The sequence below is a fragment of the Setaria italica genome, chromosome V (assembly GCF_000263155.2).
Source record: "Setaria italica strain Yugu1 chromosome V, Setaria_italica_v2.0, whole genome shotgun sequence".
NCBI lineage: Eukaryota > Viridiplantae > Streptophyta > Magnoliopsida > Poales > Poaceae > Setaria > Setaria italica.
This window is the reverse complement of record NC_028454.1, coordinates 44378289-44515035: the sequence shown is the minus strand read 5'-3', so window position 1 is coordinate 44515035 and position 136747 is coordinate 44378289. Positions and strand designations below refer to the sequence as shown.

The 136747-nt window shown below is 46.6% G+C and overlaps 15 protein-coding genes and 1 pseudogene across 24 annotated transcripts in view; 12 read left to right on the top strand and 4 right to left on the bottom strand.

Moving 5' to 3' along the window:
• Nucleotides 1–3874: 3874 nt before the first annotated feature.
• On the top strand, nt 3875–8898 carry LOC101775973. Its single transcript, XM_004970960.3, has 13 exons — nt 3875–4083; nt 4171–4282; nt 4609–4691; nt 4775–4840; nt 4986–5086; nt 5281–5399; nt 5479–5519; nt 5942–6030; nt 7019–7199; nt 7291–7407; nt 7654–7698; nt 8216–8347; nt 8442–8898. Exons 1-13 carry the CDS (start codon nt 3967–3969, stop codon nt 8574–8576), a joined length of 1338 nt encoding a protein of 445 aa, XP_004971017.1. The 5' UTR covers nt 3875–3966; the 3' UTR covers nt 8577–8898.
• Nucleotides 8899–9051: 153 nt separating this feature from the next.
• LOC101775560 (protein BLISTER) lies at nt 9052–16144 on the bottom strand. The gene is made up of 13 exons (XM_004970959.3): nt 15761–16144; nt 14732–15383; nt 14088–14635; nt 13384–13503; nt 12745–12810; nt 11825–11935; nt 11204–11280; nt 10872–10939; nt 10571–10687; nt 10306–10487; nt 10098–10166; nt 9750–9905; nt 9052–9489 (listed from the first exon to the last, which is right to left on the bottom strand). The coding sequence occupies exons 1-13, from the start codon at nt 15833–15835 to the stop codon at nt 9412–9414; spliced, it is 2319 nt and encodes a 772-aa protein (XP_004971016.1). The 5' UTR covers nt 15836–16144; the 3' UTR covers nt 9052–9411.
• A 3129-nt stretch (nt 16145–19273) lies between these two features.
• On the top strand, nt 19274–22830 carry LOC101775161 (regulatory protein viviparous-1). Its single transcript, XM_004970958.1, has 6 exons — nt 19274–20833; nt 21040–21132; nt 21366–21466; nt 22087–22133; nt 22249–22325; nt 22594–22830. Exons 1-6 carry the CDS (start codon nt 19274–19276, stop codon nt 22828–22830), a joined length of 2115 nt encoding a protein of 704 aa, XP_004971015.1.
• Nucleotides 22831–25794: 2964 nt separating this feature from the next.
• Nucleotides 25795–30789, top strand: LOC101774499 (ABC transporter B family member 26, chloroplastic). Its single transcript, XM_004970957.4, has 18 exons — nt 25795–26509; nt 26616–26740; nt 27215–27257; nt 27360–27404; nt 27491–27613; nt 27694–27797; nt 27980–28034; nt 28126–28196; nt 28291–28393; nt 28535–28745; nt 28828–28901; nt 29041–29097; nt 29198–29272; nt 29368–29442; nt 29530–29811; nt 29895–29959; nt 30040–30100; nt 30255–30789. The coding sequence occupies exons 1-18, from the start codon at nt 26111–26113 to the stop codon at nt 30333–30335; spliced, it is 2049 nt and encodes a 682-aa protein (XP_004971014.1). The 5' UTR covers nt 25795–26110; the 3' UTR covers nt 30336–30789.
• Nucleotides 30790–31123: 334 nt separating this feature from the next.
• LOC101774093 (dolichyl-diphosphooligosaccharide--protein glycosyltransferase subunit 2) lies at nt 31124–36829 on the bottom strand. The gene is made up of 19 exons (XM_004970955.3): nt 36532–36829; nt 36170–36365; nt 35999–36088; nt 35815–35871; nt 35635–35704; nt 35244–35308; nt 34792–34846; nt 34461–34588; nt 34263–34378; nt 33969–34038; nt 33546–33647; nt 33355–33444; nt 33116–33264; nt 32757–32868; nt 32600–32683; nt 32123–32203; nt 31824–32048; nt 31601–31723; nt 31124–31524 (listed from the first exon to the last, which is right to left on the bottom strand). The coding sequence occupies exons 1-19, from the start codon at nt 36684–36686 to the stop codon at nt 31408–31410; spliced, it is 2085 nt and encodes a 694-aa protein (XP_004971012.1). The 5' UTR covers nt 36687–36829; the 3' UTR covers nt 31124–31407.
• Nucleotides 36830–38055: 1226 nt separating this feature from the next.
• Nucleotides 38056–42267, top strand: LOC101773131 (DEAD-box ATP-dependent RNA helicase 30). Of its 3 annotated transcripts, none has more exons than XR_002677995.1 (10): nt 38056–38288; nt 38371–38792; nt 38886–39065; nt 39154–39315; nt 39407–39561; nt 39650–39742; nt 39836–39921; nt 40010–40378; nt 41157–41756; nt 41838–42267. XR_002677995.1 is itself a non-coding variant. In XM_004970954.3 (10 exons), the coding sequence occupies exons 1-10, from the start codon at nt 38233–38235 to the stop codon at nt 41930–41932; spliced, it is 1710 nt and encodes a 569-aa protein (XP_004971011.1). In that variant the 5' UTR covers nt 38056–38232; the 3' UTR covers nt 41933–42259. The 3 variants fall into 3 exon arrangements, 1 of the variants encoding a protein (XP_004971011.1); XM_004970954.3 differs by having other exon boundaries at nt 40010–40236; nt 41523–41756; nt 41838–42259; XR_002677996.1 differs by lacking the exon at nt 41838–42267 and having other exon boundaries at nt 41523–41659.
• Nucleotides 42268–42657: 390 nt separating this feature from the next.
• LOC101772722 (neuroguidin-A) lies at nt 42658–45610 on the top strand. The gene is made up of 7 exons (XM_004970952.4): nt 42658–43252; nt 43329–43419; nt 43577–43756; nt 43851–44042; nt 44604–44771; nt 44857–45011; nt 45153–45610. The coding sequence occupies exons 1-7, from the start codon at nt 43191–43193 to the stop codon at nt 45304–45306; spliced, it is 1002 nt and encodes a 333-aa protein (XP_004971009.1). The 5' UTR covers nt 42658–43190; the 3' UTR covers nt 45307–45610.
• Nucleotides 45611–59447: 13837 nt separating this feature from the next.
• Nucleotides 59448–60065, top strand: LOC101772049. The gene has a single exon (XM_004970951.3). The coding sequence runs from the start codon at nt 59530–59532 to the stop codon at nt 59827–59829; it is 300 nt and encodes a 99-aa protein (XP_004971008.1). The 5' UTR covers nt 59448–59529; the 3' UTR covers nt 59830–60065.
• A 6203-nt stretch (nt 60066–66268) lies between these two features.
• On the top strand, nt 66269–66900 carry LOC101771648. The gene has a single exon (XM_004970950.4). It carries the CDS (start codon nt 66363–66365, stop codon nt 66618–66620), a length of 258 nt encoding a protein of 85 aa, XP_004971007.2. The 5' UTR covers nt 66269–66362; the 3' UTR covers nt 66621–66900.
• Nucleotides 66901–76694: 9794 nt separating this feature from the next.
• LOC105914471 lies at nt 76695–77262 on the top strand. The gene has a single exon (XM_012846225.3). The coding sequence runs from the start codon at nt 76750–76752 to the stop codon at nt 77014–77016; it is 267 nt and encodes an 88-aa protein (XP_012701679.1). The 5' UTR covers nt 76695–76749; the 3' UTR covers nt 77017–77262.
• Nucleotides 77263–78895: 1633 nt separating this feature from the next.
• On the top strand, nt 78896–79713 carry LOC101770865 (annotated as a pseudogene).
• A 9761-nt stretch (nt 79714–89474) lies between these two features.
• On the top strand, nt 89475–91283 carry LOC101770450 (glycine-rich cell wall structural protein 1.8). Its single transcript, XM_004970948.4, has one exon. It carries the CDS (start codon nt 89625–89627, stop codon nt 91032–91034), a length of 1410 nt encoding a protein of 469 aa, XP_004971005.1. The 5' UTR covers nt 89475–89624; the 3' UTR covers nt 91035–91283.
• Nucleotides 91284–91420: 137 nt separating this feature from the next.
• On the bottom strand, nt 91421–99756 carry LOC101768420. 8 transcript variants are annotated; one of them, XM_022826407.1, is made up of 16 exons: nt 99486–99756; nt 95622–97378; nt 94698–94798; nt 94476–94587; nt 94252–94392; nt 93841–93945; nt 93647–93730; nt 93379–93494; nt 93194–93295; nt 93004–93117; nt 92850–92906; nt 92707–92773; nt 92586–92639; nt 92063–92137; nt 91942–91977; nt 91421–91828 (listed from the first exon to the last, which is right to left on the bottom strand). In XM_022826407.1, exons 3-16 carry the CDS (start codon nt 94724–94726, stop codon nt 91715–91717), a joined length of 1206 nt encoding a protein of 401 aa, XP_022682142.1. In that variant the 5' UTR covers nt 94727–94798; nt 95622–97378; nt 99486–99756; the 3' UTR covers nt 91421–91714. The 8 variants fall into 8 exon arrangements, with proteins under 8 accessions (XP_022682142.1, XP_022682145.1, XP_012701818.1 ...); XM_022826410.1 differs by having other exon boundaries at nt 94476–94584; XM_012846364.2 differs by having other exon boundaries at nt 95622–95730.
• Nucleotides 99757–115174: 15418 nt separating this feature from the next.
• On the top strand, nt 115175–116778 carry LOC101768022. Its single transcript, XM_004970940.3, has one exon. It carries the CDS (start codon nt 115476–115478, stop codon nt 116412–116414), a length of 939 nt encoding a protein of 312 aa, XP_004970997.1. The 5' UTR covers nt 115175–115475; the 3' UTR covers nt 116415–116778.
• A 976-nt stretch (nt 116779–117754) lies between these two features.
• Nucleotides 117755–121791, bottom strand: LOC101767623. Its single transcript, XM_022826747.1, has 9 exons — nt 121418–121791; nt 120342–120754; nt 120047–120225; nt 119351–119431; nt 119167–119253; nt 118937–119060; nt 118759–118830; nt 118367–118447; nt 117755–118056 (listed from the first exon to the last, which is right to left on the bottom strand). The coding sequence occupies exons 1-9, from the start codon at nt 121789–121791 to the stop codon at nt 117950–117952; spliced, it is 1518 nt and encodes a 505-aa protein (XP_022682482.1). The 3' UTR covers nt 117755–117949.
• Nucleotides 121792–126351: 4560 nt separating this feature from the next.
• Nucleotides 126352–136747, top strand: part of LOC101767224 (endoribonuclease Dicer homolog 3a-like) — a 10442-nt gene continuing 46 nt past the window's right edge. Inside the window, 27 exon segments of the mRNA XM_004970938.3 lie at nt 126352–126505; nt 127868–127970; nt 128065–128245; nt 128320–128433; nt 128890–129024; nt 129124–129193; nt 129657–129721; nt 130008–130139; nt 130222–130374; nt 130506–130686; nt 130774–130879; nt 130963–130986; nt 130988–131153; nt 131245–131405; nt 131518–131742; nt 131898–132166; nt 132313–132584; nt 132671–133167; nt 133251–133348; nt 133589–133791; nt 133889–134098; nt 134209–134682; nt 134782–135063; nt 135394–135720; nt 135808–135976; nt 136092–136203; nt 136280–136747. The exon segment at nt 136280–136747 is cut by the window's right edge and continues 46 nt beyond it. Of these exon segments, the coding sequence (XP_004970995.1) occupies nt 126460–126505; nt 127868–127970; nt 128065–128245; nt 128320–128433; nt 128890–129024; nt 129124–129193; nt 129657–129721; nt 130008–130139; nt 130222–130374; nt 130506–130686; nt 130774–130879; nt 130963–130986; nt 130988–131153; nt 131245–131405; nt 131518–131742; nt 131898–132166; nt 132313–132584; nt 132671–133167; nt 133251–133348; nt 133589–133791; nt 133889–134098; nt 134209–134682; nt 134782–135063; nt 135394–135720; nt 135808–135976; nt 136092–136203; nt 136280–136490 (4986 nt within the window). The 5' untranslated portion in view covers nt 126352–126459 and the 3' untranslated portion in view covers nt 136491–136747.

The following is a 136747-nucleotide window of genomic DNA, read 5'->3' as shown; positions in this document are numbered from 1 at the left end:
TCGTGCAATTGATTTGGGTTAATACATTTCCTAGTCGTTACCTATCATAACACTTTCTCTATCGTTCTCTCCATTCTCAATGAATGTCATGGTAGGACCTTTTTATGTAATGTTTCCTAAGACAATTGCTTGAAGCTAGTTCTCTTCGGTCACAAATAGTCAAATACGTTACTATTCCGATAGATAACTTTAAAACTGAAATTAAAACTGAAAAACTGAAATTAAAGCTACACGCCATCTATATCCTTTGAAGAATACTCGTTCCGTACTGAAATACAACACATCCTTAACATTTTATGATAGGTTAAGAGACTTGGCAAATAAACATATGTACACCTGAGTTATTATGTGGAAGGAGGGAGGGGGAGATTGTTGTATGTTTGTTTTAACGCATGTTGCGGATGACAAGGAACCTATTCAATTAACCCAGCAATCAGTCAAACTGATGCTACCAACTTTGAGAGAATTAAATGAAAGAATGCTTATTGCTTAGAAACTTTATATTTGAGGGCAAATTTCGAATGCTTGAATGCCTCGTATTTGAAGATAGAGAGAGTATGCTTCATAGTATTTGTCTATTCGAGAATATTAATAGTATATTGAAATGTTTCAACTTCCTACCCTTAATTAATTAAATGCTTTTAACTTAGGGACGTCGTGCTTCCTGCAGGTGTTTCTTCTGCGACAATAGACGTACGTGTACCTGTTACCGAGCGCGGGGGGGCGTGAAGCAACAGCCACAGTGCATTTGGTTTTGCCTAGTCACTGCTCGAGACCTGCAGCAGCCTCAGTATTTCAGAACGAGAGATAATGTAACGCGTCACGCGTACGTAATTTCCATGCACGTTAGCACACCACACACGCAGACTTCGGTCGCCATCAACCGTTCAACCTCACTACATCAGCACGAACTGACAAATCTTCCAACGGCAGGCTGAAGCACCGCAAGCTGTTCGCCTTGTCCTGGATATGCTACACGCATCTCGGGTATAGAGGTTAGGATAACCTTTGTTTCGAGCCATCATACAGAAAACGTACACGCCATAATCATGCCTGATGTATTTCCTCATCCTGGTGGTATTTGGTCTCAGGTTGGATTTACACGTCATGAACAACACCATTTTCTGGTAGACATAAAAACAGCAAAACTTGATGTGCTAAAGAAGCTTTAGAGGAGAAAGGAGCCATGGTATCGCACACAGAAAAAAACTGCAAGTTTATAGTGGACCCCACAAGAACAGTTTCTAAAAAAAAAAGTTGGCGAGTTTTAAAGAGGGGCCTCTACTTCTATGAAAAGATGTGTACATGGCAGTGATGAGTTGTAAAAGAATTTTCTGTGATAGATTTTTATATCATGTTGTGGCGCAGGGATCTTTTTGTAGTTATATTGATTGTACTCAGCTTATGATACTACTAATATTACTTATGGCACGTGACATTAATATACATTGCCACCCGTGTGCAACCGTTTTTTCCTAGCTTGAAAACCGTCAAACGCATGTTTTGGCTTAGTGCCTGTTTGGTTCCTTTACTTCCTGAACTTGACTAAACTTTAGTCCCTACCCTGTTTGGATCCGGGGACTAAAGACCATTAAAGCAGATGAACAAAGACCAAAATACCCGTAATCAATGCACAAAATTTGCATCCCACGGGTGGGGAACGGGGCAATAATGAGAGGCAAGGGATGTCCTCCTAAGCTTTTAATCCACTTTAGTCACCTCCAAGGGACCAGAGGACTAATCCCTTTAGTCCCTCTATTTGAAAGTTTAGGGACTAAAGAGAGACTACGTTGCCTCCAGTGTGCAACCGTTTTACGGTTAACCTGCTGACGTGTAAGTTTTCCCTCGTTTGAAAATCGTTGAACGCGCGCTTTGGCTTAGTCATTTGGATGGAAAAAGCGCGCGCTTTGACCGTCATTTGAATTTAAAAAAGTTAAGTTCTAATTGTCCAGTGGCTCGCCCCATGTGATTTAAAATTTGCAAAATCAATATCAAAGAAGCTACGCTGATTTCATTCCTTGAGATTCGCCTTCCGTACAGTCCATTTTAGAGTGCGAAAGATTCAAAAGTTTTTTTCCCTCTGTGATGCTAAACCTCATTGTCAATGTTATTAAATCACCTCGGATTGAGCAATTCCGCAGAAATTTCAGTCATTTCAGTTTGCAATCTCTTTTTTCGAACAGTACACTTCTCATTGTTCAACCTCTACAAATACTGCAACATAGCTTTAGCAAGAGGCGTTAGAGTATTGTGGCCTTCACCTTGAGACCAAGTTAGTGATGAAGACCGAACAAAATGAGACATAATATGAACTCGACATGATCATCTAGTAAACTGATTTCTTTGTGCACCTGCTGCTCTGAGGTTACAGATTCTCCGGATAATCTCCGGAATGTAAATTCACATGACTGCTACTCTTCACTACTCACTAGCGCATCACTACCAAGTTGATGCTACCAAGTGAGCTAAATTCTCAGCGACGACCTGGGACTGGATCGTCTCTGATGCTAATCTACATGTCATTGATCTACCTTCAAATACACAGCAATGGTGAAGTGCTTATTCACAAAAGGAGCTTCCCTTGGGTACAAAATACGGTGACGGCGGCGATTGGGAGTCCAGCAGATGCAGAGCAATCACCCGAAATTTCCGAGCTCAACATAGCGCCGGGGCGGCCGGAGTCCGGCGAAGCCGTCGGACGAAGTCGCCGAACTCGTCGATTTGCCCCGCTCGGCATCTAGGTAGCAAACACTTGCTTCAGGGGGGTGGCATGGTGTTTTCCCATGACCAGAGCTTCAGCGGCTCGCCGTCGTCGTCCATAGGCGCGATGCACGGCGGAGGCATCCCGAGGTCGAACCGGATGGAATCGTAGGCGTCGCGCTCCATCACGAACCAGCCCACGTTGGCGGCGTACGCGGCGGGGTCGTACGGTTGGGGCCTTTTCTTCAGATCATCCACCAGGCCCCGCATCCACTCGGCATCGGCGTCGCCTGGAGGCTGCAGTATCTGCACCTCGCCGCCGTCATACTTGGCCGTCACGATGTTTTCCGCCACGATCTCCTTGCCCACGGGCATGGCAGCATTGGGCGAGTTGGGGTTTTTACCGGGAGGCGGGCCAAGCTCGCCGCCACCTGCGGCGGCTTCGCCCCGCGGCGGCACCCCGTTGTCCGTCGCGGACACGGAGTCCTCCTGGGTGGCCTCGTCCTCGTGCACGAGACCCCGCGAGAGCGTGGCGTGATCGACCGCGCCGCCGAGCGGCGCCTGCAGCATCAGGATCCTGTTCTTGGCGTCCACCTGCGAGCCCTCGATGGCGGCGAGCAGCTCCCGGAGCTTGTCCTCTGACAGGCCCTCGAGCGAGCCGTCCCGCGACCCGAGCGCCAAGGCCACGCCGCCCTCCCGCGCCCTGACGAGCTTATCGCGCTCCTCCGCTAGCTGGCGCGCGACGAGGGCGGCGAGGTCCTCCGTGTGCCTGGCGCGGTGCGCTGGGGCGAGCGCGCTGTACCGCCTCAACACCTCGCTGGCGGCCTCCTTCGACGGCCAGCAATCCAGGTCGCCCACGCCGCCGGGGCCCGTGCAGATCACCGCGACGTCGATGGCGCAGCGCCTCGCCAGCTCGTCCGCCTTCTTCCTCACCACATCCTTGCGTCTCGCGAACTTCGCGAGGAGGTCGTGGGGGCTGGCGGTGGCCCTCGTCGGACCGACCTTGCCGCGATTCATTGCTCCCTCTCCCCGCCTCGACATCCGGCGTGCTGAGTGGGGATGGCGGCCGACTCGACGCCGGCACCGGGCGCTCCGCTCCTTATATAGATCCGATTTGGCGTGCGACAGTCCCAATCGGGTCTGGTACGGACCCGCATAAGGATCTTCGTCTTACCCATTTACCCGAGTCGGGTCGGGCTTGAACGTGCCGCACCTGTTGCGGAAAGGAACGGATACTCGCGCCGCCCCGCCGCCGCCGCCTCAACTATGGCGCCGGCGTTCTCGGGGCACGTCCCCGCGCTTCGACGCGGAGCGCTGTGCGCGCGGTGGGTAACTGCGGCGCTGTTCTCGTCGGGGATCCTCGCCGGTAACAACCCCATTCTGGTAAAGGCTGAGACTTTTTTGTTTCCGGTAACAGTGAGATCTCCCTGCGGCGGTTTCCATTGTAGGTGTTAACATGGGGTTCCGCAGGTGCGCGACTTCGTGAGGTCTGCGCTCTACGACCCCAACCATGGCTACTTTTCCAAGCGGGCGGGGCCGGTGGGCGTGCTTGACGCCAGCATCCGTTTCAACCAGCTCGAGGGTGGTCTCCTTTCTCCTGTTCATTTCATCAGCTCTTTCTTGCATTGCGTCCTCTATGAGGAAGTTTGGTGTGTGTTCCGGCATTACAGGGATGAAATAGGGATCGTTCTTTGTTTGTTCGGCGGGTTGGCATTTCAACGAACAGCTTATGTGCGTTTGGCATTTGGGACTTGGTTGTTGTTTTCTTGATGCCAAACTCCATTGCTGATTTGTCCAATGCTGGTTCCGTGTCATGCTGTCTTAATATGGTGGACATTTGGTTTAGGATGTGAATAATTTACTTTTATATTATTGGCCTTAAAAATCATTTGCTTTAATACCATGTAGGAAGGAGTGCTTATATGCAGCATCTTGATAAGCTGTATAAGAAACATGATATTGCTTGGTTTACTCCTGTGGAACTCTTTAAGGTATTTTCTCTGCTATTGCGGTCGAAGAGAATGAGGTTCTTTCAGTTTGGTCACTGATGCGCCCTTTTCCCTCTATGGTGCAGCCATGGTATGCCTACGCAATAGCAGCATCAATACTGCGCACAGCAAATCTTTCAGTCCCATTGAAGGTGTGATCTCAAGATTTCTTTGTCATATCATTCCGCTCCTCAATCTAGATTTGAAGCTTTGTTGAAGCTACAGATTTGCTTTTGTCCATTTTCATGAAGCATTTTCATCCATTTTGCTTATGAATCGGATGCTTTTACTGATCAGATATACGAGATTGGTGGTGGTTCTGGGACATGTGCAAAGTGCATACTTGATTACATGATGCTTAATGCACCGCCCAAAGTTTACAATGATATGAAATACATGTAAGCATCTGTATCTTCATTTCTTGCTTGAATTATCAGAAATTCAGAATAATAGGGTTCATGAATGTCATATAAAGATACATATATAGTACTGGCCACAGTTGTCTGGTTGCTCTTTGTGCTGCTATGCTTTTGCCATTCTAGTGTCATGTTCTCAAATATGCTTTGACCTTGCCCTTATCTTCACTTGCTAGCTCAGTAGAGATTAGCTCCTCTCTTGCTGCAAAGCAATTGGAAACTGTCGGTGAAGTGCAAAGCCATTTGTCAAAGTTTACGGTGGAGCACCGCGATGCAACTAACAGACTTGGATGGGGTAAGATATTCCCCGCTATTGTGTAGGGCAATCTACCTTGACATGATTGGATATAAATCTTCCTTTTTCTGCTATGCAGGCCGCAAGGATCCTCGTCCATGTTGGGTCCTAATGCTTGAGGTGAATTCTGCTGGGACTTTCTTTGCACTTCTCATTTTATTCTTGTGTTTATGTATGAACCAAAGAAGCACAATGACATCATCATGTCATCCTCCCCCATTATGAACTGAAGTATCTGTCCAGCTGATTTACTGTAGCTAGAGGCACAAAAAGTCTAGCATCCTGTGGCATACAAAGCATTATGATGCAGAGAAACAAATAAATGCTTCAGAATATATGTGCTCTGTAAATGTGGCATTTTACACCGCAGATGAACTTTATTAATCGATTGTCAAATTTAGTTTTTCTAGTAATACTATGATCATAAACATGCAGTTCTTGTTAAACCTTTTCCGTCATATAATGTTACAAAGCAAAGATTGCATTTCAAGGAATATTATAGTACCACCTCTAACAGTATCTTTCTTTCTATGGAATATCAGGTACTTGACAATCTGCCACATGACCTTGTCTATTCACCAGATCAGGTCTCTCCATGGATGGAAGTGTGGATTGAAAAAATAAATGGCAGGTTTGTGATTTTTGTCTTTTCAGAATCTTGGCAAAATATAGCTGTGAGACAATACCCTTTGCTCTGTACTACTACAATTAAAGAGCATCAATGTTTGCTTTTATGTTCATTGTTTATACGGGGTTTCAAGTGAGATCATTGAGATACTTTAGAGTTAGGGAAATATGATGAAACAAAAAGGGACATGCTGCTCAACACCCATATTTGGCTGGATCCTTTTATCAACCATTTAACCGACTCTGTTGCTACTAGCTCATGACTGTTGATTGTGCATGTTGATGGCAAAATATGTTTCATTCTTAGGGGGTGTTTGGGAACACCCTATTAAAGTTTAACACCTGTCACATCGGATGTTTGGATGCTAATTAGGAGTACTAAACATAAGCTAATTACAAAACTAATTGCACAGATGGAGTATAATTCGCGAGACGAATCTATTAAGCCTAATTAGTCCATGATTTGACAATGTGGTGCTACAGTAATCATTTGCTAATGATGGATTAATTAGGCTTAATAGATTCGTCTCGCGAATTAGCACAAGGTTCTGCAATTAGTTTTATAATTAGCTCATGTTTAGTCCTCCTAATTAGCATCCGAACATCCGATGTGACACTGTTAAAGTTTAGCACCTCGTATCCAAACAACCCCTTAGAAGAAACAAGGGGAAGCTCTTCGAGAGATGGATGTATGGAATGTTGTGTGTTCTACAGTGTCCTTGCAGCGTGCTTTCTTTTATGCTTGACTTGCATTAGAATGTTCGCTATTTTAGTTATAGTAGTATTGAAGGGTCGCCTCCTTTTCCCTTGTAGAACATACATGCCATCCCCGTGCTTATGGGTAACTTCTGTGGTAACTAAAATATTGCATGCATATTTGTTACTTAGTATTGCTTAGGTCTTTGAGGATGAACCTCTTTTCTACTACTTTAGAAAATTGCATAGCTACTTCTCTGTGATTAATCTGTCATGTGTACCTTTCCTGAAGAAAGTTCACAAGCCTCTGAAGTCTATAAGCCACTACAAGACCCATTAATTTCCCGCTGTGTTGAAATTATTGGCATGAATGAAGAGAAAGCTTCTGTCAGTGAAAAACTAGCATTTGCTGCGAAAGGAGTTTTATCAAAAGTATTTCCAAAGCCTCGAAGAGCTTGGTTGCCAACTGGATGTTTGGTACGCCTTTCGGAAAACTATAACCTTGTGAGGTTAGATCTTTGTGAATGTTCTGGAACTTAGAAAACTATTTTGATCTTCAATCCTGCAGAAACTAATGGATACTTTGCATCAAGCTTTACCAAGCATGTCCCTTGTTGCTTCAGACTTCAGCTATCTTCCAGATGTTAGCATACCTGGTGACAGAGCTCCACTGGTTTCATCAAAGGTGACGTATCCTGATAGATTATGAGTGTATACATTATCAAGTGTGTAAAGCTTTAGTTTTTCCAACTACTTGCTGCATTTCTCCAACTAGGCATAAAAAATTACTTTTGATTCTCTCACTGAGCTTGTTTCTGAGAATGATTGTTGTTCTCTTTGTGTGCTGATGATTCATTTAACATTTTATTTATAATTGAGGGTAATGGGCTTTGCTTCTGATTATCTCACTGAGCTTGTTTTGTCCTTGTAGAAGGATGGGAAAACATCAGATCATCGCAACTACCTGGATGCTCAGGTACATTCTATTCGCATAATAGGTTCTGTGTATAAGGTCGTATAATTGGGATAATTTGTTTATTCCATCATCTAAAAAGTTCTGTTTCTACATGGCAGTCAGACAATCTATCAACCTTAGCTGTCTTTGGCTGACATTGGGGTGACTTTTTGAAATCACTTATTTTCTCTTGATATTTTTGGATGTATCAGTTTGTTGGGAGGATAACTTTTTGGATCATGACAGCCAAATCTTACTAGGACTAGAATGATTTGTCACTGCCTGACTATTTGGCACAATATAACAAACTTGGTTGTATATGAGCCCTCAGAGGGGTTGTGGGCACGTTAAAATTTGCAAGAAAAATTAGTGTTACTAGTACCTTACTTCGGACTGTTTATGAGCCAACAAACTTGGTTGCATGCCCTGGTGATGTAGGCATTTGCTTTCCAACTGTTTTCTGGCGTTACTGCTCTGTGCTTTTCAACTTTTATCAAACAAGCCTTGCATCACTTGGTTGTATTTATTTACTGCTCAGGGTGACGCAGACATCTTCTTCCCAACCGATTTCCGGCTCCTGGAGCAGATCGACCATCACTGCTCTGGCTTCTCAAAGGAGCAGAAGAACCCTGGCGCATTTAAACCCGTGAAGAAGAGGAGGACAATCATAGTAAGTTCTCACCCTGTGCTTGCCAGCTTTGCTCTGCAGTCAGTATATCTCTGAGACTCTGACGAACTTGGGCTCGGTCGTTGTGCACATTCAGCTTGATACTGCAGCCTTCATGGAGGAGTTTGGCCTGCCGTTGAAGACGAGGACCAAAGATGGGTATAATCCGCTTCTTGACGATTTCAAGAACACCAAGTTCTATCTCAGCGTTCCTACCCACAACAGCAAGTAGTCATCCTCTGCTGCTGCGACAAGTTCGCCGGTCAGGACAAGACATCTCCCACACTGAAACTGAACAGGCACGCCTCCCCATTACTCTGTGAAACAAGTAGACTGAGATGGAGCCCAGTGAAGCTTCATGGAATTGTACTTTCCGCAGGCTTCTTTCAGTGCCTTGGGTTGGTTGCACAATATATTGTCTGGCTAGAAAAGGCTCGAGTTTTTTTTATGTTGTTTTTTGACATAAGCAAAAGCAAAAGATAGAAGAGTGAATAATGTCGTGATATGAACCATGAATTACGTGCATCAAGGCGTCATTTTTTTTTCCACACTAACTGTTCTTCGTGCACCGTCAGTACGGTACATCGATATGCAACTACTGTCTAGCTAGCAGCGTGAAATGTGATTTCAGACAGTTCCACGGGATGACATAACGCAAGGCAAACGAATAGCAATACAGCTACACGTAACGTGTTCACCTCATATGGTGGGGACAAAATGTATAATTCGTACAAATGGATTTATTCTTTGCGGCTGTTCTTTTCATTGCCAGTACAAGGTTGCAGCTCCGTACTGCAAGTCAGCGTACATTTCATTTTCTGTAGAAAAAAGAATGGTTACATCGAATGGCTCTAATATACAGCTTCTCACATCTCACCATGCTATCAGCAAAACCGGGCAAACAAAAAAAATTATATAAGGGCATGTTTGGATAGAGGGGATTTGGATTCAAATCCAAAGGATTTAGTTCAAATTTGAACTAAATACTAAAGCTCCTAGAGCAATCCCTTTCTTCTAAACAGGCCCTAATCAAAGAAACATCTGGCATACTAGGACCTCTATTTCCATTATAGAAGTTTGCTGGTACGCCGCTTGGGCCCTCCTGGGAAGAGCTTCATTATCCAGCCAAGCACCCGTTCGACAACCTGAGAAAAATTCCGTGTCAGACATCGACAAAGAATGTCTTCAGGGTGATATGGGCATAACACACATGTAAAGAAAGTTTGGTTTTCTTAGCTCTAACTCTTATTCAAATAGGATAGAAAGAAACATGGAACAATAACCTGTACACACGTAGGATTTTTCTTGCAAAGTACAAATCAAGGTGACAGCAGATATGAAAATTTTCCAACAAGGATTGTTCAACTATCATACTTCCGCTAAGTACTTGGTGACCAACACTTACCTCATCTCCTTCATCAGCATACATTGTCGCATCATTGATGGAGCGAGTATCGATTGGTTTTGCCAGGACATTCTCATTAGCCATCCTTTGAGAAGTCAATAGCTCAAGCTTCTGTGTCTGCATCTCCAGCTTTTGTGTTAGGTCCTTATTCAACTCCTTCAGGATATAAGAGTAAATTGCATTAGAAGATGCACCATTACAGAAGTAACACAAGGCAGAACTTGCTGCACAGTTGACGAGTAAACATATTTTCCAATATATAGAAGCTTGATACACCAGAACCCAGGGCTTGACTATGCCATATGGAACAGGCATCTTATGAACACTAGCACATGCGGTAGACAGTACCTTCAGCTTGGAGCAGTTGGATGACTCGATTCTCAGTGCCCGCAGCAGCTCTTCTCTCTCCACCGCTAACTGCAAATACAAAAATAAAACACATTATCATTACTAACATAACTTTTACCAAAAAAATCAAGTAAGGTAGATAAGGTTATTTGGGAAACTCTGATTGGTGCAAGAAAAACTCTGGATTTCTGCACATCAACAAGGTTACCTCTGACATCAAGGAATTGATGTTGTCAATCATTCTAAGCTGATCATCCGGAATGCTGGATGAGACCTCTTCTAAAGAGGGAAAATCAGACATATTGTTGGACCTCAAAATTGATGTTCCAGCATCTTCCAATGTGTCGACAGTGCTGGTCAGCGTTTCTGAAGAACTGATTTCCCCAGTATCTAAATAAACAAATTTGGTGCCAAAAAAATAGTTGATATGCATCACGATGAACAAACAAAAGAGAAGATTTTAATATTCACACCTAAATCCACTGTCGCAGTTGATGCATCTCTTTTATCAGCTGAAGGTTTCTCTGTAGCAGCTGTTGCCTTTTCATTCACAGGAATGTTCCTCAATTTAGAGTACAAGAGCTTCTTTTCTGTCCAAATAGAGAGAAAAGAAATACAGATAGGTGTATCAGTGCATGAGGCTAAAAAGGGGCCATTAAAGTGCATGCAAGATGTAAACACACCGAATAACAGAAAAGGAAAATTCCAGACGTTAACTAGGGAAAGAAGAGAACAAGAACAATATATGTGTTAGATTGCAATGAAAATACGTACCTTCTTGAAGAGCTTCAACAGTAGATTGAAGATGCTGGCGCTCCTTTTCTAGACTAGAAACTTTGCGCCTGTGGATGATTAATGGGAAAAGTTAGCAAAAAAGATGTTGATGTTATCACCATCTGGATGTCATGTCAAATATTCTTAATTTAAACATGACATATTTATTTGCATAGCACTTTTAAAAATGCTAACATGGACAGAAATGTGAATTTCAACCATTGCTTAATTCTTTAGGATCTTGGCACTCTATCCTTCAAATAAGGTCAAGAAAAGAACAGGGACTCATATAATTGCAGCATGGGGTTTAGTAAAATCAGTACAAAGTTCACCTGTAAGAAGAGATCTCAGAATGTAAACCTTCAACTTCCTTTTCAAGTTTTAACTCACTTGACCTCAGTTTCAGAGCCTACAAAACAAACAAATTTATCAAACTGCCACGACCCAATGCTAGAGTTTGGACTGGTTGAAAATGTTGAAGTTGCATAATTGTTTAAGCTCGATACATCTTATACATAAAGTGCACACATTCAATTCAAAATCAAAGACAGTTTCATCAAGTATGTAGGCTAAATACTAAAGTAAAACTACCCAATGAACTTAAGACCGAATAAGCATGATCATGCCTTATAGCCTACAGAGTGGATGTGGGACAAGATATTGCACAGAAAGGATAGTTCGCTATCCATAAAATTTCAACAACAAAACATGGAATATAGAGTATTTCACAATAAGATATGATGATCCTGCCTGTATGATCAGACCTCTAGAGCTCACTTCCCAATGATTGCAAATTATAAGATTTATTCCTTATTATTTGGATTTGCTCTAACATGACTAAGGTTTACACACTTGATGTACGTAACATATTCTAAACAACCTGCCATGATGTCAGGGTTTCATTTTTAAAGAAGTTTGATAATGGGTACAAAATAAACAAAATAGCAAACCACCTTATCTTCTAGTAGAATTACTTCAGCTGCAAGTACTTTTGCCCTCTCATCTGCAGCACTGCATTCTAGTTGGGCATTAGCATATTCAGTCCTGACAGACTCCAGAGCCAGCTGTTGTACAAATAGGGTTATTACAGGGATTAACAGTATAAGAAGATGGCAAAAATGACAAAAACTAAATAGTAAATAGAAATACTAATATATAACAGCACTAATCACAGACAGTACGCTTAAACTAACAGAGACACCACTGAAAATTTAAACATAAAACAACTGACCTAGTGAACTGTTTCAAAGCAACCAGTTGTGGTGAGTTTAAAATCAGTACAGTTTATCAGCATGCTTCAGTTCATGACCATGTCAAGCACCAAAAAACAAACATTTTGCATGGCATTTACAAAACATTGAAAGTAAATCATTCAATAGGTCCTAACTTGACAGTAGGGCAGTTTTTTGTTTTTGGTGGTGGAGTAGGGGAGGGTCAGTGGGAGTGTGGGACTATCGAATAAATGAAAAATACACAGCAGATGGTACAGGCCTTGGGGGTCTGTGAGCAGCTGCAGTGCACAGCACGCCCAAGGAATATGAGCAGCAGCAGAAACATAGGTGAGGCAAAAGGGGATGATGCAATTTAGCTGGTTTGTTTGAGTGGTTTACTTTGAGATATTAGTCCATCAACTACTTTAAGCCTCATCTCTCCTTATAAAGGTAGTCAGTTGTGCTAGGGGGATTAAGCATAGCGATAAACAAAGTTAGTGCTGTATAGCGACATCGCCTTTATCCTGGTCCTCAGACCCTTAACCTGAAGTTCCCAACCAATCCATATCGATACTGACATGACAGGTACTGCAATTACAGTCCTAATATTGAGGATACGTTTTGTCCAAATTTAGGTGCTAGAAAGGTAGAGCAGGCCTAACCAGTTGAGCTTGAATTTCTTCCTGCAATCTCTCCATGTCAGATGTCAACTGGCTGATTACATGTGCCTGGTATTTGAAAATGGTGAAAAAAGAATCATACAGTATACTAATTAGTAGTTACGGATACAAACACGTGTAATAAACATTTATTTCGTCCAAATTAAACCAAGCTGCAATACATATAATAAATGGATGACTATTGATCAAGCAATAGGAAAAACTATTGTTTCTCTAGTCTTGGGGTTGCTTGATATTACATTCTAACTTAGCACCTTTGGCTTCAGTTCTAGTTTTCCTTACAGCACTGTTATTACTATGTTTAACTGATATGATTCTGTGGATATATTTTACCCGAGAATTCGAATCATGTAACCGATGCAGCAATCACTTTTCTGACAGGTTATGCTAGAGAGTTTAATAGAGTTAAGCATCAAATAAATTACAGCAAAAGAAAAATTTTGATTTTGTAATCAAATCAAGGAAGAAACTAGTTTAAAAGTTAAGCAAACATTTGCCTTATAATCAATCATCGAAAGATTCCCTCCGTTGTGAATTTCTTACGGTCATCAGTGACAAATTTCATCATAAAAAATCCAACTTGAAACTATTCTGATAATCATCAGAGAAATTTGCACACACCTGTTGATTGAACTTATCAGTTAGTGCAGAGTTATCTGTGGCCAAATTCTCCGCTAATTCTTGAGATTTCTGAAGAGTACGTTGCAAGGAAAACTTCTCTTTTGTCAAATCTTCGATGAGCTGGCAACCAAACAAGAAAACCATTAATAATATGTTGATGGGCCTAAATAAAATAAACAAATAAATAAATACATGAGCACTAGTTACTAACTTCTTAATGATAGAGAACCTATAGAAGAAAAAGGCTTAGATGAGTCAAAATACACATATCCAAGACAAAAGTAGTTAATTTTACAGAATCTCTCTATCATTTAATCTTGACAACAAAGAATTTGCATGTAATGTGCAGTCACAACACATGATAGTGCCATGTATAAGTATGGAAACGATTATGAAGCACAGAACACAGAAAAAAGCAACTACTTATAAAGCTGTACAATATCACTCATCAAGTGAACCCACAGAGTAGATAGAGAAAAGTGGTTCTTTTCTTTCCATAGGTTTCAGTTTCCATACGAAAAACAACTAGGCAACTAGGTTTCGTGTTAGTGGCATAAAATCGGATGATACAACATTTAGATTCATCGTATTATGTCTATTATGCAGTTTTACAACTATACAACAGCTCTAATCAATATAAGAATATCATATTCTCAAGAAAATTCATATAACAAATTGATTAAAAATGTTTAAACATTCATCACCTGCTCTAGTGCTGCAAAATCATCATCTTTCCAGTGAGTTGTGAAGTTTTGGGATGTTTGATTGCAATGCTGTATACTTCTTTCTTCTTTGAAAAGCGAGAAATCAGGAGGGGTGGGGCTGCCATATGACCCTTTTTCGTGTCTATATTCCTGATTTCCTGATGTAAGAGAGTTATCTGCAACATTACTTCCAGTGGATTGTTGATTTGATTGCTGCAAAAATGAACTCTGATAATTTGAATTGCCGGATAGTTGATTAGCTTTTGCAGGCTCCCCATACGAGGCTTGAGTTGTTGGAGGGGTCCTTTGTACTCCGATCGAATCAAGAAATGATGGCCTTGATCGAGTGTATGCAGTTGGATAACCAGATGACAGAAAAGGATCCTGTTTTTCAAAATTAACAGGTGTGGAATCCGCTGCATTCCAAGTTCCAACATTTGTATCATGATCTACACTATCAGTAATCCTAGAACTACTGAAGGTATTGCCATAATCCATACTGCTGGCATACACAGATTGTTCCACTTTGGAAGAGTCTTTGGAGGTAGCTACATAGAGAAAAAAGAAAAGCAAAAGAGCCCCAGGCTCGAGTTATTAATTATTAGATGTTGTTTACGCATAGAAAAATAAGATATCAAATTTACCTCTCAACCGACCAAAGAGGTCATTGCTTGTGGAGTAATCCTGAGTGTAAGCACTTTCAGACTTTCCAAAAATGGTGCTGGATGAGTATGAACTAGATTGCTCGGTATCACGTACTTGATCTGATAAAGAATTTCTTCCCCAACTCGGCAAGGTGTTGGTAGAAGAAGGTAAACTCAAACTGTTTGTGTTCCCAAAGACACTTAATTTAGATGTTGATTGCACATCCTTGTCGGGACTGTGCTCGTCCCTTTTAAGGGCAGCGTCACCTCTCCAATTCTCATGATGACCATTAACAAGGTCGGAGAAGCTCAAGTTCCCATAGAACTTACTTCCTACATCACTAACACCATCTTGCTGGGGTGTAACATTACTAACCCCAACTGAAGCATTTACACTGACAGGACCATTTGACAGGGATTCTGCACCTCTGGAAGAACTTGCTGAGCCACTCTCATATACAGCAGATGGCACAGAAGATGTGCTTTCTTGGTTTGGCTCTACATCAGACACCAGCCCGTCTCCCGAGCTAGCTGTACTGGCAATTGGAGGGGGGTTCTCCACTACATCAGGAGCAGGCGGTTTTGCCGGCTCTGCACTAGCTGCTATGGCAGTGGCCTTCTTTGCTGCTTTCTTCTTGCGGAACTGCTCGAGCTGGATCAGAGAAAATACAGCATTGTTATTCTAAAGCCAATTTCTAGTCAAACATTTGCTGAATCGGCATTCGATGATGGCTGACTGCATTGCGAGATCTAAGCAGCTAAATTTCAAAAGTTGCAAACTGAGCCTCAAATAATGTGGCAAATTTCATTCATTTGAATTCTCTACTGCAAGCAAAAGGGCCGAGACGAATTTGATAGCATTTGGCTTCTCTACCGCAAGAGAAACAATTGAATGACACGATAGTCACCGCGCTAAGCAACAAGGTGCCCCTAATTTCTCTACGTCCTCTTCTAACATATTGCTCAATTAGCGGTTGCGGGTGGCCAAGGACTACATTTCTCGCAAGCAACAGGCAACAACGGACCTACCCGCTTCTTCCCGGCCTCGAGATGCTCCTTGCGCGACGGGGCGGCGGAGGAGGAGGGCGCCTGCGCCGACGCCATGGCTCCCCGGCTCCCACCAACGCAGCCCGGCCCAAATCTCGGCGAGATCTCCCCGTCCCCGAATCGCCGGTCGCCCCCGGCCGCCGCTGATTCGATCGAGCCCCGGGGAGGGGGGCGCGAGATCTGGCGACGGGATCGGGGTCGGGGTCGGGGTCGGGATTGGGGGATTTGGGATGCGCGCTGCGCAGCTTCCAAATCCCGCTCGGCCCCCGAACGTTTGGGCCTTCGCCTCCTCCTCTGTTGGCTGTTGCTATCTTTTTTGGTGCGTCGCCGTGGAGTCCGACCGGTTTGAGTTCCCTGCCTGCTGTTGCGTCGTCGCGGTCTGGTAGTCAGCACGGTGGTGTGTTGCCCCGGTGACGCATCTGGCTCGGATGGTTTCGCCGGTTTGTTCCCGTTTGCTGCTCGTGATGGGGTCATTCATCGGCGCAACTGTGTACCACGTGGCTCTAATCTTCGTATTGGCAGAAACGTGCTTCTTCTGAGAGGCAGTTTATGACATTGTAAACAACAGAAGTTTTTTCAACAGAAAAATAAATCTTTTTATGAAAAGTGTAAATAACAAATTTAGTGGTTAATTTATGTTGAAACAACAGAACTAGTCTGTTGCAATGAATATGAAACTATTTGAATATTACTTTCAATTGTACTGGTTGTTTTAAGTTGTTGGGTTGCAAAAGTTAGGTTTGTTTAGCACTGTTGTTTATGCACATCCTACTCTAACAAGTTGTTATGGGCTACTTATGAGCATTTATTTAAGAAGAAACACAATCATGTCCATATTTCAAATACAATCATATATTGAGAGACATAGGATAAGTGAAAATAAATATATTGCGCAGCATATATATATAGAGATATAGATATATAGATATAGATATAGATATATAAACTATAACACCCACAATTCAGACCAACTAAGATGAACAATACCTCAATTGCTACCTTTGTTAGTGAGTAGGTGAAGACATATGTGAACAAAATGAACACCACTAGTGCTTTTATTTAAATATAAGAGAATAATCGTATCATTTTATGATTTTCTTGAAAAACATGAGGAAAACACAGGTGAGTCTATTATGATAAATTTATGATATTTCTCATATAAGAGAAATACACCACAAATCTGAAGTAGGTCTTTTAGTGTACAAAGGATGTTGATATGAGATTGGTATTGGTTATGTAGTAAATGTTTTTCTAATTCACATGTAAAACATATTAGTGAGCAATAAATAGATTATCTATCCTAGTGTGTAACCAAACCTTACTTTAAGGACCTAGGTATACATGGATTGTACATGTAGTAGAGTCATAGAATGAAATGATATAATAATCAAAAGTACACCTAAAAAGTTTTTAAAAACTTAATACATACATGGATAAACTAATAAAATAAATACATGAATATTATTTTTTATTGGCAAACACTAAAGCCATCTTTTGATATGTAATTTAGGAAAATTGAAGTACTTCCTATCGACAGTTAAATAAAAGCCTTGTACAAATCAGCGTCAAGTCAAGCATATGTCATTTTTTCTAAATCTTTAAGTGTAATAGAAATACTAAAGGAAGTACGAAACAAAGAGAAAAAATAAAGAAAAGAGATATAGTGCCTATGGATTATATCCTAGCTAAGGGAGAGTTTTCAAACGAAAGTTTGAAAAAAAATCATCTAAACTAGTACGACTCCATCTCAAATCTAAACCTATCAATCCATGGGTAACAGATATTTTCTAGTCGTTGATGAGCTAGCCAATGCATGTCTCGCTCTCAATCTCATGCACACCAACCTTTTGTAAAAAGTTTGCAACCTATAGTTTGTAAGATTCCACATCATCCTAATTGCCGCAAGTGACCAAAGTAGACAGTTGTGTAGGTTTTACACTTGTGCCACATGAACGGCTTCTCCTTTGTAGATAAACCTGTGATGCCTAACAATTTTTTTGGGAAAACACCTATCCAAATTTCAATCTTAACAATTCGATTTGTGTAACCTAAGCGCTAGTACTTTTCTTCGAACCTAATGATATAAAATTGTATATTAAATTAGCCATTGGATGTATTCTTATACCCCCAATCTGATCATATTACTAATGTAAACATATTTTATATGGTGAACGGACACCTCAAAACAGAAAATTTTAATGTCTAGTGATAAAATAATAGAACAAGTAGTTGCATTGTACATCACATCCAGTTGGAAAATATTAAACCTATTTTCGATTAAATGATCTCGAGTCGGTAAAAGTTTAGAATTTTCCATACCGGTTGTAAATGTATAACCATCAAAAATATCTTTTGATATGCACAATGTGAAACGGAAAACCCGACCATCTGTACACGCTATCTTTAAGATATTTATCATCTTCTACGAAAGCAGTTATGGTTATCCATCTTTAGGTGGGAAAATGCTAGAGAAAATATAATACAAAGAGCCAAAAGATGAAGTAGGATCATGATGTAATGACTTACAGATTATGTCACTCGGGCTAGGGGAGGAAGTTTTCAAACAAAGATCGAAGATAACTCTCCCAACAACCGATGCGTCCACAAGCAAGTGCAGACGTTTTCCGGCCGCCGATGAGCTGGCCGCTGCAAGTCTCTCATGCACGCAAACCCAGCAAGGGCTGCAACCAATAGAAGCATTCCACGTCGTCGTGGCCACCGCAAGTCACCGAAGTACCCCCAGTCGTGTAGACTTCACGCAGTGCGCGTAGAGAAACTCTTCCTGCTTCGCAGACAAGCCTCTAGCACCCACCGAGTCCTCTATCCGTTGGTTCAGGTGGACTCTGCATCGGACGGCCGGGAATCGCTCCAACACTCGGCCCTCAGTCGGCGCGGCGGCGACACGGACATCCTACGGCGCCGGAACAGCTACGCGCACCCTGTTTTTCCACGCACGGACTCGAGGGGCCCACGCCTCATTGAAAGAGCAAAACATGTGCTTTCGTTTCCGTTTCCGTTTCCTGAACGGTCAAATTTTGCACGCGCCGAAGTTTTGCACCAACGTCACAGATACATTACACTGACATGTGGGCCACTGCACGTGGCCCACGGTCAGTGACCAGGAGCATGCACAGTGAGAGAGATGTCCGAGAGAGATGTCGGGTGCTCTCGGTTAGCATAATCTCGATGACAAATGGGCCCAGTTATTTCCGGTCCCACTTGTCCGAGAGAGATGTCGGGTGCTCGCCAGGGGCGATAAGTAAGGTGGCCGAGGAGAGGCTGGCGTGGGCGGTGGAGCGCTCCCCACAGCCCTAGGCGGCCGCCACGTGTGCCACGCAGCCGCATCTCGGTTCCCTCCTCTCTCCTCTTCCCCCCTCCACCTCCTGCTTCCCTGTTTATCTGCTCAGTAACTGCACCCACCTCCACACCTACACCACAGAGAGACGGCGACACATACACCATCTCTCTCCTCTGCTCGTCGCCGTGTCTATCTGCATGGACGCCTCCGCCGGCTCGCCGCCACCGCACTCCCAAGAGAACCCGCCGGAGCACGGTGGCGACCTGGGGGAGGCCCCGGCGGAGGAGATCGGTGGGGAGGCGGGGGATGACTTCCTATTCGCGGAAGACACGTTCCCGTCCCTCCCGGACTTCCCTTGCCTCTCGTCGCCGTCCAGCTCCACCTTCTCGTCGTCGTCGTCGTCCAACTCCTCCAGCGCCTACACCAACGCGGCAGGAGGGGCTGGCGGCGGCGCTGACGGCGCCGCCGGCGAGCGCTCCGGGCCTGCATCGGCCGGTGAAGGATTCGATGCGCTCGATGACATCGACCAGCTCCTCGACTTCGCGTCGCTGTCCATGCCGTGGGACTCCGAGCCGACGTTCCCCGAAGTTAGCATGATGCTGGAGGACGCTATGTTCGCGCCGCCGCATCCCGTTGGCGACGGCAGACGCGAAGGTAAAGCCGTGCTGGAAGGGACCGGGGGAGAGGAGGCCTGCATGGATGCGGCTGCGGCGCCGGGTGAGGACCTGCCGCGGTTCTTCATGGAGTGGCTCACGAGCAACCGTGAAAACATCTCGGCCGAGGATCTCCGCAGCATCCGCCTCCGCCGCTCCACCATCGAGGCAGCCGCCGCCCGGCTCGGCGGCGGGCGCCACGGCACCATGCAGCTGCTCAAGCTCATCCTTACCTGGGTGCAGAACCATCACCTCCAGAGGAAGCGCCCTCGCGACGCGATGGAGGAGGCGGCGGTATTGCACGGCCACGGACAGAGCCAGCTCTCCAGCCCGGGGGTCAACACCGGATATGAGTTCCCCGCCGGCGGCCAGGACATGGCGGCCGGCAGCGGCGCATCCTGGATGCCCTACCAGCAGCCGTTCACGCCACCTGCTTACGGCGGCGACGCCGTTTACCCGGGCGCCGCAGGCCAATACCCTTTCCACCAGAGCTCCAGCACGAGCAGCGTGGTCGTGAGCAGCCAGCCGTTCTCCCCGCCGGCGGTGGGCGACATGCACGCCGCGGGCGGCGGGAACATGGCCTGGCCGCAGCAGTACGTGCCGTTCCCTGGTGCTTCCGCGGGCTCTTACCCTATGCCGCCCGTCGTGGCGCAGCCGTTCTCCCCCGGATTCGGCGGGCAGTACGGCGGCGCCGCCCACCCCATGGGCCCCCAACGCATGGCAGGCGGGGAGGCCTCCGCGACCAAGGAGGCCCGTAAGAAACGCATGGCGAGGCAGCGGCGCCTGTCCTGCCTTCAGCAGCAGCGCAGCCAGCAGCTGAACCTGGCCCAGATCCAGGTCCCCGTCCACCCGCAGGAGCCATCTCCTCGGTCGGTGCACTCCGCGCCGGTCACGCCGTCAGGCGGTGGCTGGGGTTTCTGGTCGCCGGGAAGCCAGCAGCAGGTCCAGAACCCGCTCTCCAAGTCCAATTCCTCGAGGGCGCCGATGCAGCAGGTGCCGCGCTCCCCGGAGGCGCCGGCGGAGGGGGCGCCACCGGTGAATCCGGCGCCCGGTGCTCGGCAGGAAGAGAGCCCCCAACGCTCGACAGCTTCAGATAAGCGGCAGGTGCATGCATGCAGAGCTTGACATCGCTCTCTAGCAAAAGATCTAAATCGACCTCTTTCTTCTGTTTGCTCCTGATAGACGACGCACATCGCTTTCCAGCAATCGAACACGCATGAACGTGTGCCGTACGTTCGCGTACGGATCCATCGATGTGTGTTCATCTGAATTTCATGTGTAGATCTGATGAAGTGTAGATGGGGATGCAGGGGGCGAAGTCGGACAAGAACCTGCGCTACCTGCTGCAGAAGGTTCTGAAGCAGAGCGACGTCGGGAGCCTCGGCCGCATCGTGCTCCCCAAAGTGAGACAGACGACGCCCTTCATGATCCGCATGATTTCTACCCCACTTGGGCATACAAATCTTAAATCTAGCTAGATCCCCAATTGTGCATGCATGCATCCACTTGCAAAAATTTCCTGAATTTAAATTCGCAATGGAACTATGCTTGCAATCTTGAATATGTTCTTCAAACTGCATTGGTGCTTCGACATTTCTGCTAAAAGTTGTCTTTCTTCTTCTTTGGACGATTTCAGAAGGAAGCGGAGGTTCACCTGCCGGAGCTGAAGACGAGGGATGGCATCTCCATCCCCATGGAGGACATTGGGACATCGCGGGTCTGGAACATGCGGTACAGGTGAGTGTTGTTAGGCTAGGGATTTGCCGATTTGGGATAGCCGATCCACCATGGATGATGCTTAAATCCACTTGTTGTTTTTTTCTCTCTTCAAATCATCATCTTCTTTGTTAAAATTAAATTTGTGTTTAGATTCCCTAAAAATAACAATATTGTTTCTCACTCTCTTTTCTCCCTTTTTTTGTGGTGGCTCATAGCTCATATTGGGTTTCAAGCCTGCCCCAACTGGCTCGGGACTAAAAATCCTGTTGCTGTTGTTGAAATTAATTTTTGTTCTTGGTCAATTTGGGCAGGGAGATAGATAGCACCACTGGGCCAGAAATAGTAAATGACATGAGTACAGCATCACTGTGGGGGTGGTCCCTTTCTTTCCCAATTGGGCAAGTGGGTCGCATGAATATACGATGAGAATCTGGGAGCAAATAGTGGCATGCACTTGTGTTCCTCTACGTCGATGCAGCACCATTTCTGCACGCCATAAACATGCTGCTAAACTTGTTCCAATGCAATACTAAAAGTCTAGTTGTCGTTCCGCACTGCATGCCTGGTTAGCTTTGGACAGATTTGTTCTGAAAATGGACTGTTGACAGTGACATGAGTGCCCTCACGCATGCATGCAGGTTTTGGCCCAACAACAAGAGCAGAATGTATCTGTTGGAGAACACCGGTGAGATGAAAACAAAGCATTAGTATACTTTAATTTCTACCCATCATCTGATCTTGGCATAGCATTATTTCTTGGTAGCTTCTAAAACTTCTCTTGTTTTTTTCTGAACTTGCAGGGGAATTTGTTCGTTCCAATGAGCTTCAGGAGGGGGATTTCATAGTGATCTACTCTGATGTCAAGTCTGGCAAATATGTAATGTTCACCCTGCTTTATTTATTTCCTTGCAATGATTGTTTTTAGCTAGATACATTCTGCCCCTGTACAAATTGATGAAGGGAAAATTAAATTTCACACATCCTTGTTCAAAGCACAAGTCAACTGCCTGTATAGATACAGCTGTTTTGCATGCATATGGCACTGTTCCTAGTTTGATGGCAGTCGAGTTGTAGCATCTGTGACCACCTTGTGCACAAGTAGTTTCAGCAGCAGCTAACCTGAAACCTCCTCCTGTCTATCACAGCTGATACGGGGCGTGAAGGTGAGGCCTGCTCATCAGGACCAGGGCAATGGTTCCAGCGCGGTAGGCAAGAACAAGCATGGGTCTCCAGGTCCAGAGAAAGCCGGTGGTTCTTCTGATGACGGCATCGTCATCGCCGACGGGACCAACAAGCCTGACGGCGCCTGCAAGGGGAGGTCGCAGCAAGGTGCGAGGCGGGCTCGCCACCAGGGAGCCGCCTCCATGGCTGTGAGCATCTGAAAGAACCGCCGCCTCCGCCATTGATATCTGAAGTTAGCTAGATCCATACACCCCTGATGATGATGGTCACCCCCGTCGTGTGTGTTAAGAGCATGTAGTGCGCTAGGTGATGATATTAAATCAAGTAGCCCACCCTGCTGTGACGCTAAGTTGTGCATGGTTTGGTTTGTGTTGGGACCTGTCGTCGAGTAGTAGTCCTGTACATGCATCGGCGGCATACCTCTGAATTGTTGTGTCGTCGTACGTCGTGCCATTCGGCTAACAACGAGACATCAGCTAAAGCTGGAACGTGGTTGTTGTATGTTATAGTGTTGATTGCCTAGATGCTAATTGCATGGTTCTCGAGCAAGTGCTGATGAATCGAAGTGTAGTTTAAGCGAGAAGCTGCAGGGTAGCTAAATATGGCTACATCTGCAACCATACCATACGTGCAGGAAAAAAAAATAAACAACATATTCTGATAGCTACAATGATGCTCATATATATTTTATTATAAGCTTGCATGGACATATTGTACATCAAATACTCATGGTGCTTCTCTCCTCGTCTGATTTTTTTTTTAAAAAAAGGCGCTCCTGTACGTGTTTGACTACACAGATGCTGCATCTATACATCAGCGCATCACTCGTAAGTCATAACCTGGTTGATTCCTGATGCATCCGAGATGCCTAGATTCTTCATCCGGACTAGACATGGACGGGGGGCCGGGCATGCATGGTCCAAAGTCCAAACTTTGTTCGTGTGGAGAGGCTGCTGCGGCGATCTATCGATCGGTCCGGTTCCGTGGCGCCAGCGGCCAGGCTGTCCGCGCCGAAGCGTCGCCATGTGCGGCGCTGGCGTGGGAGCACGACGTGATGGCGCGCTCCGTTTCGCCGGGGGCGATATGATAAACTACTAGTGCACCAGCACCAGCCGCCAGCAGCCACCCGGCGGCAGGTCGACGGAGCTCTCTCCGGCCGCCATGTGCCGCACGCTTAGCTTAGCTTAGGCGACTGACAAACGTGTGATAGCAGAAGGCCGATGGAATTCTGGCGTGTGTACATGTTTCATACTGCTTCGACCATCGATTCCCCGCCCATCAAACGACCAAATGTGGAGGGAGTACGTGGTTTGTGTGCGTTCTTTGGTTTGTTTAATTTGTTTGTTTCTCCTCTTTGTTTGAGTAGACAAATACTATTAAATATCTAGAGGAAAGGGGTGTGTGTGTGTGTGTGTTCTTAAAGGATAAGGCAATGATGAAGTGATCTGTTGGGTGAACTCGCTCTGGAACCGGGGTGACGTGTGCTCGCGCCAACAGTATTGAGATGGATGTACACTAGCTAGAAGGGTATAGCAAGGTCCCGTACTCCCGTGAATATGAATGTAGCCATTTCATGTACACGTTAATTCTTCTTGGGAAAGTAAAAGATTATCCCTCGAGGATGACGTAGTATATCATAACCTTGATATATATACCCCGGCCCAGGAATCAAAAGAGGTGTGTATACATGTAGAGATATACTCATATACTCCACGGGTATATATACATGCAATACTAATAAGTAGGCCAATCCATGTGTATATATGGTCACATGCTTTTTACCCTAGTCGTTGATTATTTCTCTCCATCTAACCTTTGATTCATCTCACCATCTTATGTATTTCTCACTTAATCATGATTTATCTCACCGTTGATTCAAAAATAAATAGTGTTGATAGCCCATATGAATATGATCAGCACATGTGAAAAATCCATATCTAGTACAACCCGTATAGTATTCTGTGTGTGTGTCTATATATTGTTTATGTGTACTGCATGTCAACTAATGGTTCCACGGCCAATTTTGAACAATCCTGGCTTTTGCCGTCTTGCGTAGAGATCGATCAAGAGATCACACGTCACTCTCAAGAGTCAATGTATATTTCAGTTTTCAGACCGAAGGTGCAGGAGAGGGTTGAATCCAGGATACCAGTATACTTTAATCCTTGTTTATTTCTCTGCGGATTATCTGGACCTTTTATTTCAAGTCCAACAGCGCTCAACAGCGCAAGGGACGAACCTTCGGTTACGAAAATTGAAAGGAATTCCATCACCCAGACGGCCAGACGCAATTGAATTCCGGTCTCCTGGCAGACTGTAGTAACGTACTTCTAGCTAGCAGCAATTCCCAACAGCGAAGCCAAGTCTCCGCGTGCGGCCGTGTACGTATGTACGCAGCACATGCATCAGTCCACATCCATTTCACTGACTTGTAGACTCTGAGCAGTGAGCGACTGAGTGCTATACGCGAATCTTTGTTTGTTTGTATCAGATCTTTGTTTCTGACAAGCAATAACAGACTTCTCTTGGTAGCTTCTCTACTGGGAGGAGAGAAGTGGATATCTTCCCTGTCGAGATCAGCTCGAAAACTTTTGTATATTTTTTTTTCATTTATATACATGGAAATCACCGGACAATTAATTTTATGGCTAATTTAGGTAACATAGAAATCAGTATATGCTCTCCAAGTTAGATGTTGGCTAATTCGTGCTCTGTCCATTATAGTCTTGGATGCGGTAATGATTCAATATTATCAATTGTTACTGATTTTGTGAGATATAATCCCATTTCATGGATCGTATTTAACAAGAACTTAGTAGTACTATAAGTTAGCACTACATTGCTGCTAGGCTGACATGTATACATGGGCCAAGAACAAAAAAGAAAAAGGAAAAAAAAATCCACAAATTTCCAAAAGAACAAAACTACTAGTCCACCAAGGCACCAACCACCAGCTATGGCGATACGGCCCATGGCCATGTTGGCTTCATCGCAACTCGCAAGCAGGGGCAGCAGCCAGCAGCAACACGAGGTTCACGAATCACGACCACAGAGCAGAAGTCCCCGTTTGCCTCCCCGCGTAACCAAAGCCAATCCAAAAACCTCACAAATTAATCACGACCATACAATTTCCAAAACCCAAAAGAAATTCCGAGAAACCACGCAGCCCTGCGCAGCGCAAACACGCACACGCTCGTGGGAAACAAACAAAAAAAAAAGCACACAAAATTCTTCAAAATACGCGGAAAAAGACAGAGAAATCGAGGAAGGAGAAAACGCCGGGACAGCCGGAGGAGGAGGAGGAGAGGCGCCCGTCGCGGTACTAGTGGCGCGCACGGCAATCCAACCCTGCCCGACTCCGGCGAGGACGCAACCGCGGGGGTTCCCCCCTCCCTTCGCTATTTGAAGCGTGAGGTCGGCCGCGAATCGGAATCCGGATCGAGTCTCGCGCGGGAGGGGGTGGGGTTTCGAAACTGCGGAATGCCGCCTACGGCCGCGATGCTGCTGCTCAGCGCGGCCCCGGGTTCTCCGTCGCTGTCGCTGGCCCTGGCTCCGAGGCGGGCGCCGCTGCGGGCCCCGCGGCAGCGGAGGCTGGTGCTGCGGCCGGCGAGGATCCGCGCCGCCGCGGCGATCGGGGGCGAGTTCGGCGGCCTCGGCCGGCGCCGCGTGGTCGTGGGGGAGTTCATCGAGCGGCTGCGGAACGTGCTGCCGGGGGGAAGCTGGTGGCGCCTCGAGGACGGCGACGAGGCCGGGGACGGGGGCGGACGCGCCGAGGGGAGCGGTACCACCGCGCTTTCCGCGCTCAGCCGGATGTGGGGCCTCGTCGCCGCCGACCGCTGGGTCATCTACGCCGGCTTCGTGTCCCTCGTCGGCGCTGCGGTAATGCGAGCCAGCCATGGCAGTGCTGCTGCGGTTGACTTTCCCATTTGTCTAGTTTTTGGTGTCTGTTGATGAGCGTACTGATGTGCTGTGGTTGTGATTGCAGCTTGCGGAGATCGCTATACCCCATCTTCTTGCAGCGTCCATTTTCTCTGCACAGAATGGAGGAGCTGTGTTCTTCAGAAACGCCAAGCTTCTAGTTGTCCTATGTCTGATTTCCGGAGTGTTTAGGTTAGTTAACTTTTTGTTCAGATTGTGCTCACAGTGTCCATGGTATAAAATAACACACATTTTGATATACAACTGAGCCGTTTGCTCACATCTGATTGCTGATCATAGGCATTATTGTTTATAACAGTAACATGTAAATTACTGCAGATGGTGTAGTTGGTAATGTAGGATTCAGAAAGTTCCTGTCGTCAGCAATGTTTGGAGGAATACTCTGAAACATTTCTGTTTTCTATTACCATGAAGTTTTGTTAGATGTGCTATGCGATAATGAGTAGAAATTGTAAGATCATAGGAAAGATCAAACGTGAAGTTCTACAGTCACTATGGGAAATGCATATACATAAACAAGTTTGCACACATTGAAACAAAGAACTTTTCATGATACTCTGTACAGAATTGAAATTGATCATTGCCTTCTGTGTGGTTTTGTGAAACAAATGAGGTTGCTTATGTAGTGGTATCCCTCATTTGCAGTGGTGTACGAAGCTGCTGTTTTGGTGTTGCAAACATGATATTGGTAAAACCATGTTAGATTCCTCATGTCCTGACAAGTTTGTTCATTCCACACATCGCTTCCATATGATCTGTCTCTAACATTCGTCATCTAAATTTTTCTTAGGTCAAACGGATGAGAGAAATGCTATTTGATTCCATTCTTTCTCAGGTAACAAAGAAAGGGGGGAAAATATGGAAGCTGTTTTTCCGCTCGACTATATCACTAGGATTTTCACTGTAATTATATTGTGCTAGGATATTTTCTTTTTCGATGAAGAAACTGTTGGTGACCTGACAAGTAGGCTTGGTTCTGACTGCCAACAAGTGTCTCGTGTTATAGGAAATGACCTTAACCTGATTTCACGCAATTTACTTCAGGTGAGAATTTTGTTTGGAGTTCTATTAAACACCGCCCAGTGTTTGAAAAGCTCACACATCATTTCCTCAATGTATTTCAGGGTGCAGGTGCATTAATTTATCTGCTAGTCTTATCTTGGCCTCTTGGGTTGTGTACTATGCTTATTTGTGCAACACTATCAACAATTATGCTAGTTCATGGACGGTACGAACTTACTACTTTGATTCTTCTAGTTATCTGTTCCTTTGCTCTAGTTCCATTTTACAACATTCTGCTGCTAGAGCGGTGCATTTTTGAAAAGGCATGCGAGAGAAATTTATTTGTTGGTTTGCATCTTTGGTGCATATGAGAGAACTCGACCCATCACATTACTACTTGATTGGTAGGTTTCAGAAAAGAGCAGCAAAATTTGCACAGGAGTTCACTGCAAGTGCCAATAATGTAAGATTTTGTAATTATACAAACATGCATTTGCTAAAGTTAAATCCACTTTCCATCGTACATATTAACCTTTTACATTAATTTAAATCAGGTTGCTCAGGAGGTGATAACTTTGGTTAGGACGGTGCGGGTGTACGGAACAGAAAAGCAGGAGTTTAAAAGGCAATTTCTATAATTCTTTTTTCTGTCTCTTAGGTTCATTCTAGGTAACACTTTGCTTGCATCATTAATATCTTGTACTTTGAATCTTCAATAGGTATGCAAAGTGGCTCGATAAGCTATATGATGTAAGCTTTCGGCAGACAGTGGCTTACGGAGGCTGGAGCCTAAGCTTGAACTATCTATACCATTCTACTCAGGTATCTCCGGTGTTCCTGTTGTTCGGCAATGATTAATATCATAGTAACTTGAAAAATATCTGGTGATGTTAAAGTCGGAGTCTGATATGGACATTGCCTTACATTACTGATGAAGTACTCCTGCAAATAAGCTTCGCGTAGGTCATCGGAGTGGTGATTGGAGGGCTAGCTATCATGTCTGGGAAGTTGACTGCTGAGCAGTTGACAAAATTCACACTTTATGCTGAATGGCTAATCTTGTCCACATGGTGGATCGGAGACAACTGGTCCTCCCTGATGCAATCTGTTGGAGCAAGTGAAAAAGTCTTCCGTTTGATGGATCTCCTGCCTAGCAAGCAGCTTAGCTCTAAAGGCAAGAAAATGTGGGCACGACTGTAAAATTATTTCTTTGCAGGTACAACTGTCCGGTAATGTAAAGCTTTTCATCATCGCAGGACTCAAGTTAGAGAAGTTAGAAGGGAGAATTCAGTATGCTGATGTATCATTTTCATATCCATCGAGACCTACGGTATGCTTACACTGAAGTTTCTTATGCCTTTTCTTTTTATGAGTGTTGTTCACGTACTGGTGCTTCTGAACTTATAACATTTAATATTGGGGAATATTTGAAGGAAAAATGGAAGATTGAATCTCTTTTTTCTCAACAGGTGCCAATTTTGGGAAGATTGAATCTGACGCTGAATCCAAATGAAGTAGTTGCAATTGTATGGACTTAAAACATGGTTTTCTTTTTTATAGAAGTTCTCACAAATCGTGCAATTTTTTATCTATTACTTACTGCGTTTGTGTGATGGACCCTTATAGGTTGGTCTTAGCGGGAGTGGGAAGAGCACTATAGTCAATTTACTACTTCGACTCTATGAGCCTACAAATGGGCAAGTAAGCTATTCCAAATTGTGGTCTCTGCTTTTCACACTAAACAATCATCCTTTGAATGTATATCTCACACTTGAAAGCCTGACGTGCTGATGCAGATATTAGTTGATGGTGTCCCACTCACTGAGCTTGATATCAGATGGTTCAGAGAAAGAATTGGTTTTGTTGGACAGGTTCAGAGTTGATCAAATCCACATACATTGTGTTGCTACCTGAAACTTATGGTGTACTAAACAACCATGTATGCTTTATATGTGCAGGAACCACGCTTATTCCGAATGGATATTAGTTCTAATATTAAATATGGTTGCCCAAGAGAAGTCAGTCATGAAGAAGTTGTGTGGGCTGCAAAGCAGGCCTATGCTCATGATTTCATAATGTCTCTACCTGATGGTTATAACACCATTGTTGATGATGCTCTTCTTAGTGGTGGTCAGAAACAACGTGTTGCTATTGCTAGGGCCCTTCTGAGGGATCCATCTATCTTACTACTTGATGAAGCCACTAGTGCACTTGATGCTGAGAGTGAACATTATGTGAAGGTGAGCATCTCATGAGGAACTTGAATATACGTTAAATTCTGCACGAAATGGCGTATTGTAATCGATTCCCTGTGTCTTACTAGAGTGTCATCACAAAAGTTAGCCGTGACTCGAAGGCTAAAAGAACTGTGGTCATCATAGCGCACAGGTACTTGACACACAAGTGTTTGCTTATTTGATTTTTGGACATGTCAGATAATTGGTGTATTGGTCTTTTTTCTTGTTTAGGCTATCTACAATCCAAACAGCTGACAGAATTATTGTGATGGAAAACGGTAATATTGTGGAGGTATGTTTTCAACTATTGCTGCGTCATAACTTCAAAGTGCAAATTCATAGGGCTGTTGTGATTCGGGGGATAAATGTTCCCATGATTATTGGCAGCAACCTATAATATCATATTGTGGTTTCATAATGCCCAGTTTCTTCGTATGCCTTTGCAGGATGGTAAACACAGTGAACTTGTTGAGAAGAATGGTTTATATTCAAGATTAGCCAGGCGACAAAATGACGATTTCGAGTAGCCTGAAATCACAGAATGTGGTTTACTCCACGCCCGTTTTTTTTTCAGTGGAATGACAGGTAGTAAGACTCGTCTGTTGTTGGTATATTCTTTACAAGGACTGACATGGACCGGGGAGCTCGAATAAACTTGTATTGTTTCCCCCACGGACCAAAAGCGTTCTACAACTAATCAAGCTAAACCTAATGGGTTTCCCCACGAAGAGGAGCAAGATAGTAAACATCTACAGCACGGCAGTAAGGAGAGCAGGCTTCTAAGAATCCACTAGTTCGTGAAGGAATCTGTACGCTACATTTTCATCGTATACAGCATGTAACTAGAGTGTATAGGCATTTTGATCTTTGTTCCAAACTTTTTACAAATGGAGAAAATGCTCCAATTTTGTTTCGAGCACGATGTACCTCATTTATTTCATGTAATTATAGCGTGACGTATATTTTTTCGCGTCCTGATAATTTATAACGTAACGCATATGCTGCCCTTCGTTTAAAATTGTGCTATAGCCTGCATTTTGAGACAATTCGTGTCTATTCATCCGAATACGCTGGCTGGGCAGATTTAAGGCAAGTAGCACAATATAATCACCCGTCACTGGAAGTCCGAAAAGACGCCGTTTTCGTGCTCTTCCAATCCGTCTGCTCCACACTGCATCAAGCCAGCCAGCACTACGCAAGCATGGTATGAGAAGGGTGTGGTTTTAGGGGTAAAAACATCAGCGAAACATAGTACGACGTCTGAATCTGTACGGCACCCCAGTTCCAACCAAACGGCAAAGGTAAACACTGATGCTGCATCTGGAAGGGCGAATCTCATATTAATTCTATGATTAAACATCCAATCTATTCAGAAATCATCAGTGCATCATCATACACGAAGGTGAGGTCCTACTACATTTCTAGTATCAGGATTCTTGAAATCCAACTGAAATAAACCAAGTCTTTACTCAAAACTCGAGTCGCTCAACAAAATCTTGGGAGCAGTTAAAGAGTACCAAGCAAAGACTGAGAACCCAAGGACCTGCAATGGCCACCTCAAAAATTGATGATCCTGAAACCTCTGTTTGCATTGTCCACTCATGCAGTCTTCTGTTTTGTCGACACCGAGGAGAGGTAGGATAGGGTCCTATGGCCCACAAACACAAGGAAGATGCCGAGGAAGCCTAGGTACTTCAGGGTTGTGAAAAGATCCAACTGCCCCAAAATGGAAGTCATCAGTGCAACAGTTCACATGTGAAATAATAATGCTTATCACAAGGAATATGCAAACCTTGAGCCAGAAGAGAACATAGAGCAGCAGGACTGCTCCTATTCCAGAGTGGAAAAGCGAGGCAAATGCAGCCGGTCCTGGCAAGGATGGGAAGTTCTTCAAGTTCACTCCAAGACGCATCAGCTGCAAGAGAATGCCATCAATAGGTCACGTTAGAGCAGGCATTAACTTTGATTCAAAACAAATGTATGGACCACATGAATAGCATGACTTTTTTACCCACCCCAATCAAGAATCCGATGAAAGGCAGAAGAGTGAGACCCGTGAATGCAAGCGAGAGTTCCTTTGGTGGCCTCTTCTCTGGTGCACGGAATATGTGTGATATCTCTGCCTTTGGCCCAAATTTTGAGAATGGGTCAACAGCTTGTGCGGGAGGTTTTGGGGCTTTCTCTGGGGCCTCTGGCAGGTCCAACTCCAAGTGCCCAAGAGGTCGTAGAAACGAATTTTCCTGAGCACACAAAGAACATCAGCAATGCAAAGAAATTGGTACTACAGGAGTAGGGCAATTACATGGTTACATACCATAGCAGCATCACCAACTGCAAGCTCAAGGTCATATCTTCCAGAAAGGTAGTAAAATTTCTCCACCAAACCTAGGAAGTCCTACAAGAAGCCAAAAAGGCATATAAGGAATCTCTTCACGGCACCAAGGACTTAAAAGATGCATTAAGGCAAGCAAATTATGCTGCGTATCCCACTTCATCGAACATAATCTATTTTCATAAAAAAATGCAACTGGATTATGTTTTCTAATTTAAATGTCAGTTACCAAACAGTGCAGCTTCGCATAAGCATGGTTTGATGAGTAACACAAAAATAATTGAAAACAAGTTACATTGCCTAACTTATTATCTTTCAGAGTGAAAAGCTGTGTTGCTATGTGCAACTTTTTGAGATAACTGAGTGTTTGACCTAAACTATTCGCCACATTGGTACAAGCAATAAAGTGTGATCATCCAAAACACTAACAAAGGAAATTCCAGGGGGGAGATACTCAACTAGAACAAGTTTAAACTGCCTTGCAGAACCAGGCACCACAAATAAGTGTTCAACATTGCTTTCATGCTTCAATTTCAAGAACACCTGAACACATTCATTAAACCATGTCAGGAAAAGAATAAGCATAGTACGTCAGAATGTAACAAAGAGTGGTAACCTGGTGAGGTTTAAACGTGTGCCCAAGCGGTGTAGTTAGTTGAAAAGATAAGCGCAACTTTTGCAGATGGTTTGCAGAGAGAGACACTTTTGTATCTTTCAGAAGATCTAACCTGAAAAGCAATTTGAAAATAGAAAAACATCAGGTAAGTTGTTCCACAACAAAAATAAAATATTGAACTTCCAAATCTACCGTATAGCTTAGTTAGATAAGATGAGCCATCACAAACACTGCGTGCATAAATGATACAAAGATTACAGAAATTGCCAATTCATTTAGGACAGGTAAACTGTCTTCAAAGTTTTAGCCAACTCATTTTGAATGAAATGGCATCAAGTCAAATCACTTTTAAACCTTACTTTTGAACAGACTCCACGGTCCCAGCGTCATTATCAGAAATTCCAATTTCTGCCTTGTCAACTTTGATCAGTCCTGTGATAAATACATTCTCAGTGTTTCTCCCTCCAGTAGAATAAACAGTCTCATGCTCTGGCTCCTGAAGTGAAATCTGGAATGCAGAAGGTCAGACCGTTAGAAAGAATGCCAACTACCAGCACATCAACAAGAAGCAAACTAATATAGTGAAAGTACAAAGTACCTCAAAAACTAGAGAGTATTTCCCAACATCTATTTTCAACGGAGCGATGTCCAAGTAATGAACATTGTTGTCAAGGTCAAATTGAAGTTCCTGAGACAAAAAGGACAATGATGTTAAGAAGTAGGATATGCAATACAAACACTATTATGAAAAGGAACTCGCCTAAGGTAGCCAATAATTCAGCTATGTACCTTGTTCTCACTGGTGATGACTTTAGAATCAGAACCCAACACTTGTACCAGATTCACTTTGAGTGGAGGAGCAGCAGATCTGAAAACTGTTGTGACTTCAACCTGAAAAGAATAGGCAATGAGGAAAGAGTTGGAGCTAACTAACATTTAGTTACACACAACAAACTCAAAAGCAATGAGTAGCAACAATGAGTCAAGATTGTGTACAGTTTAACTCACTGCATACTAATTCTAACTACAGGCAAATTGCTCAGTAACACCAGGAAGTGCAGAAATCGGAAAACAACATCTAATGTCAGTGGATAATGGCCCTGGGCCCCATACGAATCCTCACTGTAGATGTTTTTCTTTTACTTTACACACTCAGCTAATGTAATATAATTGCAGCTACAAATACCACATCGGATGGCATGCAACAATCACCTTAAGCTGATCTTTCGAAGTCAATGAAAATACTTTGGAAGGAAGTGACAGTATCAAAGGAATGAAGACCCTGCAAATTGCAGAAAACAGATAAGCCAAAGAAACCTTAATGTTAAGGCCAAAAAAACCTTACTGTTGAGACCAAAAAAATGATATGTTGAATCACCAACATGCAACAGGAAATTCTCTATCATAGCAAACGGAAATGGAACAAATATATGTATCACTGGCCATAGAGTGAAAAGATTAAAGATATCCATATTCCTCAAGAACAAATAAAGAAGGAAGGCTTGCCTATTGTTCTCCAGGAATGACAAAGACTCAATCTGATTAAAGCAATCCTTTGCGCTACCAGGGAGCCCTATACCAAGGAAGAACTTTGCCAATCCAAGTATTTTCTCACCAGGGATCTGTAGATTTAAGAGTAGTTACATAAGAAAGGTTCTTACACATAAATTTAGTGAACAAGTGCCGAAGATTTAAGATACTCACATTCAATTTCCCAGAGGCAACAGTTGCAAAAGAGGTAACACCACGCACTACTGAAGCAGAAGTCGTTATTGGGCCCTTGTACTCAGTAGCATCAACATGCTTCTCGTCAAAGTAGAAGGTGCCATCATCTAAGCATAGATACATGCGAAACTAAGTACACCAAGAAACCATAAAAACAAGAGAAAAGAAAAATTCCTGTGCTGCTTAATGATCACATAAATCTATAATTCAGTGCCCTAGACTCATGGGGTCTTCTAGCCAACAACAAAGTCCAAAAGAGAGGCATTTGCCCACTCATTTTTATCTCTACTTCTGATGTTAGACAACATACCATAACTCTTGATAGTGTCAAACAGCTTCACGATGTCATTTTTTACCACTCCTACCTGATGGAATTAAAATCAAGACCATCAGTCAGTAAAATGTTAATACATACCAACGGATAGCGGCAAAAACAAATGCACGGCAAGAATTATATAAATCCTAAGAGTGGAATATGTGAGAACTGAGAACTATTCAGCAACAAATTCTATGAAACAACAAAGAAAAACATAGCATCCTACACAAGCTCGCACTGATGTACCTAAATATCCTGAGATCATCAAAAGTGCAAAATCACATTGTGCACAAAGAAATCAGTGTCATAAATGATGTCAAATTCGTCATATATAAGATACTGAAATAAATGGGGTCGTGTTGCATATTTGAGAAAGATAAGCTGAGGCATCAACAACATGGTGGACAAGGTCTAAATTATTAACCAAGCAAAGAGTGAATACACACCATGGATGGATCAACCTCAGCATCTGCTAGAGAAACAACGCCCGCCAAAGCTTCTAGCGCGATACCTGTGACAGTACATTATTATGAAAATCAGTGGCTATGTATTATTTTTTGCAGCAGAAATCGTCCTAAAGCTGATAACAAGCTTCAGAAGGAGATGGGCTGACTTGGCATGTGCAGAATGCAGGCAAAATATTAATGCATTTTTCGTATTTTATATAAGTTGTCCTTTTTGTTGGTGGCTCATGTTGGATTTCATCTCTATCCTGTCCCAACTTGCTTTTGACTAAAAGGTTTTGTTGCTGCTGCTGCTACTGTATTGCCGATTCAGAGGTAGTAATCTATTTTATTCCAATAAATAGAGCAGGTCAACAAGAACAAGAACAATTACCAGCAGCAAATGTGCTAGATTCAGCACTGTCTGTGTCATAACGCCATCTCCCATCGCTTTGGCTAAGTGCCTGCAGGAAAAATAATAAATATCAGACAACGCTGATTTGAAGAGGAAATATATTGTACATTGCAAAAACTAAATAAGGAAAAATGAATTGCCATATTGAATTGTGGTCACCTTAATGGCGTGAAATGTGCTTTCTGCATCAGATAGAACAACGTTGTGGCCTTGTTCCTGCAAAAAAATAAGGAAAAAACAACAAAAATTGATCAACTACCATACAAAATTCAGAGAAGTACTTAAAAGTAATCATGAGCAACAAACAAGTATATCGATGTAAAGGGCATTAGAGGGGATTGACCTTGATGCTAAGCAGACCTCCTACAGAATAGTAGAATTCCAGCAGGGAGTTTGTGTCCTTAATCACTGCCTTAAGCCTTGCCACGACACCCTGTCAATGAACGAAACTCAAAACATCCCCAAACATGACAATACGAGTAGCAACACCGAGATCTCTAAAGCTAACACTCACATCATACACGCCGGCATCAACACTGCATCCGAGCGCGCCGCTGATCCGGGCCGCGTGGAACAGATCTTTCGCAGCGGACGAGGCGGGGGAAGCCAACTTCTCTGCGGCAAACTTGCACGCCTTCCCAGTCTCACTCTTGTACTTCTCCAACCCGAGTATCTGGAACGTCCTTACCGCCTCATACGTCCTCTCCAAACTACACGGTGCACATAAACCAAAACCAACAGGCAAACGCAAATAAGCGTGAGAATTTCAACCAGGCAGATCGATCCGCACCCAGCTCGAACGGCTACTGAGTCAGCGGGTGCCGGGTAGCTGAGATCGGGAATACGAACGCGCTCGCGAGTGGTTAGTGCACTTACTCGCCGAAGGATCCGTCGGCGGAGGGGGCGAAGAGCTCGGCAGCCGCGGATCTGTGCGCGTCGGAGACCGGGCGGACGGCGGTGGAGATGGGAGCGAAGGCTGCGGCGACGAGGAGGATGAGGAGGGCCGCCGGGGATGGGCGCCTCCCGGCCATGGCGATGGCAATTGCCGTCGCCGAGAGAGAGATGAGTAGGGTTTAGGAGACTGGGCGTGTGGGAGTGGCCAGATCTGAAGGTTGAAGGAGGGGGACGACTAGAAATATTTCGCCAGATCGGCGGGCATCGGCCTGCCCTGGCCTGCGGTCTCGAGTCTCGACGTCTGCGCTCCGTCCGGAGATGGAGAGGTGGCTGTGCTTTGAGATTAGTGGAGCTGTTCAAGATTTCAGCATGATCCCCATCAAGTAATTTTTTTCTATGCGCTCCAAATATGGCTTGGGGCCTGAGATTCGGATAAATTCTGTCGTAAAAATTTCAAAAAACACACACACTCTGGTCCTGTGATTTGTCCTCTTTTACATTTTGCTTATTGTTTAAAGAAAAAGGAATTAATTTTCACATTACTTTTCGCAGTGCCATATACAAAGATTGGTGAGACAAGTGAGATATATGCGCATTATGCTCTTACATAATGAATGGTCATATCTTGTTCACAATTTAGATAAGATGCATATTGGAGTTGATGCAAAAAACTGAAGGTGCTTGCGCGTGGCCTTAACGATGTTAATAAGATTTTTAATTGTTCAGAGATAAAATGAGCTAGCTCGTTCTTTCACTGATATAATGCTTGCTTGAAGGTGTTGAATATATTTTTGCCAGATCGAGTACGATCATTTGCATCAAACCTACTTTTATGCAGAATGTAACCACATAATAAGGTCATAAGGATGATCATAAAACTGCAGCAACGGGTATGGAGTGAAAGATTCTCATATGTAATAGAATAGCAGTAATATCCCCCCCCCCCCCACCCCCACACACACACACCCCAACTTCACGAATGGGATGTAAGCACTTATCCTTTTTTTAATGGCAATGTTCAGGTTGGCACAAAAAACCTCCTGTAGTGTTGCTAAAAGAGAATGTAACCATTTTTTTCAAAGAATAAAATCAGGAAAAAAAATTTAGGAAAAAAGGTAACTTCTCATCTACATCGACATTCTCACTTTCAGATCTAAGAAAGAGGGCAGAATTTCAAACAAAAATTAAAGAAAACAGTCTATTCCTCCAATAAATAATTCGAGAAACAGCTCCCAACGTTCCAAACGGGCCTTGTTCTCGTCCGCAAGCCCCCTGTCACTATAGCCCAGTAAAGCATACCAGTAAACACGAGCCCATTGGAAGCCATTCATGGGCCAGGCAGGGGGAAATAGCTCGTGCGAGGACTACTTTTCCTCAGCTGGCCCCGTCGCCTTCGCCGACTTGCGTGAAGGACCGGGCTTCTTTCTATCGTACCGACAGACCCAGAGGGCCAGAGAGGAATCTGCCGCGTGGGTCACGACGAACTGACGAAACGACCCCGTCCGTCCGTCCCGCACGCCACCAAGGCAACCCAACAAAAAGCATACCACCGCGTCTCCGCCCGCCGCCACCAGCAGATCCATCCCCTCCCTCACCTTTGCCCTAGAGCTCGGCGGCGACCTCCCCCTCCCCGCTCGTCCCGCCAAGCTCCTCGCCCCTCCGGCCAAGCCCGCTCCCGGCGCCATGAATCCCTACGACGTCCGCTTCGTCGATCCCTCCTCGTACCACGACAGGCGCAGGTACGCCGTAGGCGAACCCTAATCTCCGATCTGATTTGAATCCTGACCCGACCCTGACCCTATCGACGTTGTTCGTTTGCAGCGACCTGGCCGTGGCTCCTGTGGTCGCTCCGCCGGTCGCCATGCCGGCGGCGAACCCTTACGCCGCCGCGTATCCGCCCGTGCCCGCGGCCTCCGCTGGCGGCGACTACCCGCGCTACGGGCAGGGCGGCAGAGGCCGTGGTGGAGGTGGCAGAGGCGGTGGAGGCGGCTATGGAGGTGGCGGTGGCTATGGTGGTGGCGGCAGAGGAGGGCGCGGCAGGGACGGGCTTGACACGCTCGCCCTGCCCAAGCCTGACTTCCGGAGCCTGATACCGTTTGAGAAGAACTTCTACGTGGAGTCTCCTTCCGTTCAGGCTATGTCGGACGCTGATGTGGCCCAGTACCGCCGTCTCCGGGATATCACCGTTGAGGGCCGGGATGTGCCCAAGCCGGTCCGATACTTCCAGGAAGCCAACTTCCCAGGTTTGCTCTAGCTCTAGTATTCCCGTCCCGTATGTTAAAACTACCATCCGATCTAACATTTTCAATATTACTGTGTTTTGATGCCTTCAACAGATTACTGCATGCAAGCAATTGCCAAGTCCGGGTTTGTCGAGCCGACACCTATTCAATCTCAAGGCTGGCCTATGGCTCTGAAGGGTAGGGACCTGATTGGTATCGCTCAAACGGGCTCAGGGAAAACATTATCTTATCTGCTACCTGGGTTAGTTCATGTTGGTGCCCAGCCTCGGCTAGGTTTGTGTTTCTATTAACTTTCTGCTTGCTTTTTTTTTTTTGTGTTTGACTCTGTCCATTCCCTTATTCGTGACTGTAATGGCTGTAGAGCAAGGTGATGGCCCAATTGTATTAATCCTCGCCCCAACAAGAGAACTTGCTGTTCAAATACAGGAAGAATCTACGAAATTTGGATCATATTCAAGAACTAGAAGCACATGTGTCTATGGTGGTGCACCTAAGGGTCCACAAATACGTGACCTTAGAAGAGGTATCTGTATTCTGCGCACTTCCGACCCACTTGAATTCATTTTGATGAATATTATTTTTTAAAAGCTAACGCATGCTATCTGTACATTCAGGAGTTGAAATTGTCATTGCAACTCCTGGCCGGTTGATTGATTTGCTGGAAGCTGGTCACACAAACCTACGTAGAGTGACATACCTTGTGCTGGATGAGGCAGACCGGATGCTAGATATGGGTTTCGAGCCTCAAATTCGAAAAATAGTTGCACAGGTATTGTTTCCTTGAGAATGCAGATGCTTATCTGTTATAATTGTCTAGCCAATCTCTAATCTTTGTTCCATACTTGTGCGATCTGTAGATCCGGCCAGACAGGCAAACCTTGTATTGGAGTGCCACATGGCCTAGAGAAGTTGAAGCCTTAGCTAGACAGTTTCTGCAAAATCCTTACAAGGTGCGCAATGCTTCTGCTGTAATCATTTGTTTCTGTTTTACTATATTTGTTTTGACAGACCCTGTATTAACATTGGCATACACTGCAATGTAGGTAACAATAGGATCAGCTGACCTTAAAGCTAATCATTCCATACAACAAATTGTTGAAGTTATTTCAGATCAGGAGAAGTATCCGAGGTACGCATAGAACTTAATGGTACTGAAATCTTCTATATAGTTACAAATTTATACATCTGATGAGTTGATTGTCAATTCTTTCCCACAGACTCAGTAAGCTATTGTCTGATCTAATGGATGGGAGCCGTATCTTGATATTTTTCCAAACGAAAAAGGACTGTGATAAGATCACCAGGCAACTTAGAATGGATGGGTGGCCAGCGTTATCTATACATGGTGATAAAGCTCAGTCTGAAAGAGACTATGTTCTTGCAGAGTTTAAGAGCGGCAAGAGTCCCATAATGGCTGCCACAGATGTAGCAGCACGCGGTCTTGGTATGATGATTCATTTGAATATTAGGATTAGGTAGTAGATCCAAGTGCTCAAGGATAAGTCGGAGGGCTGTTCAGCTGTGTTTGGTTGAGTGAACTGAACTTGTGGATTGGTGGTGTATACCAAGGTGCCATCATGTCAAAGGTAGATCATCTTTTCCCATGGTTTACCTCATTTGAGAGTAAGCATTGGCAGTGTTACCCAGGCACTTCAACTTTCAGCTAACGGTAACTTTCCTTTTCTTAGTTGGCCCCAAAACACAGAAACCTGATAGATGGACCTTTAGGGAATCTTACTTTTCAATAAAATGGATAACTTGAAATAGGAATGTACAAGAGTATATGCATTTGTCAGTATATAGTTGATTTCTGAACTTGGTTTGCGTTCCTTTATCCCTGAGCATTTAGATAGTAATGTAATATGCTGCTTATTGATTTTCTTTTTGTCCTTTATTCAATTCTTCTTATTGATACCTTCATGCCATATTCTTGTTTAACCAGGGTGAACTATCCTCTGCACCTTTATGCATTTCTTTATAGAATTGGTGACAGAAATAATGTTTTGCACATGTATGGCAGGATTTTAGGCATGAAATCTGTGTGTAATAAAAACGGTATAGTAAATTCCCAAAAAAACTTGCACAAACTTTTTAAGTTGCACTTTTGGATTTCAGTATGACATAACTATACGTTTGACTTTTCGAAAAAATAACTATACGTTTAGAACTATATGGATCTCCTTTGCTTTCCCTTAGCTATATACATGATTCTTTAGAAGCTTGTTCTGTTTTTTCGATCAAGTGCCTCATCATCGGTATCACTGCCAAATGCCAACTTGTCAAAAGATGGTTGCAAGAGTAATCAGCGATTCTTTTCAGTGGGTTCCCATAGTGACCTCTGATGCAGCACCTTAATCATTGCAGCCTATGTTGGACTGGCATGCTTGACAGATTTGTTTGGGTTATTGGATGATGTTACATTATTGAATAAATGGTTACCCAGGCATGCCAGTTTCAGTCTTCAACATTTTCTATAAAGGCTGAGAGGTTAATCACCATCAATTCCACATCCAGCAGTGATTGATGCCGGTTCAGTTTTTCAGCTCCTTCGACTTGTGTTTTAGAAACAGAAAGTGCAGCACTGTGGATTTTCTTTGTTGGTGCTTGTCTAAACCATGTACTACCTTCTATGGAGATCGACAATGTTGATGTTCCAGTGTGGTCCAGCGTGGTTTTCAGGACAACACATCAATCTTGATTAAGAACTGATAGTATTTGTTAATTTTGCAGATGTGAAGGACATAAAGTGTGTGATAAATTATGATTTTCCAACAACTCTTGAAGACTATATTCACAGGATAGGTCGAACTGGCCGTGCTGGTGCCAGTGGAACTGCATTTACATTCTTCACACATGCAAATGCGAAGTTCTCAAGGAATCTAGTCAAGATTCTGCGGGAAGCTGGCCAAGTTGTGAATCCTGCACTAGAATCTATGTCCAAATCCGCAAGTTCATCTGGAGGAGGTAGTTACCTGAACTTCAGTTTTATCTCTTCTGCTATGTTACGGACTCATCCCTGGACCCACTTGTTTGTTTTGTGTTCAGGCAATTTCCGGTCGAGGGGCAGAGGTGGGTTTGGTAACCGGGGTCATATATCTGGATCAAATAGCTTTCCTTTAGGAGGAAGAAGGCCATACTGATGGGTGCAAATGAACTATGGGACTTTCATTGTATACTTCTAAGCATTAGATGCATTCTTTGGGAGATTTCTGAGAAATTTCCCCTTCTAGGATTGACATCAAAGTCAATTTTCACTACTGGTACTGGAGCTATGAAGCATCTCATATGAATCATCAACATTTATCATACTATATGCATTCATCACATTTCTCTTTTGGAAGACTTGTTTTACCGGAGCCCCTTTTGTCTTTCAAAGTTGGTTGTGTACTTGAACTTAACTTTTCGCGGTGTTGCCGATGAAATGGAGCATGTTGAGTAATTGTACTGTGCTGGATTAAAGCGATCAATTTATTTTCCTACAAGTGCATGTTTGGCGGTTTCCCAAGTTATCAACTGTCTAAGCGAGTAAGTGACCAACTAAGCAGCTCGTTGATGTATTCTGCATTTGTACCATTCGTCGTGGTGGTGAAGAGCTTTCTTGTTATTATATTTATCTTTTTTTTATGTTTATATGATTCCATTGAGACTTATCTTGTCGTGGGATATCAACACTCTAAATGCGTCCATTCTAAGATGAACTCCCGCTATAGTAAGCAGCTGAGGGAAGCTGATATGGCTTCGATTGAATCGACAGGATTTTCTCGTTGACAGCCTCACAAAATAGAGTGAATCGCCAGGATTTTCCAGTTGCTGACAGAGTTGAACAGCTTCTTCTCAAAATAAAAACGAAAATCCTGCTTCGATTCCCGTTAACAGCCTCATAAAATAGAGTGAATCGCCAGGATTTTCCGGTTACTGACAGAATTGAACAGCTTCTCCTCAAAATAAATAAAACAAACCCTGCATGGTCAGTTCAACAGCAACATTCGCCTGCATGGGTCGGTTCAACTGCAAAAACTGAACCTGGAAGCTGGGATCCACCACATTGTCATCATCAAAAAGAAAAAAAAGGAAATACAGAGAAGAAAATAGGAAAAAGTCCAATTTCTTTGTCATAAAGCCCATAAAAATCTGTGTCAAAGAAAAGCCCGACTCCTGGAGCAGCCCAACATTGCAGCCTGCTAGGCCGCTCGGCTGCCCTACCAGACTACCAGTCACCGACTCACCGCCGCCGTCTCACCGAGTCCTCCCTCCCCCTAAACCCCAGCGCCGCCTTCGCCCCTTCGCCACCGCGCTATCGCGACGACGAGACACTGTGCCGTCCCACCCGCTCTTCCCCTGACGTAGCCGGGCCGCCGCGAGGGCCGCCTTTTTCTCCGGCAAGAGTCGCTCTCCACCATGGCGGCCGCATCTGCCGCCGCCGAAGCCAACGGCGAGAGGAAGGCAGAAATCCTCGTACGGTAAGCTCAGCAGTAGATTCCTCTCCCCGGCGTAATCAACTAGGGAAAATTTGACACGGCCGTTTGTTGCTCGCAGCGACGACGCGCCGAGGCTGCTCGCCGCCCTCAAGGAGATGAAGGACGGATTGGACCTCGTCAGGGGCAAGGTCGAGGACATCACTCGGAAGGTAATCTACCCATGTCTTCCCCTTGCAAGCTTCCCTCCCCTCTCCCAATTTCTTCAACCGACGGAATTGGGTACGATGGGAGAATGAATTCTGGTTCTCCATCCTGTTGGCTTTGTTTCAATTTTGTTTTTCCCCTTTGGTGATGGCGTGTTGGTAGGTCAAGGAGAACAAGCTGCCGACGGCCAACGGGATCGGGTACCTAGAGGCGAAGAACCACCTGCTGCTTGGTTACTGCCAGGACATCGTCTACTACCTGCTCCGTAAGGCTAAGGGGCTCTCGGTGGATGGACACCCTGTAGTGCGGAGCCTTGTCGAGATCAGGCTCTTTCTAGAGAAGGTTTGCTTGTGCCTTTGATGCTGATTGTTCATTTGCCTGCCTCAATGTAGTTGGTTAGTTAAGTGATGGCGTTCTGTTGAATTCGGTGCTGTAGATTCGTCCAATTGACAAGAAGGCAGAGTACCAAATCCAGAAGCTTACCAATGCAGCTGATGGCGCAACTGCCCGAGAAAAGGCAGGAAATACAGAGGTGAAGGGGAATGGCGAGCATTCGGATGAGGAAGACCTGCTGAAGTATAGGCCAAACCCAGATATGATGGACACAAAGTCTGCTCCTGATGGGCAGGTGATGTTTTTCACTTGCTTACTGATGACACATGAACATTACTTTGCGAAAGAAGTATCTTAATTAAATTGTTTGCAGTTTAATATTGTACTAGCCAAATATTCACATGGACGCCATGTTCCCATATTTTGCTGCTACCGTAGCATGTTCTTTTCAATATAATTGTCATTTGTCTCATTTGTAATATAATTGTTGGTTGTCATGGTAATAATGAAGCAACATACCTTTTCAAAAATTTTGATTGGCATCCCCACAGTGTTGAATTCGATTGCGATATTAAGTCTTCCAGACCCTTTAGGAATTCACTTTTAGCATGGCATTTTATGTATCTATTTTATATTCAGCATGTTTGAGATGTGTGTTTGTCGTGTTTTAGAATATGATCTGTTCATTTTATAAGTTGGGTATCAATATTATGTTTAATTCTGAATGCAAAATTTTCATTAAAGGTGTCATTTTTGTTCCCTATTTGCTGGATCGGTGATGTTCGTTTCTCAGTTAGTGTGGCATATTTGGTTTATACAGTTCCTTCTTTTCTGATGTATAACCGTTTGATTTCAGGATAATGATGGTGTTTACCATCCTCCGAAGTTTATGCCTGCTATCATGGAAGAAGAAGATAAGCGTCGGAAACAAGATTCAAGGAAAGATAAAGCAATAGCACGAATGGCAAAGGAAAATCCTTACATTAAAGAGATGATTGATGATGCTGCTGACCGGCCTGAAGAGGTTTGCTATGCATTTATTAGCAACTTGTCTTGCATGCAGTGCATGCCATCTATTTTCATGTTAAATAATCTTCTACAATTCACAGTGGAAGGAAACAGTGGGCGATGAAAGCAAGGAATTTGTGAGGTACATGCGACAGAGAGAGGAGCAAGAGAAACAGGAAGAGGAGCTGTTTACTCGTGCTCCAGTAACCAAACGTGATAAGCAGATTGAGAAGCGGATCAGGAGACAACTTCATGGGTATGTTAAATATTTCAGACTGCTGTTTCTTTCCTGTATAAATACATAATTGGCTTTGGTACGGCATCATTGACTTTGGGATTTTCAGTTTGCCTTCATAGCCACTTTACATAACCAACTGATATCTGATTCTGCCAACAGGTTGGGAGGCCTAGCCGATGGTTTTGATCTTGGAATGAACATGCTATTCGACGGAGACAAAGAAGATGATGGCGGTTCAAGCAAGTCGCATGGCAAGAGTGGAAAGCGAAAGAAGCACCTGAAAAGCAGCAGCAAGAAGAGGAAGAGGCATTAGTTTTGACACACTGATAGCCTTTTGATCTCGACTGGGTTTAGGAAGATGGCAGTTCAAGCAAGCCAAACGGCAAAAGTTGAGCAGGAGAAATACCATGGAAACAAGTAGTGAAGAGTCAGAGCTCCTCAACATTGAGACGTACTAATTCTCGAACAGAGAACTTGATCTGAGCCTATGAAACATTTTTAGTTATATCTACATGTTTAGTGGCACAATTTTGTAGCCAAAACTTCTCCGCATATGGTCAATGTAATATTGCTGCTGTTTAACACTAAACTTGCTTCGCTGCACATATTCTACAACACTTAATTTTCCACTGCATAACTCGTGTTAGTATTCTGCAGACCGCTGCACAGACCAGAACTCCACCAAGTCCATCTCATACGCCAAGTCCGTCTCGTACGCAGCACACGTCCCATTCCATTGATCACCGAACCGATCCTTTGCATTACTGAATGGGGGCAGGAAGCCGTCCATGACCTTTTCCATCACCACCTTCTCGAGTTCCTGCTGCGTGCGTATCGTGCAACAGGGGAAAAGGTACCACTCCACTCTACGAAAACTGAAAAACAATGCTTGGTTTGTTCATTCAGTGTATAAGCCATGATTTTGGCTTTGAACTGAAGAAAGACAAAAGATGCATGTGCTTACTACTGCAACGCTAGTACTGTATGTTATGTAGGAGTATGCAGGACTCCCAGACACGACAGCTGAAATTACCTTACAGAAAATTGCACTTTGTATGGACGAAAGATTTTCCATCCAAATCTCCTGTAACATAGTCAGGAGCAACAAACTTGGACCAAGATACCTCGGGTGCTCGCATTCTTGGCTAACTTTTGGAACGAAGAAATAGAAAACAGAGGAATTGGAAAAATCGTAGGAATGTGATGAGTGTGTGGTAGCAAAACAGAGAATTGAAAAAACACAGGAATGGATAGGAAGAGATGTTTGGAACGCGAGAATTTCAATCACAACACTTTAAAAAGCCTGCTAATAAAAAAAACATTTTAGGCCATAATAATAGATTAGTTAATATTTTTTAACCCGCTGTTGAGGTGCTTTTTTGTTTAACTTCGTTTATTCGTGGCCTTATTCAGCACGTCGAGGCTTTTTTTAACAGAGCATTGTATCCTTATCTCTTATCTGTTCGTTCTCATCCATCCAGGCATTCTCATCTTGTAGGCTCGTAGCTCTCTCCCTCTCCCTCTCTCATCGCTCCCTTATCTCTCCTCTCGCCCGAGAGTACGAGAACAGCTAGCTAGGAGCCACGGCGACTCGCTGCTCCAGAAGGTGCCGCATGCTGCTGGGAGGCTACGGCGGCCTTGCTTCTCGGAAGGGGCCATCGGCGGGAGCAGGACGGCGGCACCAACGCCGGCGCCCCAGTTCCTATTCTCTTCCAGCCTCTGTTTGCGCGCGCTGCTCCCCCTCTGCCCCTCTTCATGCGCGCTTTTCTCGGCTATCAGTGGAAACTTTGGCTCCCGGTGGATTCTTTTTTTCCTGCGTTTTGCAAAGGAGATCAAACCTTTCCTCCGGAACGGGAAGGGCCGCTCCTTCGTTCCAAACGCCTGTGACGTCACGAAAACATAGGAAAGAGAATCCTTTGAAATTCCTTTGAAAATACTCCATTCCAAACAAGCCCTGAAAAGCTACCGCTCCGGTCTACGAAAACTGAAAAACAATCCACTCAAAAAAAAAACTGAAAAAACAACGCTTGGTTTGTTCGTTCAGTTTATAAGCCATGATTTTGGCTTTGAATTGAAGAAAGCCAGAAAATGCCTATGCTTACTACTGTAATACTACTGGTATGTTATGTATGCAGGACTCCCAGACAAGTCGACAGCTGAAATTACCTTACAGAAAACTGCACCTTGTATAGACGAAAGATTTTCCAGCCAAATCTCCTGTAACATTCTATCTTGTTGGATTTCTCTGCCACTTTTACCGTATGCTGCAGACAAGTATGCATTTAACCATCCCACTCGTCATCAGATGATCAGAGAAAGGCAAGGCCTGCTGATTGTCACGATCCATAACAGATCTTCAAATCCTGGTACTTGGATGATTTTTTTTAAACGAACCAACTGGGCCGATTATATTAAAAAGAAGATGAAGTCCAGACGGGACGAAAATAATAAATGGAAAAAAAAACATAAACATCATCAGGTTGGATTAGGTCATCAACACATACCGTACCACGCCATCGCACTCAACTCAAAGACACATCGACCGGTTGGATTGGGACATCAACACACGCCGAACTCAACTCATCTCAAGCGGGTTTTACTCCACCCGACCACGGCAGTAGAACCGAAGCCTTACCGCCCCCACCAACATTCTCACGCTCATGTAGTCGCCGAAACCTCCAGGTAACCCTGCGTTAACCCTGCATCGACAGGGAACTGAGAGAAGCAGACCGCACAGCACCGAGAAAGCTACCGCCATTCAGGATCCTCCGCCGTAGTGCCGCTGCAACACCACACTCCACCTGATAGAGTGATATCACCGAATCCGGACATCTCGCAGGCTGCCTCGCAGTCACCACCATGATAACACAATGCGCGGGGACCTCACCACATCCGTCGTTGGACACCACCTCGCTCTCATCGTCTCGAAGAAAAACCGCACGCGGGGGCCTCACCACGCCCGCCACAGTACTCCACGTGACGGATCCGTTTCTTTTGTCGCCGTTAGAGTGGTGAATAATGTTGCCCCGCTCCCCAAGATCTCCATCAATCAGCCAAGCCGCCGCCGCAGATTGACATTGCCTCGTTGCTTCACCTGCGCACATAGCCTCCGCCATCGTGCCAGCAAGCTAAAGAAGTCGTTTGCGCCATCTTCCGACGATGTACCGCACCGGATAGCCCAGCGAAACTGAGTAACCCGTCACGATCCGCTGCAAGCCTAATCGTCCCACGATGCCGTCCACGTGGTGGAATTGCTGCCACCGGCTGCGGCCGCCCATGACCAATGGACCAACAATGCCACAAACCGAGTTGGGTCTCTAGAGACGACGCCAATGGCACCGTTGTCGCTCGTCCAGGATCTGGACAAGATTTTCACCTAGAGAATCCCGTGCAGTAGGATTGTAGCTCCAACATGACGCTCCCAACGGGTAAAACGACGCCCTAGGGCACCACCGTCATCTCCACCAGCAAGAACGCCGGCGAGGGCTTTCACCCAGAGCATCCCAACCCCTCATTGCACACTCACGGCTTGGCACTCCCGGACCACAACCACTACAGCCCATCCGAGGCAGCGCCACCGCCGCATCTCCACGTGCCACGCTGCCGTATCTTCACCTCCGCTGCCGGTGATCCCTGCGTCGTCCCCGCTTCTGTGGCCTCCTCACTCCGCGCCGGTCTGCCGCTCGTCCCACGCCGGGTGACTGGCCTCACACCGCACCAACCGCCGCCATTGGCCTGTCGCATGCGCTACGCGCCTTTGCACACGCGTGGCCACATCTTGCGGCCTTTCCCCAATTGCCCACCGCTCTTGCTGCATCGCCGTTCCCCCACTGAGCTGCCACCGTGCCATCGGCCATCCTTCTGCCGCAACCGCCCATGGCCGCCACCTTTACAGCCTCCCCGATCCGCCAAGGGAGAGCTGTCAAGGTCGTCGCATCCTCCATCCCACGCCAGCGTGCCGCTGGACTGGCCACCGCCACCTCGCCTCCACGCTCAGTCTTGGTCGCCAGAAGCTGCCGTGCTGCTCTTCCATGGCCTCTGCAGACACGTTGCCTCCATCTCTGCATGGATCCAGCCTCAAGGGCGCCGGACTCGCCACCTCGATCCGCCGCGGTCACCAGGTCCGGCGGATCCGCCCCCGCCCGGGACAGACGCCCGCGGCCAAAGCCGGCAAGGAAGACCCTGTCGCCGCTGTCCTAGGGGCCGACGCGGGCTTCCGACAGGCCCCTCCAGCGGCAGCGAGGGGAGGAAAGTAGAGGATGGGGGGTGGCGGGGGTGCGTGGTCGCCGCCTGAGTTGCCCGAGCAGGGACGACGCGGGGGCCCGAGCGGTTTTTTAGGCATTGGATGATTGGAGTTGTCATTAATCTCGATGAGGAGTAAAGACCAAGTTGACATGTACCTTGGTCTATTTGTGATGAGTGATTGACCGGATGATTTGAGGTTTTACCGGTTGAGTCCATATTCCATATGTGCTTGATTATGCTAACGGCTAATCGGAGGTATGTGTTGTGTGTGTTGTGTTGTTGTGTTTGTGTAAAACATATCTTGTGTGTTGTATCTCTTGGCTTGTGATGTGTAGGTGATGGATGTGACATGGCGGTCGGTGGCATGAGGTGAAGGTCAAGCGAAAGATTCATGCGATGTATTAGGGCTGTGAATGGTGGACACGAGTAGGCTTGGACCGAGGGACCTAAGGAGTTCGGGTGGAGTCATGGGTGATCCACATGGTTCACGGAAGAGTAAGAGTACACTGGGATGAAGACGGCGTCGGTCGAGTCAAGCGAAACGGAGACGTGTCGAGTAGGCAGCTCAGGACCGGGAGCGAATGACTTGGAGGCATCGAAAGCTTGGCGGAGGCTGGACACGCGTCGACATCGGTGAGTCACGTCGTGTGCAGCGTGGGGTGAGTCCGATGTGGCCGGACGGCGTCGAGACGAAAGACGCGTGGTACCATCATGAAGCTTGTGTCGAGGCGAAGTGAAGTCGTAAAGGTGCCGGGTCCATTCGATGTACCGACAAAGAGTTGGATAGTTTTACCACTGTGGGGTATTTAGGTTGTATACTTCATGTAAGGGTATTTTGAACATTTGCCAAATGACTATATATATATATGAGGAGTGGCTGTTGGGGCAGCCACATCTTAGGGGTTGTTAGGCGGTGGACTTCTCATTTGTGTTTGAGAGTCTTTGGTAGGGGAGAGAGAGGAAAAGAGATGAGAGATTTTTGATTTGATCTTTTTACCATCTTAGCTTTGATTATGCTTAAGAGTGGCTTGTAACCGAACGTGGTGGAGTAATCCAAAGATCAAATTCGTACTCACTTGTTCCATCCTCTCAAGATCTGTTTTTGCTCTTTTTCTAGTTTTTTCGGAGCATTTTCATGGGAATTTTTGTTCTTCGTGTTTGAGCCCAACTCCTGTGAGATTTGTTGAAGAATTTTGTTGCTAGGGCCCTTGTGAGTAACTTTGATGTGCTCCCCTCTCAAATTTCTCACGAATTTAGCTTGAATTCGAAACTTTCCCAAAATCGTGTTCTTGTTAGGTGCTCGGTTTTCTCCAAAATTCATGATAAATACTTGAGCTTTTCAAGATTTTTTTCATGGATCCATTAGCTCTTGAGTAGTGCATCTATGGCTCGTTTCGTCTCGAATCGTTGAGTATCGAGGGAGGATTTTTCGGTTGAACTCCTTCGCGTTCTTGGCGTTCTTCGTTTTTCCTCTTTTCCCTCCGCTGTTCTTGCGCAGGCAAAGGGAGCAGCTTCGCACGGCGCGCGGGGCAGGCGGCGTGCTCGCGTGCGCGGCACGCGCGGGGCGACGAGCGCCAGACAGGCCGGCGTCCGGCCCACTCAGGCGGGAGGCCTGCAGCCCAGGCCGGCCAGGCACAGCTGCCCGCGCGACCAGGCCGACGCGGCCCAGGCGTGCACCTGCTGCTGGCAGCCCAGCACGCTGCACAGCAGCCCAGGCGGCGGAGGGCAAGTCAAGCAGCAGCTCCATTAGGACGCCCAACAAAGTTTGTTTGCACGGTTCAATTCAGAGCACCAGAATTCACTTTCAATGGACCATCACTTTCATGCTACAGTATCCAATGATTAGGGAATCATTGCTTGTTTAATCTTTACATGCTAATTAGCTTTTCTTTGCATGTCGAGTGAACTGAGTACATGAGCACTTGTTTAACCTTTAACCATTTTGCAGTTAGATCGGTTTACTTAAGTGCTTTATTAATCTGTCAAGAAATCAATTCGAGCATGCTTAGCAGTGGTTGTGCTTAATCTCTTTTCGGAAGCGTTTGCTTCCGCTACTCTTCTGAGTGTTTCTAACCGTTCCTAGGGTAAGCTTGTCACGAGTTAACTAGTGTCATCTTGATGATTAGAAGCGAGGTACGTTTGGGGTAGCAATTGAGATATAAGTCTTATTCTTTGAAAGAATTATTGAAGGCTCTTATTCACCTGTCCCGGTCCTTCAAGGAGTTCTGTTGCTGAGCAAAACAGTGTTGTGAACTTCAGGACAGGGGCTCACCAGCGACGCCATGGGCATGCCGCACCCGGGCGACGGCGCGAACGCACTCATTCGTTTGGTGTAGTGCAAATGATCCACACTGGGCACTGAGAAGAATAACAGCTGCTGATTTCCTGGCCGGTAGCAACTCAAAACCTAACTACTCGATGGTCATGTTTTCGTCTATAAATACAATAGCAGCTGATCTGAATGATATAAATTAAACCTGAACATATTCTGTTCAGAAGACTTTTGATGTACTAAACTGAACAAGAAGCCTGCGCCGGACGGCCGTGAGCATCACTCCGGCCTCCGGCAGCCTTGTCGAAGAGCGCCTCCCACTCGTGCTATCAAGCGCCGTTGCCGTCGTCGCACAGCTCGAGCGTCCCCCGCCACGCACACTACGGATGCGCCGGTGGCGCGCGCCACGCCGGGCGGCATGGCCCCGTTGAGCGGGCAGGGACACTCCGGCGACGCCGGTGCACGCCGCACCGCCCGGGTGAGTACTGGAACGTGTAGGTCCGGTCGCCGGGATGCAGAACGGGATCCGGCGGCGCTCCCGGGCAACGCCGTGAGCTGCGCGGCGTCGAGGAACGCCGGACTCGGAGTGGACGGTATTTCATTTACCGTCCGCTCCTTGCCTCTCGTGGCCGTACGATCAGACTCGTGCGGTCGAGATCGACGTAAATAGTTGCAGGCGGCGACAAGTTTCGACGGTCTTTCGCGTGCTGGGCCGCCGTTGACCTGCTTGGACGACGCCCTGCGCGGCGCGGGGCTTCATCCGGTGAGTCCTGGCGCCGCCCAGGAAGGTAGCTAGCCCCGCCTGTTGCAGAGCATCGTGGCAGTGCAGGTTCCTGTGCGTCCGTGCGGTTCGTCGCCATGAGCACGCGCATAGTGCCCACGCGAGAAGCGCCACCGAGCAACGGCTGCCCCTTGCGCGCGGCTGTGACGGCGTCGAGCTGGAACACGCGGTGCACCATCCTCCTGACCACTCACCTCGTTCATGGCCACCGAAGATGGGCATGCCGTACCCGGGGGAGGGCGTGGAGACGGCCGCGGCGCACGGCACGCAGAATGCCAGCCTGCGTTCCCTGGTGGGGACGGCCGCCTCGAAGTTGAGGTCGTCTGGGTAACCCGCGCGCGGCGGCGAGCTGCGGGAGCACGGACAGCGCGGTGACGGAGGCGGTGCGTACCGCGCGGCGAGGCGTTCGTCGAGTCCGCCGAAGCGAGAGCCCTCCGGGACGAGCTGGGCTGGGTGGTCGAGAAGCCGTCGTCCGTTGAGGCGGGTGCTGTTGATCCAGGCCTCGTCGCCGTCCAAGCCTCATAGCCGCCGTGCACGCCTGGAACACGAGCGGCTTCTGCCGCGCGCCAGTCCGACAGCGGGAACTCCGTTCGAGCAGCCGGCGCCCGTTGATAGCATGCCATCGCCGAGGGCGTGTTGGCCAAGGGCTCCAGGAATTCGCGATCGTCGGGATTGCCGTGGACGCGTACATGCTTGTAGCAGCTGCGTGCGGTGGAGGTCAGCATGCCCCGGTGGTTCTCTTCGACGATCCCCGCCGGCGACGTCCGACACTTGGGGGTGGACGGTATTCCATCTACCGTCCGGGTTGCGCGACAGAACCGTCAAATTAAAACTCTAATTAAGGTCCTGTTTGTATCCGCTTATTTCCCGCTTATCGGTGGAAATAAGCCATAAGTCCACCCAAACACTTTGATTATTTCCCGCTTGCTACGTAAGCCGCTTACTTCACAAGCTGGGAAACAACTGAAGACCGGCTTATTCTGTACGCAGGCCGGGAGGCGCTTCTGGGGCAAGCGACCGATTTTTCCCCCGCTACCCTCACCCACCGACGCCACCACCCGTCCGCCCCCGCGCCTCCCGTGACCACTGCCGGCTCCGTCCGCCGCCAGCTCCCGTCGCCGGCTCCCGCCGCCTACAGATCCCGCCGCCGCCGCTCGGTCCCGTCCGCCGCCGCCGCTCTCGCGCCTCCCGTGACCGCCGCCGGCTCCCGTCCGCCGCCCGGTCCGGTCCGCCGCCCGGTCCCATCACCGGCTCCCGCAGCCTGCAGATCCCGCCGCCGCCGCTCGGTTTCCATCCGCCGCCGCCGCTCCCGCGCCTCCCGCGACCGCCGCCGGCTCCCGTCCGCCGCCCGATCCCGTCCGCCACCTGATCCCATCGCCGGCTCCTATCGCCGCCGCTGGGTTCCTGTCCGCCGCCGCTGCCCCCGCGCCTCCCATGACCGTCGCCGAGCTTGGCCGCCACCGGGCTTGGCCCCTGGCGGCTTGGCCCCCGCCGCCGGGCTTAGCCCCCACCGCCTGGCTTGGCCCCTGGCGGCTTGGGCATGTTGGTGGTCAATAATCAGTATAACCCAAAACACATTAGAAAGTACTCTAAATTTCTATTTCTTGTGAAACCAAAAGAAAGGAGCAATAATGCACAAGCAATGCACTTCTAGGTCAACATTCATCTGCATTATAGTCTAGCAGTCAATTGAGCCCTGTATTCAAAAACTATAGGATATATTGTAAAGTATTTGCTATTATATGAATTTTGTATTATTGTAATGTAATTTCTATTTAACAAACTCCAAAGGTATTAGAAATGTCTTCTCCTCAGATTCACAATAAAAATGAGCTATTATCAGCCTTAGGGGCATTCAGGTCAATTTACCAACCAGAACAGACAATCGACACAAAATAATCAGGATTGCCAAACACCCTGCTTATTCAGACAGCAGATTCTCCAGACAGCAGGCTTATATAAGCTTGCTTGCCAGATAAGCGAGTTCCAGAAAAGCGTATACAAACAGGACCTAAGTATAATGATCATCATTTGAACATATCCGGCTCATTAACTTAACGGTTTATTTGACAATCTGCATTCACCAATATGAGGATCGAATAAACACCAGTAGTCTCACACGAAGGTGAGCGCAGATAGTACCAATATGACACTTTCACATTAAAATTAAAAGATACAATACAAGAATGAGACAAAAGTTTACAAAAAGAGTTCAAATACATGAATAATACATAGATTTCAAAGATACAACGGAAGTAAAGTTTGAAAACAAAACTCGATCACTAACTCTAAAGTAGTAACGACGACGAGAGGATGACATCACATCGAGCCCAGCGATATGACATCACAGAGAAGGGGCACCTCCTGAAAAAGGGGTCACAACAACAACCTTGAGTATACTAATACTCAGCAAGACTTACCCAAGTATGGTATATACATAGGCGACTCCTATCGTGCAAGGCTTTTGGCTCTAGGGTTTGTTTTGTCAAAAAGCAACTAAGAATGGATCCTTACTTTTAGTATTTTAGCCAAGTTTAAATAATAGAACTCTTTTTCTAGGTTTGCAAGAATACAACACCTCAGTGGTGAAAGGACAATTGAGTAAGCAACAACAATTATCATCACCGTATTCCACTTCTTTACTACGATGTGGCTCAGTGATCAAGGTTCTCTTATCCAAGAGAGACAACGAATCGATTCGATTTAATCCTTGCAAGGAAAATCTAACAACACGACACATGCATGCCCCAAAGCCGCACGTGGCAACCGTTCCCATCTCCACTATTGAAAGTCTGAACTGCCCCGCCAGCACTAGTCAGTCGAGCCCTATGAGAGACCACAAAAAAAAAATGCATACCTAATTCTCCACGGCCACTCGACTTGCCCTATAGGGTGGGTAGGAGTTCAAACTCCGGAGCGAATCAAGTACTAGGTTTACTGATTTCGACTATCTCCTACTCTCAGCATGTGATTAGTACTATTCAAACTCGGTCAGCAATGCCAACAACGAACGGTCCTTAATTGACATAGGCGGAGGTACATCTTTCAATCCATATGTCATATTCTTAACCAATAGCCTCTCCGCCCGGTCTCTCACTTTACCATACGAACCATTTATCCATAGACCCAGTATAAGTATCCAGAGACCTTATATCTCGCGAGTGACAGGTAATCACTTGACTTCTACCGAACTTAATTAGCATAATAGAGCTAGTGACCTACACATACTATTATAACCATGGGAACCTATGGCTCATGCATCTATGGTTTCATTCAACTTTTGAAAATGTAAATGCACAATACCTAAAATAAAATATTGTTTAGTTTTGAATTAAAGGTTATGCTTCAGGACTTGCCTTTAAAAACTCGATGTTAGTACTATCAAGGCCTTGGGCCCTTCCGGACCTTGGGCCGGGTCTTCAGGGTGCTCCTACTGGGCTTTACGGCTACAACTGCTTCACATCCATGAGCTTGTACACCACGTCCTATGTAGCGGAATCTACATTTATGCAAATATGCAATGCATCAACAATACGAATGCAATTTTTTCAAAATAACACAGGGCAAGGGCAATCATTTACGATTAATTTTTCTCATAAATAAGCAGGGTTGGGACTTAATGATGATGATCAGATTTTATCTGGAGTGCTTCCTTTGTTACTTTCATTAAACAAGTTATCCATTTTACCCAACATTTCCTACTCATTTATACAAAGAAAGCATGTGACTGGCTACTGAACTTATTTTAGAATTTCATCTACGCCACAAACTGGGCTATCAAGTTTGACATTTATCCCAGGTCCAAATTGCAAGATTTTAAATAAAAGAAATAACATAAACATGCTTTATTTTCATTAATGTTGATATAGCTAGGAACAAGAAGAAATTCACTTCACTAATTCATGAGCATATTCTGGTGATGAACCTGAAAAAGCCACTCAAAAGGTATTTTACATGAATTTTTCATGATTTTACGCTTCATAGAAATATGTATATTAATTAAAATCGATTAAAGACATTCTGATATTTGGCGAGGATAAATCAGTCATTTTTCCATATATCATATTTTTCGCATGTGGAATATTTAACTAAAAAACGAACAAATTTGGTTTCACATTTTTATCATTTTTCTGTGATTTTATATGCATTTTACAATCTTCAACGCTTATACAAATTACACTAGTGTTTTGGGCCAGCCTGGTACTCCAGCCCACAAACCCATCCACGCACGGCTCAGCTTTGGCCCAGCCACCCCCTTCTCTTTCTTCCCCACGACATCTCTCTTCCGCCTCCCGACGCCCCAGTCAAGGCCGAGCCGGCCGGCCTTGACCGGCGACCTGTGGCCGGCGGCGACCCTCCCCCTGGAGGAGGACACATCCCACTCCCAAAAGCAAGACACGAAGCCCTAATCACTCAAGGAAGCCCGAAGGGAAAAACGGCCAGAGGTGGCCGACGACGAGCGGCGGCATGGTCACGGCGCCGGGGTCGAAAACCCCCGCGGAAAGTTGGTGAGCGCGGATAGTTAGGGAGATTACGGGAACCAGGATCTCACCATAGAACGATTTTAGTTGTTGGTTGGCGCATACGTTGGCCGGAGGTAGGAGATCGACGGCGGGGTCGAGCTCGGGCGGCCGGCGGCAATGGAGGCCGCGAGATCCGCGATTCCCGTCGGGGTGGAGCTCTGCTGCGCCTATGTCTTGGTCTTGGATGGAGATGGGGAGGTTGTGGTACCGGGGTTGAGAGGAATCGGCCGGAGGTGGGGTGTAACTGGCGAATTTGGCGGGCGAGTGGGAGCTACGCCGTCTGCTCTGTTTCGGCCGGGGAAGAAGAAGGAAGAAAATGGGAGGGAGACGGATAGGGCCGGTCATTCCAGGGAAGAGGGCAAGGGAGAGGTGATGGCGGCCGTGCTAGCGAGCAGTGGCGCGAGGACGGCGCGAGCAGTGGTGCGAGGACGGCCGAGGACGACGCGGCAGTGGGGAGCTCGGGACGAGGCAACGCTGGCGCGGACGTCGACGGCATGGGCGCGGTACGTCAAGGGATGGGCGCGGCATGGGCATGGTGGCAGGACGTCGCGTCGGCATGCGGTCCGTGCGTTGATCGCCGCGGGAGCCGGCGCATGGCGATGGCACAGCTCGCCGGCAGCCCGATGGCCGACACGCGTCGTGCACAGGCAGAGGCAGCTGCGGTGCTCGCGACCAAGGACAGTGCAAGGCAACGACCTTTGCACGACCAATACTCAAACTTTTGCATCGACACTCTCCAAAAGACCAATATGAAAGATGTAGAATAAAGATTGAACTACAACTTTTGTATAGGCTCATAGGTGATTTGGTTATTGGTTAGAGAGTTTCGAGGCTTCAAAAACAGGGAAAAGCATCATTTTTAGGGACTTTGGCAAAACAGGATCAGCTTGCAAACAGCAGTTCGACCGAACTTTGACCACGTTTTTGAAATGGGTTTTTTTATTCATGAGACAAAAATGAATCATATCACAATTTAAACTATATTTGAGCAAAAAGTTTTCATACTTTAACGTTTTATTAATATTTAATGGCAGAATAGCATAAACCTTAATGAAATGAGATTTAAATGATATTTAAATGTGATCATGTGCTACTAAAATAATTAGTCATTTCCGAAAAATTGCATATGCAAAAATGTTAATGCAAGATTTTGCAGATGATTAACACTAATTAAAGGTGCTAAACACCTGGGGTGTTACAGGGTGGACGGTAGTAAATGAAATACCGTCCACGCCTTAGACTCTCCTGGTCGTCGGATCAGCCTCGTGCGCCCAAGATCGACCTGATTAATTGCGGGCGGTGACAAGTCTGGACCCTCCACGGCCCTCGCGCACTGGGCCGCCGTCTGCCTCTGCGCTGCGCCAAGCTCCATCCAGTGAGGCGTGGCGCCGGTGCCGCCCGGCAACATGATGGCAGCGCCGCCGTCTGCGGAGCTTCGTTGGCAACATATGGCTCCTACAAGGTTCGTCGCCATGGCCCGTGAGCACGCGCTCGTTGCCCGCGCGCGCGGCCGTCGTCGAACCCGTTTGTACATATGCGCGAGCAGCGCCACGGAGCACGGAGCTGCCCCTAGCGCGGTCGGCGCCGGCGTCCAACCGTGCGGTGGCGACGGTGGCGGGGGCACTTCCACGAACGCGTCCGTTCACGCTCCCGCCACGGTCTGCCGCCGAAGTGGACGACGTCCTGCTTCTCCTGATGACCCACCGGCTGCCGCGCGCGCCTGGCGAGCAAGACGCTCCCGTCGCCCAATCTGGGCGCCCAGGCGGCGCGGCGCGTCCAGGACGGGCCTCGCCGGAGCCCGGGTGCGACACTTTCCGCAAACACGTACGACTGGTGGCGCTCCCGCCGCGGGTGGACACGTACGTGAAGCATTTTGTGTAAAACCAGCGTTCGGGTTGTGAGGACTGAGGAATGGCTGCTGCTGGAAACTGGAAAGGGAATTGACGCAGCCCGGTCTGCAATTCTGCATCGCATCACTTCTTAGAATCTTAGGACGCCATCACATCACGAACCTACCGTGAAACGCGGTGCAGGCCGAGACGCAAGTATATATTCCCACTAGCTAAACGATAAGTATATTCTAACCCGACCCGTCACTTCTACCGAAGTCCAAATGTGGACATATACCAAGAGGCCTGATACTCGTTTTTACCACTGGGATAGATTGAGAATTCACTGCTTTACAAACAGGCACACCTAGTGTCTGAATTAGTTATTTTCTCAAAATATTCTAGTACTGAAACAATTAAACAGCGTACCAACGTGACAAAATTGCAATTGAAAAAGGGCTCTAGCCTCCCAAAAGATTCTACTCGGCCAATGCAGTCCAAATACTTCTAGATCAATGCTAAAGAGGTGAAGAAAAAGCACACATGAATCTTTCTCCATCATGAACACATTATTTTTTTTTGAAACAAATCATGAACACATTATTCCTCACTCTCATGCTCTTCACCACTTCTTCCTCTTTATCTCTACTCGGCCAATACACCCCCAAATACTTATAGATCAATGCTGGAAAAAAGAAGCACACATGTATCTATCTTTCTCCCTCACCATGAACACATTATTCCTCACTCCACTCATGCGCTTGCACACTGCTTCCCCCGTTCCTCGCTATAAAAGCGCACCCGGCCCTAGCACAAAAGTCTCACACAATTCACAAGCACTTCAAGGCATACAGGCACTGAACAAGTAACCCAAGCATCATCACCAATGGCTCACTACCAGGAGGTTGACTACTGCTCGGAGGAGGTGAGGTCGGTGGCGAGCCCGGCCGGCTTCGGCCGCCACGGCGGCGTCCAGCAGCACGTCGTCAGGGAGAAGTTCGAGGAGGTCGACAGGGTCTCCCGCACCGGCAGCCACGGCCGCCACCACGGCCACCACGGCCACCACGGCCACGGCCACGGCTCCGGCAACTTCGTGATGCGCGAGACCACGGTGGAGGAGGACTTCAACACCTGCACCGGCGAGTTCCACGAGCGCAAGGAGAGCTACGTCGTCAGGTCCGACTGAGATCGGCTTCACGCGGGCTCGATCGACGACGACGCACGTATCTGGATTGGGCCGGAGGCAGGTATCGCGTACGTGTATGTGCATGTCCTCCGTATGTATGAAATTGTAAGTTTGTGTGTGCGAGGTCTACCTTATCCACGTACTTTGCTGGCGTGCTTGCACGCAGCCTCTGTACGTACTACGAAAATAAGCTCGTGACCTGAATAAAGCTTCTCCGTGTACTACGTGCATGTATATTGCTGCGCCGACCCAACTCCAAAGTGAACATTCGATTCGTTTGGGGGCAAAAAACGTTTGCCCCCAAACCCCAGAACTGGCAGCCTCCTTGCCGTCCTTGCATTGTGATGATGGCTGTAGGCTGTAGCCGTCCATGCATCGGCGCCAGTGACCTTGCCGAGGCATCCGAATCGACATTGGCGCCGTCCACGGGGTTCTCGCGAGCGCTCGTCGGCGGTGCTCTACCCATGGATGCCACCGCGTCATTGAGTCCCTCCCTGATCGCGGGCGGTCGAAGCCAGCCACGCCGCAGAAGTCACAACGCCTGGGCTGCGCCAGCCACGGCACCACCGTATCGTTCCACTTCTCTGGTACGGTGAGATAAGTATCTCCCTCGTGTCCTCACAACCATAGTCGGCGAAGATTCTTGCGGCTACCGGACTCTGCCAAGTTGGGCGGCGCGCGGATCGTCATCGGAGCTCGACGCGCGGTGGAAGAGAGACACGGGGGTGGACGGTATTTCATTTACCGTCCACTCTGGGCCTATTTAGACCGTTGGATCTCACGTGGGCGGCAGCGATCAAGTCAATGGAGCTAGACTTTTCCGCCTTCCTCGCTTGACTGCAGTCCTCGACGACGCGCTGGGCTCCGCCGCTCCGATGCGCGGCGCAGCGCCCAAGGAGGCAGCGGCCGGCGGCGCAAATATTCCCCTGCGACGGTTGACAGACTTGCAATTGCCGGTGTGCTGCTGGCGGGCGTCAGCATCGATTGCCTTTGGTGCCGTCGATGGCGCCGGCGCCGGCGAGCGCACGCTGACTAGCTGAGGCAGCACAGCAGCCGTGGCGTCCGAGCCAACGTCGCGGCCGAAGTCAGCCACGGTGCCGCGCGCCCAACACTCTCTAGCAGTAGCAGCATCATACTCGTAATCGCGATGGCCCTCGCCGTCGCCGCAGGCAAACACGCCGCAGAAGTCAGAACGCCTAGGACCGCGCCGGCCGGCAATGGCACCGCCGCACCGTGCCGCTTCTGTTATCTCGCGAGATAAGCACCACACCTGCCTACGATGCTCTCGTAACCATCAGAAGTGATTCTCGCGGCCACTGGACTCTGGCTCGTCAGGCAGCGCGCGGTTCATCGGAGGCTCGGAGCGCATGCAGCCCGTCGTCGAGGACAACGGTGGTCGAGCGAAGACACCACATGAATATTTGCGAGGTCAAGGCGACCGTGGCCGCACATGTCCGATCTGACAGTTGCAAGAAACCCAGGGGTGGCCGGGTCAGGCGCTCTTTTTTTTTTACTCCAAGCGACATCATTGTATTAAGAAGAGAATTTAAAAACTTTTTACAGGAATCGGCGGAGACGGAGCACACGCCAAAACCTTGCATACGCCGTATGCAGACTACAACCTAATGGCCAGAGGCCTCCTCTAACTGGTACTACTCATGCCGGATACTACCTAATCGCCAAGCACCCGCAAGTATCCATATCTCAGCCTCCTGTAGAATGCGCTCAGTGAGCTCATGGCCAGTGGAGGATGATATTTGGTTGAAGAGCCTTGCATTGCGCTCTTTCCAAATACTCCAAATTATAAGCATGAATAGGGTGTCGAAGCCCTTCCTCTTCGCTCTTGGTTGCTGTTTCCTTAGATTTGCTCACCAGCTCTGCATGGAATGTGCCCCTGCGGAAAAACTGCAGCTGCAATGCATCGTCGTCGTGACTTTCCACCAAATTTGCTTGGCGTAGGCACAGCTGACCAAGATGTGGTCTGCAGTTCCTGATCGCAGAGCCAACATTTGTCATGAGCATCCAGCCCATGCCGGCGGCGGCGGTCAGCTGTCCATATGCGCTTCTTCGTTGCTAGCCAGGAAAAGAACTTGACCCTCGGCGGCGCCCAATTCTTCCAAATTCTCGACGCACCTCGTAGTTTGATGCTTCCCTCGTGCATTTTGAGATATGCAGAAGCTGCCGTGTAGCTGCCATCGACGGTCCATCGCCAGCGGCAAACGTCCCGCCCTTCCATGAGCTGCCAGTCGGAGATGCGCTCCCAAAGGTTTATGTATTCCACCAGTACCTGTACTGACAGACGTCCTCGAATGTCTTGCGTCCATCTCCGCTCCGGCAACGATCGCGCCACCGTTCTGCAGTTCCTCACTCGTGCAGGCACCGTCTGAAGGAGGTTAGGCGCCAGGTGGGAGACGGATTGCCCATCAATCCAGTTGTCTAACCAGAATAATGTTCTCTCTCCATTGCGTACAGTCACCGTTACAGAGGCGCTGAAGAATGCGCGAACCTCCGGCTGCACCTTGATTTGTAGTGCAGCCCACGAACGCTCGTCGTCCGTTTTCTGTAGCCAGAGCCAACGCGTCCGTAGGGCAAAGCCAGCTAGCTTGAAGTCGATCACCCCGAGCCCTCCGTAGCATGTAGGCCGGCAGACAGTTGGCCAGGCCACCGCGTTCTTCCCTCTTACTGCCCTGTCAGTGCCATTCCACAGAAAGTTTCGCCTGATACTGTCCAACTCCTTGAGAGCCCATCTTGGCATCTTGTCAGACATGCTCAAGTAAATGGGCATTGTAGAGAGGGTGGACTTCACATGGGTGAGGCGTCCACTCTTATTCATTAAGGGTCCCTGCCAAGCTGGTAATTTTGCTGCAACCTTCTCAACAATCGGCATAAACTGAGATTTTGGCAATGCTCTGACAGACAGTGGCGCTCCCAAGTACGTGATGGGGAACTCCTTGATGGCACATGGCATCACTGACTGTAAGCTCTCCAGCACTTCTTCACAGCCGTAGATTGGTGTGATTGAACACTTTTCTAAGTTCGTTTGCAACCCTGATGCATCTCCAAAGAGATTGAGAATGCGGCTTATAGCCCTTGCTTCCCCCGCAGTTGGTGCTGCCAATAGGATCACATCGTCCGCGTCCATGCTGCAGCGGTGCTTCATGCATGGCACCCCAAGCGGCTGTAGCACTCCATCAGTATCCGCCTTGTTAAAGAGCCGGTTGAGAGCATCCATTGCCAGCACAAACAACATTGGGGAGATTGGATCTCCTTCCTGAGACCGCGACGGTGCTCAATCGGCAGCTCTGCCTGGCCGTTGAGCAGCACACGTGTAGTTGCCGTGGACAGCAATAGAGAAATCCAATCGCTCCATCTCGATCCAAAACCCCATGCCTGCAGGACCTCCAGCACGAACTGCCACGCCACCGTGTCAAAGGCCTTCGAAATATCAAGTTTTAGCAACAACTTGGGCACTTTCCGCTTCCGGAGGATGGCCGCTGATCTCTGAACATACTTGTAGTTGTCCAGAATGGACCGCCCCTTGATGAAGGCGCTCTGATTGCAGAGAACAAGCTCGTTCATGTAGGGGCTGATGCGATTAGCAAGCAGCTTGGCGAGCAGTTTTGGGAAACTGTGAATTAGGCTTATAGTGCGATAGTCCTTCGGTGCTTGAGCATCTGGGTTTTTAGGAATCAGCGTGAGGAGCGCCCGGTTGATGCACCGGAAACCTCGTCGATCCACCACAAAGAAAGCATTCACCGCTCTCAGCACATCATCTTTGATAATAGACCAGGCTGATTGATAGAACGCCGCCGTCATACCGTCTGGCCCCGGCGACTTGTCCGGCGGCATGGCCCGGATTGTTTGCCACACTTCATCCTCAGTAAATGGCTCCTCCAGGCCAGGGAGTTCTCTCGGGACGATCCCCAATGCCTCCAGGTTCAGCGTGGTCTGCCTATCCCTCTCCTGTCTAAGAACTCCATCGAAGTAGGTGTGGAGCTCGTCAGCCATCTCCTCTGCTGTGTACACCATGCCATTCCCTGTCTGTAGTTTAGCGATGTGGTTCATTCGTCGCCGACCATTTGCATGCAGGTGGAAGAACTTCGTGTTCGCGTCCCCTTCGCTCAGGCAGAGGACGCGCGACCGCTGTCTGGCGATTGTTCGTTCCAGTGAAGCGAGGCCCAGAGTTAGTACCTTTAGCTGTCTCCGCAGCTCGCGTTCCTCTTCTGACAGCAAACGCAGCTCTTGTGCCCGGTCCAGCTGCAGGATAACCTCCTTGGCGACGAGAAGCTGAAGCCGAATGGAGCCAATCTTCTTAGCTGACCAACTTTGCAACTCCTTAGTAACATTGCGGATTAGGCAATCAAGGCGCCGGTAAGGGTTCGTCACATCTTCCGGGGTCAGGCGCCTCTCGCCGCTGGCCACCCGGCCTGGATCGTGGACCATAACCACGCCGCCATGGACTCGATGGCGAGCTCAAACCAGCTAATCGCGCGTTCTAGGACCCGTAAACCGTGCTGCTGCACAGGCCGGCGTGGCTCGCCGGCGCCGTCGATGACGACCTCCACCGTGAGCTACTGGGCTCCCACAGCAACGCCGACCGAGCTCCTCTGCTGCACAGGCCGTACGGCCGTGAGCTCGACATCATCGGCATCCTGCCCGCGGACGGACGCCGGCTCAGCTTCGTTCCTGCCGCATTCAGTTTTTCCATGGCTCGTGTGTGGCCGTCTTCAACTCTTCAATTATCCAGGCCTATCGATGAGATGTGCATGTGCACTGCGGCCTCTGCCCATGCTAGTAGCAGGTGATTACAGTCTGATCTTGCCGTTGGCCAGTTGATTGATCTTTGCTTGTGCTTTCATGTCAACACACATTTACTAGTAGTCTAGTACACGCTTGGTCCGCCATACAATTTTTATTAAAATTATATGAAACATCAACTTGTACTCCCGCTGGTGCTAATAGTTTGAAAGACTTAAGTATTAGATTTTTTAAAAAAAAACATTAGGATCTGTAGCTAATAACTTTGCGTTGTCCCTTATTTGTAAATATTCTAAGAGCAACTCTACGTGCCTCTAAATGGTCCCCTAATCCAAGTTTAGAGGGTCAAGTAAAAAAATACACTTCAGCAGACCATCTACTAGGCTCTCTATTTTGGGAAGATCTCCAAATTCTCCCCTCCACCCTCCATTCCTGGGGGTATTTAGGGAGCCCTCTATCTATGGGGCTATTGCTGGACCTGTAAAAAAATAGAGAGAACCCAATTTCACCTTTGGGGGCTTTGAGTTGCTCACAATACATATGTACTTTAGATTATTTCATAATGGTAGAGGTGGGTAATTTTTTAGAAAGCATAATAGGTCTAATGGCTATGATGATTAGGCTCTACCTAATTGATGGTCGATATTTCTGAATTTTATCTAATTTTTTTTTCTAACGCTTCACGTGAGGAATAACGTGAAGTTTCCAAAAAGGAATCTTCAATTATCAATAGTAAGATTGAAAAATTTTAGTTTAACGTTTCTGGTGAATGTTACCGCTTATATAAACCAAGGAATTTGGATAGAGTAACAAGTGTAAACAATATAATCACTTAGTTTTCCATACACATTTTACAAACTGTAGTAAACATATCCATACACCTTATACGCCCCTCCCCTTTCCCTCCTTGTTATGGACATACATCTTATCATGGATGAAGGAATTGTGATTCTTTTTCACATACAAGCAACGCGCTGTCCGGTGCGGCTATGGCGTCTTGCGGTCTCCATCCATGGTGAAGTGAAACGAGGTGCAGGCCGAGACGCAAGTATATATTCCGACTTGACAACTGATAAGTATATTCTTACCTAACGCGGCCGGTGACTTCTTCTGTCCAAGGTGACTTAATAAGAAGAAGAGGATTTGAGATGAGCCGAACTTTTTTGCTCGCTAATTGCATATCCGTTTTTCCTTTTTTAATGGAATTGAACTCACGTTTTATAACAAGCAGCTGATTTTAATGATTATATGCACTGCGTACCTATGTCTGTCATTTCTTCTTCTTATTTTTCATAATACATGTCTTGTTTTTCTTTTTGCACACTAGCTCCAGCCCGCAGGGTGACTATAGCTCTTCGATGACTCCTTACAAATATTTGTTCTTTTTTGAAAACACAGTACACAAATATCCCAACACGATGGAACTGCATATATGATGTTAATTAGAATACAATTGAACTTTATATGAACATGTAAATTGCACTTAAAAATGCCCTAGACATCCTAACATCAACTTGGCCAGTACAGTCCAAACACTTCCTCTAGATGAACGGTAAAAAGCGAAGAAAAAACACACAATAATCAATAAAGCAGCTGCACACAGGTTTCTTTCGCACCGATTATTCCTCCCTCCACTCATGCGCTTCATTCCAGGCGTTATAAAAGCGCACCCCGGCCCCAACCCTAGCATCCAGCACACAAGTCATGCCATACAATTCACAAGCCCTTTCAAGTCACAGGCACTACACCCAACACCCAAACCCCAAGCATCGCCAATGGCTCACTACCAGGAGGTGGACTACAGCTCGGAGGAGGTGAGGTCGGTGGCGAGCCCGGCAGGCTTCGGCCGCCACGGCGGCGTCCAGCAGCACGTCGTCAAGGAGAAGTTCGAGGAGGTCGACAAGGTCTCGCGCACCGGCCGCCACCACGGCCACTTCGAGGCGCGCGAGAGCAAGTTCGAGGAGGACATCAACACCCGCACCGGCGAGTTCCACGAGCGCAAGGAGAACTTCGCCGTCAGGGCCGACGACTAACCGGCTTCACGCGAGCTCCATCAACGAACACGTATCTGCTGGATCTGAGCCACGTGTCACGTATGCGCGTGTGTGCTCCCCCATATGTACGATGCTAGTATAAGTTTGCGTATACCGTATCCGGCCGGCCGGGTATGTATGTGTGTACGTACTTTGACGGTGGTGTGTGTGCATGCACGCAGCCTGTGTACGAACTACGAAAATAATAAGCTTGTGATCTAAATGAATAAAAGCTTGTGATGTGAATCGGACCACATCCAGGTAGATTGTTGTACTCAAAGATTATAACGTGTACCGTACACGTGGCGCATTCACCAGGCATGCAACTGTACGGTTGCGCATCCTTGCACGGAAATGCTTCCAGTTCCAGTCCAGTATCGCCGCGCCAAAGGAGCACCATGGTGGTGATAACACCACAATTCATGGATTGTCAACAAAAAATAAACCGAATCGAGGGCCAATGTTGCTCTGCTTCAACCTAAATTCTGGAGCAGGTGACATCCAGAAACCTGCAAAAATGCCTGCTTTAGCTGAATGGGAAGATCTAACTCTCTACGCAGCAAAATGGTTTTGCACTATAGCTCATGATCTGAATATTAGAGGACCATAGTATATAGTAACTAGAGCTTGAAGCATGGATCGTGGATCATGGATACACAAAACTCAAATGACACGTCGATCTGGATATCTAGTGTAACTCGTATTAACATGTTTATTGCTGTTCCTCAAAAGGGGAAAAGAAGAACATGTTTTTCTGCAGATGCATAAAAAAGTGACAGTGGTCGCCTAACTGAACATAAATGGTGTTAAATCAGTAAAACCTTCACTCGTGTGTTGAGGCCAGTATTCTTTTGTTTGATTGTGTAACTTGAGTCGTTTAGATGATGTGCGTTTTCACTTGATGGTGGAAATGGGCAAATGTCTCTCTTGGACTCTCTTTCTTCTTGAATAATGAATACACTGGTGGGGTGCATATCATTGTGTAGGCCAGTATTATTTTGGTTAATTCTTAAAACTGCTCATTTATAGGTGATGTGCGTTTTAAAAATATTATTTGCATAAAATATTCCATCGTTTGAGACCATATGCAGGAAATGGGCAAATGACTCTCTTGGACTCTCTTTTTTCTTCTTGAATACACTGGTGGGGTGCATATCATTGTGAGCGTTATACGATACATAAGGTTATCTTTTTTAAAAAAAAAACAAACAGATTATAGGTTATTAGATGGATGGCGGATCAGGAATTCAGGATAACCAAAATCCAAATAAACAGCCTTGCAGTACAAAGAAAAGAATTAAATGACCAATGGACAAAAGCTGCAGCAAAATCACTTGAACCTGAAATATATTGATTAAAGTAACAGTGAGATGCTTCATGCCAAAAAAAAAAATTCTTGCACACCAAAACTATGTATTTCAGTAGTTTACCAGCTGACGCCAGATCCATCATTCAGTTCATGTCCCCTTCCTTTTCGTTTCTACTTGTCATGAACAAAACTGTTATTGGACATATCTTGATATCTGCCGCTCTTTTGTTATTCCATTTACACTCTACTTTGCCTCAACCTTCAACCCGTAGCTTGCTTCAAGCTTTTTATCTCAATCAAAGAAATTCCCGGGCATCGATCGGTCTGTGTAAAAACGCGTCTCGAGTTTTCTTCCACCTTCGATCCCAACGTGCAGGTGGCACGGCTCGGCAGAAAGCAGTGAGCGCGCACGTATCTTTCAGAACAAGTTCCCTGCTCCACTCATGCATCCATCCTCACGTCCTTACCAGAGCATTTCTTCCATCTGAATCATGCATGAGGATGAGTTGCTTTGCTTGCACCCTATAAAAGCAGGGCCAGTCCATGTATATATCCTGCATCGATCGATCAGGTCTCAGCATTGCAGATCACCGCGCACACAAGTCCGTTCACTGCAACGAACTGATCAGCTAGCTGACACCAGGGCATCACCGCCGCCATGGCGTACTACTCGGAGTCCGGCTACTGCGCGGAGGACGTGAGGAGGCCGTACGCCGAGCCCGGGTACCGCTACGGCGAGGGCGGCGAGCGCTACGCCGTCCGCAAGGAGTACGAGGAGATCGACGAGGTGGCGCGCGCCGGCAGGGGCCACTACGGCCACGGCCACGGTCAGTACGGCGGCGGCCACCTCGGCCGCAGCGGCAGCCACCACCACCACCACGTCGGTGGCTACGCCGGGCACGAGGGGTCCTGCCACGGCCACCTCGGCGAGCACCGCGAGCAGCACCACCTGCACGGGCACGGGCACGGCGGCTACGGCCACGGCGGGCGCCACTACGACGCGTGCGAGAGCAAGCGCTACGACTCGTGCACCGGCGAGTACTACGCCTGAACGCGGATCGGACGATCGAGGTGAACTTCACGGTCATCGTCAGGAACGCAGCGCTGCCAGCTGCTTCCTGCGTCCTGACAGCTAGCTAGCTATGTGTACGGTGTGCACGGTCACATGAGTGTGTGTACGCACACTGCATGCACTTTATGTATACATACAAGAATAAGACCGTGACATGAATAAAAGGTTTCGAGGCACGCTCTGTGCTGCTACTGTTTTCCTTTTGTTTTTGTTCCGAGAGCGTAATCGGGGCGGGAGGCGGGACCTGCGCGAGTTTGCATCCCCCACCGAAATCGTTGCGGTAGTGAGGCATTTACACGAACACGTGTAGAATCGCGCCGCCGCCACTGGTGCTCGAAGCCCGGGCAAGCGAGCCAGACATCCTCTGCTTCTTCAGTCTCGGCGGGCCGCCATGTACGCGCCCGTCATCCGAGCCTGACGAGGCAGGCGCCTCCCGCCGTGGGTCTATTCTGGGCCACACAGGCTCGACCGGACGGTTCACAGGCTCCCAAGGGGTGGACGGTATTTTCTGAAACAACGACCGCTCCTTAGGTCGCATGGTACGCCGCCTCTGCTTCACGCCACGGCTCGCCGGAGCGCCGCCGCCGCCTGTCTGAGTCTGACCATCCCGATCTCCTTCTTCTTCCTCCTGGATGCATGCCTCGCTTCCTGCGCCACGTTGCATCTGGTGACGCTCTCGCTCTCTCTCCCCGCCTCGGCTCGCCGTTCTGTGATCTGTCGTCGTCGCAGGTGAAGGGGCGGACCCGGACCGGCTGCTGGGCATCATGGCAGCCATGGCGCGCGCCCAAGCTTGTAGAGCTAGCAGAGATCCCTCATGGAGCAAGATATCACGGCTAGAGGGTGAACGATCCGGTCTTGCTCTCCAGCATGCATGCGAGGAAATCGTTTTGCCCCAGGGAAGCAGCTCCGATCCGTGGTTTTGCCAGTGAGTGCCAGGAGGGCAATTTTTCCTGATTGTACAAGCAGCCTTTCGTGTATTTAATTAATCACAACGCAAGGCGCATTAACAATTCACTACTGCCGGTCTGCAAATTTCTAATCGCCTCTTTTATTGGTTGATTTTCCACTCTCAGCTTTTTTTCCTTTTCTTTTGCGAAGGATATGATCTTTTTTTATTTGTCACTCGGGAGTACTACCTCAAGGGGTTGGAGCACCAGAATTGTTCTCGATGATGCTCGAGACATTAGTGGACTCGATCACTCAAAAACTAAAGCAACTGACCACGTCCGACGGTCCGAGCCCATCAGCTGAGCAGCCTGCAGCCCCTGCACTACCCTACTGCGCAAATTCTTCTTCCATCAATGCCATGAGCGAGCCCATGACTACGCGTGTTGAGCTCCTATAAAAGCCGACCCAATGCGGTGCCAGTGCCAGGCCATACCGAGTACCAAGTACCAACACAACCACACAAGATCAGGGCCAAGAGAAACACTACCCCGAAAATGATTTGTGTTGGCACGTCGAAATTAGCATACTGACGGGTGAAATTGGCACCCACCAGCACAAAGATGATCGGGGCCACCGGGCTAGTGCCTGCCAGCACAGAGCCAGCTCTGTGCTGACGGGCGAGCTAAGCGTCCGCCAGCACACATGGGATGCATATGTGCTGGCGGGTGCGTTAGGTGGCCCGCTAGCACAGATGCCGCCCAGATAAAGTCGCGAACAGCTTCTTCACCAGCCAACCTTCCATTTGGAGCTCTTGTTTTCTTTGGAGGAGGTGGCTATAAAAGGTAAGTATGTGCCATTCCAACCTTCATTTTCAACTTCTATACATCATTTCTAGCTTCATTAGGTTGTCATCTAGATCAAGATCTAGACCTAGAAGAGAGAGAAAATAACTAAAGATGGATTATTTTTTTAAATAAAATTCTATGGTCATATTATAACCATTACAATGCTATGTTTATCATTTTAATGTAATATAGAATTGAGTTTGATTATATTTTTTCTACTTATTAATTATTACATCCATAGTTTTAATTGATGAATCTCATTGAATTTAATACATAATTGAGTTTGATTTTTTTCCTTCTACTTATTAATTATTACATCCATGGTTTAATTAAGTTTCATTTAGGGTATAGATAGTCCATGCAGCCAGCAGCCTGACAGCCCAACACAAAACTCGGTTTTTTGGCCCGTCCTAAGCCTGGCCCGGCCCGTAACTCTTTGAGCTCGGGCTGGCTCAGCCTAATGGCTCATGCCGGGCGTGGGCCGCCACCTCGGCACGACGGGCGGCCCGGCCCGGCACGATTTTAGGGTGCCGGCCTGTATTGGCCCGTTACCCTCCACCCCACATAAAACTAAATCTAAACCCTAACCACCACTACCCCTCCTCTCTCTCCCGCCGCCACCTGCCTGTTGCCTCTCTCGAACCTCTCCTCCTCTCTACCGCCGGTATCGCTTCGCCACTCCTCTCCTCCGGTGCTAGCGCCGCTACCCCCTCCTCTCTTCCACCGCCGCCACCGCTCCACCTCCTCTCCTCCGACGCTCTTACTTTTCAATCTTAAATTTGTGAATGATATAATATGGCATATCTGCATACACACCTTCCTCATTGATGTAGTCACCATATGCTGTGTCATCTGCTTCATCAATATGCGGATCTATGAGGCAAAAGTAAATAAATACTTTACAAATACAGCAAAGTGAAGTGTGTATGAAAGCACAAGAAAAATAGTACATACCATGAGCGACTCTTTTTTTACGTCCTTGCACGACACAATGGTCATTGTTTGTACGATCACCCACATCGGCTTCAGTTCCATCTATGTTGCAGCATAAATCATCAGATTTCATATAGTGAGTGCAATGAATCTATGGATGAAGTACGAAAGAATGGTGGAATACGCATACCTTTTCCTGTTACGCTTAGTATACTTCCACTTTGGCTTTGATGGTGGTGGATCTCGAAACACTATCGTCTTGTCCTCCCAGTCAGTCTCGCCACAAGGGAAAAACAAAGGATATGCCAATGGGTCATAACAGCCATGGTACGCCATAATATAGTACGGATCATCTCATTTTCCATATATCCAATGCTCCGGGAGAACCTATGCTGAGAGTTATTGCCATCAACCTAGATAGCCGCAATCTGCTCCATTTTGGGTGCATTGTATCTCCTCTAATCAATAGAAATCTTGGTATTCAACTCAATCATGTACTCTTGAATATCTGCAAGAGTACCTAGGCTTGTGAACACTTGGATGTACGGATTGTCCCGTAAAATACCACGGATCAAGCGGATCCGGTTCTCATCAAGATTAGGGGATGTCTTAACACGATAACCAATACTATCATCCGTGTCATAAATGTAGAGCTGCATATGGCGTGGCCCTTTCCCACCCGGCACAAGTGGATCGAGCTTATGGTAAATCTGGCCATGTGCCTTAAAGGTATACACACCATTACCTCTTGCATACGCGAGATGACGGTCAATGGAAAACCTAAAGCTGGTGAAAGAGAAATGTGAGTTGAAGTACCATATGTGCTTTCTGAAATACCTTGCATCCTTATCCGTTTGACTCGTAAATAACCGGTGAAGCTCAGACAAAACTTCTGGGACATATATGTGGACCTTCCCATTCCTGCAACATAAAGCAGGTCTTTCACCAAGGAACTTCTTCGCATTGCAGAACTCACAGTTTTTGGCCTTCTTCAACACATGATGCTTCTTAGGAAGGTTCATGTACACTCCATCAAATGGTTCAGGACCCTTAGAAGCCATATCCGGATCTCTATAATACTTGTAATGGATATCTGCCACAAACCAATAATTAATTATAAACCATCTTGTTGCGAGAGGAAAGTTACATTCATTTCAATAATATATAACATACCTCGTTGGTAAAATACCCTCGCTTCACCATCATCTAACTTATCATCTCCTTCTTGGTCAGGATCCATCTCATCTAAATTGTTCTCTGTTTCATTGTAGAATAGAATACAATATATTAATTGGGATATTGTCAACGTACAATGAAAATCATAGACAAGACCAAGTGATTTAAAGTTACCTTCTATTCCGTGCAATGGATTGTTTGGTTCTTATAAACCAGATTGATTAGGTTCGGCATTTTCATTATTAATAGAACCCCTTGTTCTTGGACCAGACCCTAACTGGGTTACCCCAGACTGCAATGTTCCAATAGGGGTTTGTAACCCTATATCTGAAACATTCGCCCAAAAATGGAACAACATAATTATATATAGTATAAAACAATTAATGGAATTTGAGAAAATAGCTCAAATATAGTACCTTGTTTAGAAATTTTATTGTGTCGTCCATTGTTATTTTTTAATATTTTTTGTTGTCTTTCAAAGTCAGATAGTTCAACATATCTTTTCCTTTCTCTTAACCTCTTCAGTTCCTCCGGAGACACCTCTACTCCAATATGTTGGTCACCTTATTAAAAAAACTTATATACGCATCCATGTGCTTAAATAAAATTTTAAACATAGGCAGTACAATTTCAAACATGCATCTGGAGTTGCAATGTTTGCCGTTACCACATATTGTCTATATCCAATTTCTCCTGCTTGTAGCGTAAAATTAGAATAATTGCAAGTCGCTGGAACTCCATCAAATTTTGTAGGCAAAAATTAACATGCATACCAGTGAAGGTGAGATTAGGTTTTTCTACATCAAGGAAGATTGCCTCTTCCTGGCACTTTGAGTGATGGTAATTTGCTCTTCTTTTGGCATTCCTCACGCTTTTCTTATCAGCTGACATTGAGGCAAATGTATGCCCCTCCTTTTCCATGCTTTCCTCCACTCTCAGATCTTGTAGAGACACATCATTAGGGACAATGCTGATCATTGGTACATCTTTAAATATATAAATATACATGCCTATTGTTAGAGGCGATATCCTGCATGTATGATTATATGCTAGGGCTACATGGGTTTCATATAAGCCATACCAGTAAACACGAAGTCAGATGTTTGCTTACTTCTCTGTGACAATTCAATATTTGCCTTCCCTCGTCATCCGTTTCCTTGACTCCATCCAATCCTAGAACATACAGAGGCATCTCATCAAGATCTGGGATGTAAATTGTAAATGCTTAAAGATATCAATTAAAAAACCTATTGAACATCATGTCAAGGTACTACTATCAGACCTGATACGAAGATTGGTAGCATATGATAAGTTCTCAGTGATCTTGTATAGCTGGGGTTCCTACTAAGCCAATCCCCACCAACATCACCCGATCCATATCATGAGATATCCCTGTGAAAGTAAAAAAAAACTATATCATAATTTAAGGATCCTACTATACTGACTCACAATTTTTAATGAATGTATAAGATATTGCCTAATTGTTTGAGAGGTGGTTCATCACATGATGGTTCTCCCAGAAGTTCATGCATGACACTGCCTAATTGTCTGAGAGGTTCCAGCATGCCATTGCTTGATTGTCTCTCCACCTTTTTACGCTGATGATCTTCCCTTCTCTTTGCATTCCACTCAGCCTTCTTCTCCAATGGCATATTTGCATATCATTCCCTTGCTTTTTGTCATTCTGCATCATCAACATTTTCACCTGCGCTCAAAAGGTTACATGGATAAGTCTCCTTAATATGTTATGTGCAACCAGAACATTGGGATTCAACCAAATATGAAACCAGAACATTATGATTCAACCAAAAATTAGATACCTTCTCTAGGTCTCTTAACACCATGGATCGATGCTCCGCTTACGTGTGTGTTCATCACATCTCCAAGCACGGCTCGATGACCCATCTTGATCAGATATCATGTAATGAAAGATTTGATGGATTATGTACTGTTGGTGAGTAAAAAAAAAAGAATTTATCATTCTTTGTAGAGCAACACAGGTAACATGATACAATGATAATGGAATAATACGTAATGGCTAAAAGTCAGCCGCATAAACACAAGATATAGGGCATTGTCATGAACTCAATGTATAATGTAGACAATGTCATGAACTCAAAACATCATGGATTATCACTCTCAGATATCTAGAGATTTTGGAGTTGTACACAAACATAATGGATTATCAATCTGACAATGTTTCGTTGCGGTCTAGGGTGGAGAACATATGGAATCATCACATTGTGAAATTACATGATCAAACATGAATAAGTACCTTATATAGTAGGAAGAAGATGAAGGTTTAGGGCCTTACCTAATTGGTGTGGTGATCTTACAACAGTGGCCTTCCTTCGCCGGGCGGTTGCAAAATTGATCAAATGGTGCCGGCAGCCATTTGAGTTCCAGCATGTAGTTCCACCACGAGGATGTGGAAGTCCGGCAATAGTCCTCAGTGGAAGGACTAGTAGACCTTTGATCTCGATTGCGTTCCTACGTTAGGGTGTGGAGGTCCAGTAATAGCCCCTCGGTGGAAGGAGGACGTGAAGCAAGAAGGAGACTTGGACGTAGGAGAGAACTTGCCATCGCCATACCTATAAATTAAAGGCTCTCAATAGGATGTCTACCAATCAAGAGCGTGTAAAAAGGAACGAAACCACGGAGAAAATCTTGGAGTCGCGGGACGGCAAAGCATGGAAAAGGAAGGAGATCATGGAGAAAAATTAGGAATGGAATTAAAGTAAATGCTCTCAAAAGGAAGGCTCCCAATACAAAGGCTACCAATCAATCAAGAGCATGTAAAAGGCATGTAAAAGGATGGAAACTGTGGAGAAAATCATGAAGTCGCGGGACAGCATAGCATGGAAAAGGAAGAAGACCATGGAGAAAAAATAGGAACGAAATTAAATTAAAGGCTCTCAAAAGGAAGGCTCTCAATAGGAAGTCTACCGATCAATCAAGAGTGTAAAAGGAAGGAAACCACGGAGAAAATCATGGAGTTGCGGAACGGCAGAGCGTGAAAAAGGAAGGAGACCTCACCCAAAAAATCAGGAACGTGATTAGCGCGTGGGAGGGTACGCGCGGGTGGGTAAGGAGAAAAAAGAGGCTTTTAGCAGAATCATTTTCTATCATCCAGTTTTTTGTCCTCTCACCCTTCGTCACACCTTTTCGTCACCCTCCTGCCCTGGCAGGTGGGGCTCCGTGAGGGGTACGGGGGTGTAACTCTAAGTGGGAATTGTTTTCAATTTGCTCGCTCTTTGGGTCCTGCGTTTTTTAGGGTTTGAAACTTGAGTCCACTTCCTTCTTTTCTCCTAGCTGTACTACTGTTATCTTGATCTCTTGGATTCCATTTTGCGAGATCCCCTGTTGTACTTTATGGTCGGATAATTCGTAGCACACGTTTTGTGACTGACTGGCACTAACAAGCCACAAAAAATGCAAGCTTCATATGATTCAAATCATTGATCTGCATTGTTATGCAAGTGCTGCGTGTATTTCGATACTACAGCTAGCAAGGCCAAAAAAAAAAAGACCGTCAAATATGGCACGCGAATAGGATCTGTGCGGCTTTGATCATTGCTTTTTAATCATTTTGGGATTGTATATGCCATGCCATGCCCACAGCGAACTAGATGCGCTGCGCAGGCCTGAGGACTCGCCTGAGTGGACTTGAAAGAATAAAGCCATGGATCAGGTCGGAGCAAATATTGTAACGACTGTCCTACCCTACCACTACCACTCTACCAGCCAGAACAAATGCTGCAATCCACAGTGAAAACGCATGCAGTTAAGAATCATAGCGCCCCTATAAAACAGAACCCCAAGCAGCCAAGTTGATCCACGCAAAGCCGCGAACCATAGCGATCCAAGTGCGAAGGCACAGGGTAAACGCAGGGGAAACCAATCACTATGGCCATGCGGTTGCGGCGGAGGAGTGCCTTCCACGGCAGCGGCCAGCCTCAACCCAACATGGACGACCACGGCACGCACTCCGAGCGCGTCACCAAAGTCGCCGGGAACCCCTGCCACGCCGGCGGCGGCGGCGGCGCCGCCGCCGCCGTGCAGCAACACACGGCTGTGCACACGGAGTCGTTCAAGGAGGTGGACGGGGACGGCTACGACCCCCGCCGCGGCCACAACAACCACGCCCTCCAGCAGCAGGCGCACCTCCAGTAGATGCCAACGTTGATGCATGGGGTACACACTGCACTGCAGCTAAAATGATCCGGCAAAAAAACGGGCTACTCGTACGTACGTAAATAAATTGTGCTCCCCCAGTTGATCCATCCGTGCTCTGCATCCACCGATATGAAAATTTGTGCGCTGTACCGGCTGGTATATCAGGCCTGCTCGTTTGATTTAGCTCAGCTCGTATGATTGCTTGTCCCTTGTCTCCTCAGAAGTTAAGGCCATGTTTAGTTACTCCCAACTCCCAACTTTGACACTATGCAAAAAGAAGATTCCCCATCACATCAAACTTGCGGTACATGCATGGAGTACTAAATGTAGATGAAATTAAAAACTAATTGCACAGTTTTGTTGTACTTTGCGAGACGAATCTTTTGAGCCTAATTAGTCAATATTTGGACAATAATTCACAAATACAAACGAAACGCTACAGTGTGCTACAGTGCTGTAACAGTAATTTGGCACCTCCCAAATTCCCCAACTAAACAAGGCCTAAAATCGTAGCAAAGATTGCCCCAAAATGAATCGTAGGGTACGCTGTCGTTACAGCAAAAGCTGAGGTGCACATGACCAGCAGGAAGTGAGGATCGATCTGTTGGAGATGATCAGGTGAAGGACCGGACCCCGGCTGCTCCAGTGCACAGCAGAGCATGCAGCGCAATCATGATGAAAGGTGGAAAAGTTTTTACCTCTCTTCACATCCCTTCAGACCTTCACAAAGTTTATTAGTGATTTCTGGTACATGTAACTAGACCTAGAGCATTTTTCAAACCGGGCCGACAAAAGCCCGATTTATTTCGGATCGAAAATTTGAGCCCAAGACTATCACATAGATATTGTCGGGATCATTTTTGGGTCAGCTCAGCCTTCCCGTTCTTCTTTAATTAATAGAAAAAATAAATGAAACAATAGTCTAGACGGGCTCGGCTCGGCCAGATTTCTTTTCGGGTATGATTTTCGATAACCATGCCGGGCCCTTTAGCAAGCGTGACGACGGCGACGTCCTGGAGGCGCTCGCGGAGCAGCTACCGCATCAGTTGTGTGAGAACCTCGGCCTAGAGCAGAGCAACATCGTGGCGCGTGGGCTTGCACAAACCCAGCAAGGGTGCCCTGACCTTTGGCACCAAAGCTGCAGCTAACCCGCTGTGCCCACGCCTGAACTTGCTGCTCAGATGACCTCGTCGGCAGGCTCCCGCTGCTCAAGGACAACGAGCATGTTGAGTGGAGCGCTGGAGCGGCCATGGGAGAGGGAGGAGAAGACTAAGATAGAGGACCGTGACCTGTCAACTTGCAAACAGAGCTCGCGTATCAGTCGATCCACACCAGCATCTCCGTCCATCTCAGCATGCCAACGTGGCAAAACTACCATGCAAAGCTACCTCAGGGGGTCATTTAAACAGTTTTGTGCAGGTTAGAGAGTTAAACATCCGGTTTTGTAGTACTTGAGGAGGTGATATGACCAACGCGTGATACGTTGTGGGGTTAAAATGCAACTGCTGCATATTTTTGCTACTTGCCTACTACAGCTAGCAAGGCAAAAGATAAGCCGTCAAATAGGGCACGCGAATAGGATCTCGTTGCTGCTTCACTAATCACCATTGACGGGGCAAGCCGGATCATTGCTTTAATCATTTTGGTATTGTTTATGCCATGCCGCCCACAACGAACTAGATGCTCGTGCAGGCCTGAGGACTCGCCTGAGTGGACTCGAAGAAGAATAAAGCCATTGATCAGGTCGGACTGTCAGAGCAGTGTCTGTCCTACTACCCTACCACTACCAGCCCAGAACAAATGCTGCAATCCACATTCCACAGTGAAAACGCATGTAGCCTAAAGCAATATCGTATCGCTCCTATAAAACACAACCCCAAGCCGATCGATCCATGCAGTGCCGAGAGCCAACTGCCAAGGCACAGGTAGCGCAGGGAAACCAATCGCTTAGCCACCAGCGTGCCAGCAGCCATGCGGAGGAGTGCCTGCGGCTACGGCGGCTACGGCCAGCCGCAACCCGACATGAACATGAACTACCACCGCAGTCACTCCGAGCACGTCACCAAATTCGCCGGGAACCCGCGCCACGCCGGCTGCGGCGGCGCCGTGCAGCACCACACGGCCGTGCACAAGGAGTCGTTCGAGGAGGTGGACGGGGACTGCTACGACCCCCGCCGCGGCCACAGCAACCACGCCCTCCAGCAGCAGCAGCAGGCGCACCGCCACCACAACGGCGGCGGCTCCCACCGCTACGAGACTTACCAGGAGACCTACGAGGAGTCGTGCGAGGAGGATACCTACGAGGAGTCGTGCGAGGAGGAGACCTACAGCGCCGGCCGCCGCCACGGGAACGGACACGCCGGCGGCGGGCGCCGCTACGAGTACGAGAGCTACAAGGAGACCTGCTAGTCTGCTACGAGGACGAAGAGGAGGTCGTGGGCGGCGGCGGCTACGCCCAGCTCAAGCGCGGCCAACGCTGCGCATGAGCTAGCAGCCATTGCGCCGGCTCTCATGCACCTGGATGCGAGACTCCGTATTGGTAGACACCACGTTGATGCATGGGGTACACAGCACTGCAGCTTAAATAATAATCTGGTGATGCCGGGCTAATCGTACGTAAATAAATTGTACCCCCACAGTTGATCGGTGCTCTGCATCCACCGTATAAAAATTTGTGCTTGCTTGTTTGATTTGCCTCGTGATTGCTTGTCTCCTTCAAATTAAATTTGGAATCAGCGATGGTGCCCACCGTGCAGCCGCTTATATAATGTTTGACATCGGCTAAGCAGAGCCCACCCTTGCCCGTGGAACTCGCGGTCGACGGTGAGCCAAGACGCTGTCAATGTAATTGGCATTGCCTGACCTGCTAGGGTCGTATTCTCTCGTATATATAGGCAGGATACATTGAGGAGATTACATCCGAGTTTAACAACCCCTACGGAAATCACAGAGACACAGCTCCAGGAGAATCAGGACTCCTTCTATGAATAGGAAGAGATGTCTATCGTTAACACCCCCCCTCAATCTGGACGGTGTGACACTAAGTTCAGATTGTGACGTATTTGAGTAAACGCAGTTGAAGGCAACGGCTTTGTCATGATGTCAGCTATCTGATCTTTGGAGCTGATAAAGCGCACTTCAAGTTGACGGGAGGCAACACGTTCGCGAACAAAGTGATAGTCAACTTCCACATGTTTAGTCTGGCGATGGAATATGGGATTAGCCGACAGGTAGGTGGCACCAATATTGTCACACCAGAGACTAGGAGGCCGAGGTTGTGAAATCCCAAGCTCGCGCAACAGTACTTCGACCTATATGAGTTCAGCAGTGGCATTGGCAACAGCTTTATACTCTGCCTTAGTGCTCGAGCGAGAGACAGTCGGTTGTTTGCGAGAGCTCTATGATACGAGATTTGGGCCAAGAAAAATGGCATAACCACCTGTACTGCGCCGGTCATCCAGATTGCCGGCCCAATCAGCATCCGAGAACGCATTTAGTAATGATGAGCCGGATTTAGTGATGCACAATCCAAGGTCAATGGTAGCATGAAGGTAACGTAGAATGCATTTGACGGCAGCCCAATGAGCAGTTGTGGGTGCAGAAAGAAATTGGCACACACGGTTGACACAAAATGAAATGTCTGGTCGAGTCAATGACAAGTATTGGAGAGCCCCAACAACGCTGCGATACCGTGTTGTGTCTTCAGCTGAGAGAGGATCACCAATTTTGAGCAACAATTTATCACTCGGAAGCATCGGTGTTGGAACACCATTCGAGAAGACCATGTTCGTGCGCTTCAGGAGATCTTGTATATATTTACGTTGTGTCAAGATAAGGCCAGGAGAAGTACGATGTACCTCAATGCCAAGAAAATAACCAAGACTGCCAAGATCTTTTACCGCAAAGTCAGCTTGAAGTTGAGTCAATAGGCGATCTGTAGCCACTGTTGAGGAGCTTACAATGATAATATCATCAACGTAGATGAGAATATACATCTGAATGCCACCTCTGTTGAAGATGAAGAGAGAAACATCAGCCTTTGAAGCATGAAACCCCAATTGCAAAAGGGTGCTACTGAGACGAGAAAACCAGGCACGTGGAGCCTGTTTGAGACCATAGAGAGATTTGTCCAATTTGCAAATATAGTTAGGATGAGTTGAATCCTCAAATCCAAGTGGTTGTTTCATATAGACATCCTCGTGAAGGTAGCCATGCAAAAATGCATTTTGGATGTCAATTTGCCTGAGCGACCAGCCATGAGACACTGCAAGAGATAGCAACACTCGGATGGTCGTAGGTTTGACCACAGGACTGAAGGTATCATCATAATCAATACCATATTGTTGCTTGAAACCCTTGGCAACCAACCGTGCTTTGTATCGATCAATAGAACCATCCGCTTTACGTTTAAGTTTAAAAATCCACTTGCAGTTGATAACATTGAGGCCGGCATGTGGAGGGACAAGGTGCCACGTCTTGTTCTTGACAAGCGCTTGAAATTCATCATTCATCGCGGATCGCCAAAGGGGATGTTTCATGGCAGTGATGTGAGAAACAGGTTCATCATCGGATGTCCGCACAACAGAGTATGTAACCGTCCCATCAGTACGAATTTTTGGACGTCGAATATGGTTCTGCAATCGGGTTCCATACTGATGGGCAGGAACATGTGGTGCGCCTTGTGGAGTTGTCGTCTCAGGTTGCCCAGGCGAGGCTGGTAGAGGCACTGTTGTCGAGGGAGAAGGCGGTGCAGGAGATAGCGACGACGCAGCCGTTGGTGACAACGCACCATGTGTGCTGGCAGATGGAGACCCTGCTGCAGCCACTGTCTGTGCAGGAGCATCAAGAACAGGAGCCGATCCTGGTGAAGATTCAGGTGCCAGGGGCGTAGGATCTGCTACTGCTGCAACCATAGAATTACCAGGAAGCAAAGTGTACATTGGGTTAATGTTCAAATTAACACTGCCACTAGCCGGATTAACAGATGAGGTTTGGTGGGAGGGCGCAATGTTGGAGAAAGGAAAAATTGATTCATCAAATATAACGTCGCGAGAAATGTAGACGCGACCAGAGTCCATGTCAAGGCATTTATATCCCTTATGAAGAGCACTATAGCCTAGAAAGACACAAGCTTTGGATCGAAAGGCTAGTTTATGTTTGTTGTAGGGTCTAAGATGCGGCCAGCAAGCACACCCAAAAATGCGAAGCATGGTGTAATTGGGTGGAGCTTTTAGAAGGCGTTCTAGAGGGCACAAATTATCAATGACTCGAGTAGGGAGCCTATTAATGAGATAAGTAGCTGTGAGGAAGGCTTCGTCCCAAAATTTGAGTGGCATAGATGCATGAGCTAAGAGTGCAAGCCCAGTTTCAACTATATGGCGATGCTTTCGTTCGGCCGAGCCGTTTTGTTGATGGGTGTGAGGGCAAGAAACATGATGAGCAATCCCAAGAGTACGGAAAAATTGAGTATGAAGTTTCTGGTACTCCCCACCCCAATCAGATTGAACAAACTTAATCTTTGTGTCAAGGAGGCGTTCGGCATGAGTCTGAAATTGCAAGAAAATGCGTTGTACCTCAGTTCGATCGTGCATTAAATATATCCAAGTAAACTTGCTAAAGTCATCAATAAAGCTGATGTAATATTTGTAACCACCAACAGATGTTGGAGCAGGGCCCCAAACATCGGAAAAGACAAGTTCGAGAGGTGAAGTAGAGCGATGAATGGCATTATTATAAGGGAGTTGGTGACTCTTGGCCAATTGACAAGCATTACAAACTGAGGAAGAAGACTCCTTAACATACGGCAAACTATGAAGACTCAAAATCGACCTGACAACTTGGATAGAAGGATGGCCAAACCGAGCATGCCACTGATTTGGGAACGCCGTGACACTGACTAGGGCCTGTTTGAAGGACTCAACATCGGAGGGCTTAATGGGATAAAGACCTGACTCACATCTTCCTTCCAGGAGGAGTTGTTTCGTTGCTCGATCCTTGATAAGAAAATAGGAAGGATGAAATTCAAAGAATATGTTATTGTCACGAGAAAGTTTATGAACTGACAAAAGGTGTTTTGATATTTCAGGTACATGAAGAACATTATTTAGAGCAAGAGGGCGAGTAGCAGTATTAATAGAACAAGAACCGAAATGCATAATGTGCAAACCTGCTCCGTTGCCTACTTGGACTGTTTCCCCACCATGATATTGTTCACGAAGTGCAAGACGATCTAAATCACTAGTGATGTGATCCGTAGCTCCTGTATCAGTGTACCAATTTGGATCAACTTTGTAGGAGGCAGTGGCGACGGCAGCATATGGTTGTTCCTCCTGATATGATTCATCCATGCGAGCCGACACTTGACGGCCGTATGACCCTTACGACCACAGATTTGGCACGAAGGGCGAGCAGAGCGATTACCAGCAGGTGGTTGAGTAGGACTTCGCAGACGGCCGGGATGGGCACCACCACGGCCAGGACTCCTGCCTGTATGCGGACCGCCACGACCACGGTACGAGGACGGGCCACCGCGTCCAGCGAAATTTGCCGAGGAGCCAACATTGAGACGCATCTCAGCCTGATGATGGAGTTGACGCGCCTCATACGCCAAGAGATAGGAGTAAACATCATCAATAGTAAGTGGCTCAGATTTGGTGGTCATAGACGTAACAAACGGATCATAATCCGGACCAAGACCAGCTAGGAGATATGCAATAATTTCGTCAGGGCGCAGGGGGGCACCAGCTGCAGCTAACTCAGAGGCAAGGCCCTTGATTTTGCGGAAGTAGTCAGCAGCAAAAAGATCTCGTTTCTTGGCGGTGGCGAGATCGACCCGGATCTGAACTGAGCGAGCTCGCGTGGTGGAGGAGAACATGCGTTGTAGAATGTCCCATGCCTCCTTTGCAGACAGGGCGGAAGCCACATCTTCGAGAACTTCCTCAGTCATCGACGAGAGGAGGCTGCTGAGGACCTGTTGGTCTAGATCGTACCACCGGTCATACGCCGGATTTGATACTAGCTCGGCGCCCGCAGAAGTCGACGATGGGATAAGCTGTGGCGGTGCGGCGAGCGTTCCATCGATAAGGCCCATGAGCTTTGTACTCTGTAGATACGGAAGAAGCTGGGCACGCCATAGGGAATAATTGGTTTTGGTTAGGCGGATAGTGACCGCATGGTGGAGAGGAATAGGAGCAAAGGTTGTAGATGAGAAGGAGCTGGATATGGTGCCGGAGGTGGTGGAGGAGGAAGAAGATGAAGTAAACGACATCTTCAGAAAAAATTTCGTGGCTCTGTTACCATGTCAATGTAATTGGCATTGCATGACCTGCTAGGGTCGTATTCTCTCATATATATAGGCAGGATACATTGAGGAGATTACATCCGAGTTTAACAACCCCTACGGAAATCACAGAGACACAGCTCCAGGAGAATCAGGACTCCTTCTATGAATAGGAAGAGATGTCTATTGTTAACAGACGCGTCCTTGAAGCAGGCCGCGAGGTCTCCGCCCGCCGCGACGCCGGCGGAGACGGAGAGCACGTCGACGCCGTCCGCCACCGCGGCCTCCAAAGCCGCCAGGATGTCGGCGCTGTAGCACCCGCCGGCCCAGCACGCCTTGTACGCCGGCGCCATGCCCCTGGCCGGCGCCCGCACCGCGTCTCCCGCCGCAGTGCTGGCCGTGCGCGTCCCGTGCCTGAGAACGTCCCGCGGCGACCGCTTCCCCTTTCCCTTGGTCCAGTCTGGCCCGGCGCCCTTGTTCGCAACGACTGGTACGACGCCGTGAAGGACCGCGCGCCGATGAGCTAGCTTGTTGTGGACTTGTGGCACGCCGACGCGGTGAAGTTGGACCCTTCCTTGGCCCGCCACGGGGCCCCCGGCCCTACCCGGCGTCATCGAAGCTCCGGTTCTCGGGCCACACCCGGTGTCGACGAGGCCGATGAGCCGATGACGACGTCGCTGCCTCCGCTGGTATGCGCGAGGAAGGAGGCCGTTGACCCTGTCGAGGCCGAGGTACTCGGGGGTGCGGGACTGCGGGTGGTGTGGAGGTGGAGCACGTAGCGGCGCTGAGGACGAGGACGCCGGCCCCCGGCCGGGCTTGTACTGGCCATGCTGACGATGTACGTGTCCGTGGCGTCCGTCTCGTCGCCGGGCGGCGGCGGCGCCTCTGCCTAACGGCGTTGGAGGGCAGAGCCGAACGTCGACATCAATCAAGGCCTTCTTCTTCTTCTCTTTCCACCGGCTGTGTCTTCTACTCTTCTTCTACCTCCTCGTCGTCTCCATGGTGGCGTGCAGGAGAAGGTGAGCAATCAGGCAGCAGGCTCAAGTTGAAAGGCAGTGGCGTGGAGCCGGAACTAGCGGCGCGGGTGTGGCGCCTGAGGCCCGAGGGAGCCGGCGCCGGAGCCGCGTCTTTAGTGCGCTCTGTTGGCGGATGGATCCGGCGGTGGCAGCACGGCCTCGTCGGCCGACGTCTCGCCGACCTGGAGAATAGGGATTTTCTAAAAATATCGGACCAAGTATTTTTCAATGGCACCCCTAATTTGGATCGCAATTAATCAATAATCACGATCCAAATTAGGAGGATTTTTTAAAGTCTCTAATTTGGATCGCGATCCGATTTTTTGCAAAAAAAACCTACGTAAGCACTCCGTCGTCGTCGTATGGGCAGGCTCACCCTCCTCTCCTCTCCGCGATCCAGCGCCGTCGGTCACTGCAAGCGCAAGGCTCGAGCCATCCATCCCTTCCACATCCTCAAGCCCTAGCACGAGCTCTTCGCTCCAACCCATCCCCTCCCTCGCTCCAAGGACCTAAAGCGCGCGTATTCGCCTCAACCAGGTACGCTTACGCCTCGCCGATCCTCCGCCGTGCTGCTTTGATCTGTGCGCCGTGCCGCACTGAGATGGCGCCCCCGATCCGGATGCTTCGTGCCGGCGAAGCCCGGTGGCGGTGGGTGTTGGTGGCGGCGGCGTGCGGCGTCCATCCAACATCTTAATTTGGTTTACTTGTGGACATGTGTTCTGACAGAAATTTATGCATTCATTTCTTTTGCTTCCACACTGTTTTGTTTGAAACTGATCATATCAATTGTTTGCACTAACATAACATTTCCAAGTTCTATCATAAGATCATTGGCTACTTGGACGCATTCATTGCCCAGAAAATGCCTAGAAATTAGCAGCAACTCTTGTGTGGGAGGATCTGATGGAAAAACACAAAGTCATGTGTGCCTGACTAATGGAGAGCATGAAATTTATTGCCAAATGTAAGACATACACTACCGATCTCTATCTCATCAGTTCTAGACTTGCAGAGGAATGACTAGCATGGGTGACACAAAGCTATGGAGTTATAAAATCCTTTCGAAAATGAAGATATTTTTTATGACGGATCTTTCAAAACAGGATCCAAAACTGCGCAGATCTACTTGAAACATGTTTGCTTCTTTGTGCAGGGTGGGCTGGGCTCTATAGAGAATTTGCAACAAGATGTCCGTGGAAACAAGGTTCCCAGCAAACCTTTGTGAAGAAGTGGCGAATCTTGTTGGAGGGTGAGAAATGGGCACTCGACCAAAAGTGGGAAGGGTCCTGCAGTGGCAGTGGTCAGCATGTGTTCCTTCAGATGTAATGTCCATCTGTGATCTGAAGATGTATGTGTGTAGGTGGTAGTCTAGTATCACACCAGTATGTTATTCGAACTCTTGTTGCTGGTAACGCAGTGGAATATGCATAAGGAACTAAGGAAGTGGAGTTTTGGTTAGTGATAGGTAGTGGAAACAGGTCTTGCGAGATGGTGAACTATGACAGTTAAAGCTGGTGTGTTTCAGTCTTTGCAACTGCAAATGTTCAATTCGTTGTAGCAAATGTTCAGTATTGCAAATGTTGATTATCTTTCTTCTTCTTAATAATATTAAGATACGCAGCTGTCCTACGTATTCTTGAAAAAAAGAAAAGCAAATGCTGATTATCAGAGCAGAGCACCACTACCTGCTTCTGGAGTTGTCTGTTATGCGAGTCAGTGATTCTGGAGGAATTTGGGTTATCTGACTTGCTCTGAATGCTGAAAGCTTCAGCCCAACCTGCAGTTTGGTTAAACCCAACCTGCAGTTTGGTTAAAGATATAGAAGTTTGACTTCTGACAAAACTAAAATGACTCATAATTTAATACGGAAGGAATAACGTATCACTTTCTAAAAATGCATATAGTTACATTTTATAAGCGATTGTTTCCGTTCTATATTCCTCCATTAAATTAGACATTTCTTTTTTTCCTCACACTTCTATATTTGTTATGGTACAATAATATTTCGTTTTTATTTTTACTGTTATTACTAGGCGTGCTCCACCACATAATTTATATTTGATACGTGGAGGCTATTTCCAATTAGTAATACTAGTCTTTTTAAAAAAAAAATAATGTTTGCACACATGGGCAAATGTTGCCTTGAGAATATTTTTTTCGACCAATCTGCCTTGAGAATATTTATTGTACCTAACATTCCTCACTTTCAACGATCAGAGCGTGAAAAAAATATGGCTTGCGAATATGATCTTTGCTGCTTTATCATCGTTTACACTAGTCGAATATGCATGACAGCGGAACATAATGCTTGCAGAAACCTATCACTCACCTTAACTAGTGGAGTGGACTTGACGGGTAAAGGTAAAACGCTCTGCATAGGCCAGTTCGGCCGGAGAGCACCGCTGTCGTACGATGCATCAACCATCCATGAGAGAGAATCACCGGCAGCGAGGAGGCGCTAGCGCGCCTATAAAAGCCAATCCATGTGGCGACCGAGCCGTACCTTACCGATCGACCCACCAACCAGTCCGAAACCAATTCGCTCGATCGAGAAGCCATGTTGAGGGGTCCCTGCAACGGATACGGTGGCGCCGGCGCCGCGAAGCACCACCGCAGAGCTGGGGGCGGCGACGGGGACTTCGACCGCCGCAACTCCGACGGACATCATTACCCGCCGCAACTCCGACGGACATCATTACCCGCCGCCAAAGCGCTAGGCGGGTGCCCTGACGTGACTGCTACGGGCGTAACGTACGTGGTTGTTCGCTTCAGCTTATTGAGCCGGCTTATCAGCCACCTAACAGTGTTTTTCTCTCACAACAAATCAGTCGTTTCAGCTTTTCAGCTGGCTTATAAGCTGAAGCGAACAGGCCGTAAGTTGATGGTGACAACCTAGCTAATATAATCGTATATACGTAAATAAATTGTACTCTCCCGGTCGATGGCGTCCACCCGTATAGTAAATGCACGTGTGGTTTGTTTGCTGTGACTTCAGTTAGAAAAAGAAACGTGCTAATAGGCTCTAAACAATTCTGGTTCGCTCTTCCCCTGTTCTCCCAGCTAGGTGCTTCGGCGCTCATTCTTCTTCCTCCTCTGCACGTTTTCTCTCTGCAGCTTGGATTTGGGCAATGGCAAGACGTGAACTCGTTAACGGCTGCAACGGGCGGCCACGCACCATGCATGGACTGCGCTGCGTCAGCTCGATCGCTAACGCGTCACCGCTATCACACATACGGAGTACATGATACATGTACTATTTTGTGGCTTGTATTCTCAAAAACTTTTTTTGATAAATGCCGATTAGGCCCATATCAATCAGGCCGGCCCGCTGCTGACAACGAAGCGCCGACCAGACAAGTGGTGGATTGGGCCTGATTGTGCGCGACAATCAAATACCAAGCGAACGACCCTCAAAAAAAAACAAGCGAACGAGCGAAAACGTGTAGTACGCTCTTTCCTAGGTTGCGATGCTCGTGACGCGTAAAATTCTAGTAGTGTTTTGGCGCTCGCCAACACTAAAATTCATGGTCGTTCCATAAGCGTCCAATTCATGCTCTTGACATCTGTTTTGCACTGTGATTGAATCTCCATTCGTCCCCCTCAGCTCCGGTGAGGTCCGACTCCGACATGGTTGGTGTGAAGGTGGTCGTTTGGGGGTGGGGTTTTCATGAAAAATTCAGTGGGCTTAGAGGTAGGCCTCATTTGACCGTGGTGCCAGGCAGAGCGGCGGCGTCAAGGCGATCGTAGAGGATATGATAGTACCGGTTGGGCGATGCCGGGGCCGGGGTGACGGTGGGTGTGCAATACCAACTGCAAGTCTGCAACCGTCGTATAGAATCAGATGAGCATCGCGTGACGCTCGTCGAACAGTCCACAGAATCACTGATGCACATCGCGTAAAGGCATGATGATAAGCATTCCTGCTAGGCAGGTAAAAGGAGTCCATCAAATATGGCTCGCGAATAGGATATTTTTGCATATTTTTTTCGCTTTTTCGCACTTCAATGATCGCAGTAGATGCGTGATGCTTCGTCACATTATAAGATGCCTAGATTATAAAAGCCGGAGATACACATAGCTCTAATCGGCCGAGCATTTCAAGATGCCTGCCTGGATATAAAGCTAGCTACGGATCGACGAGCACATATCCATTGCCGCCGGCCTGCAGCCACCTTACCATCCAGAGGAGCAAGTGGTCGATCGGGCACAGATGCTCTCACTCTCGCCGCGGCGCCTATAAAACGCCAGATTTCCCCAGGCAGATCGATCAGATACACCAACACAGAGCAAAAGGGAACTAGCTCATCAGCATGGATGCGACTGTGAAGTGTGGCAATGCCGGCTACGGCTACGGCTATGGCGCCTACGGCTACGGCTACGGCAACAGCAAGCCCCAGATGAACTACCACCGCCAAAGCACCGAGTCCGTGACCACCCTCGTCACGGAGATCAACCGCATGAGCGTCAACGACAAGCCCGGCTGCGGTGGCGCCGGCGCCGGCGGCGTGCAGAAGCAGGCGGCCTACAAGGAGGAGGAGGTGTTCGTGGAGCAGGACCAAGGGTCGTACGGCGGCTACCATGGTGGCGGCGCCGTGCAGGCGTATACGACGTGCGAGGGTGCCGCAGCCGGCGTGAAGAACCACGGCTACAAGCAGGAGAAGTACGGCGAGGCCGACGGTGGGTACGGTTCCCACTACGGCGTAAAGAAGCAAGGCTACGAGCAGGAGGCCTGCGGGCAAACCAACGCGGGCCATGGTGGTGCTCACTACGGCGGTGCTGCCGGCGCCGTGCAGACGTACGCCTACGACCAGCAGGCGGCGTACGGCGTGCAGCAGCACGGCTACCAGAAGGACGCGTACGGCGGAGCCGTGAAGAAAGACAGCTACCAGCAGCACGAGTCGTACGGCGACTGCGGCGCAGGGTATGGCGGCTCTCACTACGGTGGTGGCGCCGGAGTGCAGACGAACGCCGCCTACAAGCAGCATGAGAAGTACGGCGAAGCCGACGGAGGGTACGGCGCCTACTACGGCGGCGGCGCCGGCGTGAAGAAGCAGCAAGGATACAAGCAGGAGTCCTACGGAGAAAACGGCGCTGGCTACGGTGCTCATCACTACGGCGGCGGCGGCGTGGAGCAGCACGGCTACAACCAGAAGCACAAGGATGCCTACGGCGGCGGAGCCGTGAAGAAAAGCAACTACCAGCACGAGTCGTACGGCGACTGCGACGCCGGGTACGGCTCTCACTACGGCGGCGGCGCCGTCCAGAAGTACGGGTACAAGCAGGACGTGTACGGCGGCAATGCCGCCGGAGGTCTCCAGCACGGCGGCGCGTACGGCTACGGGGCGCACGGGAAGGCGGGCAGGACGGACTTCGCCGGCGGCTACAACTACAACCTCAAGGCGTACGACAGCGGGAGTGAGAGCGAGAGCGACTGCGAGGAGCACGGCTACGGGGCGTACAAGCACGAGACGCACGGGGCCAGCAAGCAGGGTGGCCTGCACGGCTACGGGGCGTACAAGTACGACAAGCACGGAGCCGGCAACCTCGGCGGCGGCGGCGTGCGCCGCTACGAGTCCTACGAGAAACACGAGGAGCTCGCCGGCGGCCGCCGCTACCAGTCGTACCAGAGCACCACCCAGGAGTACACCGGCGGCGGCGGCTACGGCTACGACACGTGCCCCCCGCTCAACAACAGCCACCTCCTCGGCTACGGCGCGTAGGCATACGCTCCAACCCCGTTCGCCTACGTGCACGCACGTACGTATACTCGTATGCCATGTCATACAGACAGGCGTATCCCGGTAACCTGGTGGATGCTGGCCGGTGATGCAGTGCAGCTAAATAATCTAAGTATCTGAAAATAAGATGTATTTTCTGCCATCTTTCGATGATAATGTCTGCTCATGAAACTCATGATCATGTTGTGTATGGTATGAGTGATATTCCAAAATGCTTCTGAAAATAATCTAAGTATCCTTCTTCACCTCGCAGTTTACCATTTCCATCTGCGGCTAGAACATGGAAAGATACTGATGGCGTGGCCGTATGGCACAAGAGCTGTTCCAAGGCAAGTAATTTACCTTTTAAAACGAGGGAGGGAAAAAACTTGCCAACGTGCACCAGGTCAACAATGGGGGAAAGGAGCACTAGTATGGACATAAAGAATTCAAGATCCGTGCTAAATCGGTTACTTACATACGAGCTAGTTTCACTACGACTGAAACCAAGAGAACAGGGCTAAGAATAAGTAAGAGCAAAGGGAAGAGGATTTGAGGCTGCCTGTACAAATCTGGCCATGGAATTGCATCTCCATGGAGCTGAGCTTGGATGTGCATACCGGAGATGCAGGTGCCAGGTTCCCAGAACAGAAACCTTGTCATTACTCCTGAGGCGCGCTCAGCTACGCTCCTGTCAAATTTGGGGGTGTGATCCCGTGGTCCAAGTAATAAGCTTTCTCAGCATCTGCCAACCTTGTTTGAAATATTCCCCATTCTTTTCGACAGCGTGCTCTTACCTGTGGCACCGCGACAGAGAACAGCAAGATAAAATTCTTACATATTCATGTCAGAAAGTAATAGTATGAAAAGTGCAAAAATATGTGCAACCGGTGATTGTTTGATAGCTTACCCCTTCCCACGGCGCTTTTCCATTCTCTGCCTTGCCCTGATAGGAATAGATGCTAAAGGATCAGAAATCACAGTATCTTTGTGCCATGTACAAATGACGTGAAACCATTAGTCTGGCATACCTGGTTACCAAGTGATGGTATAACTTGATGAACAATCCACTGGGAATCAACAACTCCAATTTTTTCATGGGCTGGCTGTTTAACATAAGACCAAATAAAAGAATCCTGGATCACTAAAAAATGACTGATCGTTGATAGGCTGCTTGATATATATGCACTAGACCAGGAATGGGGCAATGAAATTTTATATCTCTACATGCCCAAGATTCATGAAACAGAGCCCCACCAGTCCACCACATCGGAAATTGAAACCCAGCTTCTGTTTATCTATTTTCTCTAACTACATCTCATCCCATCTTCTCATCTCCACTGCCTGATTTAACGCCCAACCCTTTCCTCACCATCCCCAACCACCATAGTCTTACTCTGTACCTGGCCAACCCCTAAACCTGAAAGAACTAAATTAAAGATTCATTCTATGCGACCAGTTATGTGATCTATCCTACAACTATGCAGGATAATACTCATGTATAATTTACTTCAGAGAGTAATATGGTTAATAGATAATGGATAATGAATGTACCTCCACACATTTCCTAAGAGCAAAATCGAGACCCCATCCATGGACCAAGTCATTCTGCAGATAACTATGTGTAAGCATACTGACTTCGAATGAAGCTAAGAGATGAGTATTGACACTCCACCTGAATCATATGCCATACACAGCGCCATGCATCCCTTGAGAACACAGTTGCCATAATTTCAACGAATCTGCATATCAAATTAGATGTGAAAACAGATTTTGACAGATGGAAATTATCAAACAACAAATTATTGCACCCCCTACGCTGCACATGGTGGCAGATGGGGATCTGTACACCAGCCCGGCCTCTCCTCAGTTACTCTGCAAAAAGCAAAATATTACTACAGAAATGGATATAGGTGTGTGCGCCTGTGTGGCTACTAAGCATTGGTAAAGCAATACAGATCCAGTAGCTCACTTGTGGACTTCCTGATCACCTCTGCGCTTAGTCATTTGCCACGTTAGACCTTTGTCAGGTTCCAAACCAGGCTGAGAGATCTCCAGACCATGCTTCCTAACAAGCTTAATGTACCTGAAACAAAAAGCTTTGAGACCATCTTCCTCAAGGGGACACAGAAAAACAGAAATAACAAGGGACTGATGCTTACGCCTCTGCATTAAAATGTTCAACGCCTAGATCTTCATCCCAGATAAATATGTAGTCATAACGAGCCACAACATCAGGATGCAAAAACCGTTTGGCATACCACCTTGCGGAAACAAGTTTTTAACCTTCAACAGTCAAATACGTAAAAGACTAACAGTGTTGCAAAGACATAAATAAGTAACTTACCATTTAGTCTGCTTTCTGACACTCACATGGATAGCTCTTTTTGACCACTCAAATTCATTCCATTCTGTAGTCCGACCATCATAGTGGAACAACATAATTGTGAAGTTCTCTGAAAACTGATAAAGCAGACATAAAATATTATTTTAAATAAGAATACCCTTATGAAGACAGTGAATAGTTCATGAGGATGCATGAATCAATTGTATGATATCAGTTATAGACTATCTATTCGCTAAGGTGAAGCATTGCTAGATGTCTAAGAAATTACCTTTTTTACCGCAGCATCAATATTTGCCTTCTGAGAGTATCCAACTGTAAATGTCACAAGGTACCTTGGTTGGCTAGTAAGATCCTGATGGTATAGATCATGTATTTTAGATGATGCTCACAAAAGGAAGATTTAAAACTTTTAAAAACGTCATTTGTTAAATGTACTGAGAAGTGACAAAAACAATAACCAACCTCACTAGGTTCACCCCACAATCTTCGGAGATAAAGGTCTGTTTCAGACGCAACAATGCCTGGTGGGAGCCTTTCAGCACCTTTAGGGTTTGTTGGAACATAAATCTGAGAAAATAATTTTGCAAGATTAACCAGAGGGAAAAAGGGATAAAACAAAAGGCAGCTGATATGTTTGATGAGACACCATCTATTCAGTTCATTGTGTTATATGCTAACAGATGAAAGCTAATGTAGGCAGAATTTCCTAGACTAAAAGTGTTCATGAACTTGAAACTTACACATCATGCATGGAAATAAAACACTAGTAAAATTGACCACAGAGTATGCATAGTACAATAACAAGCATGTGATTAGTCACCAAACTGCATGAGCACATAACAACCATAGGAAAGTACAAGACTGGCAAAGTACCTTCGGAATTTCATCTGGGTTAGAAACCGAATTGTTCTTGTGACTAGCTGCAGACGTCCATGCATGGTTCAATAATGTTTGGGTTGTAATGCCAGAGTTTCTATCTTCAATATAGGATATAATGCTGGAAGGAAAGTGAAGCTACAAAATGTAGCAGGTCAAGATTTTCTATAAACAGGGCATGTGGCATTAGAAGACGAGAGAAGCAGATGATCCTTTTTTACCTTTGTTATATTAACTGTAGGGAAGGAAATGCCAAACAAGTACCCTAGCATAACACCGACAACTGCTGAGAATATTATTCGCATGCTCTCATTTGATCTTGGCACACTGCTGCTGTAAGGATTGACAGTACATTATGATGTGTGCAAATGGCCATGGAAAAAAGAACTCGTTATTTGTTACATACAGTAGTGCAATGCATAGACACTAAGCATTGAACATACCTACGTCCTAAAATGCCAGGCTTTGCCATGATGTGTGTTATCCTTTCGTGACAAGCAAACTTGTTGACAGGATGGTATTGGCACTGCTGAAGCACTTGTACCTGTTGAATAAAAGATGGTAAGTCGGATCTTATCCATGATGGTAAGATGGCATTGCCCCTGCTTCTGTTTATGGGTAATGGTCTTAGTTTGGCACATCTTTTGGTTATTCTGCTCGAAACTCTTTCTTTTGATGGAAGTTGGATGTAAACTCTCTAAACTGGTTACGCTACCTTGCTGGAGTCTCTTATCTCTTGTTTTCCATGTCCCATGCTTATCTTATGAGTCTTTGTGTGTGCTTAGACTCTCCCTGGATGGATTCCCCCTCTGTTTTATCTATAAATCATAACAAAACTTGGAGTATTTTGTCCTGGAATATTCGTGGTATTAATTCCCAAGAGAAATGGGACCATATTAGAAACAAAATCTCGGGAAGTGGTGCTGCTATTGTGTGTTTGCAAGAGACAAAAAGATAATCATTTGATCAATCTTATATTTCCAAATTCTGTCCTAGGCATTTGAACAAGTTTGCTTTTGTTCCTTCCATTGGTGCTTCAGGTGGTATGCTTATTGTTTGGAATAGTGCTCTGTTTCGAGGGGATGTGAGCCATGAAAATAATTATGCCATCGCCATGAAATTCAGTTCGAATGCCTCTGATGCAGTGTTTCATGTCTCTAATGTGTATGGACCCTCTGCACCTGCTGAGAAAGCTGCGTTTGTTAACTGGCTTTAAAATTTTGACGCCTCCTCTTTTGATGACTGGATTTTAGTTGGGGATTTCAACTTTATTCAATCTCCAACAGATAGAAACAAGCCTGGAGGTTGTCTCAGTGACATGTTGCTTTTCAATGATCTCATTCAACATCTGGATTTAATTGATATACCTTTTGAGGGCAGGCAATTCACTTGGAGTAGCATGCAGGATGATGCTTTGCTTGAGAAGCTTGACTGGGTTTTTACATCAGCATCATGGTCCCTGTCCTATCCTGCTACCTGTGTCAAACCTCGCTCAAAGCCAATTTCAGATCAGATCCCTTATGTTGTCAGAATGGACTCTCACATTCCAAAAGCTTCGATATTCAGATTTGAAAACTATTGGGCAGATTTTCCAGGTTTCTTTGACACTGTTCAGTTGCATTGGCACTCAAATCCTTTCTTTTGCTAATATGGCTAAGACCATCAGTGGTAAATTCAAGCAGCTAAGGGTTGGTTTAAAACAGTGGAGCAAGGAACTTTCTAAGCTTAACAAGCTTATTAATAACTGCAGTTGGGTTCTAGCTCTCTTGGATGGGTTAGAAGAGAAGGCTTAGTCTCATTGAATCAAATTTTAGAAAGATTGTTAAGTCTCACCTGCAGAATCTATTGGAAGCAAAGAGATTGTATTGGAAGCAGAGATCCACAGTAAGGTGGGTCAAGTTCGGTGATGAAAACTCAAGTTTGTTTCAGGCAATGGCTACTCACTCGTTCAGAAGAAACTACATTGCTTCTCTTCTTTTAGAAGATGGTTCTACTGTCAGTGATCATGTTTTGAAAGTTGGTGTACTATGGAATTCTTTTAAAGACAGATTGGGGGTCTCAAAGTTTAGTGAAATGCAATTTGATCTCAATGCCCTAATCCAAGCTATTCAGCTTCCTGTGCTTGATGAGCCCTTTTCCAAGGAAGAAATTGACAGAGCTGTCAAGGAGATGGCCCCTGACCATGCCCCTGGTCCAGATGGTTTTAATGGCTTCTTCATGAAAAAGTGTTGGCACATCATCTCAGAAGATTTCTACAAATTTTGTGAAGCTTTTGTGAACTGTTCAGTGAATCTTGAATGTATCAAGGGATCCTTCATCACTCTTATTCCTAAAAAAGACTGCCCCCTCACAGTGAATGATTACAGACCAATCTCCTTGCTGAACTATTCTTTGAAACTGCTCGCAAAGCTTCTAGCAAACAGGTTACAGGTGGTAATTCTGAGAGTTATTCATGCTAATCAATACGGTTTCCTCAAGGGAAGGACTATTCAGGATTGTCTTGCATGGGCTTTTCAATTCTTGCATATTTGCCATCAAAGCAAGAAAGAAATTGTTATACTAAAACTAGATTTTGAAAAGGCATTTGACAAGATAGAGCATCAAGTTCCTGGACATGTTTAGGCATAAAGGTTTTTCTGCCAAGTGGGTTAAATGGATTGAAATGGTCCTCTCTTCTGGATCTTCTTCTGTGCTGCTTAATGGGGTTCCTGGGAAACCATTCAAATGCAAGCGTGGAGTTAGACAGGGTGATCCCTTATCCCCTTTACTGTTTGTGCTTGCAGCTGACCTGTTACAATCAGTTATCAATGATGTAGCCAACAATCATATTTTACAACATCCCTTAGGGGATAGTTTTGGGGGAGATTATCCTATTGTCCAATACGCAGATGATACCTTGATAATCATGCCAGCAGATGAGCAACAGCTTCTTAGCCTCAAAAGCATTCTTGACACTTATGCAGTCTCCACTGGACTGAGAGTTAACTTCATGAAATCCTCTCTTGTGCCAATCAATGTTGAGCCTCATAAGGCTTCTTCTCTTGCTGCTGCCATAGGATGTCAAGTTGGCTCGATGCCATTCACCTATCTTGGGCTCTTGGCTTGCCTCTTAGAACTACAAGACCTGCAGTTGATGAATATATGCCTTTACTAAACAGAATTGAGAGGAGAATGATGGGACTGAACAAACTTCTATCTTATGCTGGCAGACTAATTCTGGTCAATTCAGTGCTATCTTCTCTGCCCACCTTTTATCTTTGCACCTTGAAGCTTCCTGTTGGGGTTATCCAACAGATTGATTGCTATAGGAAACACTACCTTTGGGATAAAGGAGATATCAACAGAAAAGGTAGATGTTTAGTTGCTTGGAAAGATGCACGCAGATCCAAAGAGCAAGGAGAATTGGGCATTATTGATTTAAAAACACAGAACACTTCTCTCCTCATGAAATCCCTCCATAAGTTTTATAATCATGAGATTATACCATGGGTCTCCCTCACCTGGCGCTGCTTATATTCAAATGATGTTGTCCCACACATGAAAAGGCTAGTAGGCTCTTTTTGGTGGAGAGATGTGATGACGCTATCAGATAGCTTCTTAAGGATTGCTTCTTGCAAGGTTAACAAGGGGAACTCAGTTTGCTTTTGGACAGATTTATGGGACTTGGGGGCTCTAAATTTGGTCTTCCCACAGCTTTTCTCCTTTGTCAGAATAAGAATGCCTCAGTTAAGAAATTCTTGTCACAGGATGCTTATACAAATTTCTTCACACCAATGTCCCCAGTGGCTTGTGATCAACTGGCTGAACTTGTTTTCCTCATTCAAGGGTTATCAGTGAACCAATCTCTGGAAGATCAATGGTCTTATATATGGGGCTCACCTGATTACAGTTCAAAGAAGGCATACAAACAGTTGATGGGCACAACTCCTATTAGTCCCGTATTCAAATGGATGTGGAAATCATGTTGTAGGGGCAGGCATAAATTTTTCTTTTGGCTTCTCCTAAGGGACAGATTGAACACAAGAAATATTCTTCGCAGGAAACAAAGAGTCCTTGACGACTATAGTTGTGCCTTATGCAGCAGTAATTCTGAAGAAACTTTGGTACACCTATTCTTCACATGCTCTTTCAGTCAGTGGTGCTAGCGCTTTCTCAACATCCGATGGAATCTAAACCTGATGAATATGGAGATGATCATTGAAGCCAGGAGAGACTTTAATTCAAAGATTTTTAGAGAAATTGTCATGGTGGCTTGCTAGGCTATTTGGACTCATCGTAATGAAGTTATCTTTGATGGTGTGCCATTATCCCTAGGGAGGTGGAAATCAATTTTCAGGAAGAAATTTGGACTCATCTTGCATAGAGCCAAGCCACCCCTGAAAATGGACTTGGAAAACTGGTTATGTAATTTTCGTTAAGCTTCTCTCCCTCTTTTTTTCTTGGGCCTGAGGCCTTGTAAAATGTAAATATCTCCCTTTTTATTAATGGAAAATATCAGTAGGGGCCTCCCCTGCTGTCCGCCTCAAAAAAGAAACAGATAACCTTATAGCTAAGAAGCCCTCATGATATCTGCAACGCTTCAAAGAAGCCATTTTTGTCAGAAAACCCAAAACTAGCTGGGCGTGACTAGCTGATTTGGCAGTGAGCCGCCGAGCTAGCAGAAAGTAGCATTTTCTCGTAGTTTCAGGGGAACACGTAGCTGCTGGCTTCAGCATTAGCAGAACTCACTCCCAATGTAGCAAAATGTGCACCGATTGCTTTTATTCCCATTGTCCCAACACATTAATACTGTGTGTCCCCAAATCGTTGATGGCCAAAGCCAATTATAACCTATCTTGTTATAAATGTAGCATCAGAAATGAGAGAAAAGAAATAACCCAACTAATTAAGGCACAAGTTACAGTCATAGATTTGTCCGTACATCGATCAATCGATCAGCAGAACTAGAAGCAACTGTTGAACACCAACGAAAGTGCATAAACAATGCAAACCTCCCAATTCAAAAAATTTGGCGCTGGTGGACGAATCTTAGACTTGAAGCAAGATCCAAGTGAAGTGAGGTACACAGATCGTACCGCATTGAAAAGCTAGAATTTCGCACAAAAACCAAATCGGAGGCAATTCAAAATAGGAAAAAGGGGACGAATTCAACCCCAGAACGAAAGCCCCGGGCCAGATCCCCAAATCGGAGGAGGAGATGCGTATTGAGGCCGAGCACAGCCGTTTCTTACCGAATACACTGACGGTTGACGGACGCCGCGGCGGCGATCGGCCGGTGGCGGCAGCGGCAGCCCCCGGGGGCTCACCAAGCCCCGGCGACGAGGGCAGGCAGAGCCTACCGCGAGTTTGCCGTCGGGAGGGCAAGCGGCCGGTGTAGACTCCCGCGGCGGCGCCGGGAGATGGGCCGGCGGCGGGGTGAAGCGATGATGCGAGACCGGGCAAACCGGTCGACGTGGAGCGCTGGGCAGTTGTGGAATTGGGAAATGTACTGAGTATACACGCTTACTGCAGCTGAACGACTACTGACGAAAGTTGTATCACAAGCTGCTAGTCACAAACGACAATGCTAATCTCAATGCTGACAATAGAGGATTACGATATTCCAGCTGATAAAACAACTTTTGTGTCACTGGCATTGGGACCCACCATATCTTTAGCCTGAGTTCCATCGTCACTTGTCAGGTGTGGCGTGAAACTGCGATCGACAGGCAGGGACTGCTGGTTGGAAGATTTACTGAAGAAGTTTCATCTTCTAGATGTTCCGCGTTGATTGCTGAGATAATGGACAATTACCATGGACAAATCGAGCTTGAGGGAGCTTAATTTATATGGAGCAACTGACTTCATTTTCTGAAAGTATAAGATATAAGTTGATCAACCTATAGTTCCTCCTCCTTTTTTTTTTTTTTTTGGGGGGGGGGGGGGGACACTACCAAACTATTTACGCCCATAACGCCCGAATCGACATGAAAATTTCGTCATAACAGGCACATCTTGTCCCCTCGGGCAGTGCGAGGCATCGTGCCCGGCGGCCGCACGTCGCCACCTGCAGCCGCCCTTTCTTGCCGTACTTGAGGCCGAACACCCGCACGTAGAGCAGCAGGCGCGGCGGCCGCCCGTCGAGCTCGAGCCTCTTCCGCTGCTCCCTGGTGAGTTTTCCGTCCGTGACGCGCTCGACGACGCAGAACGTGCTGTCGCCCATATACACGAGCGGGCCGCCCCTGTGCCGCCTGCCCTTGGCGCGGAAGAGCCTCTCCTTCGTGAGCTTCGACGGCGGCGCCCGCTCGAGCCTGTCGGCGCTCTCGTCGCCGGTGGCGGGCGGCGCGACGTCGCAGCTGGAGAGCGGGTCCAGGACCAGCACCTCCTGCTGCTGCTGCTGCTGCTGGAAGTGGCGGAGCCAAAGCGCAGCACCTCGAAGTTGCACGGGCCTGCGGGGTCCTTCCTATCGTCCATGCTGTAGATCCTGTCGCCGACGACGACCAAGCTGCAAAAAAAAAAAAAAACAAAAAAACTGATCGGTGGTGTTAGCTTGCGGCAGGGGGACGCCGGCCGGTGATCGTCATAGTCCTGGTGTCCAGGACGAGGCCGGCGCGGCCGAGCGAGGTGGCCATGGCGAAGGTCTTGGTGCCGTGGGAGTGGGACACGAAGCGCGCGGCGTTGTTGCGCTCCGCTTCCACGCGGAGCAGCGGCGGGTCGGGCAGCGGCCGCGCGCGCGAGTCCAGGTCATCATCGGGGTCGAAGTCGCGCACGTCGATCTTGTGGATGCTGCACTCATCCTCCGACCTAGCACGGGTCAGGCTAGGCCCGGCACGAAGGCCTGGCCAACTTCGTGCCGAGCCTGGTTCGGCACTACGCCTCTACCGTGCCGGGTGCCCGCGCCACGAGCTGCAACAACGGCCCAGGCACGGGCCCACGGGCCCATTTTGTGCTGGGCCAGGCCGGCTTGACCCATGCCAGCCCAGGCACGGTGGAGCAGTCACCACCGTCGGGTGTGGAGGCCACGAGGGAGGGAGGTGATGGCTCGATGGGGTGGAGTGGGAGGGAGCGGCACCGGCGGTGGAGGAGAGGAGATGGGGAGCGGTGCCGGCGGCGGAGGGGAGCAGCTCCGGAGCGGGGACTGGGGAGCTCGAGGTCGGAGGGAAGAGCCGGTGCGCCGCACGCCGGAGTTGAGGCCTGGCGAGTGGCGAGGGAGGGAGGCGGCAGGTAACGGTGGCAGCTCAGTGGAGAACGCGGCCAGGTAACGGCGGCGGCTCGGTGGGGATTGGGGAACTTGGTGGGAACCTAGGTGGCAGCAGGATGGAGGTAAATGGATAGGGTTGGCTGGCTGTTAGTATTTATACGGGTCCTTAGCGGGCCTACTCCTTTAGATCGTGTCAGGCCGAGCCGCTCGGCGTGCTGTGGTGCTAGCCGATGCCCGACACGAGCTAGCGGGCCAGGCCAGCACAGGCACAAAGGCCGTCGTGCCGTGCCGAGCTTGGACCGGGCAAAAAAATGGGCTCTTGGGCGGGCTACCGAGCCATGAGCCATCTGGACATCTATACATCCAGCACCAAGTACAGATGCTGGTGTCGTGGCGGCGGCGACATGACTACCACGCTGCACTCTACACTACTAGAAATATGATCATTCATTCTTGATGTTAGTACTGGACGGTTTTTCGTCCAATACTGACGCGTGAAATTAGTACCTGGTAGAAATTTTCGATTCTCAGAGGCCTTTTAGTACCGGTCAATAACACCGCCCGTACTAAATCTCACCATTAGTGATGGTTGGTGTTATAATCCAATTCTAAAAGGCCTAGACCATTTAGTACCCCGTGGAGTACCATTTAGTACCAATCAATAACATCAACCGGTACTAAATGTGTTATTACCCGGTATTAAAGGTCGGGTTACTTTAAAAGGAAAGCATATCTAACTTAATTACATGTGTTGTGTAGGTGAGATGGTAGGAAAGTTTCGCGTAAAGCTTGATGTCGTGGGTTTGAATCCCATGGACCGCGCACGCGCATATTACGCATGAAATTCGCGTGTGCGGGGGCGCCTTCCGGCTGTTCATCAATTTTTTTCTTCCGATCAGTAACACCGACCGGTACTAAATGGCACATTTAGTACCATGTAGGCATTTTGACCATACTAAATGGCGTAACATTTAGTACCAAACAAGCGATACCGGACACGGTACTATACTAAATGTCGATTCTCCACTAGTGCTGTATCCACGCACTCTGCCACTGATCGGACGAGCGAGGCTAGCTAGATTATGGCCCAATTTGGCAGGGCTCCAGCTCCGGCTTCTTCTGCGGCTCCAGCTGAAGCCCTACCAAACAGTTTGGTCAAAAACGGCTCCACCCCTGGAGCACTAGAGGAGACGGAACCGTTTTATATGGAGAAGCCGGAGCTAGAAAAAGTGACTCCTTCGACTCCGGCTCATTTTTAAGAGGAGCCCAACCAAACTGGCCTAGGATCGGGTGTGTCGTGGTGGTGGCGGCGGCATCGACATGACTCCTACGCGGCTTGTTCCACCAATTGTACGGACAAGCGAGGCTAGCTAGAATAGATTATGGGGGTGTTTGGATAGCAGGTGCTAAAATTTAGCACATGCCTCCCAAATACCCCCTACACAGGGCTGATACAGCCAATGACCACAAAGGGCGGCGCCGCTCGCCGACGTGGCGGTTGTGTCAGCATCAGCCCCACCGGTCAGCCCCACCACTCCCGCTCCCGCAACCACCTCGTTATCTATCCACCTATCATACACCGAGTTCACTGGACCACAAACACGACGGCCCTAGTTCACGAGTCCACCTCTCCGGTACACCACACAAAAGCCATCAATAGGGCCCAAACGTCGTCAGGCAGTGATGCCATCACCCCCGCCACCTTCTTCTGTGCACCTGGCACACGTGAACCGGTGACTCAAGCACCATGATGCACGGACCACGGGACATTGACCCTCCCCACCTCTTGGCCCTACCTGTCGGATCTCATCTTGCTTGAAATTGCTAGATGCGCCCGAGAAACTGTACCCACACGATTATTTCAAGCTCTCCTCTTATCTAAATATTCCATCAAAATTCCAAAAAAAACATTGGAGGGTCCTACAAGCCTATCTAGGCCCTTTTACACACTGTTTGCACATAATTTAGTTCCAAATCCAAATATCATCCATTCATCTAATAGCAATCTTAGTTTAGTTTACATGGAAAATCACTATTTATTCCCTGTACTTTTAACAATCCCAGCAAAATTTCCAAAAATATCCTAGACCTATCTAAGCATATCCATGTGCTTCAAAATCCAAGATCATGCCAAATATCTATATTCTCATATCTTCTATATTTAATCCTTTAGAAAATTCTTATCTTTTATTCTAGAAAACCATCTGTAGTTTCCTTTACTTCCATAAATCCAGGAAGATTCCTGAAATTCCCATAAACTTCATAGATCCCCTAAACCAAGTCTCAAATCCAACAAAGGTCGTACCTCATCTAATCTCAACAGAAACTTTCAAAATACTAAAAAACCCTAATTTCCAATTGAGCATTGTCCAAGGCCTTAAGCCTCTCTCACCTTTATTTCCATCTTCTAAGTAAGCTTTGGATTACTATTTGTTGATGATTTATTTTGTGCTTTAGTTGTTTTTGTTAGCCTAGCACGATAACAAGAAGAGATTGACGATAAAGCCAGAAGCTCAGTAATAATTTTGAAGCTAGTGTTATAACCTAAAACTCACTAATTAAGGAGTGTTAACTAGAGTTTAACATCATTTGAAAGCAAGAAAGACAAGTCCTAAGACAACCATAGGTTAACTCAGAAAAACGTAGATCTAGCTAATACTTGCTATGCAATACCATCTAGCATGGGTGTATATGAGGTAACCAACAGAGACCACAAATATGTAGTTCATATGTTAGATAAAACACGTAGAAGATGGTAGCTCACTGGTATTCCTTTTGTACGACAGCAAAAAAAAAACTTGAAATCTTTCTAGCTCAGAAGTAGTACATATTTTGTTAGGTGGCGTATATTTTGGAAAGCGGTAAACCAAACCTCATGCTCATTACATTCATTGGAAGATTTGATTACCTTACGATAGGCACCAAGAACTTACAAGAAGAGGTGGGGGAAGATAGGCAAGGTTTAGATTTTCAGAGCGGGTGGGTAGTTTCACTAGTTGCGAAGCAGGTGGAGCAACAGTGATTAGGTTGGGAAGAAGACGATGCAGCGGGAAGGGATGGCCGTAGGGAGGAATTAATGTGTTAGGGACTGTAGGATGCTCTGAAAGCGTAGAGACGAAGTTCGAGGCTTGAAATTGGAGTTTGAATTGGAGTCGGATGAGCACGAGGGAGGGAAAACAGGCAACAGAGGGAATTTGACTTCGCTTGAGATTATGCCACTCCAGTCCTCCCACGTTGTTGATTGGGCCGCGATTATGGCTCCCGAGAATCGTACCTAAATCGTCTGTCACTCCCCATCAAGGGGCAGGGGTAGGGGTGGGCCGCTGGCGCTCCGTACTTCGCAGCGGCCTAGTGTATTTTATTTTGTTAATTGAAAAAAACGATGACACATTGTGTTAAATGACATAAACACAATAAAAGTTTATTTTGTTTATAAAGATGCATAGATAAATTAGATATTGTGTATTATAAAATCATATTAGTAATGCTTGGGACTTGCAGGAACTACAAACCTCCTTACCTCAACAGCTCTTGCTTCCTCCTCGCTTAATAACGCTTATATTATCCTGATGTCAATTTGAGATAGTACTTCTACAAGCATCAAAAATTACCCGAGGTAGGGAATGTGGATGGGTAAGCTCAAGCTTGCTACCAAACACGGCCGTTATGAGGGTTGTGCTTTCCATCCCTCACAACTCCATGACCTTCTTCAAAAAAATTATTTTTCCCGTAACCTTTCACTTTTGGAAATTTTTAGACAATTTCTCAGGATATTTTTCTCTACAACTTGAAAATTATTCTATGACTTCTACACATAAGTTTTCTATTGTTCATCCTTTCTGAGAAAACTTGTTTCAAATAAGTTTTCTCAATAACTTGTGGAACTATAGCTCCACCAACTAACATTTTTCTTGTGGGCTTCATCCACTTTGAAAATATGAGAGAGAGAGAGAGAGAGAGAGAGAGAGAAAGGGGGGCACCTATGTGGTTTGCATAAGCTAGTTAAGTCATACAAATTTAAAACCCAATCGACCCAATTAGAAGATCAATTCAACATTTTAACACAACATATTAAACATTGTAACATATCAAATTCAACATAAAAAAATACTAGATTCAACATTTTGTGAAAATATAGATCAACCTCCTATAGAAAAAAATATTACATTCAACATTTTCCCCTGGCTACTTCAACATCTCAATCAAATGAATTCAATTTTTTTTAAAAAAAGGATCAACATTTTGAAGCTGTTATTTTTGTATTCTTCTTCAACCTAGGATGGCGGTAGGGACAGCGCGCCCGTGGAACAGGCGGACAGCGGTGGGACCGGCCTACGCGGGGGGTGACGTGCCCACGGAGCCGATGGATGGCGACAGGGTCGGCGCATGTGGGGGGCTTCACGTCCGGGGGGTGGTGGCATGGCCAGCACGTGCGAAGGCCAGCGCATCCGCGGAGTATAGTGGCGGCGCCGTCACGAGAGGAGGCCAGTGCATCCGCAAGGAATAGCGGCGCAGCAGCTGGCGCACGTAGGGAAGCGCGTCCACAGGGGCGACGACAGGCATAGGGGCGGCCCTAGGGTTGAGAAGATTAGGATGCATCCAACGATCAATATTGTGTGCACGAATCTCAAACACCGGAAGTATATTGAGAAAAAACTTTAGAAAGTTGTATAGCTTTGCCGAAGAGAGTAAGAAAAGAAAAAACGGAGCGGTTGCATCACGCGAACTTGATTGTGGTTTAGGGTTCACAGAACTCTAAAACTGGCCGAAGCTAGCGCACCCAATCCACATGGCACACCGGTATGTGCCACCCGTGCTCGCAGGTACGGGCGTATGGCACCGACGGCCCGTGGCTCGCTCTGCGTAGATACGCCTGACCCAACATCATCCACAAATCCTTGACCATCCCTGGTCAGGCGCTGGCAGCGCTGCGCTGGGTTTGACTTGCAGGAAGTACAAACCACCTCACCTCAACAGCTCTTGCTTCCTCCTCGCTTAATGCTTATATTATCTTATATTATCGTGACGATGTCTACAAGCATTAAACATTAGGGAATGTGGACGCATGTCACGAGGGTTGTGCTCGATCCCTCACAACTCCATGACACTTTTTTCAAAAAAAATTATTTTCGCAACTTTCCACTTTTAGGAAATTATAACTTATTCACGTAAACTTTACGCTTAACATCTCTAGATATTTTGTAAGGACAACTTCTCGGGATAATTCTTCTAGTGTTCATCCGCTCTAAGAAAACTTGTTTAAAATAAGTTTTCTGAATAACTAACTTTTATTTTCAAAAAATAACTAAATTGTGGAACTATAACTCAACCGACTAACATTTTTTCACGTGGACTTCATCCACCTTGAAAATGAGAGTAGGAAAAAAACGGAGCGGTGGCATCACGCGAGCTTGAGCCCAGATATGCTGGAGCCCATGGGCGCGCACGGCACGGGCTCCTTTGCAGCCTGCAAGCAAGGAAAGGAGAGAGCAGCTCTGCTGGTTCCGCCCAACTGAGTGCACATCGGGCCCACGTCGTTGACAACACTTTCGGCCGTTCCCTCGATTTCCTGCTCGAGTTGTTTTTTTTTCAGCCACAAGGCCTGGTCACTTCGGGCGTATTGGATCGCTGCGTCTAGCCCAGCCAGGCAGGCTGCCGAGATGCAGCGTCTATGTTATTGGTTGCTTGAAGCATCCTTTGGGCCTAGCTTGCGCCGTGCAAAATCCTCCCTGACTTTTTTTTTTCTCGCGTCTCCGCAACCTGACTCACGCGGGCGCAACAAGCCGTGCAGGAGAGTGATCAAAATAGCTTGCTGCGGCCTGACATCCATGCAACCAATCATATGCTCCCTACAGCCTAGCTGGAATAAAGCAAACAACCAAACAAATCGGTCTTGCATGCGCTAGGCCTAACTGACGGCAGCCTTGTTGTCTGGTGCGAGGCAGGCTCAGTACTCACTTACCAGAGAGTTTCCTTTGAGGACCTAAATCACTTCCTCCCTTTTCCAGGATCAGCAAAACCTGCCGGAGCAAGCGAACCCGATCCACACGGCACGCCGGTATGTGCCACTCATACTCGCAAGTATGGCGCCAGAGACTCGTGCCCCTCTCTGCGTAGATACTCCTGATCCGACATCCACAGACCCTTGACCCTTCCTGGTCAGGCGCTGGCAGGGCTGGGCTGGCCTGGCATGGCACCGCGGCTGCGCGCGTGGCACATGAACGGAGAGCTTCTCCCTCTTGTACCGGCACCGGCCATTCATGGCGCGCAGACACGGGCACGTGCCCCCGTGTGTGTGCGCGGTGGTTCTTCCACTGGTGGAAAACACACGTTTGGTCCCGATTGGATACAATCATAGATCCTAAAATCCAACTGGATTTAAATTTTCGAGACAAAAGGGGGTCCTTCAGTCCCGAGTCATTCACCCGGAACTAAAGACCCCCCTTTAGTTCCGGTTGGTATTCCTAACCGGGACTAAAAAGTTAAAAAAAAAATGCCCGCTCCGCCCTCTCCGCCCGCGCCCGCCGGCACTGCTCCGCCCGACTACCCGCTCGTGCCCCCCGCGCGCCGCTCGGCCTGGAAGAGGAGAGAAGATAAGGGATTGGAGAGGAGGAGATAAGGTGGAAAGAGAGAGGGGGAAGATAAAGGCTCCAGGGAGGCATTTAGTCTGTCGATATGGTTCATTCTTGGGCTATGCTCTTTCAATGGTTGACAGAAGAGGGGGACGGGCAAGGATGATATTGGTTCAGTTCGTCAGAGGTACTAAAAAAACCTTATTTTTGGTCTTTTTTTTTTCTTTTGTTTAGGATTGGCAAGAGGATGGCTGCCTCGGCTTCAAAGCTGTTAGAGAATGCCGCTCTTATCACTATAGGGATGCGAGAAAAATTCCTCGAAGGCAGTATTGTATTAAAGGGATGGGGCATTACCGGCGTTAGCGATGAAGGGATTGTTTGTAAGAGAAGGTTGCCCTATGAAGATACGAACAGGGGGCATGCTACGCATACTAATAAAAAAGGTAGAGAAGAGGATAGAGAGACAGAAGGAGCTGGAGGCCAACAAGAAATAGAAGAACCTGTTCCACTCGTAGCTCTTCTTCTTTATTTAAAGCTCCACTCACATTTCGAAGCGGATGCAGGTCGAGCTAAAGATATGCCCTCAACTCTTGAACAACTCTCACTTGCCTTGGCCGATAGCTTAGATGACCGACCGTTAGGTATGGTTACCAATGATTTAACAGTGGGCCTCTTGTTTGGTGAGCCAACCGGCTTCACCCGTGTCTGGAGGCCATAAGAGGAGTCCCTGCCGGTGTTTGCACCATCTTTTGTGCCATTTGACCTGCGGGCAATGTCAGTCTTTTTCTTTGATAGAAAGAAGTAGTGCTTCAACTTGGTTTAGGACTTACCTCTTCAAAAGCTGGAGGAAGAGGCTTCAGTATCAGCTTACTACTTTATCTACCTGATGAAAGCAACAAAGAGACTTTGCTATACCATCATTTGCTTTGTTCATACTTTGACCGGTCCACTTAGGCAAGCTGGGTGAGGAATCTCCTCCGAGCTCCATAGTGAATCTTCGATTAACGAGTTGTCTTGGGCTTTGGGATGGCTTTTGGGCCTTCCTTTTTCTTTCCTTTTCCTTATAGTAGATCATCTTTGTTTTCACTGAAGACCTACCTACTCTCTTGTCCTTTCCCACATAGATCGAAAAGGTTGAATGTGCTGTAGCTCAAGAAAGAACGTGAGTCTTACTTACTTTGATTTCAATGCGGCATTCTTAAGGTCTCTTATAGAGAAGATTCTTGCCAGGCCCTTATCACTTCTGGTTCATCAAGATAGGTTGGATAGTCGCACATCTCCATTTCTTCCATTCGCTGTCCAGAAAACTACTGCTTTCAAGCCTACGTGTGCAGGAGCGCACTTCCGTTTTCTACTTCTACACCGGGTCGATGTTCAAAAAGAACCAAATATCATAGATTGTTCATGTCATGAAAAGAACTTTGTCAACGTGATAGATAGACTTCGTCTTACAGAAAAGATAAGAAAAGTGAAGTGGGAAGGGTCCCAAAGAGCTTATTTTGGGCTCTGTTCCCGAGGTATATAGATATAGAGGTGTCAGGCTAGCTTTCAAACAATGTCAGCAGAAAATATCTATCTAAATTATTACACGAGATCCCCATTTTCTTGGTCTTTTTTTCTTGCACCAGGCTTGCTTTCCTAAGAAACAACCACTTTCTTGGTCTTTTTTCTTGCACCAGGCTTGCTTACCTAAGAAACAAGTAAAAAAATAGGATATGTTTTTAAATAGGCTTGCGTAAGGTACTTTTAAAAGCTTGATCCCACTCCCGGCTAAATAACCTTCTTTCTTTACTCTCATTCACGTTTATGGTAGAGTCATTCTATCTCTATAAAGCAACTGCTTTACAACCTACTATGCCTAGAGCCTCATTTGAGTGTATGAAGTTGATTGGAAGGATGGGAGAGAACAATGAATGGTACTAGACTTTCTACCAACGGTGAACCATAAATAGTAGAGATCGAGCCAGGTTAAACAAATCAAGGGAAATTGGAGCGAGAATTTCTTATGGTGGGTGAAAGGGTCTATCTAAAACTTCAACCTCGTAAACAAAATCATAGTGTCAAAAAGACAGCACAAACTAAGTCGTACTATGTCCAATTGAAATTCTAGATAAGATTGGAACTTTAGCTTATAGATGGAAATAGCCCGTGGGATTGATGGTACATCTTGTTTCCACGTGTCTCGATTAAGGAAGAAATAAGGCCAAAATGCGGTGATCACTCCAGAATTCCCTCTTATGGGACCCTAAGGCGAGTTTCAAGCCGAGCCAGTGCCATCATTGGAAAGTCCAGCCATTTTTGTTTAAGCCAAGTCAAATTAGGGCAAGGAGGAAAGGAAGAGAGTAATGCAAGGATGTAAAGAATGAGGCGCTAGAATAGATTGGCCCGCAGACTTCCAACCTGACACCACTTTGCTACTTTTCGAAAGCAGATCGATGGAAGTTGCTTGTACAAGACTGCGCCTCCCGGCTCTCCAATGGAATTTTCGGTAAATGAAAGCAAAGCGAAGCTTTATGACCAAGGAGAGATAAGCATATTTTATGAATGATAGAAGGAGTGCTCCCCGAGCACAGGCTCGCTTGGAAGGATAGAGTGCCGTAAGACAAGATGGCATATTGAAGGGAAGGCTATGAAAAGAATTCTTGTCTCTCGAACGCCTGGCATACTAATACGAGCCGCATACTTGAATACTAGTGACATATTGGAGGAAAGGAGATTATGGGAATACTAGAGGGAGTTACCCCCATAAGAACTGTTGGCTGTAAACGCAACTTGCTCTGCTCCTCCCAAAACCCTTATCGATAGTAAGATAGATTTAGATCTAAAGGGCCTAGAAGGGCAAGCATGGACCGAATAATACACATACTCTGTCTAGATAAAAGATTTCTTCTTTCATTTCAACTCAAATAAAAGCACATTCTTTCAAGCTTATTTGCTTAAGCTGTAAAGAAAAGAGCAAAGCAATTCCAACATAAACTGACGCTATAGGATCCTCTAAGCCTTTCTATAGAACTCCTAAGTAGGGAAGGTACTAAAAAGAAACTCAAAACTAGCACTACTAACACAGGCCGAAGAGGATGACCTAAAAAAGAATACAATTAAAGATGTGACCTTCCCTCCAAGCACATATATGGATATGGAGCACTCTTTTCAACTTGCACTTCAAAAGCCAAAGCCAAGAAAGACCATATCAACAACTTTGCTAATTTTAGGATAAGTAAAAGAATTCACATCCAAGACGGAAAGAGAAGGCAATTCAAATTTAATGGCCAAACATTACAAATCCAAGATAGAAAGACTTATAGCCATAAAAAAGTAACAAGATAACGAAAACAACTCCATATTCAACTAGCCTGCCTCTCTGATCTACTATCCGCCTGCCAAGGAAGCGCTGAAGACTGGCTTCTTCGACCTTCCAGCCGATCCTGGGCGATCTCGGATTGACAAGCCAACGGTGTGGGATTCCCTATATATGGATGGTAGGAATGCTTCAACTGCAGAGCCCTGAATGCGTCCGTGAGGTTCTCTCTATGAGATAAAGAGAGGTTGCTAATCTTGGATCAGACGGCGTGTTGGTATTATTGATAAGGCTTGGATTAGCAAATTATCACTGCTTGAGTTTTGGTATTCAAAATAGCGAAATACAAAAATTATCTATCTAAAGTACGTCTCCAACTTATCTTGAGCCATCAGTCAGATTGAATGCAGCGTCCTGCCGACAACTCCTGACCTCTGTTCCTATGGGGCAAAGAAGGTGTGGCTTTGGACACTAAACTCTTCCATGACACCCTTCTTCTTATAGCGTAGGTAAGTGATCAATACAGACAAAAATCACACCAATTGGATCCAACCTGATATGATTGGGTGATTTGCTCGTTGCCTTAAGAACAAGCACACACACTAAATCCTTAAAAGAAAGATAGATGCTCTTCTTCACACTGATAGCTGAATTCAAAAGGCTAACGAAGAGATATCCTGAAAGCTTGGAGAATGAAATGCTTTACTTAGAATACTAAGACAACCAGGCACTTTACTTCAGGCTTTGATCAACCACTTACAGAACTATTTTGCTCTCTTTAGTGAAAGGCTCCTGCTTGTGTGCTTCAAGAGGAAAATGGAAAAAATCCATAGTAAATGGAACTTCACCCATTTCAATGACCTCGGGAACTTATCTATTCCTATTTTAACTCAGATTTTCATTTGCTGCTATGCGAAAGCAATTCAAGTAACTAACTGCACCTTCTTTTCTAATTGAAATCCGTTGTGCATGCCCATCCTCCTTCTGTTTATCGCTTTGTGGGCGACCCTTATGCTTCTTCTTCGCAAGGTGATCCTCCCTTGACCACTCCCGATCGGTAAGTGGTACTCCCAAAAGGAAAGGGGGAACGGTTCTCTCCTTGGGCTCCTCCACGCCAATACGAATTCAAGCAACAACCCTCTCTATCGTTGAGAACCTTCTTTGCCTAGCTCATCTACATGAAAGATCTCTCGAGTGAGCTTGTCTCTCTTGTAGTCGACAAGCAGGTCAACCCATCATGAGGTATACTTCTTCATTTCCAGTTGAACTTAAAGCATCGAATGTAGTGTACGATGGGAAGAATTCAAGCCTTTTGGCGAAGAAATGTGGAGACAGCAATCAAATCTAGAAGAGTGGTAGTACATGGAAAACATCATTGATATGTTTTGGTGTCTCGTGCAGCCTTCTTGGACAATTGAGTACAATTACGACACATAAATGACTGGTACAAGCAGCTGACACTTTGACTATCTACTCGCCCCCATGAGGGTGGTCCACAGGGTTCATAACTACCCCTCTTACTACGGGGTGAGTGTATAACTAAGAGTTGAAGTTGTTCTCTGGTAAATCAATTTCCTTCAAACTTTTGAGACCACCAATTAACCAAGGGATGGTGCCTGGGAACTTGCATCCAGGGAGTTGAAGAACTTTTATTTAGCTGCTTCAGGTTATCATTCTTTTCTGGAATGCTTCCACTAAGACTATTCTATCTCTAAATTAGCAATTCCTTATTTTCTAGTTGATCAATCTCCCTAGATATTGGCCCCACCAAATTGTTTGATGAGAGATCAAGTGTCGACTGGTTCACCAAGGTTGTTATTCCCGGGAATATTGATCCAGTGAGCTAGCTTGCATCAAGGTGCTAGACCCGAGACTGGTTACCAAAAGCAGCTGGTATCGACCCGTTGAATGTGTTCATGTGAAGGTCCTGGATCTCCTCAGGAATTTAGTCTCAGTTGGTAATTCCAACCGGAACTAGGGGGGCCTTTAGTCCCGGTTAGTGTTTTCAATCGGGATAAAAATACTTCTCGTCTCACTAGCTGTTACAACCGAGACTAAAGGGGCCGGGACTAAAGGGCGCTCTTTAGTCTCGGTTGATATTATCAACCGGGACTAAAGAGCTCCCCGTTGGTAGCCATTGGTGGTGGATTCTTAATTCGGGACTAAAAACACTTTAGTCCAAGTTTAAAATCAACCGGAACAAAGACTTATGTATGGAAAGTCAGTTCTCTACTTGTGTTCACTGGTTTGGTTACGTGGCCCGGTGAGCTTCCGCCTAACCTGGGGGAGAGCTCGATCGGACAGGGCTCGTGAGCGCGCGCTGGCGACCTCCACTCTCACAGACTGCGATCCAGGTTCGGCCGGGCGGCCGGTCGTGCTCGGTTAATGCGGGATGCCGTAGCCAGGAAAGGGCGCAGATCGGCTATGTATCGTAGAGCTCGATCCAACAACTAGTAGGCCGGCGCCCTAGAGAGCTGATGCGCATGGGGGATTGGCCGATTGGGGAGTCGGTGGCAGTAGGAGCAAAAGCAAACCGATGTGCTGTGTGTCCCATCCCCATGTCTTGATTCTTGATAGCATGTGATGTTGAATGTTGAGACTAGTCAGTGTGCAGTCCTGTTTGCAAAGTTGCAAACATACATTGCTTTCAAGATGTGATTTCAGAACTTTTTGCAGTAATAACGTTCTGAGTAATTTAAGTGTGCAAGGAGATTGATTGAACATGACTGAGGACAGTACACTAATATTCACTTCAGTACGGTCATCAACAAAGAGCAGGAGGAAATGACTATTATGATTTGGTCAGCAACTCAGCGACTCTAATCTCTACTACTAGCAAGTACCAACCACTTGACTGAACAGCTCTTGAACGATTCTTTTCTCACTTCAACACAAACTGAACTTTTATCCTCTTCTGTTCCGAGAATGGATAAACAAACATGCATTGGCCCTGGCCACTACTGGTCCAGTCCAACACGGAAGAGAGATCCAGGAGGAACGTTGAATCCGCCGTCACTCGCCACCAAATGCTCTCTCTGATCAATTCCACATTGAAGCTCTCAAACTCACACGTCGCCTTCATCACTGCGCCCATCAGCATCCCCAGAAGCCTTGCGCAACGAGGCAAGAGGGTTCTCTCTCATCCAGGGCTACCTCCTCCTGCCACACTGACCAATCAGATACTCCCTGATGGCTAGCCTGTGACGACGACGATGGCGACAGACGAAGTCTAAAGGTTTATCCACGGACCATGAGAGCAGGAACGCCAGCCGCAGCCTCTTCTCTCTATGTTATACGTGCAGGTAGAGCAAGATGCCTTTGCCAGTCTAAACACCAGCACGCATCCTAAATCCATCAGCTGATGCATTGACCAGTCTTTTGTCTGAACAACTAACAATAACAAGGACCCGGCATCGCCTTTCCTCCCCAACAAAATAGCCAGATTCTACAAGTAGTTGCAGTGTACATTTCATCCGTAGACTCGTCAGTGTCCAAGTTAGCTGCCTGGTCCTCCTACATTCGCCTGCCTTCACATCGTTGGGAACGCACGATACAGCTATCCTCCCCCTGAATCCGAGAAATCTCCTGTGGCTCGATCCCATCATCTCCACATGCCTTGCGATCTTTAACATGCTGCCACCCACATGGCCCTGCTCGCCGCTGCCGAGACCTGAAGGCCCCCCAAAAGGGATCCAGCTCCAATGCTGCCTGATAGCTCATGGAGCCTTGGGCTTTGCCGGCTGCTCGTGGTGAAGGCTGGCAGTAGATATTAGAATACTGGTGGGAGTACGACGGCCTGCAGGGAAACCAAGGGCTGGTCCCTGAAAGATGGAGCATTAATTCCACGCAAGCGGAGAAGGTTCCTCCGGTTTTAAACACCCCACGAGGCCGGGGGCTTCTTCCTCGTCTCGCTTTCATGTACAGCTCACTTTCTTGGCCTCCCCCCTTTCCAGCTCGGTTAGCTAACTCATGGTCGCCTCATCCCCTCGCCCAACTCCACATCTTTGCATGGCTTTCATGGCACTTCCAGTCGCCTATGTATAGCAATAGCTAGCCCGCCGCCTTCTTCGTCGTCAGCGGTCAGTCACCCTGTCGATCTCAGGGTACACATATTCCTCGATCAGATCATATATATAGGATCGTGTTCCGATCCAAAAAGGCCAGCATCTACATGATGCAGGATTTGTTCTCGGTCCCGTCGTGCTTCTCGGCCGGCGAGAAGCTCCCGGACGTCCCGGCGCCCGCGGCGGCAACCAGGTCGGGGCAGAGCGCGGTGACGCTGGTCTACCGCGCCGGGATCGCCGGCCACGACCGCCTGGTGACGGTGACATGGTGCAGGAACCTGCTCACCCACGGCCTGTCCGTGTCGATCGAAGGGTCGGCGGGCGCCGGCAAGGACAAGACCGGCAGGGAGTGGGGAGAGGCCGGCGGCGGCGGCGGCGGTGGCGCAGCCTCCAAGAGCTGCAGCAGCGCCTGCAAGGTGGAGATGCAGCCGTGGCACTTCTGGCGCAAGTACGGCGCCAAGCAGTTCCAGGTCGACGGCAAGGCGATCGACGTCGTCTGGGACCTCAGGAGCGCGCGGTACTCCGATGAGCCCGAGCCGCTGTCGGACTACTACGTCGCGGTGGTCTCGGGCGAGGAGGTCGTCCTCCTCCTCGGCAACCTCAAGAAGGAGGCGTTCCGGCGCACCGGGTCGCGGCCATCGCTCCAGGACGCAGTCCTCGTGTGCAAGAAGGAGCACGTCTTCAGCAAGAAGCGGTTCCTCACCAAGGCCAGGTTCCACGAGAAGGGCAAGCTGCACGACATCAGCATCGAGTGCAGCAGCGGCAACCTCAACGGCGGCGTCGACGTCGACATGGTGATCAAGATCGACGGCTCCGTGAACGTCCTCGTCAGGCACCTGCAGTGGAAGTTCAGGGGCAACGAGTGCATCTCCATCGACCAGCTCAAGGTGCAGGTGTACTGGGACGCGCACGACTGGCTCTTCGGCACAGGGATGAGGAACGCACTGTTCATCTTCAAGCCCGAGCTGCCGTCGACCTCTGCTGACTTCCACACTGACGAGTGCTCTGATTTCTGCCTCTTTCTGTACGCATGGAAGGTTGAGTGAGTGAACTAGGATCCTACACTTGTTACTACATTACAGTGGACATCTCTTACCATGTTATGAACCAATAATTCATATCATGTAATACTGATGGATTGGGAGGTGAAAGTGTATGGAAATGATTGCGGCCATCTTCTTTCTCATTCCTTCCCGTGGGAGTGTGCTGTGCACATGGAGGATTGGACTGGAGGGGCACACAGGATAGTCCTGGGGATTAGAAACAGGCTGGTCCTGATAGAGAAACATTACAGGCAGGATTCGCAATGCCATGGCCTTTCCCAATCATGCATTCATGCTGAATTATCCTGGGAAAGTCCAGCTAAGAGCTGGTCCCTCTCCAATGCAGTACTCTGCTTATTCTCTCTTATATTCTTTAGCTCGTTTATTTTATCCTCCTAATTTATTTTTTTGCTCCATTCAAAAACGAGGACGGCAGAAGGAGCAAAAAATCCTAAATGCTGATATATAATGTCTACCATTCAGATCATGTAACCTATTATCAAAAGGCAACTATTCAAGGAATCAAAAAATAAAAAATACTTTACAATTGGGTTTGAAATAATGAGCTATTTTATTTCTGCCCCTAAAATGATCTCATTTGATCTGGACCCTGTAAATTTGGTATTCAAAATTGCCATATAAGATTCCAGACACGCTGGGCCAGTTTTTTTAATAGAACATTTGGTATATAGATAAAAGAAATCGCAGAAACAATCAAGGTGCTCAGTTTATTTACTGATCCTCATCTGCTGAAATTAATGTAAATCCTATAGATGTATAGTTAAAAAGAAGGATCAGGATTGAACAAAACCAAACCAAAGATGTATATATGGATAAACTGGATCCTACTTAATATGCTTCATTGCTTAGATTTCACAAGTGAGGCTCAGTCCAACAAACTAAACTCCAGGGATTCATTATACAAAGTTACAAACTGAAATAGTTTAGGGCTTACCATGCATTGATTCCCATTAATGTATTTCATATAGTGTTCAGGAGAAAAAACACAGGCTGAATGGGTGATTCAAGTAGATTCAAGAAAAAATGGTTTCCTGATGCTTATTTTCCCCCCAATGTTGATAACTATATTATTGTTTAAGAAGAGCAAAATCTCAAAAACCACCTATTCGAAAGCGTCCGAGCTTAAAATAGAACATAGAAATTATTCTACAAAGACCCAACCTAGGAGAGACTAGATGGGTTTTTCATTAAGGAAATAGGCACCCAATTGAAAAGGACTTAGAACCTAAGTGCCTGGAAACTTGGGATGCACAACCACACCTCACCCCAGTCAGTTGAGCTAGGCTCACTTCCTGCAGAGTGCTTCCACAACAGAGCCCAAATTATGTAAACATGGGAAAGTAAATTATCTGATCAAATGAGCAGTTCAAATAGTTACAAAGAATGCAATATGGTTATCACAAAATACAACATGGGGAGAGAAGTTCTCACACGGAACTTTCTTGGAACAAAGATACTTCTCAAATTCATGGCATATCAGTTAAATGACTGATCAAACTAATATAAATGATAAAAGGTTATTTTCGGCCAAAACCAAACCATTTCGCCAAGAAAAAGTTGTTTTTCCCACGAGGAGCCTCATCTGCAGCCTTTACGCCACTTCCACGAGTTGTCCTTTGGTTAACTGTGATGGAAATAACCATAACCAAAAATTAGAGGAACTATATCACATCAAAATTGAATTAGCAAGGCAGATACAGAAAGATCAATTAGCATGGTGTTCAGAGCTTAAAATTGATATGAGATTGTAAAAAAAATTAAAAAAATCAATCAAAAGGAACTCTAGAGTCTCTAGACAGAGCCAATTTCTGGATGCAATTAATTCTTGTTTCTACATTTCATCAAGGTTAACCAAGCAAATGCTGTGCAGTTTCTATATACAAGCAATCTGCTTATCAAATATTCAAATCATAATGGAGGCGCAAAAATATTACTTGAATTTGACTTCTTAGTGTCTTGGGATGATCCTGATGCTGAAGTAGAACGTTTTTGCTCTGGAGGACTTTCATCATTACCTAGTAAAGAAAAGCATAAAATCGTATCAGACATCATGGTAAAAACAAAAAAGATGAGCAGGGCACTTGAAACAAACATAATTTAGCAATCCAATACTAAATGAGTTATTTGGAAATTTCAGTTGAGTTATTAAGGTTCTATGAGATGGTAGATGAGTTACTGATAAGCGTATTTGTTCTGAAAAGCATCAGCTGTAATGTGACTGCTGGGTCAATTTAAAAAGAATGGACACAAATTGCAGATTTGTTTTCAAGGTGAGAATACAATATGATGATAAATGTACAGTTTACATATAATGGATGAAACTCACCATCTGTGGTTGAACTTACGTAGGCGTTCTTCAGGTACTCAACAAAAGAGTGATCATTGTGATCAAGCATCACTATTAAAGTGCAAGGTACAGGTTAACAACAGTTATTACTCTCTGATTGTTCGATTTTTTGATTTTGTACGCATATATCAATGTATAAGTAAGATAAGTATATTACATTGCTGAAACAATTCGTGCCTCATATGCTCAGATGTACCGAACAAAAGCAGTTGAACAGCCTCTGAATCTCTTTTTGAGCACTTTTTGGAAAGGTTGCTCGTATCTAGGAGGATACCTGCAAGCTGACGGGAAACCCGTAAAGTAAAATCAGGAGAGTTCCCTCAAAAACATGTAATCAGGAGATGCCAGTAATTTTCACAGGATACTACATGTAGAAAATGCACTAACCAGAAGTTTCTTTATGTCCAAGCTCTGAAGTATGCTATAAGCATCTTCACAATAGGTATTGGTCAGGATTGTGCAAACTGAGCCCACCTAGGAGACAAAATCAAGCATGCTTATGAAATAAATTATAAATGGTAAAATCATATACATTAACCTCTGCAGACACTTGAAAATTACACATTATTACCTCAGCTTTTGATTTCAGAACATCTTGCCCCACCACAAGCAAGCTAATTCTCTGGTCCATTATTAATCCATCCATATCAACCTAATGATTCCCAAAGTCAGAATCATATACATGATGGTTACCACGGGATATATATGTTTATAGCTTTATTATTTCTTTCAAACTGCAAAAAGGATTCATGTTGCATCTTGCATGCCCACAGAACAGAAAAGGCAGTTGGAAGTTAACAAGCAAATAGATAAGAGCGAACTGTTGGTGCTGCGGCACTCCTGCAAACTGTTTAACTGTTCCTGATAGCTTATGCATACATTAAACGTATCAACTTTAAATTCCTCCATCCCCCACTTGTAGCTCAATGCATTCCCCTTCGTATGTGCATATAAACGTATTATGCTACAGGCACAAATGCGGAAATTCTGAAAGCCTATCGGTCAAGGTCACTCAAAGGACAACCACATGGTGCCAATCAAAATTGAGGACACCCACATGACACGACCAAAATGTGTTGCTGTATATACCATTGGCATTATACCCCACCCCTGTCGCCTCTGCCTCGAATAAAAGCCCAATAACTCAGGGACCTAGACAGTTGTTGAATTTGTCTGAAACTAACTCCACCACCACCACACCGTACGCCAGCCATCACCATTCATGTCTCAAAGCACTGTGTACACGCATTACGATCACATGACGTACCTCGTCAGCAAAGAGCAGTGCCGAGGAGTCGACTCCGACGTGGTAGAGGAGCCAAGCCGCTTGCCTGCACCTCGGCATCCTGCTCCGGCGCATGTTCACCACCGGCACCGCTGCCTGGCCATCCCCCTTGCTCGACAGCATCCACGCGTAGCATATCGCCGCCACAATCGAGCTCACACCTACCCAAGTTCAGAACGAAAAGTCCAGTAACTGACCACACTGCTCAGATTCAGTTCAAATTTCAAACATGGGAGCCAGATTTCCCCATGGGACCAAAAGTCCAGAAGAATCTTACTTTTGGAGGCGTCGGAGAGCACGAGCTTGGTGGACCTCGACCGGGGGCGGTCCCCTGCCGCTAGATCGGCGACCACGGCGCGCTGGCGGCGGAGGAAGGAGTTGAGGCGGGCGACACCGTCGTCGAACACTTCGGCGGCGAAAGCGGGGGCGGAGGATGCGGACGCGTGGCGGCGGTGGCGTGAGTGCGCGGCGGAGGTGGGCGAGGTGGATGTGGAGGTGGTGCGGTGGTGTGGGGAGTCGGGGGTGGGGGCGTCGCGGAAGCGGGACTTGCGGCGAGACGACTGCGGGTTTGGGGGCAGGGAGGGGGACGGGGAGGGGGGCGCGGAGGAGGCGAAGGGGTCGGAGCGCGGAGGGGACGAGATGGACGCGCGCTGCAGGATCTCGTCGCCGATGCCGCCCGGCTGCCAGTGCCTGCACGCGCGCAAGCCGGAGGAAGATTAGTTCTTGCCTTCTTGGCGGGCGTTGCCGCGGGCGCCATGGGCAGCAAACTTTGTAACCAGAGTGAGGTGAGATCACAGTTGGGCCACAACCGAGGTGCTTTGCCTGTTGGGCTGTTGGATAGGCTTTTCGGCCTGTTAAAGATGAGGGCCTACTAAAATTCTCACAAAAAAAAATGAATCACTTCTATTTTTTTTTTAAAAGAAACAATTAGAGGTGACAAAAGAAATTTGATAATTTTATGCCTAAAAATTACAAACTGTGGCACAGAAGATAGAGCAGAACAGAGGGTAGTACTTGGCATGAACAACAAATTATGGTGCATATGTTGAAAAAGATAGCTATCCGTTTTTCTTTGAAAAAATAGTGCAATTTGACAGCATAAGTTTTGGTTTAACACATCGACTTCAGGGAATTCCGCGTGACCGCGTCTGCGAAGCTTCTAATTCAGCGGGCGAGGTGAGCCGTGACCGTGAGCCAACGATGTTTTGCACGGGAACTCCAGGCATCAGTGAATCAAGCCAACATATTCGTAGGAATAAGACTTCAGGAGTCCGTGAAACTACGCGAGCGCGCTGCGCGCATGGCATATGTGTGCGCGGCGCATCGGTGCACGGGCGAAGTGATCTGATTTACCTTCTCGCGGACCGCGACATGGGGTCCCGGCGGTCGAGCGCCGGCGAGGGCTCCGTCCCGGACCCGCCGGCGAACCTGGGCACCTGCCTGGACGGCGAGCCGAGGCCCATCCGCCCCGGCGATCCGGCCCCGACCATCCTCTTCGCCTCCTCCAGCCAATCCTGCGTCTGCTTGCTCGCGCTGCCGCTGCCGCCGCCGCCGCTCTTCCCCTGCTTATTCTTCCCCGCTGGCGATGCTGGCCTCTTGCCGCTGTCGCCGGTCAGATCGTACCCGCCGCCGCCGCCGCCGCCGCCGCCGCTGTGCCGCGCGCCGACCGTGCCGAAGAACCAGTCGTTCATGAAGTCCGTCAGGTCCGGCGTCCCGTCCACCTCCATGGCAGCTGCTGCTCGCGCGCGTACGTGTCCAGAGAACTACTCTCGCACGCGAACGTACGTGCTCTCGCTCTCTTGCTTAGCTTTGCTGTGCTGTTTCCAGATGTTTCTGCGAAGGTTTTGGATGCAAGTAGTATCGGGGGGGTTTGTTGCGGAGATGGAGAGGCGGGCGGTGGCGAGAGCGCGTCAACTGATGTGGCGGCCGGCCGGGGACGGGCGGCGTCTTGTATTGTTCGGTCATTCCGAGGGGCTGTGATTTGCCGCGAGACGGCAAGGATGTCATACACTAGCCTGCAGGTGGAGCTCGCTGATGAGACAACGGTCGACAGCCCAGCGACAGTTGCCCTGATTGGGTGGGATGTTGGTGACGTGAGCATTGCGGCCTGTTTCTTAACCTGGTCTTCTCTTTCGATCGATGATGAAAGCATGGTCCTTTACCTTGTACTCCCTCCGTCCCCAAAAGAATGCAATTCTGGAACAGTATCATGATTTACTGTGTCAAGTTTGACCTATTATAGATGAAAAAGTATAAATATATATAATATCAAATAAACATCATTAGATTAATTACGAAATGTATTTTCATAATAAATTAATTTGGAACCATAAATGTGAATACTATTTACTACAAACCTGGTCAAACGTGAAGCACTTTAACTGGCACGCATACCATAGTTGCATCCTTTTCAGGACAGAGGGAGTACTCCTTTGCACCATAAGCTCCGCCATTGAATAATTGACTGTTGCTATTTTATTAGCAACAGCTTCATGATCAGAGGTGCCAGCGGTTTGGATGCGTAACGTTGCACATCAGTTTCATCATCGTATGAATTTTAGCAGGATAAACTCCATCCCTTGTATGCATATGTACGGTTCCACTCCTAAACTCCAGCAACTCCATCAAAAAATTCAGCCAAACACCCTAGGAGCACCTCTAAGTGTTGGTTTTGTAAGGGGATCAGCTCATACAAGCCCAACAAAAGCACGTGGAGTGATAAGATGATGAACGAGTCAGGGGCGTAGCTAGGATTTGACCGCGGCGCCGAGTAGAAAACAATCTCATACGAAATTTTTATAAGAACTCTAATATAACACTGACAATAAAAGTATATTCTAGAAACGGATCATGGAACCTCGTACATTTTGCTATGTACTAGTAATAACGTAAATATATATGGACCGCTATTAATTTTTATCACCGATCAAACACCGGTAAAAATGATGTCTTGGATAACAAAGCATCGAGATGGGTTTGGTGACACAAAGAAAATTGTATTTAGGTCAGTTTATCTTAAAAATATAATGAAATACAAAACATGAAAAAAATAGAAGAAAACTACATGCCAATTATATGCTTTTCTCAGTAGTCTTGAATCAATTGTTTCCTTTTTCTTCGTGGTCAGTGTCCAAAAGAATTGAGAGGAAGGGACAATAGATCTTTAAGATACATCATCTAATGGTTGAAAAAATAAAGAACTGCAAAGGGAGTCCTTTTCATGCATCTATAATGCTCTATTGAGGTACTGCAATCCCCACGGGTCAATCTAACTTGGTATGACCTTATGAGCCGGTGGGTTGATATTTGCTTTGGGCTAATGGTGCCTTACTTGAGGGACTAATTCCTGTGTTTAGTGAAACAATTAAGGAGGTTTCCTATGGTGTGTTAGGGGCTTACGGCAGCATTAGGGGGGGTCAGGCCCTTGCACGCCCCCCCTTGGCTCCGTCCCTGGAATGAGTCCACCTCTCAAGCCAAACACACCTTTGATTTGTTTAGTATGTCACATAGCGATATTTCAAAGTTTAACTATCATAACAAATAAATCTTTATGAAAAATGATCTGTACATAAATATTATGTTTATATGGGCTACTAATGTGATACCCATCACTGGTGACCCGTCACATTCTTTCCCTGCAACAACGAAGCAGGCATGTGGGGCAATCACAGAAAGGCTGCGCAAATAAGAAGAAAATATTTTTCATTGGTGAAATGTGAAATCACAGAAGAATGAAAAAAAAACAAAACATCGATGCATTCATATAGAATACAAGAGCTAGTTTCTTTTGTTGAGTGACGAACTGATGTCCAAACCAAAATCTAAGGGATAGATCGATCTCCATTGTTCCAATGTTACTCCTATTCCCCTACATCACTATAACTGTTCGCATGCTTCTCCATCCCATGCATTTTTCATGCCCCTCTTATATCTCTCTTCCTTCTCCATTATTGCACACCGCCTTATGATTCGTTTTGGACTTAATCATGTTGGGTAGCCTCGCCTAACAAACTCAACCTAGCTCGATTGAGGCTTGAATTTGCAACTCTATATGATCGTTGAGTAGATATTTCTTCTACTCGGTTCGTTAAAAAAAAAGATATTTGACATGAGGCTTTGTAAAAGCTGACAATTTGGTGGGCTCTTTGACCTTCAACTCCGATCCACCCCTTGCGTATCAGGTAGGCTTAGACTTACCCTATTTCCAATTAAAACTTGATATTTAATTTGAGTGGATCTATTTGGCTGGTCTATTAGGTCTGTAGAAGGGAGATCCGGAGATGAGACATTGCGTGGGGCGGCAAGTGATTCATGGCAGTAGCGAGGTGAGGCATTAGGTGGTGGATCGATATGCAATGCACCAAGATAAAGTTTTCAACTTATGTTGCGTTTTCAAGGTTTTCATAAAAAGCCATGTTTGGAACTCCGCAATGACAGGAAAGCCCGTAAATTAGGACAAAACTCTATTATAAGAACGGAAGAAATCTAAGCGACATTCTCCGTTCATTTGTCTTTATATAAAATATTTTTCTCGTCAATTTCACATTTTAGCCTACAATTAGACTAAAAAATATGCAAGTGTGCCATAAAAATGGTGCATTAAATTCATTTTTGAAAAATAGTAATACCTATTTATTAATAAAATGTTACATAAAAATGTTACAGGCCCCACGAGTCATGGTCTCTGTCACAACTCACAACTCGCGAGGTAAAGCTACCCAACTATAGATGGTCAGATGGGCTAGGCCCACCGGGCGGCCCGAGGTCCAGCACTAGCACGACCCAACATGAGACGAATAGTGCCCGGACAGGCCGGCACGATGTGTCAGGCCAGGCCTGGGCCGCCTCCTCGGCACGCTGGGCCAACACGAGAGCCCGGTATGATTTGTGGGCCGGCCCAATGCAGCCCGACAGCCTGCTAGCAACCCACAGGTCCATATATATATATATATATATATATATATATATATATATACACACACACACACACACACACACACACACGCGCGCGCGCGCGCGCGGGGGGGAAAACCCTAACTCTTTACCCCCTCCCCTCCCCCAACACCTAGCAGCCGGCGGCCCTCCCTCACTCTTTCTCGTGACGCCTCCACCACTGCCGGGGACCGCCGCTGCTAGTGCCGAGCATTAGCACGATAAAAAAACCATCGTGCCGGATCTGAATCAACAGTTTAGCACGCAGTATCAGCTTAATCCGGCATGAAAAAACCATCGAACCTAATAGTGCAAGGTCTATTCGAGTCGGGCCAAATCGAGCAGTGCAAGACTTGTACCGGGCAGCCCATCTGTCAATCTATGGCCTTGTTTACTTCCCAAGTTGGGAGTTGCAAAATTGGCATTTTACCATAAATGCGACACTGTAGCGTTTCGTTTGTATTTGTGAATTATTGTCCAAATATTGACTAATTAGGCTCAAAAGATTCGTCTCGCAAAGTACAACAAAACTGTGCAATTAGTTTTTGATTTCGTCTACATTTAGTATTCCATGCATGTACCGCAAGTTTGATATGATGGAGAATCTTCTTTTTGGATAGTGTTAAAGTTGGGAGTTTGGAGGGGAGTAAATTATATACCCAGCCATCGCGTCGGCAGATGCCGTGGGTCCCTGACTCCTTCGGCCTTCGCATAGCCTCACGGTCAAATCGCCACATAGACAACACCTGAACCGTCATCGTCATCGCTGGCTGACACGCGGGGTAAAAAGTTATATGGCCCATGGTCAGTTATACTGATGGATAGAAGTGCCCGTGAACTATTCTTTCACGGGAAAGGCAGGCAGTGAAATCCACGCCTACCTTTACCAGTTTCCAAGGTGGGCCACGCGGTGTCAGCGGCGCATTCCAGCTCGAACGGCGTGTACAAGGCTACATGCGCACCATGTGCGTTATCCACCTGACCACCTCACCTATTGCTCGTGAGCTCCTCGAATTCGGCTCGTCCGCGGCTCGACTCGGACTGAACGGAGCTCGAGCTGACTCCAATGCGGCTAATCTCGAACTACTCGAGCGCCCAGCTGGGGCTATTCGATTAGATTCGTCTATCTCAGCACGATTCTCTTCCTCTCTCGTACATTTACGGATGTGTTTATCAGCTCTGTTAAAGGCAACTAAACTAGCCGAGGTCTAAACAGACTCGGCCGGATTTCAGGCTTGGATCGAGCTCGGCTCGTTGACAAAAGGCACTGACCTCACCGGTTGATGACCAGCCAGGAGTAATAACCGGCACAGTCCTCTTTTCCTCCCCTTTTACCCCCACGTCGTCGTCCCGACTCGCCGAGTTTCAGTGTGCTCGAGCAATAACCGGTGATCGATAGTAAGGATCCCCTCCTCAGGGGCGACGTGGACGCGGTCGCGTTGGGCGGCGGCGGGGACGAGGCGATGGGCGCCGCCGATTCCGCGGCGGAGGCAGCCGTCGCCGCCGATGGTCAGTTTTCCTTCCTGTGGTTTTTTTTTGGGTTTTAGGTTTGCTGTTGTCGCCGGTGTTCCTGCGATTGCGCCATGGAGATTAGGGCGTGATTAGGCTGGGTTATGTAATGCACGCTCGATTCCTGCGGGTACTGCTTCGATCGCGTTAATGCGGGTGAACTGGAGCGTTTTGGCAGCGGTTCTGCATGATTAGATGCCGTGCTTGAATCGGGGCTCAGAGCAACTCAAGAGTCTGCTAGAGTTTCCGAAAAATTCTTCCCCAATTTTTTTTTCCCAAAAACATATTAACCCACAGCAGATTACTTTTAAAATAGACTACATTATCGTAATTGATCCCAAGCTGACACCTTAATACTCTCTCCCCCTCATTCTTTCTCTTCTTCCTCTAGTCGAAGAAGAACCGAACGGAGCGTGGCCGTGAGCTTCCCCCCAGAGGAGAGGGGAGAACAGAGACCACCCCCGCCGCGAGAAAGAAGAAAGCTGCCGTCCCAGTTAGCTATAAAAGCTCACTCTCTCTCCCCGCTGCCTTTCCTTCCCCCTTTCCTTCCCTTCCTCTGCTGCCGCACGATCCGGCACGGGAGTTTCCTGGCCGCCCGATCCGCTCGCCAGCTGCCTCGACACCTGCGCCGCCGCCCGTACCGGCCGCCCACGCGGCCTCGACCACGCACGCCACCGGCCACCCTCGCGCTGTCCCGGAGCTCCGCCCCATGGCTCCGCTCGGTCCCTGCCTGCCATCCTGACCCTCCGCGCCGGCTGGCCCCTCTGCACCGCCGCCGGACGGCCTAGCTCCGGTGGCTGTCGTGCCCCGCAGCTCGCGCGCCGGCCCGCCGAGCTCCCGAGGCTGCCGTGCGGTAGGGCACGCGCCCGCAGTGCCCTACCGCTCGCGCGCGCCGGCCGGGCCAGCTCTGGCCGCCGCCGTGCTTCGCGGCTCGCGGTCGACCGGGCCAGTGGCCGTCGGGGGCAGCGGCGGCGGACCGGGTGGGGAGGGCCGGTGACGGGCAAGAGAAGGAAGAGAGAAAGAAAGAGGAGAGGAAGAAGAAAGCTGCCGTCCCAGCTAGCTATAAATTCCGGGATCGGGGAAGGACCGTTGATGAGGTGTTTTAGCGTCCGCGCATTTCTACGGGAATGACGGAGGAGCTGTCGGAGGTAGTTTTTTTTTGTTTTTCCTCTAAATAAGGTTTGGGGCAATTTTAAGGGAGCTTTTGGAGTTGCTCTTACGGGTTTTTCCAGAAGCTTCTGGAGCCACTAGTCGGACTGCGCCGCTGGAGGTTTTTGGGAGGGTTTGGGGGCTAAGCGCCGCGAATTTGGTGGGGGCTGCGGGCTATTAGTGACGGATTTCTGTTGATTGTTGCATGAGCAGTAGACATGAATCCTTTGAAGAGGACATCCGAATCATCCGTTCAAGAAGATGAAGGCGTGCATAAACAGCAGAAGAGGGAGTGTCAGGATTTCACCCCCAGAAGGTTCTGCACATTTGTCAAGCATTACGCTATTATATACCTTCAGGAGAACAGAGTACCATATGGTGATTGTGCTTGTGATGTTGAAATTGGTTAGGTACCAGCTTGATCTTTATGAGGTTGCTACGCGTCAGAACACGATTGCTATGCTTGATACGGGAGCTGGGAAGACAATGATTGCTGTCATGCTCATCAAGCATTTTGGGAAGATCAGCAAAACAAATAATGACCGAAAGCTCATCATATTCCTTGCGCCAACAGTTCAACTTGTCACGCAGGTGGTACCGTGAACGCAGCTGATGGTTCTGACTAACTGAAATGATACAGTTTGCGCTGATATTTTCTGTAACAGCAATGTGAGGTGATTAAGAGCTACACTGATTTTGAGGTGGAGCACTATCATGGTGCAAAGGGTGTCGATCAATGGAAGGCTTACAACTGGCAGGAGCAACTTGCAAAGTATCAGGCAAGTTTGATTCCTTTTTTCCCAGTCTTATTGATTCCTCGGTTCTAAAAGAAAAGATCCTACCAAATTTATGGCGGTGCTATTTTACACTCCTCTCCGTTCATTAAATTTGATGACAGTAGTTGTTACCTCTTCGGCTTTACTCGACTTGTGTTTGAAGATCATGACAAGTACTGTACTGCATGATATAATTTATTTGAACTTATATGCATATTGAAGCCTTTTGACCAATAAAGTCTTTTTTCTTGTGTGTATTCGCTCGTAATTGTTTTCCCTTGTTAAGATATGATTATTCAATCTTCTGCCATGGCGCCTTCGATCAATGTGGTAAACTGATAATAAAAATTTATGTTCGTAGATTAAACATTAAAGAAAATTTCTGCAGCAAAGTTGCAGAATCCTGGTTTGTAACTATAGATGGTCACGTTACTTGACATTCACTGTGAAAAATTGCAGGTTATGGTCATGACACCACAGGTGCTGCTAGATGCTTTACGCCAAGCTTTCCTGGTCTTAGACATGGTTAGTCTCATGATATTTGATGAATGCCATCATGCAACTGGTAACCACCCTTATACAAGGATAATGACGGTATTCTGGAAAGCCCACTTTCTTGTTATACTTACAAAGTTACGAGCCACTTTCTTTTTGTCTCCTTTTTAATTTCTCTCATCTTTACCGATTGAACAGGAGTTCTATCACAGATCTGAGCATAAGCCAAATGTGTTTGGTATGACAGCATCACCTGTTATAAGAAAAGGCAAGCATCAATGATAAAAGTATATAATGTTCTTTATAGTTATGTTTCAGACATCACAAAGTTCCCTGATTTTTAACTAACATCTGAAATGGCTAAACTAATGAACTTTGTGTCAGAAATGAAATTTGAGCTGATGATTACTGAATTGAATCATGCTTGACATGTAATAACATCATTGAGAAATATGATGATGATGATGATGTTATAGGAGACTTGGCTGTACATGCATTGAAAATTAACCAAAATATCACAAATGATGGCATTCGGGTCATATACTAAAATCCATCATGACAGTGTGAAAGAAATAGAATTTTATAGAGAAATTCGAAGGATATAATCATTGACTGTGCTTCCACCATATCTGTCAATTTTCCTGCAATTTTGTTTGTTCCATACCATGGATTCTGTATCTTCACTTTTTAATATTTGTTGATGTTTTGCTATTATTTTCTCATTTTTACAGGAGTCTCCTCTGATATGGATTGCGAAAATCAGCTCTCTGAGCTGGAAAATATTTTAGATTCCAAGGTACGTCTCTTTCTTTTCTAGTTTATACTGCTTGTGTGAACAAGCTTGTCAGATTATGCAGGACATGCTAGCTGCGATTATTCCAATATTCCAATTTTATAGACATGGCGATATTGAATTGTGCTTCAGACTGTGGTTTACAGCTGTACTTATTTCAAGCTAGAAAATGAAAGTGTTTAATTGTATGCTTCTATTTTGATCTGTATTTTTTTAGGTGAAATATATCCAATTTGCCTTACACTACTGGAAATGCCCTTAACATGCTCCTATTTGCATTGTAATGCAGATACACACTGTGTTGGATAGAGAAGAGATAGAACTTTGCGTTCCTTCGGCAAAAGAAGTGAACAGATACTATGAGCCAAGAACTGTTTCTTTTGAAGATTTAAGTGAAGAACTAGGAATTTTGTGTTCCAAGGTTTTATAATCTTTAATTCCTTGCTCTGTGGTTGAAGTGTTTAAGATGGACATCTAAAATCAGTATCATTTTATCTGTGCAGTACGATGGGCTGATAGCACAATTGTACAGTAGGCTGACCAACCAGTACAAAGATGCTGATGAAATAACAAAGGAATCACGGAGGCGTCTCTCTAATTCTTTAGCAAAGATTTGCTATTGCCTTGAAGATGTCGGTCTTCTTTGTGCGAGTGAGGTAGTTAGATTGGTTTTAAGCTATTATTTGTTTGCCCTTGTTTCTTTTTCACAATTGTTTTTTGTCTTTTATTTTGTCATTCTTGTATAAGCAAAATTCCATGGCATTTATTTAACTTATCTTTCTCTTAGGCTACTAAAATTTGCATCGAAAGGGGTCACAGAAAAGGTTGGCTGAAGGGAGGCGGTGACACCACCGATCAGCAAAGTGATGCAAATGGACCAGGCTTGTTTGCAGAAAATTCAATGCTTCATATGAAGTTCTTTGAGGAAGCGTTGCATATAATTGACAAACGCCTCCAACAGCAACAAGGTACAAATACTTGATAAAACTAATTCAATGCAGTACAACATCCTTTATTAAGTAAGACGCATGGATGATGATTCCCTGATGTTTCAGGAATTGATGCACTTCTGAACTCAGAGAGTGGATGTGTGGAAGCAATAAAGGGGGGCTATATCTCGCCAAAGCTCCATGAGCTCATCCAAATATTTCTCTCTTTCAGGTGAAGAGATATTTTTATTAATTCTACCTGTTCATTTCGAACTATGTGTCTTACACTACATGACATACATCTGTGTCTAACAGTGATGTTGAACATGTCCGATGCCTTATTTTGTGGACCGAAGATTACTGCCAGAGTCATTGAGCGGACTATGAAGAAAATTGGCCGACTCCCATATTTCAGAGTCTCTTTCCTAACTGGTGGGAGTTCTTCTGTGGATGCACTGACCCCTAAAATGCAAAAGGACACACTGGATTCATTCCGCTCTGGAGAGGTATTTAACATCTGTCAACATTTAAGTAAACTGAGACATACTTCTCATGATCTGATGTTGTTTATTCTGCACCTCCTGAAATAAAATGCAGGTCAACTTACTATTTACTACAGATGTTGCAGAAGAGGGTATCCATGTCCCAGACTGCTCGTGTGTAGTACGATTTGATTTGCCGAAGACTACCCGCAGCTATGTGCAGTCACGTGGGCGAGCCCGACAAAAGGACTCTCAGTACATACTAATGATTGAACAGTAAACCCTTTAATCTGTTTAATTGTCTGGAGTACTTATACTTGTGATGATACAATGATTGCCATGACAATAAAGTGATTACAAGAAGCCATTATGTCATTATTTTTTGCAGGGGAAATGTAAAACAAAATGATTTAATATCTTCCCTTATGAGAAGTAAGACCTTGATGGCCGAGATTGCTTCAAACCGAGAGCCTGAGGATTCACACCCCAGTTTCTTTCCCATTCCCACAGAAGAAATAAATGAGTACCATATAAGCACAACAGGAGCCAAAATAACTACTGATTCCAGCATCAGTGTTCTCTACCAGTACTGTGACAAACTTCCAAAGGACAAGTATGATGACTACATCCAAATTTTATTATTTTACATGGCTATATTATACATTAAAAAAAATCTACCATACAAAGTTTCTGTTTGATTTTTTTTTCTTTTCCTGTGTAGAATTCTAATTCTAACCCATTTTTCTGACTTTCTTGCTCATGTTGAAGGTACTACACCCCAAGACCCACGTTTCAGTTCAGCCAGTATGGTGATGGCTATGAGTGTACAGTAACATTACCATCTAGTGCCATGTTTCAGCTTTTAGTAGGCCCAAAAGCAAGAAACATGCAGAAAGCAAAGCAGCTTGTTTGCCTTGATGCATGTAAGAGGCTGCATCAGCTGGGAGCACTTGATGACCACCTTTCTCCATCAGCTGAAGAGCTGCCACTGGAAATTTTGAGCAAGACTAGTACCTGCACGTCTGGTGCAGGTTTAGGTACGTGATTGCCAAATCCTAATAATGTTTCTACCACCTACTTTTATGTAATTGCCATGCACACTGGAGCTGATTTTGTAATATTTATTTATTTACTAACTGACAAAGAAACAATCAGTATCTCTAACAACGGGGCATTCTCAAAGGTACAACCAAACGGAAAGAGCTGCATGGTACAACCAAGGTTCTTTCTATGTCTGGCTCTTGGGCTTCAGACAGAAGTGTTACTAAGCTTCAAGGCTACACGATGAATTTTATTTGTGATCAAGTTGGCCAGAAATATTCTGACTTTGTCCTGTTAATTGATGCAAATATAGCAAAAGAAGCTGCTACTTTGGATATTGATCTGTATTTGCATGACAAGATGGTAAAGGCTTCAGTGTCTCCCTGTGGATCTCTTGAGTTGGATGCTCAGCAGGTCTGGTCAAGTCCATATATCATTTATGTACTTTGCTTCGGATTCATTTCTTCTTACCTGAAAGATTCCTTTCCCTTGTCTTTTAGATGGAACAAGCAAAACTATTTCAAGCACTTCTCTTTAATGGTTTGTTTGGAAAACTGTTCACTGGATCAAAAGCATCCAAAACCGCAAGGGAGTTTATTCTCAAGAAAGATAATACATTCCTGTGGGACAAAGCAAATATGTATTTGCTTTTACCTGTGGATCCTACTCTGGATTCTGCTAAAAGCGTTTGCATTAACTGGAGTGTGATTGAAGTAGCAGCTACAGCCGTTGGACTTATGAGGAGCATTTATTCGGAGGACCAACAGAACCTGATTGATAAACTTAATCCTGAAAAAAATGGTGGAGATCTGATTCATTTGGCCAACAAGTCATGTAAGGCTGATGATCTTAGAAATATGGTAGTCCTAGCACTTCACACAGGGAAGATATATACTTCTCTTGATGTATCTGATTTATGTGCGAGTAGCACATTTGATGGTGCTTCTGATAAGAAAGAAGCAAAATTCCGGACGTTTGCAGAATACTTTGAGAAGAAGTATGCTAAATCTTTTGCATATTAATATGCTCATACATGAATACACAATTAACCCACACTTAGCTAACACACTTCATTTGCAGGTACAGCGTATTTCTTCATCATCCCTCACAGCCATTGCTAGTGTTGAAACCCACTCATAATCCTCACAACCTTCTTTCTTCCAAGATCAGAGATGAAGGTCCTTATCTCCTGATGGCTACATCTAGCTTTTGTTTACTCCAAGCATAATGTGTCATGTTGTTTTCCAAGCAGAGTTCTTTAAGAATCTCTGTTCTTTTTTACTTTTGACTATGATTGATATAGAATCAATTTGATTAAACTATGCTATTCAGTGGATACTACTTCTCTTTTAACTGTAGTCAAGTTGATAATTTTCTATAAAGATACAATTTGTTTATTCTTTATTACTTTTTTGTAGGCAACCGTGTGGAAAATAAAAATAGGGCGAATAGCCTTGTTCACATGCCTCCAGAGCTGCTGATTCCCCTTGATTTACCTGTTGATGTTTTGAGAGTATTCTATTTGTTTCCATCCCTGATGTATCGCATTGAGTCACTAATGCTAGCCAGCCAATTAAGAAGTGAAATTGCATACACAGGTTCTGATATATCAAGCTTCCTGGTATGAGATGGTTCTTAATACTTTTTTGCTTATTTCTATACATAGTATTCTGTTAATTCCTTAAAATGTAATAATCAAATTCCCTACATTTCCTCAGATTCTGGAAGCTCTTACAACCCTTAGATGCTGCGAGGACTTCTCTATGGAGCGTTTAGAGTTATTGGGGGATTCTGTACTTAAGTATGCAGTGAGTTCCCATCTTTTCCTCACATTTCCTAATAAGCATGAGGGGCAGTTGTCGTCCAGAAGGCAAGAAATTATATGTAATGCAACACTTCATAAGCTTGGTATTGAAAGCAAGATACAGGTAATTTACATCCATATAATTGGCAATATAACAAAATGCTGCATTTTTCCTAACATGAGTTTTCACACCTTTTTAAGCTTAATTTGTTATTGGTGGAATGTCATCCACAGGGTTACATACGTGATGCTGCATTTGATCCTCGTCGATGGCTTGCACCTGGACAGCTGTCTATTTGGCCATGTCCTTGTGAATGCCCAGTAAATTCTGAGGTTGTAACTGAGGATATTCATAGGATTGATGACAAATCTATAATTATAGGCAAGGCGTGTGACAAGGGACACAGATGGATATGTTCCAAAACCATCTCTGATTGTGTCGAGGCTTTAATTGGGGCATATTATGTGGGAGGGGGATTAAGAGCAGCCTTTTCTGTTCTCAAATGGTTGCAGATTGAGATTGAAACTGAGGAAGACCTGATTGTGAAAGCCATGTCGAGTGCTTCTGTGTGGAATTATCTGCCAAAAGTTGATGTAGTTGAATTGCTTGAAGCAAAAATAGGCTATGCTTTTTCGGTGAAAGGTTTGCTGATAGAGGCTCTCACCCACCCATCACAGCAAGAATCAGGAGCAACATACTGCTACCAGGTATGGTTGATATTGGTCTTGAACGTTACTTAGCTACTTTGGCATATTTGATGCTTGAATTGTATTCTACTTCTCTAATGGGAGATCTTTTACTTCCAGCGCTTGGAGTTCCTTGGAGATGCAGTCTTGGATATTTTACTAACACGCCATCTTTTCCTTAGTCATAAAGACATTGATGAGGGGGAGCTGACAGATTTACGATCTGCATCAGTAAATAATGAAAATTTTGCACAAGTTGCAGTGAAGTACAATCTGCACCACTTTCTCCAGCATTCTTCTGGGCTCCTTCAAGACCAAATCAACGAATACGTGAATGGTCTGGAAGGTTCATCCATGGACAGAACCAGCCTTTTATCCAGTGGACCATCTAGGGGGCCAAAAGTATGTTCTCTCTCCCTCTCTGTCCCTCTGCTTTATTAGTTCATAACGATTGATAAAAAAAAAATGCAGACCACATGTATGGCATATGCGGATGTGCTTTCATTTAGGAGTAGCATATTAGCACATTAGCACATTATTTATTAATATACTTTATGGTCTGTTGGGCTTCAATGGTTGAAACTAGGATCAAAATTTGATTGATAGGCAGTAGCCAACCAGTAATCCGGATTTTCTGCCTAAGCCCAGGATACTGTAAACCTTGGTTGAAACATTGTCCTTATCTAGAATAATACTTCATTTCACTAATTCACTCTGTCTTCTTTCACACAGGTTCTAGGTGATATTGTAGAAAGTATTGCAGGTGCAGTCCTTATAGACACCAAACTTGATTTGGATCTAGTTTGGGGGGTTTTCAAACCTCTTCTTTCTCCAATTGTCACACCTGAGAATCTGGAGTTACCCCCTTTCAGAGAACTTCATGAGTGGTGTGACAAGAGTGGGTACTTTTTGGGAATTAAGTGTGAAAATCGAGGAGACAACATAATGGCTATTCTCAATTTACAACTCAAGGATTTGCTTCTTGCAAGGCAAGGTCATGGAAAGAACAAAGTAGATGCAAAAGCACACGCAGCTTCCTTATTGCTCAGGGATCTGGAGGTACCTCTTCATTTATGCTCCATTCTTTTGGTAATTCATGCTGACTGGCTTAGGGACTCAGTAGCTCAACATCTATCTTGTTGGCAGGAAAAAGGGCTTGTAATTCCAAAGAATGCTAGCAGAACGGAACAATCTGATAGTCCAAAACATCACAGCAACTTGCTTGATGCTATGGACACACAGAATATAGCACCACCAAGGCAAAAGGAATTAACCGTGTCAAGTACTGTTCCTGGCTCTGTTATTGATGAACCATGTATGTGTTCTAGTCTTAGTTGTTTTGTTTATTTGTTATCCAATAATTGGGACCTCACCTATGAATATCACTTATATTGTTCACAAGAATTCAACCATGTATCCTATTTGCGCAGTGGTTGTGAAGGTTAAGTTGAGTAAAGGAGGTCCTCGTATATCATTGTACGAATCATGTAAAAAACTACAGTGGCCAATGCCTACATTTGAATATGTGAAAGTCAAACCAAGGTACCACTGTTTCACATTGGATTTGTTGTTAGCTTGTGTAAATAACTATCTAATCTTTTCTTTTTGACAACATCAGCGTGTGCCCCTCATCTGATGGTTCCTCACAAAAGGCTGCGCCTCAAGGATTCGCATTTTCTTCGATAATAACATTGCACATACCAAACGGCGATGTCATCAGCCTCACAGGAGATGGACGTGCGGATAAGAAGAGCTCACAGGATTCAGCTGCGCTGCTCATGCTCTATGAGCTGCAGCGGCGAGGTAGATTCCAAGTCCAAGAAGTATGAGGCACCACAACAAAGTCGTGGTTAAATTGTGAAAAGTGTAATGTTACCGGTGATTATTCGCTTGGGCATCTTGGAATAATAGGATCAAACCAGTTGCCCTTACCCCTCGCCAGTGTAGGAAAATAATATAGCCGTGCTGGCTTCTGTTGCGTCCATCTTGTGGATTCAGATATGTCTTCTGTGGGCATTTGAGGACACAGCTGCGTCCACTGGCCGCCGTGATGTATATGTACATATGCAGTAGTAATAAGCATCAG

What these genes read in the sequence shown, in the direction of transcription:
- LOC101775973 (XM_004970960.3), top strand. Translation starts at nt 3,967, where the DNA reads ATGGCGCCGGCGTTCTCGGGGCACGTCCCCGCGCTTCGACGCGGAGCG. An exon ending in GGTTGCCAACTGGATGTTTG is followed by an intron (nt 7,200 to 7,290) that starts GTACGCCTTTCG and finishes TCAATCCTGCAG; the next exon opens with AAACTAATGGATACTTTGCA. An exon ending in CTCCACTGGTTTCATCAAAG is followed by an intron (nt 7,408 to 7,653) that starts GTGACGTATCCT and finishes TTGTCCTTGTAG; the next exon opens with AAGGATGGGAAAACATCAGA.
- LOC101775560 (XM_004970959.3), bottom strand. Translation starts at nt 15,835, where the DNA reads ATGGCGTCGGCGCAGGCGCCCTCCTCCTCCGCCGCCCCGTCGCGCAAG. An exon ending in TAATTCTACTAGAAGATAAG is followed by an intron (nt 11,281 to 11,824) that starts GTGGTTTGCTAT and finishes TTTGTTTTGTAG; the next exon opens with GCTCTGAAACTGAGGTCAAG. An exon ending in TCTGAGATCTCTTCTTACAG is followed by an intron (nt 10,940 to 11,203) that starts GTGAACTTTGTA and finishes AATCATCCACAG; the next exon opens with GCGCAAAGTTTCTAGTCTAG.
- LOC101775161 (XM_004970958.1), top strand. Translation starts at nt 19,274, where the DNA reads ATGGACGCCTCCGCCGGCTCGCCGCCACCGCACTCCCAAGAGAACCCG. An exon ending in GCCGCATCGTGCTCCCCAAA is followed by an intron (nt 21,133 to 21,365) that starts GTGAGACAGACG and finishes GGACGATTTCAG; the next exon opens with AAGGAAGCGGAGGTTCACCT. An exon ending in ATGTCAAGTCTGGCAAATAT is followed by an intron (nt 22,326 to 22,593) that starts GTAATGTTCACC and finishes TGTCTATCACAG; the next exon opens with CTGATACGGGGCGTGAAGGT.
- LOC101774499 (XM_004970957.4), top strand. Translation starts at nt 26,111, where the DNA reads ATGCCGCCTACGGCCGCGATGCTGCTGCTCAGCGCGGCCCCGGGTTCT. An exon ending in TTGATTCCATTCTTTCTCAG is followed by an intron (nt 27,405 to 27,490) that starts GTAACAAAGAAA and finishes ATATTGTGCTAG; the next exon opens with GATATTTTCTTTTTCGATGA. An exon ending in ATGAGCCTACAAATGGGCAA is followed by an intron (nt 29,273 to 29,367) that starts GTAAGCTATTCC and finishes GTGCTGATGCAG; the next exon opens with ATATTAGTTGATGGTGTCCC.
- LOC101774093 (XM_004970955.3), bottom strand. Translation starts at nt 36,686, where the DNA reads ATGGCCGGGAGGCGCCCATCCCCGGCGGCCCTCCTCATCCTCCTCGTC. An exon ending in TGACACTATCAAGAGTTATG is followed by an intron (nt 34,589 to 34,791) that starts GTATGTTGTCTA and finishes ATCTATGCTTAG; the next exon opens with ATGATGGCACCTTCTACTTT. An exon ending in CTTCGAAAGATCAGCTTAAG is followed by an intron (nt 33,648 to 33,968) that starts GTGATTGTTGCA and finishes TATTCTTTTCAG; the next exon opens with GTTGAAGTCACAACAGTTTT.
- LOC101773131 (XM_004970954.3), top strand. Translation starts at nt 38,233, where the DNA reads ATGAATCCCTACGACGTCCGCTTCGTCGATCCCTCCTCGTACCACGAC. An exon ending in TGGTGCCCAGCCTCGGCTAG is followed by an intron (nt 39,066 to 39,153) that starts GTTTGTGTTTCT and finishes TAATGGCTGTAG; the next exon opens with AGCAAGGTGATGGCCCAATT. An exon ending in TTCTGCAAAATCCTTACAAG is followed by an intron (nt 39,743 to 39,835) that starts GTGCGCAATGCT and finishes ACTGCAATGTAG; the next exon opens with GTAACAATAGGATCAGCTGA.
- LOC101772722 (XM_004970952.4), top strand. Translation starts at nt 43,191, where the DNA reads ATGGCGGCCGCATCTGCCGCCGCCGAAGCCAACGGCGAGAGGAAGGCA. An exon ending in AAGGCAGAAATCCTCGTACG is followed by an intron (nt 43,253 to 43,328) that starts GTAAGCTCAGCA and finishes TGTTGCTCGCAG; the next exon opens with CGACGACGCGCCGAGGCTGC. An exon ending in AGTCTGCTCCTGATGGGCAG is followed by an intron (nt 44,043 to 44,603) that starts GTGATGTTTTTC and finishes GTTTGATTTCAG; the next exon opens with GATAATGATGGTGTTTACCA.
- LOC101772049 (XM_004970951.3), top strand. Translation starts at nt 59,530, where the DNA reads ATGGCTCACTACCAGGAGGTTGACTACTGCTCGGAGGAGGTGAGGTCG.
- LOC101771648 (XM_004970950.4), top strand. Translation starts at nt 66,363, where the DNA reads ATGGCTCACTACCAGGAGGTGGACTACAGCTCGGAGGAGGTGAGGTCG.
- LOC105914471 (XM_012846225.3), top strand. Translation starts at nt 76,750, where the DNA reads ATGGCCATGCGGTTGCGGCGGAGGAGTGCCTTCCACGGCAGCGGCCAG.
- LOC101770450 (XM_004970948.4), top strand. Translation starts at nt 89,625, where the DNA reads ATGGATGCGACTGTGAAGTGTGGCAATGCCGGCTACGGCTACGGCTAT.
- LOC101768420 (XM_012846363.3), bottom strand. Translation starts at nt 95,008, where the DNA reads ATGGGACATGGAAAACAAGAGATAAGAGACTCCAGCAAG. An exon ending in GAACATTTTAATGCAGAGGC is followed by an intron (nt 93,118 to 93,193) that starts GTAAGCATCAGT and finishes TTTTTGTTTCAG; the next exon opens with GTACATTAAGCTTGTTAGGA. An exon ending in CATCTGCCACCATGTGCAGC is followed by an intron (nt 92,774 to 92,849) that starts GTAGGGGGTGCA and finishes TTTGATATGCAG; the next exon opens with ATTCGTTGAAATTATGGCAA.
- LOC101768022 (XM_004970940.3), top strand. Translation starts at nt 115,476, where the DNA reads ATGATGCAGGATTTGTTCTCGGTCCCGTCGTGCTTCTCGGCCGGCGAG.
- LOC101767623 (XM_022826747.1), bottom strand. Translation starts at nt 121,791, where the DNA reads ATGGAGGTGGACGGGACGCCGGACCTGACGGACTTCATGAACGACTGG. An exon ending in CACTGCTCTTTGCTGACGAG is followed by an intron (nt 119,432 to 120,046) that starts GTACGTCATGTG and finishes GGGAATCATTAG; the next exon opens with GTTGATATGGATGGATTAAT. An exon ending in CGTAAGTTCAACCACAGATG is followed by an intron (nt 118,448 to 118,758) that starts GTGAGTTTCATC and finishes TTTCTTTACTAG; the next exon opens with GTAATGATGAAAGTCCTCCA.